Source organism: Euleptes europaea, chromosome 1 (assembly GCF_029931775.1).
Source record: "Euleptes europaea isolate rEulEur1 chromosome 1, rEulEur1.hap1, whole genome shotgun sequence".
NCBI classification, from domain to species: domain Eukaryota; kingdom Metazoa; phylum Chordata; class Lepidosauria; order Squamata; family Sphaerodactylidae; genus Euleptes; species Euleptes europaea.
The window spans coordinates 52976826-53098721 of NC_079312.1; the positions used below are offsets into that span (position 1 = coordinate 52976826).

Genomic DNA, 121896 nt, shown 5'->3' on the forward strand with positions numbered 1-121896 from the left:
AGAAGAGCCCAGGTAGTTACTCAAGAGTATTCTGGCTGGCCTGGCAGCTCCACTGCTTCCCTTGAACTTAGTGTAGAGTCCCCAACCTTTTTGAGCCTGTGGGTGCCTTTTGAGGCAGGGTGGCAGGCATTACTTTTATAGGGTTGTGATGTCCCCCCTGGCAACCAGCAGGGGAGGGGACTTACCGGGTAGTGGGGGCCCTCACTGGCAAGGCATTGTATCACTGGTGACACTCTGACATCACTTCTTGTACACATCACAAGTGACATCGGCACATTGCCTGCGATGCTGGGGACACTCTGGCATTTGGGTAAAACTCTATAGTTAAACCATAAAGTTTTGCCCAAATGCCAGAGCATCCCCACTATCTCCCAGAGATGCAATGACGTAACTTCTGGACACACAAGAAGTGACATCAGTTCATCAGGACTCTGCTGACCCCGCCTCCAGTTTCCCCACCCACAAGCTGAGCAGCAGTGAAGATCTCCCACCCCCAGTGGGGGCCTGGCAAACCTATACTACTACAAAATGGCTGTCACGAGAAGCAAAGAAAATGGCCACTTTGGCAATTGGACTCTATGGCATTGAAGTAGGGTTGCCAACTGCCAGGTAGTAGCAGGAGATCTCCTGCTAATTCAACTGATCTCCAGCTGATAGAGATCAGATCACCTGGAGAAAAATAGCCGCTTTGGCCGTTGAACTCTATCGCATTGAAGTCCCTCCCCTCCCCAAACCCCGCCCTCCTCAGGCTCCACCCCAAAAATCTCTTGCCGGTCATGAAGAGGGACCTGGCAACCCTAGGTGGGAGGGATCCAGACAAAGATCTCATTTATTTGTATGAAGGAAGCCAGTCACTGGTTCTGCCTTCAGAATGGCCCTGCCTACTTTCCTGAAGCAAAGGGCCAGTGCCTGGGGGAGCGCCTGCAGGCGCCAAGTGGCCATGGACAACATGTTGGGGACACTGACTTTGTGGAACTGACTTTTGAGGGGGGGGACCTCAAGTGGTGTCTTGTCTTATGGATGTAGAAAGCACAAGGTTCCAACCTTCCAGTTAATATGGATTTCTCCCTCAAACTGCAGCCCCACATTCTCAGCATTTCATGCTGTTCTGACCTCAGAAGCAGCTTTCTAGGTGGCACAGGAGCAGATGAGGATTGAAAGGTCCTTTCTACTCACTTTTTAAAAATCCAATCCAGATTTGGGGTTTAAGTGCCTAAATTATATTTCTTGGTATTTTGTGATACCCCCCTGGGCTATTTTAGAGTTGTGTCTCAGGTTGCGTGGAACAATCCTGTGTTAGCTGAGGACTAAAAATAAGCAAGCAAAATGTTCTGGAGAAAGCTCAGTAGACAGGGTTCTTATCAAACTCTTAGACTATCATAGAAGTAATCTCCTGTAATGCCGATGACGTTAATGAAAACATGAGCAAATCAGGTTTGCTTCACATATGACATTTTGTCTACGTGGAGTTGTGTGTAGGAAGAATGGAAATAAAACACGTACACCATCATGTTCCACCAATTACTATTTTTCAAGGGTGACATGAACTAATACCTGCTGTAAAACCCACTAGCATTAAAAAAAACAAAGATTTTTTTAAAAAAAATGTTATTAAGGAAAGAAAGATTGGTATTTAATTTCCGCCTTGATCTAATTTAAAAGAAGAGATTATTCCTTTCCTATCCCCCACCAATAAAAATCATGGTTGTGTTTGAAAAGGAGACTTATTTATTGCCCGCCTTTCTCTAATGGAACCCAAGGGTATATGTGGCCTTTCCAGGACATCTTCCATCCAAGCTCTGACTAGACCTAGACCTTCTTAGCTGCATTAAGGCTACTCAACAATATGTGTTTTCAGCAAGGTTTAGCCATATTGTACTAGGTGTGTGTGTGTGTGTTAAGTGCCGTCAAGTCGCTTCCGACTCATGGCGACCCTATGAATGAAAGTCCTCCAAAATGTCCTATCTTTGACAGCCTTGCTCAGATCTTGCAAATTGAAGGCCGTGGCTTCCTTTATTGAGTCAATCCATCTCTTGTTGGGTCTTCCTCTTCTCCTGCTGCCCTCAACTTTTCCTAGCATGATTGTACTAGGACTTGACCTTAAATTGACAAATCAAGACACAAACAGTTAATTTTTTATTTCAATTGGAATCTTAAAATTGTTCTTTGAAGCTGGAGGGGAGCTCACACCCCCTTTCCCCAGGGGTCTTGTTTTCAATGCTAGTTCTCTCTCTGTGTGTAAGGTGCCATCAAGTCACAGCCAACTTATGGTGACCCCAGCAAGGGGCTTTCTAGGCAAGTGAGAAGCAGAGGTGGTTTGAAGATGAAGAAGAGTTGGTTTTTATATGCTGACTTTCTCTACCACTTAAGGGAGAATCAAACCGGCTTACAATCCCCTTCCCCTCCCCACAATAGACACCCTGTGAGGTAGGTGAGGCTGAGAGAGAGTGACTAGCCCAAGGTCACCCAGCTGGCTTCATGTGTAGGAGTGGGGAAACAAATCCAGTTCACCAGATTAGCCTCTGCTGCTCATGCGGAGGAGTGGGGAATCAAACCCAGTTCTCCAGATCAGACTCAACCGCTCCAAACCACCACTCTTAACCACTAGACCACACTGGCTCTCATTCTTCTGCAGAGGCTTCCTTGGTGGTCTCCCTTCCAAGAACTGACCCTGCTTAGCTTCCATGATCTAGTGAGATTGGGCTATACCCTGCCACCTTCCCTCCCACCAGTTCTACAGCATATGAAATAAAGCAAATGCCTCTGAGAGTGTCCCACCATGACAAATTCCTGTAACACAGCCAATACATTGAAGAGCCTTGTGGGTCTTACTTACAAAAGTAAACAATCCACTCAGAGAGTGTGAGGATTACTCCCAACTATTGATGAATTAGCAAAGTAGGATGAATCAGAAACCTCTATGGAAGGACAATGGCATTTTAGTAGTGAGCTAGCTATTGCAGACCAAGCATCAAGGGGAGCAGGAGGCCGGCCAGGAAGCCCCACCACGAGCATGCAAATAACACAGACAAATTATTGGAATATAAATGGCCACAACTTTAATGGCTACAGATGACAGAACCTTGGCATAGCATAGGGGCAACAGATCCATGGCATTGGCCAACCCGCTTGCCAACCAATGTGTACACCACCTACTCCCAGCTCACTTGCCAGGAAGTAGCATGGAATGGCCATATGTGGAATCCACCTGGGCGTGATTTTCCCTGCCACTTGGAGAGAGGCTGCCCCGACAGCCCCCAAGCTGGGAATGTCCCCTGCAAGTCCTCCCCTCAAAATTCATTAATGGCATCCCCAAAAGAGGGGGAAAGGGGTGCACAGGCTGTATTGCCCCCCAAATGGATCCAGCCCTGCTGACACCGCCAATAAGTTGCGACAAATAAACAAGGTAACACAAACTAACAGCCACAGTAATAACAGATGAACTGTAACAATGTGATGATGGGTGGGAGGGTAGGATGAAGCTGAGAGGCAACAGAGGCCTGGAATGCAACTGAGCCAGGCTGCACCTGATTGGTCAGACCAAAAGGGGAGAAGAGCTGGGGACCATGCTGGAAGCCTAACCATGAAAGGGAGTCCACACAGTTGTGGTGGCCTCCCTGGCCATTTCCCCCATGCCTTGCTTCCCCCCACGGGCCCACAAATTGGGCTTGTGCTTCCCAGTCCCTATTGGATTTGAGTCCGATACTATCAAATCTACATAAGAATTTCAGCTCGGCTACTTAAATGCACATATTGTCTTGCAAAAGAAAGTATTTTGATTATAGCTCTTTGTAATATCATCCCTTCCAACTGTTCTTTGTAGATTAAGTATGTATGTTTAAACATAATCTAGAAGCTTCATTAGGGTTGCCAATAGACCTAGAGAAATATCTCTTGTACCTAGGAGCAAACCATGGCACACGTGCTGTTATGTCAAGGCATTTGTGACACTCCGGAAACTTGCCCAAATCTCTATGGTCTTTACCATAGAGAGTGTGGAAATTCCTAGAGCGATGCAGATGCCATGTGTCACAGCATAGGGTCAATGCCATTCTCCCTTCCCAGGCTCAGTCCCCAAAGGCTCCCAGAGTTACTAGATCAGGGCTGAAAACCCTACTTGATCCTTTAATGGAAGGTTAATGTGCTAAAGTGGGCAGTCGAAGTTTTTGATAGCACAGAGGTAAATAACATCACCTGGTAAATAACATCCCATTAAGCCTTTATTAAAGAGATGGGACATTTCCCCCAGGTAGTTGGCAACCCTAGGGAGCACCCAGCTGGTGCTTTGCTGCAGTTGTATAGGTTTTTATTTTTTAAATTCTAGTCTTGGTTGTGAGGCATCACAAAATTGAGTCCCGAGTGTACGATTTTACTTTCTGAGGCCAACCAGACCAGTGTGTAACTATGAGTCTTCAACAAATAAAACACTAATAGAGAAGCTGTAAATCGATACCATTTATGCTTTGTTCTTTCCAGATTTGCCGCCCTGCTGCCTTATTGTGTAATTGTTGCTTAAGAAGCAGTTTATGATCCTCCCCCCCACCCCAGACAGGAACCAAACCCTTTCTGTTTTTATGCTAGCTACTTAAACAAAAAAGTAGCAACCTCCAGCGTTGTGATATCAGCCAAGAACTGTCAAAATTTTAATATGTGCGCAAAATTCAGATCACTGACATCAATGAAGGGGGAGGGGGGGAGAAGCAACACATCACCTACATTACCTCATGGCATTTGCATAATGGGTCCAGAGGCAGCTCTCTATAAGAGCTGATCCTCAAAAGGGAACTCAGCAGCCGTTCTATTGGATATCTCTTGTGATTCTACGGAGAAGAGCAACTTTGAAGCTCAGACGTGTAAAACAGCTGCAGAAACAAAGTGAGCTGGAAGAACTCTTTCCAAACCTCAGCCTTGGACTGAAGCTCCCGTACAGAAGGTAATTCTCATTTCTATTTCATTGTCTGGGTTGAAGTTCCCTCTTCTTTAGAAGAGCACGACCGAACAACATCTGTATGCTGACGTCCAGCTGTTATTCTGTGATGTTCTTGATGCTTACGAAATTATGCCGTTTACTGAGAGGAAATGCCTGCTCTGAATGACTTCTGGCTTCATCAAACTTTCAGTCGGAATGTGTGAGTGTTTCTTTTCTTAAACAATGCATTAAACTGTGTCAAAAAGATGAGCTTCAGTTCGGTGTCATGATAACATTTCAGAACTGATTACAATAGATGTCTTGAAATTCCAGTTGCTGGTTTGCTGGATGCCAGATCAGAAAGAAAAATGTCAGTATTACACTGAGAAATGTTGTATTATTTCACTGTCTTCAGAAAACCTAAATGTTTGCACCTTTTTTGTAATTAGCCAAAATATAAGAGACTAGTTGCTTAATAAAAGTAGTTTTTTTCTAAATGGTGTTTACTGAAATGCCCTTACTTGGTTTTGAGGGTGTTAGAAACCACTTGTTAAAAAAGAACAAATGAAACCCCTAAACTGGGAGAAAGCAAACAAATATAAAACCATGTATTTGTACTGAATATATAAAGATGAACACCTCTTTTTCTTTCATAAGCAAGAGGGGAAAACTGATTGTTTATATTGTTAGGATTTTCATACCTCTTATATTATAACTGGATAAATTTTCTTCAAGCCACAATGATTGTATCTGGATACTATCCATCTTAAAAAATGTGTGTATTTTAACCACAATATGTGTAGTATGAAACAAAACCCAACCTGCAGTTTTCAAGAAAAAGTTATATAGCTTTACAACTTAGGCATTAAATGCCTTCAAGTCACTCGCATGTTTAAAAATACATTCTCATAACTGAATGGAACATTAGCATTTATTTGCATGTACACCCTGCCAGTTCCTTGCTCAAAGGAAAATATCCATGTTCGTCTGAAAAGCCTCATGCAAACTAAAAGGGTGTCCAGAAAATTAAAAGGGACAAGCATCCATTTCCACAGGCAACTAAAGCAGAATGGGATAGTGGCAGAAGAAATGTGGCTCTTGGCCATCCCACACATCTTTCTGAATGATTATGAAGATTGCATTTAACATCATATTTGTTCCGTTCCCTGCCACCCTGTTTTTCTTCACAGGACCTTCAGTCCCATAATGCCATCGGCTCAACTGTTCCTTCTGCTATTCTTTCTGGCTCTCACCAGTGTTTGTGTCAACTTGGGGCAGCCATTTCCAGAGGATGGTGAGAATGAAGAAAAGAATCACTTGGATGATGTCTTCCAAGGGGCAGAAAACATCATCTTGAGGTCTATTCTCAGGAAGGCGGAAGATGATGAAGAGGACACCAGCAAACGTGAGAATCTGAGGGCTTCTGTTGTATCCTTACAGCTGAAGTTAATTTCCTTATATTTATTTATTTATATTCATGTAACTTTTAAAACATATGCGTAAAGGCTCTCAAGATTTTAGGGGTATGACCTACAGATGTTAGGACACTTTGCCCCCTTGATTCTTGGCTTCTGACCTGAGACAATTCATTCTTTATGGATAGCTCTACGTTCCTTTTCTGTGAATTCCATTTAAGAGAAATGGGGCCATCTTGTTCGCTGTTATTTCCACTGTATGCAGTGGATGCATACAGTAGTCAAAATGATAGTGGTCAATTTGTGTGAAAGCCTTATGAATAAAAGTTTCCACCGAGGTCAGTATTATCTACTCCAACTAGCAGCAGCTGTCTAGGGTCTCAAACTGAAAGAGGTCTAACACCTTCTAACCTGTAGATCCTCTAGAGAAAAGCTTCTTAAACTGTGGGGGTAACTGAATGTGGGGGTCATGAAAAATTTGGCAACTGTAAAAGAATTGTTTTAAAATAAAATTCTTTAAATGTTTCATTTGTATACATTTTATATACCTATATACCTGGGGTCACGTAAAAATTTCTTGGGCAAAAAGGGGTTGCAAGTGGAAAAGGTTTAAGAAGCCCTGCTCTAGAGATAGCTTGGAACCTTTGCATACAAAAGAATGTGCTGTACCATTGAGCCGTGATCCACCCGTGAGTTATGAAAGCTATACCTACACCAGGACTTCTGTATAAGTTAGACCCACAAGCAACCAGTCTGTGCACTCTGCATTGTACATAGCTGGCTTGCTCATCATCTGTGTGCTAATGTATAGTCTAGGCTAGGACATTCTCTGCACTACTGCACGACAAATAAGGCCCCGTAGTTTTTCCATTCATTGTACATCTACAGGTTAATCTGAATCTGATCTCTCCAACAAATTTTCCTCCTACCTGCTCAAATACTACTAACTAGTGACTGCAGACAATTTTTTTTCTCCTTTGCCACACATTTCTGAGGTGGGATTCTTGAAAAGACCATTATGGACTTTTCCAGGAATTCTTGCATTTGCTATCAGTTTAGAGGCAGAAAATGGTCTACTCTACACACACCTGTCTACCCATTTATTCTCATGAACTAGGGGTTGAACAATCCTTGGAGGACTGGTGAGGGTAGATCCATTGGGTCAGGAACCAGAAGGTCAAGTTAATTAATAAATAATTATTATTGTACAGTTGTAATTGGTTTTAATCATAGATGCATTGTGGTTTTTTAATCTTATTGTTACTGTTCAGCTGATACCTGCCTTGTCTGGGAATGTGGGTGGGTTAGAAATATAAATTAATAATAAAGTTAATAATAAAATTGAGTGATACATCAGACTAAGGGACACAAGTATTAATATGCTGAGATCAAGTAAGGCACCTGAAACAAACAAACAAAAGCTGCATACAAAAAAGGAGGAAATCATAGACAAGGCTGGAACAGTCTCCAAGCAGCAAGAAATAAGTCAGGAGTGGAAAGAGAGCAGGGCCATAGTAAGGTGGAAAGCAACCAAACTAGACAGGCTAGGCAGCAGCATCCTGAGGTGTTAAACTGTTTCAGAGGCAAAGGGATACTTTGTCTGTGCTCTAAATATTTAAAGAAAGGGACCAACCTGAACCCAGGGACAGCGGAAGCTGCCTTATATTGAATCAGATCCTTAGTCCATCAAAGACCGGCAGCAGCTCTCCAGGATCTCAGACAGAGGTCTTTCACATCACCTGCTTTGCTTGCCTAGTCCCTTTAACTGGAGATGCCGGGGATTGAACCTGGGACCTTCTGCATGCAAAGCAGATGCTCCACCTGAATTGGTGGTGGAAAGTGCCCTCAAGTCACAGCTGACTTATGGCGACCCCATAGGGTTTTCAAGGCAAGAGACAAACGGAGATAGTTTGCCATTGCCTAACTTTGTGTGGGCTGAGAGAGTTCTGAGAGAGCTGCGACTGGCCCAAGGGTCACCCAGCAGGCTTCATGTGCAGGAGTGGGGAACCCAGTTCTTCAGATTAGAGTCCGCCACTCTTAATCACTATACCATGCTGGTTCTCAGTTTAGTATAGGTAGTATAGTATGGTCATGTATACCCTGAATTAGTATAGATCAATCTGTTTGAATTGGTGGACGGACCTGCTTGCAGTAGCTCAAGGGAACTTGATAGGCATGCTGTATGGAGTCCTGAATATTCCAAGCAGCTTTACAGTACTATACCCATTATGTTCAACCTTTCTGTTTCACATTTCCTCCTGTTCAAGCCCATACAACGCTGCTATGACTACTTCTGCTTGAACTTCTGTTAATATTATTTATTACCAAATAAATAGCTCGATTATCAGTGAGACAAGCAGAATACATACAAATCAAACTACATATGTTACCTAATATTAACCATTAATATAACTATATATGACTATTAATTATATTCAAAAGATTCAGTAAGATAAGCTAACAATAAATATATACCAGATAGTAATTCAAGCTATAGACATAGACGCCTAAATGCATTAACCTTAAAGAATCATGCTGAAGATCATACAGTAAATTGTTCTATTAGAAGATATAGACAAAATTACCATTATAGTAATTCACAGAACGCAAAAAGTAAGATTTTATCACAAATTTTAGCATTCCAAAACATAGTAATATCTATCATTCAATAAATTTGCCTGAAGTCTACCAGTTATCCTTATAGATATCTGTACATCAATTTTGTCAAATTTCAAATTTCAATACCTTTATTGGCATACCGTCAAGCAGCAATTTTGTCATCAGTGCAATTTGCTAGACATGATTAAGCCAGTCGTTGTAAGACGGGGGTTTCTTCTTTTTCCCAGTGGACAGGTATGGCCATTTTTGCTGTGGTAACCAAACAAGACTGGTTCTATCTAAGTAGGATTCATATCCTGTAAACAAACCTAACGGAATCAGTTTGCGATCTAAAGAGATATAACTACCTAAAATTTGATATCCTGCTTGAACTTAACTGAATAGTGACTGGTTATGATAAGAAATAATGCTATTTCTCAGGTTAGTTAATGCTGGAAATTTTCTTGGACAGAGCCAAGTGCTTCTCAGCTGAACTGGATTTCAAAAAGACAACACCCTGGAAAGAGATCACTAAATGATTTAGACAAGAGGCAGCACCCTGGGAAAAGGGAAGACATGAGTGACAGTTCCTACGGAGAAACTCTGAAGCGGCAACACCCTGGGAAAAGAGAGGAAGATGAAGAATTTGAGCGCTACTTAGAACTGCAGAAGAGGCAACACCCCGGCAGAAGGGCCCTGTGGGATCTGTACCCTGAGATCCCTAGCAACCAGCTGGCCTATTTGAATGAATTATCCAAAAGGCAACATCCAGGCAAGAGATATCTGGCTTACAGCAAGCGACAGCATCCTGGCAAGAGAAGTTGGGAGGATGAGCTCGACAGCAGTGAGCAGGACTTGGAGAAACGACAACATCCAGGGAAGAGGTTCTTGGGTTCCGAGAGTCCAGACTACCCTGCCCCTTGCGATCCCCAGGATTCTGTCAACTGCAGCAAAGGCAGCTTGTTGTTGGAGCTGCTAGACAGCGTAAACAAAGGCCAGGCAGAAGAGAAGCGGCAACACCCTGGAAGGAGGTCTTCATGGGATGGGGAAGTGGAGGCGGAGGAGTGAGAAAGGGGCAGTGTGTGATTTTGCATTGTTTACATTTCTCTGAATGATCCCCCCCCTTCCCAACTATTCAGAGTTCCACTCACAGCCCGTTTTGACTCTCTGCTTGCTGCCATACCATGCAGGTAATTCTTTTGTTCCTCTTGGATTATGGTCCAGATTTAGCGATGCACAGAAATGTAGATTTCATTTTAAGCACAGGACTGAGTTGTTCCATTGAAAGGCCCACCGTCAGGCTTTCTCACATCATAAAATAAAGTACATTCATATAGGACGATTCCAATATTTCTTTTCTCTATGGATGTGTGGGGGGCAAAGATGTAAATAGGATGAAACTATTGGAAGACATGTGCTATCCTAATGTGAGAAGAGTCATTGTGAGCCTTAATGCTCTCAACTGGCAGATCGGCTCCCCAAAATGTTTGCCTGTGACATGTTTCATACTCATGGCTATCTATGTATCTCCTCATTACAAAGATGTGCATCTTTGACTGTTTTGTAGCTATTTCCCTCCAGGAGGGCTTTCAGTAGAGAAATGTAGAACCAGAATAATCTGCAGGTTCCTTTCTGAACTGGGTTCGACATTCATAACTTGGGAAGTGTGTAATGCTTCCAACTATGGTATCTTACTGTGGTCCAGGTGGGAGCTTCTCACGGTTTGGAAGTGTGTGCACCAGGGTGGGGAGGAGTTGAAAAACCAGGTACCACATTTGGAAAGGCTGAAAAGCATGACTCTTGCCACACAGACTGCTTGACCTATGCTGTTCCATCTGCTACTGCCTATATTGTGGATAGATGAGGCAGGCAAGGGACAAGCCAAGAATGAAGCCGCAGAGGCATGGGACTGCAGGGCTTGGACTTGCACTGCAAGAACATCTACACAGCACCCTTCAAGTACACCATATGGAGATGCCATGCCATGATTCAATTATTAGCTCATCCTTTAGATGTATATTTTGTTTCTGATCCCTGAGCCTCAAATATGCTGCCCACCATGGGGCAGCCATCCACAGCACCATGACACCCATTATCTACTTGATGAGTTTCTAATTCCCCCCCATCCACTTGTATTATTCAGAACAACTCTTTGAGTGAGCCACTGTGCTATAAATTTTCATGCCCTCACAGGGGCTGCAAACCCACTGAGACGATGATTCCCCTGGAGCATTATAATGGCTAGTCTAGCAACTATTATAGACAATTGAATGATTCCATAGTCAGTCACACACCCTTGATTAGTTAAACGGAAGCCACAGGCGAATTCACTGAAGGTGTTGGGGAAGAAAGTTGGCTTCTCAAGCTTTTAGTTAAACGCTTATGCATGAAGTAGGCAAAGTGGCTTACTATGATCAAGGTACTCCTTAACAGGCTCAAATCACAGCTCCCGTCAGGCAAACACCACGGTGCTCCAGTCTCGATAGCGGCTGTTTCCATTGGCCAGGGACAGGCGACACGAGTGCTTTTGCTATACCCAGCATCCCGGGGTATGTAATGAAAATAAAATAGATCTAAGTACATTCCAAAGGGCAGCCTGCTCCACGAGTATGAATAATGCCAATGCAGAAGGGGGATCTTATAGCTGGTGCTGGTGTTCTCCAGCCATCTTAGCTGTGTTCCATCAAAATCTGTATTAATATCATGAAGCCATAACTCCCCTTAGCCACTTTCCATGTGGTTAGGCTGCTTACAAGCTGTCTTTATGACAGCAGATTGCGTACAATTGCTGCCTTCTCTACGCTGGTTGTGATGGATCAAGCTGCCATTCTGTTAATGAACAAGATTAATGTGCACAGAGAAATGACATGCATGTTCAGCAAATCAGACATTTGCTATTATCCTTTGCCCTAAACCTGATTCATAATGATGCAAGGTGCAAGAACCTTTTTTATTATCGAGGTTTCATACAGCTGATTTGGAACCCATGTCTCACTTTATTTCAGAACAATGACAACAGTACGAATTTACAATTGCAGCAAGCAGGTGTCTTTGTCTCATTGTGTGGATTTTCATTTAAAATAACCATTGTCCTGAAAAAAAATATGTCCGCACTTTGTGTAGACGAAAGGTGTTGATCTGCCATAAACAAATCAATAAATATTCATCATTACCAGTGTCCCAAACTCAGTTGTCCTTTTTGGTTGTGCAAAAGCAAATAAACCTGAATTTAAAATCGAAAGATTTCAATGTAACCAATAGAGGGGGAAAATACTGATACATTCCTAGTCAAAACTTGTGCATGGTGGTGGCTGTCTATAGAACTAGCTCACTGTCAGAAGACTGTTTTGTGTAGAAAAGCAGGGGTACATCTGAAATCTGTTTATATATGATAAATTAAGGGGGGAAAACCCACAGCATGCAACATGAATAAACCAAACAGCATCCTCCTTTAAACAGTGTCATAGGCCGTTTATGCTCAGTAATTAGCAGTGCATTCCAGGCTGAAGTGCCCTGCATTTTTAAAAAATTTCTTCATGCTGACCCATCATTCCGTATGTCACTGCGAAGCCGGCACATACCTGCTTTGCATTTCTTAAGAGCCCCTTTAAAGTGACCTTTTGTATTTGCTCACCCCCGCATCGAAGCATTCACTGAAGGAAGCATGCAGAATCCCAGCCGGGCTTAGCTGTGCAAACAACTATTGCTAATGCCTATGCAAACAAAGGAACGAAGGAGCAGGCGAGTGGGGGGTGGAATTTGTTTGACTTTCTCCTCTTGCATCGGGACCGTGAATAGTCATTTTAAAGGTCAGATTTTTAAAATCAGCATTGAGTGAGGAGCAGAATCGACCCTGCATAAATGGCCATAGTGAACGTTGGCTACTGGGCCCAAGCATTGTAAGAAGGATGTGGAAATCTGGGAAACAATCCTGGCCTGCAGTAAAGGACAGCAGCCATGTTCCTTTGTCAGGTTTGTGTAGAAGAGGGGAGTTCTGCTCATGCAGTTTTTAAACCGGGCAGCATGACAAACTGTATGAACCTAGATTTCTTTCCATCTTGAAAAAAAAAGGAAGGATACACATTGTATAACTAAGTTCGTGTCACTATTGTTGAATTGATAGCTTTTTCTCATAAAGGCAGGTAAATCCGCTTTTAAATTTCAAAACAGAAATCACGGACATCTCAACATGTATAACTATACTTCCTTTTAAAGCCTCTTATGTGGGGGATTTGAAGCTTTAAGCAGATGAAAGAGTTGGGGGGGGGCAGGGTGTTATGTGAAGCACCATTTTCCAACCTTTGCAGCATTCTTTTTTGTGACTGCTACAGTGGCTAACACATGATATGTAGACTATCCAGGCGCCAGAAATTCAGCAACATCTTGACAATTCTGTTCTTCATACAAGGAAATCCTAAGCAGTTAAGAGCATGGCTTGTCTGCTGCTTATGCTCATGTGACAGGGAAAGCTCCTCATGTTCTCAACTGTGAAGACTTTATAGAGTACTCCAGGCCCAGGTGATGATTGTTATAACATGCAGCATTAGACAGGATATAAATTGGGTGTTCTCCAGAGTCATATTAATAGGATCCAGTTAAACTGAATTATTTCTCATTACAATAATATTGCTACTGGCTGACCTAGAAAACATTTAATTGAGGAAGCTGACTAAGGAAGCCTGTATATATACTTGTGAGATGACATAAATGTAGAGTTGCAATCTGGTCGGTGCAGCAAGAAGAACAAAACCCTCTGTTAGAGGGTTCATCCAAAAGATGGTTGCACAGTTTTTCTGCTTATGCTCTACAGTTTGCTTACAACAGTGAAGAATCCAAAACTGCCATCACCGCCAGGTAGCATTATGCTCTTAAAATGGTGCGTCCCACCCTTATGATGTGTTCAGAGATGCTCAAAGCTTCCAAAGGAGAGGCAGATGCCAATGGTAAAACTGAAGGAAGAAGTATGCGATGAAGGAAGAAGATTGAGGGGACTGGGAAGAGATGTGCCATTGTTACTATTAACAAACCATATGCTGCTAATTACATTGGTGCACTTTTATATAGGTCTGGGGTCAAGCTCACAATGGGTCTTGAACTGGCAACCTAAGGGATGTTCAGCCCAAGTTCCATCAGATGACCAGATGAGGAAACGAGGGAGACCAGCCACACTCTTAGGGAGCCTCTTTATACCACTAGGCCAGAGCAGATCAGGTGGCCCTTCCTCACCCCCACTAGGCATCTAGGTCATGCTTGCTTCTGAGACTCTACTCTTACTGCTCCTTGCTGGCTAGTGAGCACCTTTGCTAATGCTTTGCTCTACTCTCAGCTCCATCTAGATCTAGATCTGACATATGCCTTCCTATTATCAAACTTATTTTTGGAGCTACACAGGACATGTCTCTCTTATTGTCAGTTTCACTACATGTGAATTTATAGCTGTACAACAAAATGGCAACTGATACATTTTCCATTTAATTCACAGTTCATACACAGATGGAAAAATCAACATGACAGTGATGCTTTGCTGGATCTGGTATCTTGCAGGAGCCTGTGAAAGTAGCCTAATTCTTCCGTCTAGGTATTTTGTAAATTCACCTGGAAATAGATGCATTAGTAACCATTGACTAAATACTCTGAAGTCAAAACCACGTGCTTACACTGAGAGCTACAACAGTGTTTCAAAGGGCCTCGGCAATTTTTGTTTGGACACCAAAATTATGAGTGAGTTTTATATTATGGTAAGCCGATATAAAACATAGAATTCAGAAAGGTGGACAAAAAGGAACACTCTGAGCAATCTAAAAATCTGTCTCCAGTTGTAGCTTTGAATTTTTTTCTTGGATATCCTACCAGAGACAAGATCCACGGGGAACTAAAAAAAGGTGCCGTTTCTTGATTCTGAAGCTGCATTGATCTTGAGTGGAAAGATAATCATGTAGCCATTTAGAGCTATTTACACAATGCAGTAATTAATTCAGTACTGTGGTATGGGACGCAGGCAGCAGATGGCAAACCCTATGAGAACTCCTAGGCAAAAGGCACATTGCTTCTACAATGGTCATACCTGTTATGTATTGAGGCCTATGCTTCCAAGCCGCACCCCTTACCTAAGTGCTATCTAGAGTTCAACAGGACAGGGCCTTGGGCCTGAAGCTGTAGCCTCAGTGTTACTGATGGCCTCCAAAAGTATCTTTAGCCAGCAACATTTCAGAAAAAGGAAACTGGAAAGTAAATGAGGTGACAGAATTGCGGTTACAGTTTCCTCATTTGAGTTGTATCTTCTGCCTCAATTAATAGCTTAGCTATTAACCACAATAGCTAAGTGGAACCTCTACATTCAGAGGTAATGTATACCAGGTAAAGGTAGTCACCTGTGCAAGCACCAGGTCATTCCTGACCCAGGGGGTGACGTCACATCCCGACGTTTACTAGGCAGACTATATTTACGGGGTGGTTTGCCAGGGCCTTCCCCAGTCATCTGCACTTTACCCCCAGAAAGCTGGGTCCTCATTTTACTGACCTCGGAAGGATGGAAGGCTGAGTCAACCTTGAGCCAGCTACCTGAAACCGACTTCCATCGAGATCGAACTCAGGTCCTGAGCAGAGCTTGGACTGCAGTACTGCAGCTTACCACTCTGCGCCCCGGGGCTCTACCTCTCTGCGCCCTAACCCGGGACTCAATAGACCATTGGAAAACCAACAGCGGAGAGTTGTTGCCTTTATGGCCTGGTTTCATCTCACTAGAAGTATCTGGCTAACCTCTGTTGGAAGCAAAATGTTGGGTTAAATGGACCTTTGTTCTCAGCCAGTCAAGTCATTTTTCATAAGAAGCCAAGTTATCTTCTTTAGGGTGGGCCTTGGGTTACTGTCCCTCAGATTAGGCTTTAGGGATTCCAGGAAAACCCTGAAGATTACCCTCATCACTTCTTACCTATGAGAAACCACCAAGTTTGTAGATGACAGGTTATTCAGGATACTGAAAATCAAATGGATTGTGAAGATCTACAAGAAGAGCTTTCCAAATTGGGTAAGTGTGAGACAATGCACACTGGGGGAAAAAAAGACCTAACTTTACCTATATCCTGATGGACTCTGAACAGGAAGTGAGCGACCCAGAAATTTACCTTTGCTATTGCTACCAGACACTGAGATGGCATTTTCACTGAGCTAGCCAGTGAAAATGCCATCTCAGTGTCTGGTAGCAATAGCAAAGGTAAATTCCACTCCAGGGGTTATTAGGAAAGGGCTGAAAAGAAAATGACCAGTATCATAACAATCTTGCCTGGATATAAGAAATGTGCACACTTGGAATACCGATTGCAGTTCTGATCACATCACATCTCAAAACAAAAACTGTAGAGCTGGAAAAGGGAATCAAATGGGTCAGAACACCTTCCTTATGAGAAAAGGCAAAAAATTTAGGGGATGAAAAACGCTGGGGAGTGGGAGGACTCCCAAGCAAGAGGGAAAGCCCATAAATGGGACAGCCTGGGGTGCTGCTTGTTGTCAGCTGCTCTTTTCATCCGTTAGTTCCAAGAGAGCTTCACATTCTCCTTGAACAAACCTCAGTAAGTGTTAGAGCAAGGAGGTAGGCCCCTTTCTCAAAGGAAGGGAGAGATGTCCAGTTATTTTAAGTAAATCTGGCTGGCTACTCCATTTTGTTCTTTTATTAGTATTGTGCATTATTCTGCGTATGGACTGTCTCCAAATATTGGTGCTTTCTGGGAACACATTTAACCAATAAAGCTTTTAAAAAACATGATCTTTGCTGGGTTAGGGAATAGAGCTCTTGGAAATGCCTACCTGCAGGCCTTAAGCCTTTCTTGGTCATGAATTTACCACGGCAAAGGGTGTTGAAGACAGCTCCACCAGAGAGATGGAGAAGGTGTAAAAAGGTGACCTTTGCATCCCTACAAGCATACACACACATTCTGAGCAGGAAATCAGGATGAGCTCACCCTGAAGGCTTTTCTTATAAGCACTGATCTGACCCAAAATCTTCAGGTAGAGGTGGCCCAGCGCCGTTTATCCCAAGGGAAAGGGAAAAAAGAAATTTATCAGTGTACAGCACCAGGACCCCAAGACAGTAAGGCAATGAGGATCTTTAGCAAGGTCCAACAATGGCTATTAGATATGATGGCTAAATGGAACTTCTGTATTCTGAGGCAGTGTACCTATGAATGCCAATTGTGGGAAGTCAACAACAGGGGAAACTTTGGCACCCATGGCAGGCTTGTAGGCTTTTCAGGACCATCAGCTCAGCCAGTGTGGGGAACAGAAGTATGGGCTAAATGAACGTATGGTGCAGTCCAGTGGGACTCTTCCGGTGGGACTGAGTCAACTCCATTGTAAGACCATTTTTTGGGGGGGAGGGGACCACTCCTACAGTCAGGAAGTGCATCTCCAACTTTATGGCAACAAAGTTCCACTTTCAGAAATGCCAGCAAATGAAGCATAAAACAGTTAAGATTCCCTGGCTGTGACCTTTATGGATTTCTTTAAACTTGGTTCCCCCCCACCCCATTTGGTTAAGAAGACAGGGACAAGCTGTATAATTAGCACCTCTCGCAATCCGTTTTAAACCTCTCTCATCACTCAGATTGCGCCCCACACACAACAAGATGCTGTGGCAAGTGTTCATCCTCTCATCCTCCATGTTAAATCATTATAATTAGTATGTGCTACGCCTTCTTTCACGATGTGTGGCACCAAGTAACCCTTTATTATTATTTTTAATGACTCATCATCTGAAGGAGTTTAATGGGAATATCACCAAACCTAATGTGTTCATTTCAGCAATACAGTATATCACCTTTCAATTGCCAGCCACTCTAAGAATACAAGGCAGAATGTCCAGGAGTCCTACCAATAGTCTACAAGGCTTGGGCTCCACATCACTCGAGTGTTTTTACAGTTTCAAGCATCATTATGATATATCTCTGTTTGCTTCTTGAGAGCAGAGAGATGAAAAGCAGAACGCAGAAGGAAGAAGAAGAATGGTTTGTATACCCTGATTTCCCCTACCTTTAAGGAGTCTCAAACTGGCTTACAATCACCTTCCCTTCCCTCCCCACAACAGACACCCTGTGAGGTAGATGGGGCTGAGAAAGCTCTAAGAGAGCTGTGACTAGCCCAAGGTCACCCAGCAGGCTTAATGTGAAGGAGTGGGGAAACCAACCCGGTTCACCATATTAGAGTCCACAGCTCATGTGGAGGAGTGGGAAATCAAATCCGGTTCTCCAGATTAGAGTCCACTGCTCTTAACCTCTATACCACGCCGGACTAGTAACACTGAACTTCAGAACCTACCATCAAGGGGCTCCTTTTTGCCAACCAGCTGCAAAAACAATCTTGCTTCTCTTTTGTGGGTTATATTCAAGCTGCTAGCTGTGTGTGTGTTTTTTTACCCAAGTCTTCCCAAAGCAGATGGAACCAGACAAGTAGCTAGTAGTCACCAGCCATCAAATGCTAAGTTACAGTGCAATCCTAAGAAGAGTTATACCTAGCTAAATCCATAACTCAAATTAAGAACTGAACTGGGGGGGGGGGTGTCATTTTACATTTCCAAATGTTCACAGCAATATTCTTTAAATAGCTTGTTGTTGTTTTTTAGTCCAGGGATGTACACTACCATCATATTATAGTTTTGTCTAAAAGTCTCATCATTTTAGCAGCTGGAGTTATAAGAAGCAGTTACAATCAGGACACTTTCTAAACAACAACTCTGCAGAATATCAAGTGACACAAACACTCCAATCCAACGTCTCTGGTGTACCCACGGAGCTCAATTTACACATAGAGTTCTGTATGAACCCCCATGGTCTCCAGTGCCCGGGAAAGCAATATATGTGCAAAAGATATGCGCGGAGAACATTCCTTAACACAAACATGAATTTACACACAGATCTGTGCGCTCCTTGGAAAGAACAACCACAGAGATTTAGATCTCAGTAAAAGAAAGAAATATGGTACCATAGAGATCCTATCAATGTTCCAAAAGAGACTGCTATTATTTAAATTTAACAGGTTCTTCTGAAAGTTACAATGTAATCCAATTATCAGTGGCATCATACTTACTTTAAATCTTGATTCTTTAACTTAAGTTACCAATAATGTGAAATAATTCATTGGCTCACACTCCACCAAACCATGCACACTCATTGATAAAAGTAAAATCTGGGGAAATAATAGCAGGCAGCCAGTGACGCTATTTTTCCTTTGAAAGGCTCTTGTGCCAATCTCCAAAGTACTTATTGGATTCAGGAAATGTTTGCAGGTTCTCTGAAGCTTACTTTGCGACCACAGGTCTCGACACATTGTAGTACATCTGGATTACAACCTTAGCCAGATGCTCCTTTATGTCAGGCTGTTATCTCGGTTTAGATGTTTCCTTTCGTTTCTCCGCTGAACCGTCCAGACTTCAAGGACGGCTTCACATACCAAAGCCTGGGAACGCCACTCCTGGGAAATAATGCTCTGTTTATGCTTTGTAATCTCCCGCCGTTTCTCTGCCTTATATTTCCAAATAACGGGCAAGACAACTCATAGCTGTCATCTTATCCTCAATGCACTGTATTGCCTATTTGACCAGTAAAGCCATCTGCTTGGATTCCGATTGTCTCTGTGGTGATTTCTGGTACGATGGGTCAAGAGCTCACATTTTAAGGCTTTTCCCGGACCAGAACCAACAGGTTGAAATTAAATCAAAAGAGTTTCCGGCTAAACATTAGGAAGAATTTTCTAACAGAGCGGTTCCTCAGTGGAACAGGCTTCCTTGGGAGGTGGTGGGCTCTCCTTCCCTGGAGGTTTTTAAGTAGGGGCTAGATGGCCATCTGTCAGCAATGCTGATTCTATTAACCTAGGCAGATGATGAGAGGGAGGGCAGGAAGATTTGCATCAGTGCTTGGCTCTTGGGGACCTTTCTTGCATGCCCAGGGTAGTGCGGATCGCCACTTTGGGGTAAAGAAGCAATTTTTCTCCAGGCCAGATTGGCCAGGGATCCTGGAGGGTTTTTGTTGCCATCTTCTGGGCATGGAGTAGGGGTCACTGGGGGTGTGGGGGGAGGTAGTTGTGAATTTCCTGCATTGTGCAGGGGATTGGACTAGATGACGCTGGTGGTCCCTTCCAACTCTATGACTCTAAATATGAAATGGCTGGTTTGTGCATAGGATCTGCCTCCCTCTATGCAGAAAGGGCCCCAGCAAGACACCTTACCCTCCTAATGGGCTGCAGCAGTGGCTCTGACCGGGCCACCACAGTGGTGGGCTTTCAGGCAAAGAGGAAGCAACGGCTGCCTCTGGGCTTCTCAGCATTTCAAACTATGTGGGGACGCCACACAATTGACCTCCATCTACTTTTTTCAGAGCGGCAGAGCCCACTTGGCAAGCGGTGTAGCAGAGACTCATGTGTGGAGAAGCCAAAGACTTTCATTATGATCCCAGAGAGCAGAAGAGAGTGGGTGGGAGCTGTCCCCAGATGTCAGAAAGCACCGCTGCAGTTAATAGACAAATAATTTGAAAAGCACTTGACAAGCTCTCGTTTACGGTGCTCTATACCTCACCGTATCCTGTCATTTTGACAGATGGGTCTGCAAACAAGACAGATCAATCATTTCAGAGTCCCTTCTCCTGCGAATGAGAAAAATACTTTAGCTTGGCATCAAAATATTTCCTAGAAACAGAGGCCTCTCATATATGAGGCTTTTTTATTTAAGAAGTGCTGGATCATTAGGCAGGTTATTAGTTTTAAAGGAACACACGGCCATTTCAAAGGTGACTGCATCTGCAACTGGCTGTTGCAAGGAGATTTCGTGCGACTTCGCATTTCAGCTTGCCAACAGCAAGTGAGAAAAACAGGAATAAAACTATTGGTAATACCATGTGTGTATTTAGTGCTGAACACCCTCAGGCAAATGAATAAATTAATAAATCCACAACAATCTAAAGTCAGTTTATTCAGAGAGCCCCCCTTTCCTTGTACAGCAGATAAAGACTTACGTAGTAAGCATATCCTCAAAGTAAGGAAACAACTTTATCCAGGCCCCACTCACTTGGGCAGTGAAAGCACCTCACAAAATCATGAGAAGTCAAGATGATAAGAATACTATTAAGCAGAAATGAAGCTGCTCACTCTCACAGCTAGAGATGAACCTGAGTTCATCTACGGCATCAAAATATGGTGAGCAAGTTAAACAATCCCACAATGTTAATGAAAAGCAGGTAAACTGCAAAGGCACCCAGGGAATTATATCCACATTAGGATTATCCATGAGAAGCTACTGCAAAGTATGACAAGATAGATGAGGGGAAGCATGCGAGTTTTCTTTGCTCTCAGCCCATTTCCCACAACAGGTTATTCCCATGGGGTTGTGCTAGGCCAGGTCGTCTCGGGTTACTGCCGGCTACTGGTCTTGAGAGCAGGCTGTTATCTCAGGAATGCAGGAATCTGGGGGAGTCCTGCCAGGAGCTGGAAACCAAAATAAAGTCGGCGTGCAGAGGGGAAGTCAAAAGTCCGGTCCAAGGGTCAGGGGTCCGTTTATCAAAGTCTAGGAGCATCAGCAACAAAAGTCAGAGATCCTTTTGCAACAATTGCTTTTGCAACGTCTGTCTGTTCCAAGCCTGGGTTTAAGCTGTTTCTCTTTGCCTTAGTTCTCATCCTCAGACAACTCACAGTCTTGGAGCCGTCTCCTTAGTGCCTGTAGACGCGCACTTCTCCTTTTACTTTGCAACTCCATTCTTCCTTTTTGCCTGTGCTGTTGTTGAGTGGCTTCAGGTGAGCTGGGTGGGTCCTGCTTCTGTGGAGTTACAGCTGCATCTGGTTGTGCCGAAGGAGGTGATTCTGTGTTTACTTCCAACTCCTCAGCGGGGCTGGTGTTTACTCCTACCTGTTGTCCTTCGCCCTGCCCTGCATTCTCAGCTGCCTGAGGTGCAATGCCCGTTATTTCTTCCTGCTCTGGCTCTTCCTCTGATGATGCTTCGCCTGTTGAAGCCTGGGCCATGACAGGGGTCTTCCCATATTTGCCATCAGGGACCACAGCCTGCAACAAACCAAGATACCAATATGTACTCCCCATATCTGTCCCTATATCTACTCAGGTAGCACTATTACAAGACCTAACAACATCAGCCATAATATGATGGATGCACTTGCTCATCTTCCAATATGATAGATGTCATCTTGTGACAACAGTGCCCTTCTGTATTCTATATTAGAAAAACAGGTCAGTCACTATGCAAAAAGAGAGAGAGAGAGAGAGAGAGACTCATTTAACATAAAAATAGAAATGGTTTAAATATGAAAAACACCTTTTTGAATTGATGTAATGTAATAATTCCCTGACAGGTACTATAGCCAGAATATACTTACCGTTGTCTAATTTGAATAATACTATTTTTGGAGTATATTGGGAAAGGGGAATGAGATTTATAAACTCAGATAGCTCTGAGTGAATGGGTACGGACTTGCAACTATGCAGTTCCCAAAACAATCTTGACAGATGCTAGTACTCTCTCCATGGTTACTCAAGCCTTATAAGTTGTCTTTGAACTATAGGCAGACACCAGGAATTTACTGGAGGTGTGGCACCTAATTAGCGGATTTACTTCAGCCTTTTATGCAGGGATGTTTCCCCCGTGGTCACTCCTGCCGACTGCTTCGGGGCTTCCTTTCGATTATGCATGCCTGTTCCACCCATCAGAAGTCGCCTCGCTCTCCCAGCGCTTTTTGCCCGTGTTTTCCAGATGCTGTTTAAGCCGGAGCGAGGGCAAAATGCGCGGGGAGAGCGAGGGGACCTCTGATGGTTGGAAAAGGCATGTATAATCAAAAGGAAGCCCCGAAGCAGTCAGCGAGGGTGTCCGCGGGGAAATGTCCCTGCATAAAAGGCCTTCATAACTCCTGGATGCGACCCACCAAGTGCTTTTAGGAAGGGTGCAAAAGGTGGGGCTTTTTCCCAGCTGGGCTTTTGACTGGCTGTTCAGATTAAAAGACATCCTGTTAAACAGAGCTTCAGCCTGAAATTTTGAAGGGTTACTATTACACTTATACATAACCTTGTGTGTGTGTGTGTAAAGTGCCTTCAAGTCGCAGCCGACTTATGGCGACCCCTTTTGGGGTTTTCATGGCAAGAGACTAAAAGAGGTGGTTTGCCAGTGCCTTCCTCTGCACAGCAACCCTGGTATTCCTTGGTGGTCTCCCTTCCAAATACTGACCAGGGCTGACCCTGCTTAGCTTCTGAGATCTGACGAGATCAGGCTAGTCTGGGCCATCCAGGTCAGGGCATACATAACCTTGCTCCCTGATATTTTGTGGTTGGCTCCGCTTCCTGCGGCCATTTTGTGGTTCTGCCCACCACCCTGTGCCAGAATTCCAAAGGTGCTTGCACGCTCAAGAAGCTTGGAGACTCCTGCTCTAAGGTATACATTTTCTGGCAAAAGATTTGTGAATGACACTAAAGTAATTGTGTTCAGTTCCTCGAAAGAAGTTGTTGACTGATCAGAAACAGAAATAATATTAAATCTTACCACTGCTAAAATGACTATTGCTGAATGTTGGAAGAAATTAACCCACCCTCTATGTGTGGCTGCTTTAATTATATTTAGAGGGCTGCTTACACATTTATTATCAAACATTATATCATTAAAATATTATATCATATTAAAATATTCTGTCATTAAAGTGTTTATCTCTTTCTCTACAATAAATTTGTTGAATGCTGGGCTATCTTCATTTGGTTTTAGAATGATAAAATACGAGATGGATCGTATCCCTATGCTTTATTTCACATGTTGTAATTGGTTCTTGTTTGGGCCATATGGAAAAAAATTAACACCAATAAGAGAAAAATCCACTTTTCCAGGACACTGTAATGCTGATCTCAAAGTGACCCTTCTCCATCAAAAAGAACTTCAAAAGGAGTCTCCAGCATGAAAATGCCAAGTGAAGACCTACCTCATGCATCTGGCAAAGTGGATTATTGTCTAAGAAAGCTGTGTGGTAAAATAAAACACTCCTGTTCATTTTTGCTGCAAGAGAGGTACTACCATGGCTATCTTCCCTGAAATTGATTTGTAGGAGGTCTAATACTTTCTGCACAAATGAAACCAACAGAACCATGCGGCTAATTTTTATGAGCCCACAAGTAGCAACCTGGGAAATAGACCCGAGAAATGGGTAATAGATTGTACTGAGCATATTACTAGTAAGCCAAATATTCGCACCTGCTTTTCGGCATAAGAGAATGAATCAGTATACACTTTCATGTTTTGAATTCCTAATGGGAGAACTGTTTCTAAATAACACTACAACCTTGGCTGCAATGGAATTATAAGAGAAAGCTGAATATTGTCAGGGAATGCAACTCACGTCACTTCATATTCTGACTTATTTACCTTATATATGACTAGCTAAATATCTTCTTACCCAAGAAGCAGACATTCAGAGGCACATACAATCACGTTCTTATTGTTAAGCTTTTGCAAAAAAAGAGGAATTTCTGCAGAATGATTGGCATTTTTTGCTTCTTTAATTCAATTATTTATAAAGTATTTGATACAAAATGATAATTATTGGCAGATTATATTTAAAAGACCTGGATTGCAGTGAACTGTAATGTTGTCAGAAAGCTTAAAATGTATGTGTATGCCACGTTGCATAAGATCCAGCTTCCCTATCATCTCCTTCATCTAGAGCTAAGGGCCACGCACATGGGCATCTCTATTTGGCCCTGAAAGAATCCTCTAAAGTGCTAAAAGGACAGAACTGGCCTAACAAACTTCGCGGCTGAGTGGGGGTCTGAACTCATGTGTTTCATATTCAAGTCCAATATTCTGTGCCACATTATGCCATATAGTTTTTCTTCCATGCAAGCCTGCACATCTTATCCAGGCAAGCCCCTTTAAAAAATATTGCATCAGCCATATAAACCCCGGAACCTCCATGTACTTGTATTTCCATTGTTAAAAGCAACATACAGAGCCACTAAGTAAAGGCCACAAAATCTTTCTTGGAAAGTAAGATATATTTCCTCCCAACATCATGGAGGAATAATTAGGGCTGTTCTGTCAGTCCCATCTTTCAACTGCCATTTTAATACCTCTCTACTTAGTGCTATGAGATACTTTGTAAACCACTTTATATCCCGGTGATTTAATAGTGCTTCATCTGTTGTGTATCTTAGATCTGTCCTCTCCAGGAAGCAAAAGCATTTCTTATTTCAGCTGTGCTGATTGCACCATCTAGTGGCATCCTCAAATCTAATTTTCCTACACAGAGACTGCCTCTTAAACAACATACCTTGTGCAGCCACAACATAAAAGCTGTGTTAAATTGCATTTAAGATGGCTACTTCCATGCTAATCCTAGCATCTGCCCCAGTTTGAGGCTCTTGGCAGTTTTGGGGACATTCTGAAGATTATTTCACAGCACAGGTTTGTCGCCGGTGATGTTTGAACAATCTGAAGTTTTGTCGAAGGCTTTCACGGTCAGAGTTCATTGGTTCTTGTAGGTTATCCTGAAGTGATCTGTTAATGTGTGAAGTCCAAAGCTAATCTGCATGGCTATTGTTGACTATAGTCTTTGTTAGTCTGGAGGTTTTTTAGAGGAAGCCAAGCCTTATTCATTCTTAAACTCTCTTCTTTTCTGTTAAAGTTGTGCTGATGTTTATGAATTTCAATGGCTTCTCTGTGCAATCTGACAAAATAGTTGGTAGAATTGTCCAGTCTTTCAGTGTCTTGGAATAAGACCCTGTGTCCTGTTTGTGTCAGTGCATGTTCAGCCATGTTCAGTCCATATTAACATACCACACCGTCATTAGCACATTATCTTGATACTTACAGGACAATGACTAGCACATTACTTTTGCAGGACAATGACTCAGCTCAAACCCAACCCCTTTCTAACTATATCTTCCTACACCCTTGACACTGAGAGACACTGTCCTTCAGTGTTACTCCTCTGAAGATGCCTGCCACAGTTGCTGGCGAAACGTCAGGAAAGAAAATTCCTAGACCACGGTTACACAGCCCGGATAACCTACAAGAACCAATCTGAAGTTTTTTTGATCTAGCATTTATACTCCATGCACTGGCTGTATATTAACCCCCTGATGTTTGCAGGAAGTTCCCTAAATATGAATTGACATTTAAAGGGGGGGGGGCTGATTGTAGGTCACATGTCAATTAACACACACAATTTCATGAAGAAATTATCCCATTAAGAAAAGGATATTACTGTGAGAAAATGAACCGTCTGTTGAAACTGTGTGTGTTTGATAGACTCTGACTGAATTTACATAGAACATCACTTTACTTATTCAGTGACTCATACTGTGGTTGAACGCTTTGTGCTGATCCATTTTAATAATGACAATACCCACTCCCCTTGGGAGAGTGTTGGTCCAATTATCTGCTTCATCTACAAATTATTGACTTCATCAGAATATTTAAACTACATTTACTAATACAAAATTTCCTCCACTTAATATTCCTTAGGAGGTCAAATTCCCAGTAGTATAAACAACTGCACAAGTTTAAAGATGGATGAACTCCTCTCATCTTAATTCAGGACAGGCCCTTTCTTTCTTAGGAAATACTCAGGGTTTGGTTTTTGCGTTAAGAGTTGTCTGAAATCTTGAAAAGGTCTGGTCCATTCTAAATGTTCTATGCTCACCTGCCTCATTGCTCCTAGGTTTCACTTAGCTGGTTTCCCCTCTCACCTTCCAAGCTGCACTGTCCCCTTCTTCCAAAACTCACATCCCATCATTAGCAATGGGGGCTTCTGAGTCTTTGCTAAAAGCTCAAGGATACTGGCACACTACAGTTTATCAAGACATTTGCACTCCTGTTGGAGACGTTTTTGGGTCTGTTGAATCATATAGTTGGAAGGGGTCATACAGGCCATCTACTCCAACCCCCAGGTCAATGCAGGATCAGCCTAGAGCACTGGTTCCCAATCAGGGGTCCGTGGACCCCCAGGGGTCCGCGAGAACTAAATTAAGGTCTGCAAAACAAAGTTATAAACCAATAATAAATTAATATTTTCAATTAAAAGTTCTCTATTATAAATATATATATATATTCAAATATTATTCTAAGTTTAATGTTTAACTAACAGTTATGATTAAAGTTTATTTTCAAATTCCCGGAATTTTTATTTTGAACCTTGGGGTCCCTGCACCGAACAAAAAAGTCCTAGTGGTCCCTGGTCAAAAAAAGGTTGGGAACCACTGGCCTAGAGCATTCCCGACCAGAGTTTGTCCAGCCAGTGCTTGAAGACTGACAGTGGGGTGGGGGGAAGCTCACCACATCCCTAGGCAGCCGATTCCGAAGAAAAAGCCTTCCCCTTGCCATTTCCCCTATCATTGATGCAGGAAGATATGCTATGGGGAATGGAACAGGAAGAGGATAGGATTAACAAATTTGAGAAGCAAGCCATAATTCATAGGAAAAAAGATTCATAGGGGAGTCTGATTCCAACTTCCTCCATTTGAAATGTTGGCAAAGTCACTGCACAAATTATTGCACAACAAACAATTAGTTGGTTTGTTGTCTGAGAGATGGTTTCCACCCTTCAATTCAATCCTATGTCACAGGTCACATTTCTGCACCACAGTCTTTTCCCCCTGCAAAGTACCTGGTGATATACATTTATTAATAGGTAACCAAAGAGATTGAAAAAAATGAGGAAAACCTTGTATGTACAAATATCAAAGTCAAATCTAAAAGAGCTAAAATTATATAGAACCACAGAATCTTTACTCAAATTGTAAATATTAAAAACAGTACATAAAAATTCATCAACTTCAGTAAGATATATAGGTATCTTCCCCTAGTGTAAAAAAAACTTCTTTGTTTTTGACAGGCATGTTGTAAAGACCTCTACCTAAGACCCTGGAGAGCTACTGTCAGTCTGAGTAGACAATACTGACTGATGGATCAAGAGTCTCATTCAGTATAAGGCAGCTAAATGTGTTCAATGTGTTCAAATCCTGTATGGCAAAATGAGCAGACCTGTGGTTTAGATATGCACCCACTGAAAAAGCATTCACAATATGCCAATCAGTTTATAATATAACACCTAGGGATAAAAGAAAATTAACAGAGACAAAGAGAAAGGTTGGCAGATAGAACCAAAGGGAAGGGAAATTAGATGTCAAAATTTATAGCATAGCCAAATGCATCTTTATTTATAGCATAGCCAAATGTTTCTTGATGACAGGTTAGAATTAAAACATCCATTTTATTGTGTTTTTTAAAAATGTACACTGTTCTTGCGCTTTGCTACAAGTTGTTCTTTTGAGCTATTCTCCTTTACACTGGAAAAAATCAATAAAAGAAGAAGAGTTGGTTTTTATATGCCAACTTTCTCTACCACTTAAGACAGAATCAAACCGGCTTACAATTACTTTCCCTTCCCCTCCCTGAGAGAGCATGACTGGCCCACGGTCACCCAGCTGGTTTTGTGTGTAGGAGCCAGGAAACAAATCCAGTTCACCAGATTAGCCTCTGCTGCTCATGTGGAGGAGTGGGGACTCAAACCCGGTTCTCCAGATCAGACTCCACCCCTCCAAACCACTGCTGTTAACCACTACACCACACTGGCTCAGCTGTGAATTCCCCTTCTATCTGTTTACAAGATAGTGGACCAGACACTAGTGTGATAATGGGGTGCACTGTTTCAACACACTCAATTCACATGGCACCAGTGGAGACTAGGACAAATCTTCTGCTGGTCCTGCTAATCCAACCTGCACAGACGGTGGCGTCCAAAACAGATACTGTAGTACAAAAATGTGCACTTTTTGGTATCTCTTCCTTTCTCCCATTGATTATGATTATTCTATCACTGCCAAATCCTGATCCAAACAGTCTAGGGCAGGGGTAGCAAACCTTTTTGGTCCAAATTCAAAGAAGAGCAATATCTACCCATGAAGCTGTTGGTGTGTGTGTGTGTGTGTGTGGGTGTGTGTGTGGGTTGTACTTGGCAAGACTCCCTGGAAGCAACCCAAGCCCTAATGATGCTACCAGTGTCTCAAAGGTTCACCTGAGCCCTATTTGTTGGCTGCCTGGTGGCAGTGATGGGCATAAACTATGACTGCTGCCTTCTCATGTGCTCCCAGGCCCAAAGGAGCATTCAGAGCCTCAGGGGCTTGCCTCAGTTGCTTTTGCAAGGAACTAGACGCCAAGCAAAATGGTCTGGTGTGCCACAATCTGCATACGTGCTGGGGGTTGCCTGCTCTTGACCTAGTGGCCATTCCAAACTTCACTTCATCAGTCCACAAACAGATCAAGTGTACATGAATTAGTGTTATGTACTTCCACAGTCTTTGCACCTTTAAATATTTTTGAGCATAACCATCCATCACTCTCCAAATGTATTAACGTTTTTGCATGAGGTATCGATTTCTGCAAGCAAAACACACACACGTGAGAATATTTAGCTTTGAGAGTACAAAACTGACAATGTAATGATAATTTAATCTAATCCCCTGTAATAAAAAAGGGCTTTGCCTTAGTTCAGTGAGCATCACACTGTGTAAGATGACTACTGAAACTAGACCTTGTGGCACTGTCTCTGTACAGCAAGCTTTTTGTGTGTATCAGGCTGCCGTACCATTTGGAGGATTTTTGTCTATGCCACTATAAACCTTCACCACAAGGAACATTTTGGCTAGTCCTCCATGTGGAGACAGTTTTGTGTGGGGCAGCCCTAAAACATCCCCAATAACACCTGTCCTGAAAACCTTACAATTAGAATTTTTTTGGCTAAGTGTATGAGCAATAGAAACCCCACTTCAAATGTCATCTTGCCCAAGAGCTCCCCCAGGTAACTTAAGCAAGAATATGTGGGGTGGACCCTTTCTGCCATAAACAAAATTGCACTAGATTGAGGGAAATATTCCAGGGACCTCTGAAAACAGCTTGGGGAGTTAAGTGGGGGTGGGGGGTGGGGGAGGAATTTGCTGTGGCAGCAGGAATAATTTAAATCACCCATCTCCTGTCAGCAGAAATGCCTTCTGCATGTCAAAAAGGATGTTAGGATGTAAGCCCATGATTTTAACCTGTCCCCGATTCGTTTTTGGAGACAACAACATTGCTCTGTCAGGTAAGACTGCTGTAAGGTTTACTAAGATAAATGCTGGAGGATTGTTGTAAAGGTGAAATCTGCTCTCATTCCTAAGAGCTTCTGGCAAATGTACTGCTTGACTTTCTAATGGAAAAATATCTCTGAGAAATAACTTAATAAAAGTTGTAAATGGCAAAGGACGATTTGTGACTGCAATACTTTTTGGCTGCAATCATAAAAACACTTTCCTAGGAGTAAGCTCCATTGAATGAGAGTAGTTCTTGTAGGTTATCCGGGCTGTGTGACCGTGGTCTTGGTATTTTCTTTCCTGACGTTTCGCCAGCAGCTGTGGCAGGCATCTTCAGAGGAGTAACACTGAAGGACAGTGTCGTGTTAACTGTCCAGCGTTACTCCTCTGAAGATACAATATTTTAAAATGAGAGTAGACTTGCTTACTTCAGAATTGGGATTATTCCCTTCAACACCCAAATACCGCTCGCCTGCTTTTAAATTTTTTTCTTAAACTTGAGCTTTTTAAACATTCGAGGGAAAGTTATTGGGAAAAGAGTTTAGTATTCTTTCACACAAGCGCGCGACAAGTCATTAAACCTGGGTTGCCAGGTCCCTCTTGGCAACCGGTGGGAGGTTTCAGGGCGGAGCCTGAGGAGGGCGGGGTTTGGGAAGGGAGGGACTTCAATGCCATAGAGTCCCATTGCCAAAGAGGCCATTTTCTCCAGGTGAACGGATCTCTATCGGCTGGAGATCAGTTGTCATAGCAGATCTCCAGCTAGTACCTGGAGGTTGGCAACCCTATTAAACCACGGCCCGGCTGTTCCGCAGAGAATCGTGGATGCAACTGGAAAATTAAATAAAAAATCGAGACCTGCGATTATTTTTGACACTCAGCGGTGCCAGCAGCCACTAGCAGAACAAACTCACAATGTAGTGCTATACCCGTTGATTTCATTGCACTGTGTGTGTGTGTGTGTTAAGTGCCATCAAGTCGCTTCCGACTCATGGCGACCCTATGAATTAAAGTCCTCCAAAATGTCCTATCTTTGACAGCCTTGCTCAGATCTTGCAAATTGAAGGCTGTGGATTCCTTTATTGAGTCAGTCCATCTCTTGTTGGGTCTTCCTCTTTTCCTGCTGCCCTCTACTTTTCCTAACATGACGGTCTTTTCCAGTGACTCTTGTCGTCTCATGACGTGACCAAAATACGACAGCCTCAGTTTAGTCATTTTAGCTTCTAGGGTCAGTTCAGGCCTGATCTGATCTATAACCCACTGGTTTGTTTGTTTTTTTACACTACATTAGGGTAATTTGGCATAGGTTTACACTGCTAAAGTCTCACCAAATGCAGAAGACTCAACCTCATAACTAAGGGACTAAGAATAAAGACTCCACTGCAGTCTACTTACCCCACTACTACTGCAAACAGACTAACACGGCTACCCACTGTGAATTAACTGCTAAAGTCTGGGGTTTTTTTTGGGGGGGGGAGGACACCTACTTTCGTGAAACAACAAAAGGGACCCATGAATTAACAGCTGTTTGCCTCTTTGAAGGTTAGAAATACAGCGACCCAGAAACGAATTGTACATCCGCACAGGGCAGCCCTCCCCTGCCTGCGCCCCAGGCGCGCTTCCTCCCCTCTGCCCAACCATCGATTGCTCGGTGCTCGGCTGGCGGCCCCGCCCTTCGCTCGCCGGCCCGGATGAGAGCCGCTCCTTCCCATCGGCGGTTCGGCGCTCGGCCGGAGGCGGCTGCTCCTGAGGAGCGCTCCCCCCCCCCCGCACCACCCCGCGGTCAGGTTGGGGCGGGGCCGAGCCGGGCCTTTCGGACGGGGCCGCCGCCTGGAGGTGGAGGTGAGACGCGACCCCTCTCGGCGGCGCGAGGGGACGGCGCGTGCCCCGCTCCCACCCAGCGCTCGTGTGGACGGACCGCGGCCTCCCCGGGTGGCGCCTGCCTGCCTGCAGTCCCTGGGCCTGAGGGCTTTGCAGACCCTCGCCTGCAGCCGGCAGCCTTTGTCTGCGGGCGTCTTTTGGGCTGTCAGGGGAAGCCGGGGGGGGGGGCTGAGCACGAAGGCGCCTCTTGGGCAGGAAGGCCAGAGCAACCGCAGCTGGGATCTCACCAGCCTCTGCTTAATTCCCAGTGGGTCGCCGGGTTAGTCTGTCTGCAGTAGTAGAAAAGGGCCAGAGCCCAGGAGCACCTTAAAGACTCACAAAAATATTTCCTGGCAGGGTAGGAGCTTTCGTGAGCTCCTACCCTGCTCACGAAAGCTCCTACCCTGCCAGGAAATATTTTTGTGAGTCTTTAAGGTGCTCCTGGGCTCTGGCCCTTTTCTAAAACCTCTGCTTGTCAGGGTGTGTTGCTCCCTAAGGACTGTGGGTTCCTTCTTTCGGAGCAGCAATCTCCCACCTGATGCCTCTTTCCCCCCCTTGTGTCAGATTTTGGGGGGTTTCGGGTGTCGTCCTGGTTCAGGGCGCCTGCTTGACATGTAGGGAAGGTGCCAGGTTGAATCTCTGGCATTTCCAGTTTAAAGGGAGATCAGGCCCTGGGTGACAGGGGAAGATGCCTTCCCTGAGTCCCTGGAGAGATGCTAGGGATCGGAGTGGATTGTACTGACCTCGAGGGACCGCTGGCTCGACTCGGTCTGTTGCAGGTTCTCCCCCGTTTTCGTTTTTTTGAAAGCTTAGTGCCTTTAACAACTGTAGAAAAGGGCAAGAGTCCAGGAGCACCTTAAAGACTTAACAAAAATATTTTCTGGTAGGGTATGAGCTTTCGTGAGCCACGAAGCTCATACCCTACCAGAAAATATTTTTGTTAGTCTTTAAGGTGCTCCTGGGCTCTTGCCCTTTTCTACTACTGCAGACAGACTAACACGGCTACCCACTGTGATTTAACAACTGTGTAATGCGCAGAGATTCAAAAGTTTGTACTGCAGTCCTGACACATTTCAAATGACATCAGTCAGGTTTCTGCCGGTTGTTGACAGTCCAGGAGCCCGGCCTGAATTGCAAGAGGCAACCTGCTGACTATTTTGCCGATGCCTAAGCCATGTTTTTGTACGGCATGAGGGCCTTTGCTGCTTCTTTCCTGGCTCACACATTGATGTGAGGCCTGTCCTGCATCTCCATCCTGCCCTTTTCTTCTGGAGTTTTGTATTTGGGGGAAGAAAGGGGTGGGGGAGCAAGCAATGGACAGAGGGTGGGGGAAGGAGTAAGCATTACATGGTGTGTTTGTGTGTGTGGGGAAACTGATCAATTAGAAAAAAGTCGCAAAACTGAAGAACATAATGTTAATGCCTATGGATTGTGCAAGATATTCAATTTCTACAGTATCCTAAATTAACTAGAATGGGAAAAGTAGTGCATTGAGGGGCCATCTTCTATGATTCTCTTTAGTGCATCTCTCTTCTTTGCTCTCTTTTTTCTGACTCTACTGTGTTTTGTTTGGTCCTTCATACTCTTTGCTTATGAATTTATTATGTATTCACTTATACCCGACTTTTCTCCCCAATGGGGATCCTAATTGGCTTACATTGTTGTCTTCTTGTTCATTTTATTCTGACAACAACCCTGTGAGGTAGGTTAGGCTGAGAGTGTGTGACTGGCCCAAGATCCCCCCAGAGCAGGGATTCAAACCTGGATCTCTCAGATCCTAGTACAACACTCTAACCACTATACCAAACCGGCTCACATATAAATACTTATGTTTTACTTGCTTCAAGGTTACGTACAGTTATTAACAGAATTGTAAGAACTAATGAATAAAGAACAATAAAACAATAAAAAGGTCCAAATAATATTACAATTAGTAACAACAGTAGCAGCAGCAATATCCCCCACCACCACCACAAGAGTTCAGTCATCTATCAAAATGATAAACAGTCTTTAGTTTGTGCCTAAAAGGCAGTAAGGATGAGGCCAAATGAATGACTCTAGAAAAAGCATTCCATGAATGGGGTGCCATTTGTTCTTGGAAATCATTTGTGCCAGTTAAACCTTTGTGCACAATTAAATTTACCTAGCCTGGCCGTTCTTACTCGCTCCCAAGCATGAGAGTCCCCTCCCTTGGAAGGTCTGCCGGACTCATTCAAAACTGCCTTGACTCAAGCCTGCCAGGCAGAGGGAGCTGCAAATAGTCTACCCGACAAAATGACTCAGCTGGGGGAGTTCTGGTTTAAAGAAAATAAACTGTATGTTCCTGTTTCTCTTCTGAGGGAGGTGATGGATCGGGGCCATGGTTCCAAGGTGGCGGGGCATTTTGGTTTTGTTAAAACCCTGCATCTTTTGCGCAGGCAATTCTGGTGGCCAGGGATGAGAACGGACTTAGATTCTTTTATTCACAGTTGCCCCACTTGCGCTACAGCCAAAAGGGTGGTGGGGAAGCCATCCGGACTTTTGAAGCCTTTGGAAACACCGACTTCCTGGAAAGTTATTGCCCCTGGATTTCGTCACGGATCTTCCTCCCAGCCGGGGGGAAACAGAACTATGGGTGGTCACAGACCTTTTTTCTAAACAAGTGCATTTAGTCCCTTGCACGGGACTTCCCACAGCACAAAAATTAGCTCGATTGTTTGTGTCATATGTCTTCAACTATCACTCCTTCCCGTGCAAGGTGGTCCCGGATCGGGGCCCACAGTTTGTGGCAAAATTTTGGAAAGCTTTCCTTAAATTGGTAGGGGTGGAACAGGGGTTATCCAGTACCTACCACCCCCAGACCGAAGGTCAGACCGAACTATTCAGTGCTAGAATGTCAATTCAGTGCTAGAATGTTATTTGCGTTGCTATGTAAATTACCACCAGGATGATTGGGTGGATCTTTTGCCTTTTGCAGAATATGCCTATAATAATGCCTCCCATCAGTCCACAGGTTTCAGCCCGTTCCAGGTGATATATGGTAAAGACTTCGGACCCTTCGGTAATGTGGATCTTTCGGGGGAGGGGGCTGACACTGAGGTGGCCGACTGGGTGAACGTAGTACAAAACACTTGGCCCTGGTTGCAAAAGAATATAAAGCGGGCCAAGCGCAAATACAAAGCACAAGTGGACAAACACCGTTCTCCGGGGTGGAACATCAAGGTGGGGTACCAGGTATATCTGTCCACAAAAAACCTCCGCTCCCTACGCCCGTGTAAGAAACTCAGTGAGAAGTATGTGGGGCCTTTCCCAGTCTCACGGCTCATTAATGAAGTCACAGTGGAACTCCGCTTTCCAAAGTCCCTGAGGAGCATCCATCCAGTGTTTCATGTCAGTTTGCTAAAGAAATACGTGCCCGCACCAGAATGGCACCCCGGTCCTGCCCCCAAGCTCCCGGTGTTGGTGGGTGGGGGGAGGAACACTTCGAAGTTTCCAAGGTCCTAGATTCCCAGATCTGCAGTAAGGTGCTCTACTATCTGGTTCGCTGGAAGCACTTGGGTCCTAATCATGATGAGTGGGTGGCTGAACGCCATGTAACTGCCCCCCGTCTGGTTCACCAATTTCACGATGCTTACCCCTAGAAACCGCCCGATTGCTGGGAGGGAGGGGGGGCCTTAGGGGGAGCAGAATGTCAAGCATTTGCTGTTAGCAGGAGTAAAGGCTCTTGACATGAGTAGGCCAGTTTCTGGCTACACGTCAAATCCTTGGTTCTCATGCCTGTAAACTCTGTGTACAGTTTCACTCGTCCTGTTTTCCACAGCTGTGCTCTAATGTTTAGTCTTCCTTCCTGGGAATCGCTTATCTCGGCGTTGCTTAGCCATGTTTACCTTCACAGCCTGTAGTGCTTTTAAACATGTAACCTGCTTATGTTTCGCCATTACCAGCCTCACCTGCCTGTAGGCAGTCAGTCCTTTAATCTGTCTTTTTGCTTCTAATAAAGTATTACTGCTTCAGAGCTATTTGCCTGGATGAGTTTGCTTAAGGGATGCTAGGGACAGACGCCTGATCCTGACACTACAATTTAGGGCCTCAGATCATGAAAGGCCTCTAAATACACACACACAGTTACTATTTGTGGTAATGTTATGGGGCTTCTTGAGTTTGATGTAGTTTAGGGCTCAGCATGTCTTAATCTGGCTCTGATGCCATTGGCCACCACCATGGGGTTTGGGCAAATGTAACTCTTGAACAGCTGCAGATTGGCAAATTTTTGCTGCATACAATATTACTAAAAGGGTATGTAGCATGTCATAGAATAACTGGAGAAAATGAGGGATAAAGGTATCAGCAGACTGCCGCCTTGTGAACTGGTTTGTGAAAGAGCATGAATATTAATACAAATCAGTTGAACCATCTAAAGAAAAGTGTGTGTATAAGGGTGGCAGGGGAGAACACAAATACAACCCAAGTTTGCTAAGTAGGAATACATTTATAGATAACAGTGGAGAATATTTGTGCTGGGATCCTGTGTGGCAAACAGGTGCTTATTTGCTAGTTGCTTTCTGGTTTCCCTACCCTTTTCCCCAGTTTAACTACATTGTTTGTCTAGCTATAGCCTTCAGTGGCCTAGTTGGAATCGTTCTGAAGAGCTAAATGTTTAACTAGGCACGATGGAATACTGTCCTTATCTCGGGCATCTTTTGAGTTATACATGTTGCTCTTCATTAATTGAGTCCTTAATTGTGCTTATCTTTCTCTTTTAATCTAAGGATGGTAACATTCTTGTACCATTTTTTACCTTCTTGTTTTAGAATGACTGACCAACAGTGCAATCCTATGCAGTTAGTCCAATCTAAGTCCATTATTTTAACAGATTGAGACAGGAGTAATGGCATAATATTGCACTATTATTAGGCTTCACTCCTGGAAACTGTTTCATAGGAATACACGCCACTCAATGCAGTGGGACTTACTTCTGTATAGGATTGCTCCTTAGATGTCTTCCCTGAGACCCTGGAGAGATGCTAGGGATCAGAGTAGATTATACTGACTACGAGGTATCACTTGACGGCACTTTACACACACACAGGATTTTAAGGAGGCTTCTAAATTACATGATAAGCGGTAAGCTGAGGTCTCATTCTTACTGGATTTTAAGCTAAAGACTGCTCTATTGTCTCATACCTTTTGTAGATGGTGATGATAATAAATTTTATTTGTATCCCACCCTCCCTGGCAAGCTGGGGCTTAGGGCGGTTAGCATAATATAAAATGCATCATAGTTACAGAAATTATAATACCATACAATTTAACAATCTCAAAACAGAACTAAATTCAATTCCCCTCTGATGGCGCCTGGCTTGGTTAACTGAACTGTCAGGGTTTTTTAAATTGCACCTGTTTCTAATTTACTGTTAACACTTTTAGTATTTATTTAGTTATTTTTATTTATTGTTGTTTATTAGTTTTTGCTGGATTGTTAATACCAGTATGCTACTTTGAAGATGGCAAGATATACACGTTTTAAATGTATTTATTTACTAACTTAATTTGTACCCTTCCTTTCTCCATGATGGGATCTAACTTCATTCTCTGCTCCTCCACCATTTTATCCTCACAACAACCCTCTGAAGTAGATTAGACTGAGTGTGCGTGAGTGTGCCAGAGTGAAGATTCAAACCCGAGTCTCCCGGATCCTATTCCAACCACTACTTTTCACTGGCTCTCTAAATTTGATAATATATGCAGAGGTGTAGTGAAGGACCAAAGCGTAATAGTCAGACAAGGCAGAAGAGATGTACTAAAAGGTATCACAGAAGGTTCTCAATGCAGTTTTTTTCTCCCTAGTTAATTCTGTAGCAACAGCTTGGTTTGTTAGGCCCACGGGGGTAGGGGGAGTTAAAGAATTAGAAAAAGATCAGAAAAAGTTAGTATTTCATTCTGTTTAAAAACTGTTTTCTGGATCTGTTTCAGGGCAATGCTTTGCACCAGTTACAAGAGTAAATGCCATTTCCCTTCTGTTAGCCCTTTAGTCATGTCGTTGAATGGCATATCATTGCTTCACCACTGCTGAGACTCCGAGTCTGTCTGGCTTTTGAGTCCCTGGACCGTCATGGCAGCAAGCTACACCCCTCCATTTGATGACCCGGGGGAAGTGAGAGAGGGCTTCCTGTGTCCCTTGTGTCTGAAGGATCTGCAGTCATTTTATCAGCTTCAGTCTCATTATGAAGAAGAGCATTCTAGTGAAGACAAAGATGTCAAAGGACAACTCAGAAGTAAGAAACACCACAACTGCTCTGACTTCTTCTGTCTTGTATTACTCTAAATGTTTGATGTGTTAAGTCTTGAGGCTATTGTTGTTTATTAGTTTTTGCTGGTTTGCTAATACCAGATTATATCTCTTACTGAACCAGTTTGTCTTGATGACTGTAGATGTATGTAAACTTTTGAGTTATGCGGAACGTCAGGTAGAATGGAAAGGCCAATAATTATCAGTTGGACAGAGTAGATGGTTGGTCATAGATAATAGTGAATGACTTCTTGGCACAAATCTGCAGTTCAGTATACTAAATACACTTATGAACATAGGGCTGCTGATTTTTGTCATGCGCCCTCCATAAATTTAACAGAATTCTTCACAGAATTCAATACAGAATTTTTCCTGTATTGAAATAATTGGATTGGACTATGGCATTTATGGGATGTAGCTTTTATAAATTGATTTAGCCCAACAAAATTAAGTATGCAATATGCAACCAAAGACTGTAGATTGCCTTTTTTTGATCCATGTGTTTTCTGTTTCTGTGCCACAGATTCTGAAAATGGAATGGACAAAACTATTTCTTTTATTGGGGTTACTTCTGTTGATATAGGGGTCATGTTGATAAAGGATTTTAACAGAACCTTTTTTCACAGTTGTTAAAAAGGAACAATTTTACTACAGGTGCGGTGACTGAAACGTTTGACTTTTACATAAAATATGCCTGTTGAAGAGTTCTGTGGAACTTGGAAGCTTGAATTCTCCTACCAGGACTAGAGAACCATGCAATTTAAAATTTAACAGTGGATCACACACACAAAGAAGTCTGTGTTTATTCTCTCTCACAGTCCTTCCTTTGCCACTTTTCCTGTATTCTTTTCTTCAGAAAACTATCTAAAGTCAGAGTCTGATATGCCTGTAAACTCCTCCAAGTTTGGCCCTGGCTATGGAGGGACTCTCTGGCTAAGCCAAAAACTGGCTCAAAATAGTTAGCAATGGGAAATGTGCTGAATTTGGTCCATTGGAGTGCCAGGTTTGGTAATTTCTGTAAAAGATTTTTCTGAGTTTCAAATAATACAAGATAGAACCTCAATATCTTGCTTAAACTACTATAAAATAGTCTTGTGATTTCTTCCATCCCCCCTCTCCCCCCCAATTTTAAATGCAACTTATATCTTCAATTTGTATTGTACTTCCACAATTTTGCTTTTATGTATAATTTTGGAAAGCCATTACATTTATTTTCTACTGCTCTGACGTAGTTTTTTCATCTCAAGCCTCGGGTTAGATTCAAAGGCTCCATTCCGCTAATGGTAGAGTCTTTCCTTGCTGTCATTCATGGAAAAGTACCCTTGGATCCAAACCATGGTCTGTTATATGCCTTAGCCCTCTGAACCCTTTGCTACTTGAGACTGTTTAACTAGACAAGGCTGCTTTCCAAAGTGGGGCCTAAAATGCCACATATAAGATGTTAATACATACTTATTTAATTCATTTATACCCCGCTTTTCTCCCTGGTGGGGAACCAAAGTGGTTTACATCATTCTCCTTTCCTCCAGTTTTATCCTCACAACAACTCTGCTAGTGAGCTTTGATGGCACAAGTGGAGATTTGAACCTGGGTCTTCCAGATACTAGTCTGACACTCTAAACCACTATACCACACTTGGCTCTTCTTTTGTGTTGAACCCATACACAATAAAGCTGTTTCATGCTCAGGAGTCCTACTGTCTGCCTTGGTGATTTTGACTGACACACACAAACAAGGTGCTGCCACCTATTTTTGTGAGGATCAATCAATCAGTCTTTATTAAAACAGTCATAGGCCAGCACAGCTCTTCACAATTTACCGTTGAAACCCTTAGTTTTACATTCTCCCCACAGGTTTATACAAATAATAAAGTAATTTGCAAACTATATATACTACCCTTTAAAATTATTGGCATACTGATGTTTTCAGCAGCGTCTGACAGATTCTACAGGCCGCTGCACAAAACTTTGCCATTCCTACTGTAACCTGTGGATTTTCATCTATAAGCAACATTTTAGTATACTGCGGACCTGAATGGCTGGCATGCCGACTTAGCCAGGGGGAGATAAACTTAGAATGAACCTCTTGGTATAGTGGACAGCGCAGTAGAATGTGCTCCGTTGTTTCAATTTCCCTTAAAGAACAGGGACATACTCTGTCCTCCAAAGGAACCTTTCTATATCTCCCATTTAAAACTGCCGAGGGAAGAGCTTGGCATCTAGCAAGGGTGAATGCTTTCCTGTATCTGGAGATCTCTTATTGGAAGAGGTAGGAGGCAGGAGAGGCTACATGTCTGGACTGTTCTGCTGATAAACAAGGTTTGTTTGCTTTCGAGTACTCTCAAAGGGATACGATATGGCACGGAAACAACCCTTAGTGGCCATAGAATTTAAATAATTGAATATACAAATTAGTAACAAGAGCTCAAGAATAGTTTATGCTATGGAAATACAAAAATTGGTGCTCACTAGCTACTTGTGAGGCACTTCTTTCTAGCACCCACAGTGAATTGCAAAAGGCAAGTGGTTATGTTGAGGTGTTAATTTCCTTCACTTGTAACAAGTTGTTTCCCATCTCTCCGAAGGCTGTTAAATGCGTCATTGCTTTACCTTTAAGCTGCTCTTGTCTTCTGCTTTGTCCAGTGTTCTGTTTCACAAATTGCTTTCCAAATTAAGCCTTTGTCTATGGGAACAAAATATTCCTGTGAGCTTCTAATAATTGGACTGATTGGTTAACTGGCACATTTGTATTCCTACCAGGTTGAGCCAAGTAGGAGTATTTTATCAGGACCGTGTTCTTATGGGAAGCATTTACATAGCTCTGGGGCTTTTGGCAAACATGATTAATGCTCACAACATTCCTAAGAGTAGGTGGGAAAACTGCCCCAGGATTCTGCAGGGGTGGAAGGAGAATCGTCAGGGACTCAGAGACAAATAGCATGAGGTTTGAGAAATGATAAGATCTCTTACAGTACAATTACTAGCGCTATCCAAAGCATTCTTTGCATCCTTCTAAGCCCATCGACCTGTCTACCATTTGACCATCTTTCAGATCTGGTCCAAAAAGCTAAAAAGGCGAAGAATAAGCTTTTGAAACGAGAAGATGACCGAAGTGATGGGGTTCCTCAGGAGCGGTATGAATCTTACAGCTATGGTGGAGTGGACCCATACATGTGGGAACCCCAGGAATTAGGTAAATAACTAAGAATGGTGGACATAATAGAAAACTTTTACAGGAAAGTGCTCTGAGCTCCAGTAGGGTCCGTCCATAATGTAAAATGATCAAGGATCAACTAGCAATTCAACTGGATGAAATGTATTAAATTCTAGGGCAACAATCCAGTACAAATGTATAGATAATTAGATTCCATTAGACACTTGCTTTTCTAGCTTTGTTTTTAAGCTTGCTTGCTTAGCTTTGTGGTGTATTGTGGCCTCAGTTTATAGTGCACTAAAATTGTCTCATTGGGAAGGGCTATGGCTCAGTAATAGAGCATCTGCTTGGCATGCAGATGGTCCCAGGTTCAATCCCCGGCATCTCCAGTTGAAAAGACCAGGTAGTGGATGATGTGACAGACCTCTGCCTGAGACCCTGGAGAGCCACTGCCAGTCTGAGTAGACAATACTGACTTTGATGGACTCTGATTCAGTGTAAGGCAGCTTCGTGTGTTCACTCTTTGTTTTTCAAAATGCACTGTGTGCTATGCAGGTTTGCATTCTCTAGCAAACTTAAAATGGTATGCATGAACCATGTGAAGAGTGGAATCTGCCAGGAAAATTAACCATAGCTAAAGGATAACAGGCTGGTTGTATTACTACTGCACCATGACACCTTGGTTAGAGTTGTCCAGTGTGGCAAGATCTGTGTGTGCAGTAGGACATCTAGTTCAGAAAGTCACAGTTTTCATTACCTACCATGATGTTCCTGAAGGCTGGGAGAACTCCAGAAGTAGTCTTTAACATAGCTTAAAGGCGAACAAGAAAAAATGTGCCTCCAGAGAAGGCTTTTTGAATCATGGCCATACACCTGGGGAACAGTATTTTATTACACTGTAGAAAACTTGTTATTTCCTCTCGTCAATTTCTGAAAAACAGAGTAGTTGGAATGTGTAATTTTATTACTTTGTTGGGTTAATATGCAAAGGTGACCTCGTGCCTGTTCAGTGTTTGGTTTTGGGAATCCTTTCTGAATTTTGTGTGTCTTGTACGCTGGAGGCTAAACAGGTTTTTATAGCTTATGGTTGACTGTATTTTAAAAATTATTTCTTTTAATTAGTTAAAAATATTTCTATACCAGTCTTTCCCCCGGACATCTCCAGTTTGCTTTGTTTCCAATTTAAGTAAGAACATACAAGTTATGAGTTTACAGCACTTGGGAGTATCTCACTTATTAAAATGATTTTTGTCTGATAAAGTGAGAGAGAGACCTTGAGGAACCAGTAAGTTTCACTGCTGTTGTCTCGCATAATATCATTTTCTTGGTGGAAGCAAATACATTGTGTATCAATAAATGCTACATCAAGATACAAGAAACAGCACTAAAAAAAAATCTTAAGATGCTGTTGTTTAATGCTGGATTTAATGCCTGAGCAGCAATGGAGAGCTAGAGAGACAAGAACACAGTCAAATGTTTTTAGAGATGGTAGACACAATCTGTAAGGCACATCTGGTAATGGCCAAAATAATGTTTGTTATGTGTTATGTTAATGCTGCTTTGTTTTTGTTATTTTGTTATTGTGAGTACATAAAGAAATTAAAAACAAAAGAATACAGTCAAATAACAGTTAACTGAGGATGTCAAGGTGAGTGAACCTGTATAGCTTCTTGATTGGTTTTTTTTTTTTAAATCAGGTGCTGCAAGGAGCCATCTCTCTGACTTCAAGAAGCACAGAGCAGCCAGAATTGATCACTATGTTGTGGAAGTCAATAAATTAATAATCAGGTTAGAGAAGGTAAATGGGCTGTTTTATTTTTTCCTGTAAAAATGCTTAGAAATCATCTTTGAACTGTTCATATATACTGCCGATATTGCTTTTGATTTGTACTGCTACTCTATAAATCAGATTATAATTTAACAGCAGCTTGTCATCTGAGTGGAGCTCAAGACAGAGTAGCCAGTATTATCTCCCTTAAAACTTTCCTGTCAAGGACAAAGTGTGTGTGTTGTGTTGGGGGGGGGGGGGAGAACCACTGAACATTAGTGAATTTAGGTATTCTCTTCCATACGGAATCTGGAGATGAGAAAGAAGATAAGAATTGTGTTGAATTGTGATTAAGAATTATGTTGCTCCAAGATCTGTAAAGGGGTATCTGATGAAAACTTAGTGGTATTTCCCGTTGGCAGCATCATCGGTTAACATGAAGCGACCTCCGCCTCTTGCACCAAAGACTGCACATTCAGAGCTGATTAGACTGTGAAGGACTCTTACGTATTCCCTTGCAAACTTTGCTCACACTTTAGTTTTGAGGTTTGAAGTTTTAGAATCGATTGATCTTCCTTTTATCTTCCTTTGGCTCTGTTTGCTATTCATAGGCTTTCCCTACTTAAAAGATACTATTGTCTCAGAGCTTTCTGTTCCGTCTGCTTAATTTTTCTTTCCTTTTTTTCCACTGTCTGTATTTTTATGGGCGTTACTGTGGTAGCTCTTAACATGTTTGGCCAGTACTGACGTAACAGAGTTATGTACAAGAGTGGTTTTATAAAGTCCAAGATGTTTTAAAAGGAATAATAGGCAGAGATTTTCCCTTTTCTTTAATAAGCTGGTCACCTGTTATTTTTAAGTGGTCTGCAGTTGCAATTTTGCCTCAATAGAAAAGTGCACTTGACTGAACTCTTCTGTGGTCCTTCTCCTTTGCCAGCTGACTTCCTTCGACAGAACCAGCACCGATTCAGCAAAGATAAGAGGTAGGTGCAAGCGTTCTTGACAACTGCTGATAGTTTCCAGCTTGGACTTCAGTGGTTCTATTCAATGGGCTTTTCTCATCCTATTGCAGCAATAGAGAAGTCTGTCGTGCCTTGGGTCAATGATCAAGATGTGCCATTCTGTCCAGACTGTGGTACTAAGTTCTCCATTAGGAACCGACGTCATCACTGCCGCCTTTGTGGGTCTATCATGTGCAAGAAGTGCATGGAACTTGTCAGCCTTCCCTTTGCGAGTAAGTACAGTGGTCTGGTGTAAGTAATTTGGATTCATTTTCTGATTTTTCCAATTTTTATTTGATCCCCCTCAAATATATTTGTAATCCTGTGATTAATAGACCTGGGAGCCAGTGTAGTGGTGAAAGTGTTGGACTAGGATCTGGGAAACCCAGGTTCCAATCCCCATTCTCCTATGTAGACTTGCTGGGTGACCCTGGGCCAATCACACACACTCAGCCTTGACCTTGGCAAGTATTTGGATGGGAGACTTCCAAGGAATACCAGGGGCATGACTTGGAGGCGGGCAATGGCAAACCACCTCTGAACATCTCTTGCCTTGAATAACCTACGGGGATACCATAAGTTAGCTGTAACTTGACAGCTCCCCCCCCCCAAAAAAAACTCCTGCCTCCCAATATCCACGAAAATTTGTGATTTAATTCTTCCTAACAACCTTGTAAATTAGGCTTTACTATTCCCGTTTTAGGATGTGTAACTGGAATTGACCTGCGTCTTGGGACTTTGTTTCAAGGCCAGTGTTTTATTAACTGGATGTTGCCTTCTGTTCCTTATGAAATATTGGTGTTTCCTTCCAGATAAGCTCACCACTGCCAGCAAGGAGGCCTTGGCCTCTCATACAAGCCCAAACTGTTCACCCAACAGTGTTCACGGCTCTCGCCGCGGCAGCATTAGTAGCGTGAGCAGTGTGAGCTCAGTCCTGGATGAAAAGGATGACGATCGAATCCGGTGCTGCAGGCACTGCAAAGATACTCTGCTCAAAAGGGAGCAGCAGATTGATGAGAGGGAGTACACCCCAGACATTGTGAAACTGTATGAGGTGAGATGGCATTTGTTAAACTGGAGGAGGGAGGTGGGGAAGTGCGTGGAAATAAAAAGGAACTTGGGAGAAGTTGCAGAGTTTTTTTTAACAATCATTTCAGTAGAGCCTAATGCTGTGTTTGGGGTTTAAGATAAAAATAAAATAAGCCTTTCCTGGGTCTTATAGTATACAAACAAGACACTGATGAGATAACCAGTGAGAAGGGAAAGGGCATTTAATTTTGAAGTTGGTATCCTTTTAAGCTGGTATTTTTCCAATGGAATTTGAAGTTGAGTTGGTTGGCTGAAAACGAAATACGGAGAATTTGGAACGGAAACTCTTCGTCTTGTTTGGTCCTGGATTCATATATGGTCCAGGCTGTCAGAGGACGAAACTCATAATCAAATGATGGTCCAAGTACGCTCAAAAAGGTGGAGGAAAGCCTTCAAGTTGCTTACCGATTTACAGTAAGCCTTCATTTTGCAGCTCTCAGAAGCAAAGCCAGTTATTGACATGGCTACTTTGATAGATGTGCTTGAACTTGAAAGGTTTTTTAAATCTGTAATTTGTTACCTTGGGCCTTGCTGTAAGTCCTGGTCACCTGGGTTAAACTGATCTTCTGGGTAGTCAGTCTAGCAGCTATTACAAAATCTTAATGTGTACAGCAGGAAAAATAGAAAGCTCATTAAATGATTCTGTATATGTCCTTTGGGTGCTGTTTAAGAACTTTATCTAACCAATGGATTTTATTGATTAAACAAGAAACTCCGACTTTACATGGAAAAAGTTGATCAGAAGGCCCCGGAATATATAAAGATGGCAGAATCATTGAAGTAAGTTTCTTCAGCTGCATTTTCTTTTAAATTAATATTATACAAAAATGTATTTAATATGCATGTAAGGAGAAAAAAATATCTACAGATATTTTGCTAAAGTCAGATATTGCATATTAATCGTTTTGACATGGTTCTCTTCACACACTATTTTTTGGGGTTTGAGAAGTCTCTGCAGGTTCTGTGTGATGTGTTCTTAGCCAGTGAGAACTAGTATAATATTAGAGAATATTCAAGTGTCCAGTAATTCTGGTCTGGTACCAGTAGACCCCAGGTCTTTCAGTATAATGGCTTCTTTACACAGCACACCAAATGATAATGTAAAATAGCTTTATGTAGTCTTGATTACATCCAAAAGTAATACAAAGGCCTGGATCCATTGGAGCTTTTCAGTAGATGGAAGTAGTTCTGTCCTTGTCTCCCTCTCCCATAATACTAGAACACGGGGTCATCTGCTAAAGCTGAAGGGTGAGAGATTCAAAACAGATAAAAGGAAGTATTTTTTCACACAATGCATAGTTAAATTGTGGAACTCCCTGCCCCAGGATGTGGTGATGGCTGCCAGCTTAGAGGGCTTTAAGAGGGGAGTGGACATATTCATGGAGGAGAGGGGTATTCATGGCTGTTAGTTAGAATGGATACTAGTCATGCTGTATACCTATTCTCTGTGCGGTGGAACACAGGCAGGATGGTGCTGCTGCACTCGTCTTGTTTGTGGCTTCCTAGAGGCACCTGGTTGGCCACTGTGTGAACAGACTTCTGGACTTGATGGGCCTTGGTCTAGTGCATTGTTTACTGAATGTCCTAGTGCATTGTTTACTAAATGTCCCATTTTGCTGATTGTACTGACTGTGTGATTCACCTTGAGCCCTGTGAGAAAGGCAGACAATAAATAATGTAAATAAATAAAAACTCTAGATTGGCTTACTGTGGTGCTAAAGGCTTAAGGAAAACTCAAGACAAGAATTTGCACTAACATGTATTTAGCAGTGTAGTTTAAGGATGTGCTTGCTAATTCCACAAATTTCTTCTGTTGAGCGACCTCTGTGGGTTTGCAGTTTGGCAAGATATAATTTAGATAAAGACTGCAGAGCACTTCATACAAAAAAACCCTGCTGTATGAATGAGGGTGCCATTCTTGAGGACTGTAACAATCCTGTTTTCTTCCAGTTCTGGGGAGACAACCTACAGTCTTGAAAATGCTAATGATCTGAGGATGGAGGTGCAAAAAATGTATGAGCTAATAGATGCTTTAAGGTAAGAGAGACAACTGTCAGGATGGGATTCTGTATTTATTGGTGTTTTTAGGGCACAGTCTAAGCATGCTGAAGTCCATTGATTTAAATCAATAAATGGTAATTATGGCCTTAGTACGGACGCGCTTGTATTGGGGCTGTGTGGCCTTATTTGGGAACTATCTGGTTCAAAGGTTGTACCCAAAGAAGCTAAATTGAGTTGATGCTGCTGCCGTAGAAAATAAAATCCAATATAAAACTTTAGTTTCCTTGTTGATTTTGCATATGTACAGTCCTGTGACTTGAGAGAAGTAGCAAGCTTAGAAAGGCTAATAAAATATTGTCATGTGCCTACCACAAGCCAAATAGGCACACTGTACTGTCTCTTATAATCACCCCCAACATTTTAGCATTATTTGTAACTAGGAAGACTTACTCAGGTCTGAATTTAATGTGCATTGTGCTTTGTATTTTGGTTGTGGCTGGTGGTTGCTGGAACTGCTGACACATTTACATGTTTGATTTAGCAAGAAAATTCTAACTCTGGGCTTGAATGAAGAGTCACAGCCTCACCCCAGAACATTACAGCTTCAGAGAATGATCCGATATTCAGCAACACTTTTTGTGCAGGTAGGTTATTTTCTGAGGAATGAGCTGCTCTCAGGCATATGTTACACTTTGTTTAGAAACTTAATTAGAAGGTGACCTAGTAACCTATGCTGAGAGACATTTTGCAGGATATTTTAATGGTTGGCATCCTGAGTCTAAGCTTTTTGTGAAATATTTGTAATATTGATCTTCCAGTTTACAAACACTTGGTTGCTTGTAAGCGATTCTTAGTCGTAACAGGTAACTATTTACATCAGTTATTTACAAGACTGATGAAGGCTTTTGCATTGTATCTTAGTATTAGGAGTTGTGGGTAAAGGACACAGAAGTTTAATTTTCCAAAAGTTCGTTTTGCAAACTGGTTAATATGGTGTGCAGCCAGACAGTTATTCACTGGTTTAGTTATACTCTACCATATCACCAGGGGATTTGGATACGAATATATAAAGCAGGGTATCATCCTCATATTGATAACATCCAACCCGAAAGCTATGAAAGATTTGTCCTAAGTGCTTTACATAGAGATTGAAAAGCATGGGGGATAGGATTGCACTCTGTGAAACTCTACAGGATAGGTCCCCCTCTGATGAATGTTGTGAAGGCACATGTATGTGCAATGGTTGATTTTGCCCATTTGCCGTTTGACACCTGCAGAAGACCTTGCTCTGATGAGCAGAGCTGTCGTGGCAGAGCACAGGGGGAGAGGCTGTCTCACAGATATGAGGGCCCAAGGCCATGAAGGGTTTTTATGTGATAGCTAATACCTTAAATTGAGCCTGGTAAACTGATGGGCAGCCATTGGAGTGCCTGCAGGATGGGAGTAATACGTGTGCTCCATCTCGCTCCCGATAATAGCTGAGCTGTGGCATCCTGCACCAGTTGGAGTTTCTGAATTGATTTTGAGCAAAAACACAGCATGATCGTTCAGTGCATTGCAGTAGTCTAGTTTCGATGTTACTGTGGTGTGGATCCAAGTGGCCAGATAAGCCATACCAAGGTAAGGGGTGATCTTTCGGGCTAGGCTGAGTTGGAAGAAAGCCTTTTTCGCAACTGCATTAACTTGCTTCTCCAGTAATAAAGTTGGGCCCAATGTAACACCAAGGCTCTTAACTGAGTCAGCAGGGGTCTGCTGAACTCCATGAAAAGTAGGGAGTGTTCAAGATCTCCACCTTCCCTACCAGCATTACCTCTGCTTTTTTAGTTTCAATTTGTTCGCTCTTAGCCAATTTATCACAGCAGCCAGGCAGTGATTCGGGACCTCTACCATATCACCAGGAGATTTGGATAAGAATATATAGAGCTGGGTGTCACAATACCTGACTTGGATAGCCCAGGCTAGCCCAATTTTGTCAGATCTTGGAAGCTAAACAGGGTCGGCCCTGGTCAGTATTTGGATGGGATATCCAAATATTACTAGGTCACCAAGTAATATCAGGGTCGTGATGTGGAGGCAGGCAATGGCAAATCACCTCTGAACGTCTCTTGCCTTAAAACCCCCACAGGGTCGCCATAAGTCAGCTGTGACTTGATGGCCAAAAAAATTAAAGGAAAAAAAATAAAATAGAGCTGGGTATCATCCACAGCCCTCAGTCTGCAAGACCTGAGCAAGGCTGTTACCGATCGGACATTTTGGAGGACATTGATTCATAGGGTTGCCAAGCAACTTGACAGCACTTAACACACACACACATCATCTGTATAATAGATATAGTTCTCTTTATGTATAGAGCTTATCCTATGGGGAAGGGCCATGGCTCAGTGGCAGAGCATCTGCTTGGCATGCAGAAGGTCCCAGGTTCAATCCCTGGCATCTCCAGTTAAAGGAACTAGGCAAGTAGGTGATGTGAAAGACCTCTTGCCTGAGACCCTGGAGAACCACTGCTGGTCTGAGTAGACCATACTGACTTCGATGGACCGAGGGTCTGATTCAGTATAAGGCAGCTTCATGTGTACATTCTTTATGTATAGGTCTCTTTAGTGCAGCTTTTAGTTTCGGGTGAATTTTAGATCTGGTAAGTAATAATTTGAATTTTTTTTCGTCAGGAAAAATTGCTTGGTCTGATGTCCTTACCAACCGAAGACCAATATCAAGAATTAAAAGAGAAAAAGAAACAAGAGATGGACAGAAAACTACAGATGGAAAGACAGGTGAATACTCCAGTTATATCTGCATATTGGTTAAAAAAACCAGTAATGCCTTTTTGAATGACTGGTGTTTCTGTGAAGGCAAGAAACATCACTGTCTGGGAACGCATAGAGTGCAAACAGAGAGGTGTAGACAGTGACTTTCCCAGCTCCCTTCGCCCTACAATTGTGGGTCAGTAGATCCCCACAAACCTCATGAGGGTCACAGTGGGTCCATGAGGGTCACAGTAAGATCCACAAAAATTGTCCTTCCATGAGTGGAAAGGGCACTTAGGATCAAGCCAGTGTGATGTACTTCCCCACAATGCACTTCAGGCCTTTTCCTCATGTGGCTTGGGAGCGGCTGCAGAACAGCTCCTTCTGGCGTTCCTCAGGTAAAGTAAGCTCCAGGCCATATGGGAGGAGCCTATGTTGTCAGTATTACAGCTCCTCCCAATTCCATTGTCACCCTCCTGAACACTGAGGCAACACTGGTGTGGGCTGAAGCTACCTCCCATAAATTCCTCCCGCACAGCCTGGACACTTGACCTGGTTACCAAGGTGCACATGACCTGCAGCAGCTCCCACACACTGCAAAGCTGTCATGAAAAGGTGGGCCCCCAGATGCTGCTGTCAGGGGCACCAGGCAGCCCTCTGTGATAGGGTGCCTGTGGTGGAGAGGTGAATGAATGAATTTATTTTTAAGGCATTAGCCAGAACATGGTGGAGAGGTGTCGGCGGGTGGCAAGGACAAGGAGGGACGGAGGGGCATCCTGGCAAGGGAGGTGGGAGGGTGCTACTGCTCCCCACCTTGCCCATCCACCAGGGGATAGAGGGCAGGCGGCAGCTTTTTGCCTCCTTGTGGCCAGCGGGATGAGAGGCAGCTTCTTTCCTCCCTGCAGGGCAGAGGGGGATAGGAGCAATCTTTCCACCTCCTTGTGGACTGGTAGCAGGCAAGGAGGGCAGGCACTGCCCCTCGTGGTGGGACACCTTGAGCCTGGGTTTCCCAAACTGCATTGGCTGCTTCTGGCTGCTGTCATTAATTTTCAAACCATCAACCAAACTTGTTAGAATATTCTTTAAATACAAAAAAACCAGGTGTTTGAGTATTATTGGAAAATGTAAATACTGTGAAGGGGTTTTCAAATACTTGCAATACCATCAGTAATGTGGCTTAAGGGGAAAAAACCTGTTCTTTGGTATCATTAATTGCATAAAGCCAGAACTTCCAGAGCTGTTCTTTGAATATTTTCTGCTAGGCAGCATTTGACTCACAGAGAAGACTGGAAGAGAGGCACGTCGATTTTGTTTCCAGATCCTTGGCAGCATCCAATGGAGAGATTTCCCAGCCAAAAAGGGTTGCAGTGAAGAAAGCTGAAGGTTGGTTACCCACTGCCAGCATATCTCGCCAGCAGGAATGTGTAGACCCGCTTCTTCAACAGATTGATAACATCACGTCCTTCATTAAGCAAGCAAAGGCAGCAAATCGTCTCGATGAAGTCCGGATGTTGCAGGAGAACCTGCGGCAGCTACAGGACGAGTATGATCAACAACAAACCGAAAAAGCCATCGAGCTCTCCAAAAGGCAGGCTGAGGTGGAGGAGATGCAGAGGGAACAACTGCAGATCCTTTGCGAAGAGGAATGGGAGAGGGAGCATAAAAAGAAAATGTCTCAGCACTCAAGGACACGCTCCCTGGACTTCAGAGAAATGAAGCACAATAAGTTAGAGATAGCACCAGATAGCCTAAACCAAATAGCACATGCTTTGGATCTAGAGACTACTGTGAGCCCAAGTAACCCAGGCTGTAAAGCATCTTCTCCAAGTAGAAGTGACCAGCTGCCATCTGTTGAGAGCCCAGCCTTCTCTGGCCAGCCTTCAGAAGCCCAAGAACACAGCAGAGCAACTGAGCAAAATAAGACTGTTGCACTAAACCCCTTTGAAGAGGAGGTAGATATTGGCACTTTAAGGGAGAAACCCAATAACCCGTTTGCTAAAGACTCTTCCCCTGTGGCTTCCTTGCCCACAAAATCCTCAAATAGTGGCTTAAAAGAATATAATCCATTTGACGAAGAGGAGGACTGTCAGCAAGCAAACGGAGTGGCTGTCAGTACTCCAAACCCCTTCGAAGAGGGTCTGGGAAATTCACTTCACATGGCTGTAGGTAAGGAATCTGGGAATCCATTTAAGTCGTCCTCTCCCTCCACAAATCCTTTTGAAGTTGATGACAATGATGATCATAATAATGAAGTGTTGAGTGAAGACATCATAGAGGAGGAATTACTTCTCCAGCAGATAGACAATATCAAAGCTTACATTTTTGATGCCAAACACAGTGGACGGATGGATGAGGTAGAAGTGCTGACCGAGAATTTAAAAGAACTGAAGCGCACATTAGCAAAACAGAAGGAGAAATCCAGCTGCTGAATCAGTGGCTACATCTACGCGCACACCTGGACAGTCCCTAATTGGTCCCCGAGGCCAGGCAGATGGGATTAAAACAAGTAACAGATGCAAGAGGGAATTCTGGGGGTTGCATCTAATCTTCTGCACTTTGGTGTTGGGCATTTTCACTTTATTATTTAGACTTTGCAAACATTCTCCACACTACTTAGAACACTGTGGTAACCTAAGAACTGTTTTACATTTTAAAATATTTTAAATTTCCCACAACCCGTTTGTATCACAAGCAGACTTTGTAAGAGCATGGTTATGTGCTCCTTAGCATCTCTTTTATTTCTGATGGTGATCGGCAGAGGGCTAATAGGGAAATGGATAACTTTCAAACACTTGAAGCGAGGGAAGCAGCCTGCCCGTCCTTCCCTCAGTGTATGGTTGCTATTGCAGTATTACAGGCTGGCCTTCGGAGCCAGTTTTGTTATTAGCCAAGGGACCAGATCATCTTGTAAATTCTGTGTCGAGCATGTCTGACAGAGCTAGATGGTATCTTTTTAGCAAATGTGTTCTACTGCCGCATGTGCTAAGAACCAGTGTTACAATGCAGGTTCCTGAGACCCAGCGACCTGTTGAATTAAAAGGCCAATGATCTGACTGTGCAATACAACAAAAATAATATAAAGGGATTTTAAGCTAGATGTGGGTATTTGTGATGTAATAGACATAGTATCTTTGTTTTAGGAATCAACCCTTGAACCCTGTCTTGGAATTACGAACTATTTCTTCCTCCACAATCTGTTTCCCACCCCCACAAGTCTCTTCTACATTACAAGCTTAAACTGGTTTTATTATAATGGCTTATTCCAAGAACATATCATGAGGATGCTGAGCATTTTTTTTAAATAATTGCCTCCTGGAACTACAGTACCCAGGATTTCTGGAGGGGGAAATGGTAGAAGTGCCATGATAGCTGAACTGATTTTCGCTTGCCACGTGGTCTTGAATATGGTAGTTTTGGGCAGTTATGGTAGGGGAAGCATGTAATGAGGTCTACTACTAATGGCCAATCCAAATGGGAGCAATTGTGGTCTATAGTTGATCTAGTCATAAACGACCGTAAAAAAAGTTGTAGCTGACCTTTAGTAACCTGCGGCAAAGCTCAACTCCTTAATATTAAAATATAAGGAAAAGCAAGGAATGTTTCCAGCTTCTTTGCTCCTTTATAAATCTAGAGTGAAAGTGACCGTAACATGCGCTTCAAGAGTGCCCCAGGTTAGGAAGCTCAGGCATGTACAAATGGCTCTGCAGCTTCCATTCATTTCTGTGATGGGCCTGTGCAAGCCCTGCTTTAATATACAGAGACTGTGAAGCAGTGGCAGCAGATTGTGCCGCTTGTTTCCCTGCCTGCAAAGCTGCGAATGCCTGTCTTCTAGATTTTTTTTTAATCCTCCAAACATGAACTGGAATTTTTTTTTTGGGGGGGGGGTCAAAATAATTGCAAAGGAGCTATTGGAACGTTTGTCGGTTTTCACATGTACTGTATGAATTTGGTCTTTTTAAATGTCGCCACTTGAAGAGAAAGCGGGACTTCTGCTTCTTTTGGGGGTGGGGGGTGGAATGAAGGCCCCAAGAACACTAGCCACTTTTGCTGCACAAATCTAGGGCTTTTCACTCAAATTTGGAAAATATTGCTCTAAGTGCTACACAGAGAACGACAGGCCTCAGCCAAGAGCAACAGTATACAAGAGCAACAGTTTGGTTAGTTACTTGTAAAGTTGGTGATCCAAACTTGTAACTGGGCTACAAGAATCCCAGAAAAAAGTTTCTAGATAAGTTGTGTTACAAGCGGTTGGGTAATATGTTCAAGTACTAAGGCAGCAGCGTACCTACTAAATGTTATGTATTACGTCTTCATCTATTTCCAATGGGACTTTAGGCTGTCTTAAAAGAAAAACATGGGGCGGAAACTGGCTCAACTAACTTGCTGCATCCTCAAAAGCAGCTTATTTTAATCCGCTTCAGCCGTCCTGGGGAAACTGATGTGGCAAACCCTGCACTCACTACAACTGCAAGAAAACGTGCTTATGTCTTTAATATTTTTGGAAGGGAGCTTGTGGTGCTTCTAACAAACCTAACAGGACTGAATATAAACTAATGGGACTACATGTCTAGTCAAATGCAGTAACCTAGCTATACCTGTACACCAAATTTACCTGGCTTCATCTATTTAGCCAGGCAAAAAAAATGTTTCAGTGGCTTCCCTTTTTTTAAAACATGTAAAGCGTTACTTGCATTCTGCCTTGTTTGTATGTAGTTCATAGCCGAATAGATTAAGACATACTTGTGTATTGACGTACTTCTTCCAACAGTTATGTCGGTTTGTAGCTCCATGACAAGTCAATGTCAATGGTAACTAAGCTACCTCGCTGGGGTAGCGGTAGGCCCACCTTTTGACCAGCCTTCCATTTGTACTACTGAATTGACGCTATGAAACGGAACAAAACCATGCCATTGTGAAATTTAGCATTAATGACATGTTTATACACTTGCATGCACTACTCTAGTTTGCAAGCTTTCTGATGAAATAAAATAACATGTTTATTTTGTGTGTATGTGTACAATGATTTTCAAGAGAGTAAGGGGAAAATCCTAGGTGAACTGAAGTTAGTAGTTGCAGCAAGTCCCTTACATGTGTACTGTTTGATTCTTAATTGTATGATCCTTAACATTTTAATAGGCCTTACTCCTACCCCAGTCTGGGATAAAACAATTCATTGAAGAAGTGGTAATAGGAAATAAAGCTACTAGAAATTAATGGAGCTGTCACTATAGAGAAGTTATCGTCTCTCTTCTTAAGCATGGCCATCAACTCCAAAATAAGATGGAAAGTTTTCTACACTCGTTAACTATACAGAGGCAGTATACATGTCTTGAAGTACCATTTGAACCAAAAAAACAAGAGGGAGGGACCTATTTCCTCATCCACCTGCTGTGCAGCTGTAGTTGAGAAATGGCTTTTCCTGAAACATACACGTTTCTGTTAACCATATGCTACATCATGCATACCTGTGTAATTTTTGTTTGATCTTCCTTTCAAACAGGTTAAATCCTGTGTCAGGTTCTACTTGCTTTTTTTGATTAAACAAAAGGTTGTACAGACAAGTGGTGAACCTGCAGAATACATACATCATTGGCCCGATCCCAAGATCAGAAAATGGGACAGGAGCTTCTCCTGTGCCTCTAAGTGAACTGGGAACCTTTCAGCAGAGACCGTACACAATGAGTGTAGATAAACAGAGTACTTGCGTAATGGAAGCTGGCTTAAATGAGAATTATCAAAGCTCTGTTGCAATTCAAGGAGTCTAAAACAAGAACACATCTGTTATTTTATTTTTTTTAAAAAATCTTTCTTGTATTAAGTATGGCCATCATTGAAAGTCTCTTACAGAAGAATGGTGGTTTCAAGGTTAACTTTGCCAGTTTCCTTCAGCAGTGGCAATCTGTCCTACTGCTTTTAGTCCCTAGTAGAGGCAAGCTTCATATGGAGCTGGCTTCAGAAGCAGCGTTCTCTTTCATAGCCACTTTATACTTGCCCGTCATCTCCTTTGGTAATGGTACCTTCCCAGGGCAGGGAATTTGGCCTTTTATTTCACACATACATTCGCGCAAGTGGTATTTTCTGGGGCCAAAGGTTGCAGGGTGCCGAAGCTTCATTTTTTCTTGTGTTTCTTTCTGAAGCGTTTCCCTACCAGAAATGAGAAAATTAGTTGCGAACCAAGATGAGACAACCACTAAGATGAGACAACCACATCAAGACACAGCCAGATTATTTCAAATTTAAGCACTTAAGGCTTAACAGTAAGGATTGTGGCTCAAACCCCTGCACAAAACATAGCAGCTGCAGCTGGGGAAGAAACGAGGCTGTTTGATTCTTACCTAGCAGTCTCTTCACTCCTAAAAATACCCAGGGCTTCCTATTTTTAAAAATCTCCAAAGTGCTATTACTGCTCACATGCATGAGGATAACGCCCCCTTAACCGGGACTATAATGTACTGACAAGATGCCTCATTCTTCATATATTTCGGCTGATAGGATTAGGGGATGCTAGAAGCTCCAAGAATTTTGTTGGCTAGGGTATAAACCCCACATTGTCACCTTCCCCCACCCTCCAACAAGCCCTGCTGTAATAAATGGCAGCGGTGCAACTGCACTGCTGTTACAAGGACTCTCCCTCCGACCTCAAGCAGCCTGTGTCTTTGATGGTCCCCACCAACATTTGTTCCTACAGAGCGACCCACAGACTGATCCTATGCATGATGGCTCCGCAATTAAGTCCCACTGAGTACAATGGGTCATCCCTCCAAGAACAAGGAATGCAACCTTGTTTTCTATAGCAGTTTGTTCGAGCAACGTTCTGTGCCACTAACATTTGTTATGTTAAGGCTTAAAGAACAGCAAATCTTACACTGTGGTCAGAAATTCAGATTCTTGTCCCCTTTTGCTCTTCTGCTGCTCCAAATACGAAACACTATGTTTAATTCTTTTAGTGTCCAGTCTCAGTGAATAAAACAAACAGCACATCCTCTTTCTATTTTATTTAGGGTATTTTTTAAATCCAGCTCTTCTTCCTAGCAGCTGAGGATAGCATACAGGGTTCCCCCTTCCCCATTTTATTCTTGTAACAACCCTGTGGAGTAGGTTCAGCTGAGAGAGGCACAAGGATACACAACTTCATAGCTGAGTGGGGGAATTTGAGCCCAGATCTCCCAGTCTTGTCCAACATTTTAACCACTACAAAACTGCAGTTTTTTGTATGTATACTTACTCGCTTTTACCAAGAATTTTCTTAATATGCTGCACAATATCCTTGTTAGTCTTCTCTTCCACATCAACAAGGACTTGCTCTCCGCCTTCTACAAAAAAAAACGCACTACGAAAAATGTATCTGCACACATTTTTTCCAGCAAACACTACCATCTATTGCTTTAAATTCCTGGTGTGCCTCATCCTGAGGATGAGAGATGAAATGCATTTGCATTTATTTATTTCCCACTTTTATCCTCAGTGTGGGCTCAAAGCAACTTTAGAATATAATTCTCCCCTCCTCCCACAATATCCCTGTGAGGTAGGTCAGGCTGAGAGTTTGTGATGGGCCCAATATCACCCAGTGAGCTTTCATGGTGGGAATTCGAACCTGGGCCGCCCAGGGTCCTAGTCTGCCACTCTATTCACTACACCACACTAGCTCTCAAATATGTTCAGACACAACAAAGTAGAAATCTGCCTTAAACTGTCCTATCTCTCATTTTTCTGACCACAAAACCTGTCAAACTTTTTTTATCATGCTTTTGAGTTATTTAGAGTTTCTGATGTTAGGATAGCCGTAATCTTCTGGAAGTTGCAACAGTGGCTCAGAGTATGTGTGAATTTGCATGTTGTACAAGCACCCCTTGCTGGCTACATGGATCAAATAAATATTGTTAGTTCCTTGGTGGGGGGGGGATTAGAAAATATTTGGGACTAGAAATCTACAGGGACATCCAAGCAGATTGAACACTTGTAAAACACATCTTTTCCACTGAAGTGGTGTGTGTGAGGAGGGGCTGTGTCCAATTCCCCAGCCAGCCTCCCACTCCCCTCTCAGAAGAGTGTATAATGGAGAAAACAGGGTCTCGCTGCATCTTATAAGTAGTTCAGTTATTTCTGTCTCATCTGTCTCCCAAGAAGCTCAGAAAGAGATATTTAGGGCTCCCTCCCCTCATTTTATACAAATAACCTTGTGAGGTAAGTTAGGGCCCATGTTGTTCTTAAGAGTTTTGGACTAGGATGCAGAACGCTCAAGTTCATTTAAAGACTCAGCCATGAATCTCATCGGGTGACCTTGTGCTGGTCTCTCTCTCACAGTGCCTTCCTAAGGACAGTTACTCCAGTCTAAGCCCATTGAAATGAATGGGCTTAGACTGGAGTAACTCTCCTTAGGAACGCACTGTAGGCTAAAACCATATTCACTACCCTGAGCTCCTCAAAGGAAGGGTGGGATAAAAAATGTGAGAGATAGGGTAGGCTGAGAGACAGTGACTGGCCCAAGGTCACCCAGTGAACTTCAGAACTGACCAGGAATTTGAACCCAGGTTTCCTGTCAATGTTCGGTATTCTAGGCACTACCTCACAGGCAATACTTTGCCTTCCCTTCTGCTAATCTTAGAACAAAACTGAACTGCAGGATTCAGCCTAGGTGCCCTGAATCCTCAATACAAGACAAGCACCAGGGCACTCTTTAGACACAGGTCTAAAGAGGTATTCTTTATTTTGTAAAAGAATCCAATGCCAAAAAGTGTTATGGGTTAGAGCAGCACTATTACAAAAAGTCTGGTTGTTAACTCCCTCCACTAGGATCCTTTGCAGAAACGACTGGCTTTCCTTCTTCAGAGATTGATTTGCCCCAACTGTTTTCCCATTTGCTATTCATATAGTTCTAACCTGTACTTCTTAAAAACATCTTTTCAGTGTGTGTGTGTGTGGGGGGGGGGGGGCTCACAAGCTTCAGCAAATGTAAAACAAAACCTCCACTTACCTAAGTAGAATTTGAGGAAGGGTGAAGGTGTCATGTTCCTAAACATCACAATCTGGACCCAGGGGTTTTTGTACTGAATCTGAGGTATGTTGAAAAACACAAATTTTCTACAGGGGAGGGGAAAAGGGGCACAAATCAGGAAGATGTGCATATCAGAAAACAATTGATGATTTCGCTGGGAAGAAAGGTTGAAGATGTTGTATAACTCAATATGGAAGAAGAAAAGATCCCAAATTGTTCTAAGGTTCTATAGATACAAATTCTAGAGAGGCAGCTGTGTTCATTTGCTCCAGTTAAAACAACAAAAAGTTTAAAGACTGGTAAGTTTATTGCGGCCCAACGACCTAATCTTATTGTGGCTTCCACATTAAATCCATTGGTCTTTAAGATGTCACAACACACTCATTTTTTCCTCCAGTATCTCTCAACCCAAACTCTAGAGGGGTTGCTACAGACTTAACTTGGCTACAAGATCTTGGGGCACCTCGGACTGGCATTTATTGTAGCATAAACTTTCCACGGGGGCCGCAGTTGACTTTATATCGCCGCCCAGCCAGCCTCAAAAGTGGCCAGGAAGAACAAGCATACCTTAACTACTAACAGATTCACCGCGGCAGTCGCTGTGGTGGACGAGATTGCATTTGCCTCTCTGAAGCGAACTCTAGGCCGTCTTCAAGGTGCCAGAAGGCTGCTGTGTGTTCTTTACTGCAATATGCTGCCGTTGCAGAAGCTCAGTGCATGTGCATGGGGGGGGGGGGGAAGGAGTTAAACTGTGGAACTCCCTGCCCCAGGGTGTGGTGATGGCTGCCAACTTGGAAGGCTTTAAGAGGGGAGTGGGCATGTTCATGGAGGAGAGGGCTATCCATGGCTACTAGTCAAAATTAATACGAGCCATGATGCATACCTATTCTCTCCAGGATCAGAGGAGCATGCCTCTTATCTTAGGCGCTGTGGAACACAGGCGGGATAATGCTGCCGCAGTCGTCTGCAGCACCTAGAGGCACCTGGTTGGCCACGGACAGCTGGGCTTGATGGGCCTTGGTCTGACCCAGCATATGGCCTTTCTTATGTTCTTGTGAGGGGGTCCAGCAGCGTTTCTTACCAAACAAGGTCGCGAGCACACCCCATGTCGCTGGTCCGTCGCAGCATCTTTACTGGCCGCATATCCAGCCAAGTCAGAAATTGGATCCCTCCTCGGTGTGGCCCATGGAGGGCGCTGAAGCCTCCCTCTGGGCTGCACTCACCTGGCTCCCTCGCTGAGCTCCCCACTGGTGTTGTAGTTCACCGTCATCACCTTCACCGAGTTCTTGAAGACGACGTCCCCCTGGCTCAGGTATTGCAGCGTCCTCCGGATGGGGAACCTGCCCTTCATGGGCATGATGGCCAGGCGGTGCAAAAGGCCCGCACCGACAGCCCGGGCAGCTACAGAACGGGTCGCAGGCGACGCAATCGGCAGCCCAAGACGGAAGCAAGCGAGCAGCCAATCGCCTTGCAGCGCCAACGGGAAGAGGAAACCCCCACGGTCCTTGCCCCAAGATCGCAAAGAACCACGGGTAATGTAGTCTTCCTGTGGAAGAACGCTGGCACGTGGAAGACTGAGGCACCATAAAAACTTGTAGTCAAAAAGGGCCAGAGTCCAGTAGCCCCTTAAAGACTAACAAAAATATTTTCTGGTAGGGTAGGAGCTTTCGCGAGCCACAGCTCACTTCTTCAGATACCAAGCTCATAGAAAGCTCCTACCCTACCAGAAAATATTTCTGTTAGTCTTTAAGGGGCTACTGGACTCTGGCCCTTTTTGACTACTGCAAACAGACTAACACGGCGACCCACCATAAAAACTTGTGTGTGTGTGTGCAAAGTGCCGTCAAGTCGCAGCTGACTTATGGCGACCTCCTTTTTTTTGGGGGGGGGGTTTCATGGCAAGAGACTAACAGAGGTGGCTTGCCAGCGCCTTCCTCTGCACAGCAGCCCTGGTATTCTTAGCACGTTTTTATTCTAGCATTAACTTCCATGGATGCATATTGAGATGCATCTTGGAAGTGGCCTTTAGATCACGGAAGCTAGTGCTGGAATAGCCCGTGTTCGTTTGCGAAGTGCTGCCAAACAGGCCACCGCAGCTCCCCCACTGGAATGGCTACCAAAGACTGACGTAGGAGGTAAAGCTGGGAGTTATCAGGGCGGATGGAGGAGGGGGCGTCGTGGGAACCGCTTTCGAACGGCGTCTGTCACACACGCGCTTTGGCTAGGGTTGCCACCCTCCAGGTGGTAGCTGGAGATCTCCCGCTATTACAACTGATCTCCAGCCGATAGAGAGCAGTTCCCCTGGAGAAAATGGCCGTTAATCCCTTCTAAATAAATAAGATAAGATAAAATTAAGGCATTGAATGAAAATGGTAAGATTAGATAATAGAATCTGCGAATTGGAATATAAAAGGATTAGCATTGTTACCAAAGGTATACACAATTTATTTTAAGATAGAAGAGAGTGAGGGGGAAGTCAGTTTTTTTCTGTCATTATTAATAATGTTACATGTTTTTTAATTGTTTTATAATAATTTTAGTATTACTTGCTTACTTACATGTTATTATATTAAATGAAAAACAATAAAAATTTATTTTTTTAAAAAAAGAGAGAAAATGGCCGTTTGGGCAATTGGACCCTATGGCATCGAAGTCCCTCCCCTCCTCAAACCCCGCCTTCCTCAGGCTCTGCCCCAAAAGCCTCCCGCCGGTTGCAAAGAGGGACCTGGCAACCCTGACTTGTGCATTCCTGCCTGCTCAGACTAAGGTCATTAACGCATGGCTATTTTCTTATTTGTTTGTCCCTGTCCTATTCCACGCCTTCCAATTCCACGTTCAAAAAACTGAACGCACGGGGAGAGGGGGCAGGGACAAACAAACAAGAAGGTGCAGCAGCAGCGGCTCCATTCAGCCCCCACACACACCTCTCCCCCTCTCCTCGACGCCCTCCTTGGCCTTCCCTCAGCACCAGCCGGGGTCTTAACCCACCCCACAGCATGCAGGCCGGAGACCACAGTCAAGTGGCGAGGGGGCAAACCAATAGGGTTGCCAGCTCCTGTTGGGAAGTACCTGGAGGTTTTGGGGGCGGAGCCAGAGGAGGGCGGGGTTTGGGTCCAAGTCTTGTAAGACAGCTGTTTTATGCAAAAAAACACAACACCTACCTAGCCTCACACCATATTTACTCCAAAGGAAAACAATCCAGAATGTAAGATGCTGCCCTTACAAATGGTAAAGTAAAGGTCCCCTGTGCAAGCACCGGGTCATTCCTGACCCATGGGGTGACGTCACATCCCGACGTTTTCTAGGCAGACTTTGTTTACGGGGTGGTTTTCCAGTGCCTTCGCCAGTCATCTTTCCCTTTACCCCCAGCAAGCTGGGTACTCATTTGACCGACCTCGGAAGGATGGAAGGCTGAGTCAACCTTGAGCCGGATACCTGAAACTGACTTTCGTCGGGATTGAACTCAGGTCGTGAGCAGAGCTTTTGACTGCAGTACTGCAGCTTAACACTCTGCGCCACGGGGCTCCTTTACAAATGATACACACGACATTTATTATTTGACATAATTGTAACTTAAATGCAAATGTAAGACGATCCTTGCTTTTATGGGGATGTACTAAAACAAATGGCCCTGACCTGGATGGCCCAGGCTAGCCTGATCGCGTCAGATCTCAGAAGCTAAGCAGGGTCAGCCCTGGTTAGTATTTGGATGGGAGACCACCAAGGAATACCAGGGTTGCTGTGCAGAGGAAGGCACTGGCAAACCACCTCTGTTAGTCTCTTGCCATGAACCCCCCCCCCCAAAAAAGGGGTCGCCATAAGTCAGCTGCGACTTGACGGCACTTCACACACAATCACACAAAAACTAATGACAATAATGCCTATTAGGAGCAATAGGAGATATCTGAAGGCCCATTGGATATAATAGCAGCTGGTTGACTTGTATAGGCTGCATTTAAACATATTGAAGTAGTGAAAAGTTGTTGTAAAAATAGGAAATGGATTTGGGAATGGAGAGAAGGTCCCTGGGAAAAGCATAAATGCTATTCGATAGGATTCAGCTGACCCTTGCAGACTCAGTTAAGAGCCTCAGGGTTATACTGGACCCAACAATATTACTGGAGAAGCAAGTTAATGCAGCTTTCTTCCAAATCAGCCTAGCTTGAAAAATGGCCCTTACCTTGATTGGGTGGATCTGGTCACCTGGATTCATGCTGCGGCAACATTGAGACCGTGGAGTGGAGTGACTGTAGAATGCAATATTGTAATGCACTGTACATTGGTCTCCCCTCAAAATCAATTCGGAACCTCCAGTTGCTGCAGAATGCCACCGCTTGGCTATCATCTGGAGCTATATGGAGCATGCATATTGCTGCCATTCTATAGTCACTTCACTGGCTGCCCATCAGTTACCAGGCTCAATTTAAAGCATTAGCATAACAGCCCTTCATGGGCTTGGACCCTCATATCTGTGAGACCACCTTTCCCACTATGCTCTGCCACAACAGCTTCGCTCAACTGAGCAAGGCCTTCTGCAGGTGCTAACCTGCAAATGGGCAGCAACTGCCCGTACACGTGCCTTCTCCGTTATGACCCCCGCCTTGTGGAATGGCCTGCCTGAGGAGGTCAGGAGGGCTCCCACTCTCCTGGCTTCCCACAAACAATGCAAAACTGAATGATTCAAGAGGGCTTTTCTACGCAGGCGACAGGGTAGCATTGTTGCAAAAGGCTTCACAAAGCTACTTAAATTATTGGGGACTGAGGTCTGTACTACTGTGTGTAGTTTGCTGAGGTTGGCTGCCACCGTGTAATTTTGCATCATTTAATGTGTCATGTCAACACTTATGCTTTGTTTTTATGTTTTCATTGTTTATTGGACATCCCGTCTTGTTGATTTTATTGACTCACTCTGTGTAAGCCACCTGGAGTCCCAGTGAGAAAGTCCAACTATACATAATGTAAATAAATAAATAAAGTATCTACATAAAGGTATTATCTGAATGGGCAACTAGTGAGTACACAGAGGGATCTGACACCTTGATAATGCATTTTCACAGCACTGACCCCAATACACTGGATCAGAGAGCTGATTAAAATGCAGCCATGGGTGATGTAATTTGAAGTAGATCTGCAGTAGGGGGTGGGACAGGGCCTTCTTAACCCTTTGATCGCCACTATCGTTAAAAACTTATAACTACCCACACAGCTACTCCCCCCACCACCAATTGGGGAGTACAGTTATTCACTATAAGGTGTCAACGGACCCAGATGTGGCCCTTAAAAATATCACAACTCAGATTTAAATGTTAGCACTACAGTTGTGCCATGATGTACTGGATCCATGATGTTTGAAATGCATTCTGTCATCTTTTGGCATGGATGCATGCTGTGATTAGATGTTGGATTTTGGGTATCTCTAGGTAAAAATAAAAGTCCACCCATACCCCAGATCCACAATTTTTAGAATCTGTGGAGATGAATATGAATGGTAATTTGTCTGTGAATTTGGAGTATCTCCAGGAACAGCCTTGCCTTCAATTCAAATTTTGTCATGGTGACGCCACAGCACATTAGATCTATGATTCTCATCGCGCAGGCTGTGGTCACAGATTTGACTCAGGATGCAGCCACATAAAATCCAAGAGGGGAAAAGGAAGATCTATGATCCAGATTTATGGTTTAGCATTATGATGGATCTGAAATATTTAAGATATATTCTATGTGAACTCTGATTTGATGGTGGATTATTGTGGCCTGGGTGCAAACATGATGCCAAATTTTAAGGATTTTTGTAGATTGTACTAAATCTGAGTGCCACTCCCCTCCGTTTTGTAAAGCCATTATTTCTTGAATGAATTCTCAGATTGGAGTGGAAACGGGCAAAGCCCTTAACCAAATATGAAATTTCCATTACACTGTATTTATATCTGTTATGGATGGATCACAGATCAGTCGAACAAAGGCAGCTAGTAGCAAGCAGTTTATTCAGGATACCTGACTGCAGTTCACGGAGAGAAAACACCAGGGTACTGTCTCTGGAGTCTGTGACACAGCACAGCTCAATTTATAGTCCCGACGCAACATGCCCTCTCTCCCCCTCTGGCCAATGACAGGCCACGCGGAGGGGTTCCATTCTACCTATCACGATGCTGTTCTGTTTTTCTGCCTGGATACAAGATGGTTCCATTTTACTTACATGTCAACTTTACAACTTAAAATGGCGTTGTCTTCTTAAACTTATTTAACATTGTGGCGTTTTTACAGCCAATACACATAACTCCTATGTAATTTCAAAATGTACCTTCTTCCATATCAATTCCCCCCTTTCTTTTATTTACACGTTTTGAAATTACACCTTACTTTCTTTCATCCAAATCCACCCATATTATCCCATTTTCATCAAAGAGCTCATCTTTCCCTTTCTTCAGCTCCATTTGTCTCACTCTTGGCTTTGAGATTGCTCCACACAGGGCTGGGATACATTGAATATAGCAACATATCATGACTCCAATGACACTAAACCCCAATACTATCATGAATAGTAGTTTCAACCAACCCCAGGGGATCCATCCAGTAATCCAATTCCACGGATCCCACTCTTGGTCTGGGTTGTTATTTTGCTCATGCATTACTGCACTACTTGCCGGATTTTGTATATGTCGATTTCTATCGCCCCACTTTTGTTTATCCAATGGCAACAGGTGGAATCGATGTAAACACACAACCCTCCTTGTAAAGCTAACATCCTATCTAAAGCAACTCTGTGTTGAAAAACTACTTGGGCCAGACTTTGAACCTCTGTCTGGACTGCTTGTAAACCTGCCATCATGGTGTTAGCCAATATCTCAATCTCACCTGAAATATTCTTTAGCTGGTTTACATTCCAGGCCACCCCTAGCCCTGGAATGGTAATGACCCAAAACCTTGACCATTCAGACAAACATTGTCGGTACCTCCGAAGAGCCTGTTCAGGTTGTTGGTGGGAATGTAAGGTGAAACCTGGGGCTACATGGGCTAAAGTGCAGGTCCCTTCCCAAAAAGGGGGTAATAGTTTCCCTGCCCAATCCTCACAAACCCAATAAATGCCCTTAGGCATTCCTCCAACCCAAGACTTGCTTCCTGACTGGTTTCTGCTCCATAATGTGGTTGTCAGTATAGAAAATGGTTTATTCCCTCCTAGTTCCATAAAAATGTATAAGGTAGGGGCTTGACTCGAGTTATGGTGGATGACCTGGGGTATAAAATCTATGGTTGTAGTATTAGTCCAGATAAAATTACAGTCTTCCCATTTTATTGTCAGTTTACAGTTGGGGTACTTTCCCACCAGTAAGGGATGTGGTTCAATAAAGTTTTCACAACCCCCTACAATACTTTGGAAACAGACAGCGGCTTTTGGCCATTGTCGGTTGGTGGGGGTCCAAACTTGGTTCTTTAAGATGGTCAAATGTTTACTAATGCCATGAGTATAAATCCATACCTTTGTTCTATTCCAATCTCTAGGGGACAGGGGATCTGTTGCGAACTAAGGATAACCCTGGGGAGCATGGGAGATTGATTCCACAAATCCAGCATTGAGTTTTGTTAGCAGCTCTAGCTACAATATTTCCTTCTTTTAAGTATGTATTGTTTGCCCACCCCACCCCCCAGTACAGGATGGAATAAAGCCAGTAGGGCAAAGCATTTAATCATTGAAGAACTCATACTGCTGGGTGTCGGTACTCCATACCCAGGGGTTCTTATCTCTTTCCTCATTTTCGGAGGAATCGGTAGTATCTCCGTGCAAGGGGTTGTAAGGGTTAATGCACTTGACACACCACTGGTTATGCCAAAAGACAGTGCTGTTTTCACTTCCCAGGGGATGTTCCTCTGAGATTGTCAGAGACCCTTGACGATGCACCCAAATTCAAACTATAGGATCTAGCAACCTTTTCTGGAAATAATATCTAACTTTATCCTTCTGGTGCTTGAAGGAATCTTCGTGGATAAAAGCTACCTTTCCCCAAAAGCTATTTTCATCTATTTGATATTTCCAAATCTGCCCGTGGTAAAAGTAGCACAAGGGACCCTCCCACTTTAACTGGGCCCCGTAAGGGTGTTGCAAAGGATCTTCGAACTGGGCTGCAAACTTTTGATATCTTACCCTCCCATCCCAGGCAGGGTTATCATCCTGATTATAGTTTTGCAGCTGCAAAGCAAACATAAGAGTCCTTATTACCAGAGCAGAGTAAGTTTTAGAGGGTTGTCAAGGCTTCCTTCAGTTCTCCAGAGTCTCTGGTCTGGTTCTGGTGGAGCCAGGACCACCTTGACTCGAGTATGATGGGTCCAACCTCCTTCAGCTGTGCAGACAGCAGTTTCCGTGGTCAGGAGAACTTGGAGTGGCCCGTCCCAACTCGGCTGGAGAGGTTCGACCTTCCATCTTTTCAGGAGTACCCAGTCGCCGGGTTGAATAGAGTGAACTGCCACTTCAAGTGGTGGAGTCTGATGCAACAGACCTTGTTTCCTGCGAGCTGACAAAACAGAGAACAGCGACAGCACATACTTCCTTAAAAAGACATCTTTTAACTCATGCGTGACCTCTTGTGGCTTTTCAGGGGCAATGTCCCAAATAGAATAACCATACAGCATTTCAAATGGTGACAGTCCGATTCCTGTCCTGGGCTTGGTCCTAACATTGAACAAAGCTAAGGGGAGAACCTTTGTCCATGGGAGGTGGCTATCAACCGTAAGTTTCTTCAGAGCTCCTTTGAGGGTTTGATTCATTCTCTCAACTTGGCCGGAACTTTGGGGGTGCCAGGGGGTATGTAATTTCCAAACAATTCCTAATCCTTTCATCACACCTTGGATTCTTTCTGGGATTCCAAATTACTATGTTAACAGGGGCTCGGGGAAACCTTGATTCAGATAACCAATATATCGGACCAGGACTGCCACTTCCACCCGAATAGGACGAGCACCGACCCTTATGAGGCCGGTGGGCAGCCCGGGCGGGCACAAGGGAGTCTCCTCAATCGAGGATCTGGGACAAGCCTCCAAAATCTGTAGGAAATTTTTTTTCACAGACATATATCCACCTCCACCTTTCTCCGTACCATGAATTCATTGTTCCTCACCCAATACCTCTTCCCCTGAAACTGCCTGGATACTGTTCTTGCCCACTACCTCTCATTTGACAATGTCTCTTATTTACCTCCTTAACTGTCGGAACCATCAAACTAACCTTCCTTTTGTCCTTTTCTTCATCTCTGCGAACCATAACCTTTTGAGCCTCTGTTACTAACTCGGTTATGCTCTTGTCTTCCCATCTCTCTAATTTTTGTAATTTATTTTTAATGTCTGGGTATCAAACTGGAGCTTAAGGGTGGATTGATTCTCGGCCGCCTCCAGATCTAGTCCAGTATAGCGGCACATATTAATTTTTAGGCGCTCCAGAAACTCCGAGGGGGTTTCTTCTTTTTTTCTGGGGGTTCTCAAAGGCTTTAGTAACATTGGTGATTTTGGCGACCAATTTTACAAATCCTTTAAAAAGTAGTTCCCTATAATCTTCTAAACGCTTTCTTCCTTCTGGGGTCTGAGAATCCCAATCGGCTGGCATTGCAAAGGGAACTTGGGCCTCTGCGGCCGCCGGAGTACAGGCCGCTCCTGCAGGCCCTCTTTCCCGTCAAATCTTTCGGGCCTGTTCTACTGCTCCGTTAACATCTTCGTTGTTGGTGAGTTACCAACAGATATGCTGCAATTCAGTTACAGTATATACCTGAGGGCCAAGGAGTCCATTGAGGTCTTTGGCAAATTTCTCAGGGTCATCTTGTAATTTAGGCAATTGGGCTTTCATTCCCCGGATGTCAGAGGGACTTCCACATAACCAATAGCTCCCTGTTCCTGGGGAACCTGCCTCAGAGGGGTCAGGACTTCTGACCCTGGTTGGAGGGATTGGAGTCTTTCCTCCAGTGACCGAATTATTTTCCTAAGCCTCCTCTGAGCACTTGGGGATTCAGTCCCCCAGTTCTTTTCACGCTGTTTTAAATCCTCTACTTCCTTTTTGAGTATTTGGTAAGGGCTTTCACCCCGACCTCCTCCCACAGCCCCTGATGTCTTGTGCTCATCCCCATCCCTATCCTCCTCCTCTCTCCTCCAGCTCCTGCCTTCCTCTTGGACCTCCTCCCCCTCCTCCAGCATAAGGAGGAGGCAAGTGGTCTAGGGGATCCCACTGAGATTTCTCCCCAGTAGGGGCAGAGGGGGAGGATTTTTTCAGAGCCATGCATAGGCTCTTCCTTTTTGATTTATTTCTCAAAGATTAGGATCCACATGACTCTAGGGCAAAATGAGACCAAACTAAAGCATAGGCCACTCTTTCCTTAGCTGCCTCACCACCTATTTTCCGCAAAATTCTATCAATTTCCCGACACAAGGAATAATTACAAGACCCTTCCTTGGGCCACCTCATGTCACCTGATAGACCTAAAAGGGGCCAGTCCTGAGTACATAAGTGAACCATTGTCTCCCGTGACAAACCTGTGGTTCCCGGCTGGCTGTCCCAAGCCTTCCATAGTCCACCCACTGGACTATCCTCGGGAATCGCTACCTGTCTGGCCACAGGGGCATCCCTCTCGCGTTCCTTTTTCCTAGACGTCTTATTTCCCATTATTCCTATTCCTTTACCCTCGGGAATTCGTGTTCTAACTTGACCAAAATGCTCACCAAGCGGGACAATCAGAAGTCCATGTCGGAGACCAACCGGTTGCTACTGCTGATTGTTGGGTTCTTGGCTTCAAAGTCGCGAAGGCAAGTTCAGGAATTGAGGCCGGTTTAAAAATAACCGGGGCGCCCTCTCATAAAACCTGATCGCGTTCTTCGACTAAGAGTCCAACGGAGAGACCCCTCTGGTCAACCCCGGTCCTCAAAAGGGACAAATATTCCACTTCTGACACCAAGTTTGTTATGGACAGATCACAGATCAGTCGAACAAAGGCAGCTAGTAGCAAGCAGTTTATTCAGGTTACATGACTGCAGTTCATGGAGAGAAAGCACCAGGGTACTGTCTCTGGAGTCTATGATACAGCCCAGCTCAATTTATAGTCCCGATGCAACATGCCCTCTCCCCCTCTGGCCAATGACAGGCCACGCGGAGGAGTTCCATTCTACCTATCACGACGCTGTTCTGTTTTTCTGCCTGGATACAAGATGGTTCCATTTTACTTACATGTCAACTTTACAACTTAAAATGGCATTGTCTTCTTAAACTTATTTAACATTGTGGTGTTTTTACAGCCAATACACATAACTCCTATGTAATTTCAAAATGTCCCTTCTTCCATATCATATCAATACTCTAGTACTCTGCCTAGGGTCAAAAGAACCAACTGATGCTCAATCCGGAGCTTGGGCATGACTAATGGGATCCTCGATGTTTTTCTTTGAACAGCAGAACCTTCATGTCACATTTCAAACTACTTTTTAAGGCCCCCTCAGTTGCAAAAGTCATTTTCCATTTGACTGTTTAACAACCTAAAAGCCCCCTTAGTCATGTGGAAGTTGCTGTCAAGTTCTTTGCATCTAGGCCTTAGTATTGTTTTAAACAAATTTAACATGGATCCGTATACAGGCTATTGCTCGTGTGTGATCATTACCTGTTATTAAAAATAACTTTTCAAACTAATTAAAAGGAAATCAAAGGCCATATAAGGTATTTTATTTACTTTAATTGTATAAACCTCCTTTAGGTAGCAATATTAAGCCACAACAATATAATGCCACATTTAGACAGCATTTAATAAAATGCATAAGCATGCACTGCAATACTCTATATACACACACAACAATGCAAATTTCTCTCCATGACCGAAGACACTGATTAGATATAAAAATTCAGATTTTTAAAAAAGTTCATGCTATTTTAAATGCTATCACATTTACAAAGCTGATTTCACCAAAGAAATGGTAAGGAAGCAACAGCACTTATCAGGTTTTCAACCTGAAAAAAAAAAAAAGTACACAGACAACATTTTAAGAGACAATGAAAAGCACAACGCTTCAAAAGATACCCCCAGGATTTATCACGGACAATTCCTTTTGGAGCAAATAGATTCATTTTAAGAAGAGCTCAAAGTGTGAAGGATTTTCCAAAAACATACAACAGTGATACAAGGGATAAATATGTGCAGTTTTTCAGTTATAAAATGACTGGAAACAATGGCTTTGCATTAGGTTTAGAGTTAGCAGGTGATTATTTAGAAGTCTTTTCGGTGTGTGTGTTTTGGGCAGTGTACTGCTAAACCACCTCTTGCAGCCTTTTGACAGACATCAATTATTTTTCCTTTTAAATTAATCCCTACGCCCCCCCTCCCAGCACAGAAAATGAAGTTTAGCCTCTCCTCCATATTACTTTTTATATAAGATTTACTGAATCAAAATCAGAAACGTTCAGTAGAGTACTTCAGAGAATGCTGATAATAGAAATGATTTCTCAACATTTGCCATTTTCCCCAATATAAAAACTGAGCTGTAAACACCCTTCAAAATAATTACTCAAATGGAACAGTTTTTTAATGATAAAATTTCCATTTATTTTTAAATTAAAACTAGCAAGCAAGATTGTCATAGCACTAAATGGATGAGAACCTCATTCGAGGTAAGGGAACTTTCCTGCTCAAAAGTTCACCAATCAGATGTGAAATATTAAAACAAATGTTCTGTTAAGGTCAAACCTTGAAACAAGAAAGCTATGTATTTTTGTTAATTAGGTGGCCAGGAAATGGAAGCTGGGGAGAAAGGCTCTCAGACCTTTGCAGGTATTTGAATACATCTTCCCCGAAGCTTGAGCTCCACATCTTTGGCTTAGTCATGACGACAATCTTACAATTGCAGGACTACACATGGATTAGTCTGTATACTGGACTGGCAGTATTCTTTATTTCTTCAAGCCCAATCTTTAAAAAGTTTATAAATTAGATGGCTTTAAAAGTTTTTATGTATAAATTAGATGAAAACTTTTATCGCATATGTTACTCTTTCATTCAAAGGTAGTTAAAAACTCTCTCTAAAATACGACTGAAATTATGTTGGACCCTACTCCATATGGCCATTGCTTGTTCAAATGACGATCAAGTTTGAACTCAAAAAGGCTTTCTGTAGGAAAGGGGGGGGGGGCGGTGTGCCTAGACAAGCCAGAACAAATATAAATAGGATTTAGGGAAGCTATGTCAGTAAAGAATACCAGCTATGATTCACAAGACAAATTCTTCCTAAATGTATTTGGAATAGCTCCCATAGCCTTCCACGGCAGTATAATAACATTCCCCATAGCTACTAATGGTGTGTGTGTGTGTGTCACATCAGTCGTCTGTTCAAAGATGATAATGTTCTTTCTAGCCAAGGAGCATTGTATGACGTTTATGGCACTACCTACTTGTATTCTGCCTTGTGTTCACTTATGTGATACAGCTTGTAAAACCATATGAAACTAAACATGTCTTTTGCAGTGACAGCTTTTTTTGTTCTAATCAGAAGCTTCAGGAGATGCACAGACAATATTAACACAGTTATTAAATTTCACATGCTAAAAAAAGGAGCCTGTACAAAAAAAACCCCAAAATAAAACACCTCACATTTCCCCAGAAGAATAAAAAGCCCATTTTTTGTGTGTGTCGAGAATACACAGAAATGTTAACGGTCCATGGGTGCAATCCACCCAAAACGGCACAACCACCACTCCTTTCAACCGAGCTTGTTAGTGTTGAGAAACAATATTCAGAACTATTAAATAGCTTCTCTCAATATATAAAACAAAGTGCAAATTCTTCCTGGGTTTAGAAACAGATGCCCACTCAACTAAGGAAAGCGTGGAGACATTCGGTTACACCAGGTTTGAGCTTTGAGCAAGAAGAAAAACGTAGGAAGCTCAATATTTGCAATGCATTTAAATCTTTTTGCTAACATATAGAAATCTGGTATACATGATTACATGACTGTACATATTTCTATATACATACTTACACACTTTATATTACACTGTACATAATATACTGGACAAAATTAGATACAAGCACATAATCATCATACACATAAGTAATTGTGGTCAGGATCAAAAATGCTATTTGACACAAACCCAAGAGCTTGGATGTATACCATGGAATAGCTGACTTTTCTCCCCCTTTGAATGGCAGACTTTCATGCCATATCACTGTCAACTTTTGAAGAAATAGGAACACCTATAACACACTTCAAAAATGGTGTTGAAGAAAGGAAGTCTGGCCTTTCCTTTCATGGCAAGCCACTTTCAGGGCTCTCTTGTAACTCATAGCAAGTTATACCATAGGAAATGGTATATAATAGCTTTCCACAGGTTCAGCCATGAGCTGTTACTGAGGGTATAGCGTTAGATCAGTTATTCATGTTCACATTTCATTGAAGTCAATGAAACGTATGACTGTGGTCCAGTGTAGCAACAAAGCCCAGACTGAGGGATTTTCTGCACCAGGTTTCTAATGCAAAGCAGCTTCTTAACTGCATCATTTCCCCCACTCCCTTACACACAGAACTCTTATACACAGCTGGACTTTTGTTTTCCTTTCCCTGAATAAGAGCCCCACAATCACAAGTTGCTTTTAAAATCCTTCTCCAAAGCTTAAGGAGTTGCTTGCATTGTAACAGGGAGGGGGGAAGGTTGGCAAAAGAAAGGAAAGCCCTGCCAGGCATACTGAGCCACCTGACTCAGACTGACCAGCATGCAAATGAGCAGTGAGTAAGGTTAAAGCTAATTTTTGCCTTTCTTTTTGCTCAGTGTGCTTATGTGTATCCTTTCTCTTCTAACGCCTACTTTCTAATTCTGGAGAACTGAAATGGACATAAGTGTCCCAGCTGAGTTCTAAAGAGTATCATTATACCACACAGACACCACTCAACTACTCCCAACCCTTTTCTTAGTAAGGGCCTGTCTCTTTGAAGTGCACTGGCCAGAGATATCTTTCGTAAAAGTCAATCAAGTTCTGGACCATCAAAAAAGACCATCATATTGCATTATTCTCTCTTTGGCCACATAGAAGTGGCTTTCTACTCACTCAAAATAAAAAAAAGCTTGACCGGATCTAGTCCACGTCACTATAATATATATCAGTCTCTTGAATCACTTTAACCGTGCCATCCTGAAAGGGGGGGGGCAGAGCTGCATAGGAACTGATGCGACCCCTGTGCTGGCGTCCATGCCACTTGCGCCGTCCAAAGTGGAATGGACGTCGGCACAGGGCCTCTTACGCAGGCTCTAGGAAGCAACGCAGCAGTGCAAGGCTCAGGTACCAGAGTTGCCTCCCTAGCAGTGTTTTTCCGGCGCAAGTGCCCTTGTGCTGGCGTGCAGGGGGTGTTCCTTGGGGCGGAACTAACAGCTCCCAAAGCCCTTTTGTCTTGGGAAAGCGCCATTTTTCAGGCATCGAGTTACGCCGGCAAAATAGCTGGCATAGCCCCATGAAGCCCAATGGGGGAGCTTCACATGGTTTTGTCAAAAGTCCATTTTTAAAAACAAAAGCATTTGGGACAGGAAGCCTCTCAGTAGGCGGCACGGATGTGCTGTCCCCGGCCTTCAACTAACTACCTCCCCCTTCGGATTGGGCTGCCCGTCTTTATCCTTGGGCAACGTGGAAAGCAGAAATCTTTGTATCTCCTAAACTGTGGGGTGACCATCTTTTTCTATTGCAGCAACAGTTATAGAAAAGATTTTTGTTAATGGCTTTTAAATTAGATTAGATGAGAACTTATTAACCAGTGAACCACAAAAAGTGCTATACAGAAAAACTTAAAACGATTGAAAGGCTTCATGTCAACTATTAAATGCTATTAGTTAAAACCCTGGATAGACCAGGTTAGCCGGATCTCATCAGATCTCAGAAGCTAAGCAGGGAAGACCCTGGTAAGTATTTGGATGGGAGACCTCCAAGGAATACCAAGGTCATGATGTGGAGCCAGACAATGGCAAACCACTTATGAATGTCTCTTGCCTTGAAAACTCCACCACGGGTCGCCATAAGTCATTTGTGACTTGAAGGCAAAAAAAGAAGGTAAAAACCAATCTTTTAGCCCAATCCTGGCTCCAGCTAACTGTCATAATTTATTTAATCCAGTGTAATTCCACTCAAGTCAAGAGAATGAATTTGATTTCAATACTCTGACAATCATACAGAGTAAACCTGTAGAGCACAGAATTCAGTAGGAACCTTCACATGAATAAGAGTCCACTTAAAACATCTCGTGGAATTACGTTAACTCCCAAAATCATGATGGAGATATAATTTTAGTATATTTAATTATTGAAAATATTACATATTTATTTATCAGTACATTCTAACTTCTTTATAAAATATTTAATCGTTTTAATACTACCAAATCCAACAGATCAAGGTAGTATATAAAACACAGTCTAAAGCTGTAAAACAACCATCATAATATAACCAGAACAAACCAATCTTTTTGTAGATTTCAGTACAACCAGGAGAGCAATCCTAAGCAAGTCTACTCAGAATCATACTCTGGACTCTTCAGTGGGGCTCACTGCCAGGAAAGCCTTCTCAGGATTTAACAACAATCGTCCTGAAGAGCACTTATATGCTTCTAACATTTCTTTTTGAACAAAAGTACATATACTTCTTTGTGAGAAGTTTTAAAGATTAGAATTTTGGCTGCGGCTACTTTTAAGGCCACTTACAAAGCTGGGAAGAAAACAAAAAAGGGATTTCATCGTGGAAGAGCCGACTGAACCCTCTAACCAGTGTTGCCACAGAACACCAGGATTGTTCAGTATTCTGTCATCTTTAATTAAGACAAAAATGTGCTTTGTTTTTAATTAAGCTTTTGACATCCAGTTGCTTTCTATTATCATTTCAAGACATATCCATGCCTTCCATTCTACTGACTGTATGTGCACAAATTCCAGTGGGAGAAAAAGTATAAATCAAAGAATGAAAAGGCACAACACTTTTGGCTACTTCTCCACTGCCGATATCTAGTGAACCAGTCATCTCAACATTATAATGATGGGAAATGAATGAGGCTTGGATATACGTGTGCGTGTGTGTTAAATGCTGTCAAGTTGCTTCCGACTCATGGCGACCCTATGAATGAAAGTCCTCCAAAATGTCCTATCTTTGACAGCCCTGCTCAGATCCTGCAAATTGAAGGCCATGGCTTCCTTTATTGAGTCAATCCATCTCTTGTTGGGTCTTCCTCTATTCCTCTTTTACTGGATATACTCAGGAACTAGAATTATACTTAGTGATTTCAGTGATCATTTGAAGTTACGTTGTCTAACCCAGTCAGTCAACATTTACAATGACAGTAAAGATAATATTTGCTCACCAATCAGTCCAAAAGCCTCCCCGGCTCCACCTATTACTATTAATTTTTTAAAACAACAACAACAACAATTCCAGAAATAAGTCATTGCTGTGTGAGTAAAATGGATTCTGCAACTTTGATTTGAAAGACATAATAATAGTAATGCCTACTGAACTCACTGGAGCATCTAGAATACCTTTTGATACAAGTGAGGCAATGAAAGATGCAATGTATATTTCTTAGTACTCCAACTCCAAACAGACTGTCCTTAGCTTATATCAGGGGTGTCAAACTCAATTGTTACGAGGGCTGTATATGACATAAATGTCACTTGGTCGGGCTGGGCCATGCCTTGCCAGTTCAGATTTAGAGTGTGTGTGTGTGGGTGGGGGGGGGGGAATGGTTGCCTCGCCGGGCTTGTGGGCTGGATAAGGGCTCTCAAAGAGCCAGATCTAGCCCTTTGACCTTATGTTTGACACTCCTGGCTTATATTATGATTGTAGTGGGTCCCTTCATACATGGTATATGTTCTATACAGACGGATAAAATCCTGTGTAGACCATAAGAAGTGAAAACTCACCAAAGTGTCTATTTTGCCACAACTGTGTATGTTTGGAAGGCAAAGAACTAAAGGGCCTTCTAAAACAAATGGGTTCATGGGAAAATTGACACTTCCGTAATTTTCATACAAACACAGAACACGGGCATGTTGAGATTATCACTGCCATGTGTGAAGCGGTTCTCAACAGAAATTCAGTTTAATGCTTTGGATGGCAACAGAGGAAGGGAAAATGACTAAGGGCGCATTCTTAAGGGGGGGGAGCTAAATTGGCTTAGGAGCCGATGTGACCCCGTAGGCGGGCATTTCCACTGGCACCTTGGCCTCCCCTACCAGCACAGCAAATCCCTGCACTGGTGTCCCGGGAGATGTCCCTAGGGGTGGAGCTGCCTTTAGGCAGCTTCCTAGCCCCCTTTGTCCTGGGAATGCCCCCTCCTGTGGCAGCGTGGCTATGCCACCTTCTTTGGTGGCATAGCCCTGCTAAAGGCTATGGGGATTTTTTGGGATTCTTCTTTTTTTTGTATTTTAAAATGGGTATTTCTTTTCTGCAGCGGCCGGGAATCCTCTTTGGCAGCGGCATGGCTATGCCATGCCCAGCTGCCACCCCCTGCCCCCCAGGAAGAAGAAGACTGAGCTTCACACTGGACACTAGGCCATGCCCCAGTCATTTTCCCCAAGTCATGTCATACCCCATTCAGTTTTCTAAGCCTCAGAAGAAAAAATGAACCTGGAATTTTAATTGTGCATGTAAGTACTGAAGAGCAAGTGGTGATAACTGAAACTGAGAGTACCCCTGCAACTTTGTGACTGATGCACTCCATAATGAAAAGGCATATCATAGTACAGCGCTGACAAGTGAAACAGTAACAGGCTGGTACTGAACCTCTTAAAAATCTCTATGATTTTTCATTACCAAGGCAAAATATTAGTATGCTGTGAATAAATTCTACAGCATTTAATGCTGACAGCTGAGTCATAAACATTATGTTTCACTTATGCAGTAAAAATTCATGTTAATTTAGCAGAATGTAACTTCTAATAGTATAGAAATCTGCTTGAAAGAATCACATTACTAATACATACGATTGAAATTTCATAGCATAAATGATTGTCTCCCACAGCTTATCAAGTTTTCCTAGAAATCACTCACATGTCTATAGTTAAAAGGCTATTTTTCACTTAGACGATGTCATCATTTTTAACAAGGTCTACTTTGAAAGTGCTAAGATCACTATATCCTGGCAAATTCGGATACTCGTCCCAAGGGATTTTTTTTTATTTAAAAAAGCACATTGGCTTGGATCCAAAGAACCCATTGCCCAAGCAGGCGGCACTGCTGCTCGTGCAAGGGAGGGGGAGTTACTGCCCATCCCCTTCTAATACAGAGCTGGAGCCCTCTGCACTGCATTGCAGGCCATTCCAAAGGACCCTCCCGTGCTTAGGAGCAGCTTTTCTGGAGGTCTGAAGGACTGCAACAGGAAAGGAGACAGCAATACACTGCTGTACAAGTGGAACTCTGCTGTTGGCTCCAAAGGAACATTGTCGGCTCAGCAAATTTCAGTTAGTTTCCTGACTTTTTTTTTTTTTTTTGCTCACTGGCAAAAAAATAAATAAAAAGTGTCTTTGCAAGCTTGATCAGCAATTCACTATAGCCTTTTCGTCAAAAGGCATTATAGCATTCCTTCTGTCAGAATGGTCCTTGTCGAAGGTTTATGCCAAAGTTTTTTTTTTTTTACCTTGCCTTTGAATAGACAAGAATAATTAACAGGGAAATGCAACGTATCGGAAATATTTATACATATTATGCAAGTTAACCAGTGAGTCGTGATTATTCAGATCCATCAAGACGCGCTGATCCCTTCTAGGAAGCGGAGCCTGTTATCTGGCCGTTATATTCCGCTGTTTCCATTTTCAGAATGTAGGGGATGATGCTGTCAATCGGAACATTTCCAATGAGCCCAGTAAAAAAGAGTTCTTCGGTAATGCTAGAGCTCATTAGTCTAAGTGCTGGGAGGCGAACTAAAATACGGGCTAGCCTGCAAAAGAAAAGTCCCCAGAACATGAAAAGATGGCCTGATTCATAAGGATAAATTAAAACATTTAGATCTACTGACTATCGTTAAAAGAAATGAATTTTCTTATTTTTGCATTTAGTAAATGAAGTGACAAATCTCAAGAGTTCTACTACAGTGAATTTTTAAGCTGTGAACACATTTGAAGATTTATATGTGTACACATTTGAAGATACACAGAGAGAGAGAGAGAATCTTCAAACCTGTGGGGGGTGCAAGTCATTCCTACAAAAAAGAAATTTCATGCAAGAGGGCTGTAAACATTTAAAGAGCAAAAGACACAGGCCTGTATCCAAAGAACTGAACAACTAGTTATGTGCACTCACAGCTGTTTGAAGGCACTCACAGCCCAGTTTGGAGGTCTGTCATTCAAATGAAATAAATTAAGAAATTCTCCAGGAATGCCAAAACATTCGGACATGTCTACAGTAATTCTCTGAACCCTACTCTTAGTTTATAGATAACCCCATTAGTCAGAGGTACAGAAAAAGCTTTGTTATCCAGGACTTGATTATTCACAGTGCTCAGTTACCCAACCTCACCCAGTGGGCAAGCTCCTTCCCACTTTGCCAAAATACCTGTTTCTTGGGCACATGCACACATTACTCCCACCTCTCCAACTGGTCAGCTGATGCTTCCAGCTGCTGCTGGATTTCTGACAACTGACGCTGCCAGATGTCATCCTTTGGTGCCTCCTTCCCCTTCAGCTTGCTTTGAGCTGTCGGGAGCTAGCTCTGCCGGATGGGTCATGAGGTTGCTTGTCTCCCCGCTGCTTAGGATGACTCTGTGGCATGGGGAGAAGGGTCCCGCCAGGCATGAGGACTGTCATAAGAACATAAGAAAGGCCATGCTGGATCAGACCAAGGCCCATCAAGTCCAGCAGTCTGTTCACCCAGTGGCCAACCAGGTGCCTCTAGGAAGCCCACAAACAAGACAACTGCAGCAGCATTATCCTGCCTGTGCTCCAAAGCACCTAATAAAATAGGCATGCTCCTCCTTCCTGGAGAGAACAGGTATGCATCATGACTAGTAGCCATTTTTACTAGTAGCCATGAATAGCCCTCTCCTCCATGAACATGTCCACTCTCCTCTTAAAGCCTTCCAAGTTGGCAGCCATCACCACATCCTGGGACAGGGAGTTCCACAATCTAACTATGCATTGTGTGAACCATGGTGTTCCCAGTGGGCAGAGTTTGGCCGCTGTGGGTTCCTCTGGGTAGGGGGTTTGGCAGAACAATGAGTTTTATTCTGTTTCTATGGGTGTTACCATAAGGTCCCTGTTATTTTATCTCACAGACGGCTTTGTCAATATTAATACTTGCTTAAAATCTTTATCCTATCGACATGATATGAGTTACTTGTGAAGTTTATGGGCACTGGGAATCATCCACTCAAAATTAGGCACTTTTAGATGCCATTGATTTCAAATAGCAATAAGCACAGGGTTATATCCAACAGTCACTATTGGCTTTGGGTTGTTTGTGCCCACTGTAATAGGTTTCAATTTGTTATTTTTGTATTACTGTTTTGAAGGATGCATTTGGGAACCACTACATACATAAATATTTAATATGCAAATAAAATACCTGTACGTATCTTCTGGATAGGTTTTTTGAACGTAGTCTTGTAATTCCATCTGAGCTTTTTCTTGGAATTTTTCTATCTGACTAGAACTTGTTAGACCAGGGTGATCTAGAAAAAGCAAAAATTAAAAAGTGTGTATTTAACTTGATCCAAACAAGATGACATTAATTGATAGAGGTAACTATCCTGAATAGGTCTACATAAAAGTAAGTCCCATTTTATTCAGTGGGGAATACTCCTAGGAAAGAAGATTGTAGCTAGAGTCTTCTACTTAAAACTGTTAAAAAATGTGTATGCCTTAAACTTCCAAACCTCAGTCGTTCCAAGATGCTGAATGGCAAATATAAAAGAAACTGGAGAAAAATAATGGAATTAGCTGCTTAAAGACTAACAACCAATAACCTGTCAGTAAATACAGACTTATTGTAAGGTTAATGTAATGAACAGCAAGCACTTTGCATTAAAAAGACTACTACTGTTACTGCAAGCACTTTGCAGTGGGGTGTTCAGAAATTATCAAAAAGAAGGGCACCTAGATACATGGAACAATGGCTATAAAACTGATTTAACTCATTGTTAGAACTCCTCTTTAAACGGGAAGAAAAGGTCTTGCTTCTGTACTATTATTATTAATATATCTGATTCTCAACATAGCCAAATCAACAGAAGCAACAACAAAACACTAGGGGGTTAAAATCCCCCCAATGCTAAAAGCAGGGCCTGTAGCTTTGAAAAAAACATATGTCCCCAGTAGCCATAGCTAGGCAATGACAGCAATACTGCCAGCTTTCAAGACTTGGTTTCTGTCACTAAAAGGCAGGGCGAGGGGGCAGGGCTCTTTCCAGGGCTGTTTTGGCCTTTGAAGGGGGGCTCATCGGGGTCAGGCCTGCCAGCAACCAGTGGCAGAATCACCCCCACGTGACTTGCATGACTCGCCTGGCTGCTTGCTACTGTTCCACAGCAGCCACCCCATGAAATACAGTGTGGTGTAGTGGTTGGAGTTTCAGAATAGGAACTGGGAGACCCAGGTTTGACTCCTCACTCTGCCGTGGGAGTTCACTGGGTGACTTTGGGCCAGTCACATGTTCTCAACTTAGCCTACCTCACAGGGTTCTCGTGAGGATAAAATGAAGGCGAATGAGGTAAGCTGCTTTGGGTCCCCATTGTGGTGAAAGGTGGGGTATAAAGAAATAAATACCAATACAGCCAATGACAGGGAAGGCTGTATTGATAAAGGGTAGGTTGGTTGTTGGGGTGGTGGAGAGAAAGAAGCAGGGATACATGAGAATGTTAGGTTTGCCTGGAAGAGGGAGAGAAGAAATAGTGGTGAAGGGATATAGGGGAAAGTACGGTACCCCCTGCAAGTCCTTGTGGGTCCCCCACTGCAGAACTCAGCTTGGTGGCAGCCACTGCACAACTGGGCCATGGTTTTCCTGTGTAGATGTTGCTGGGGTGGGGGAGAAGCTGAAGATGGAGGGACAGATAAAGGTAGGTTGGCTAGTGAAGAAGAAAAGGAAGCAGGAAAAGAGGAGAGACTGTGGGGGCTGCCAGGAAAGGAAAAGAGGAAATAGTGGAGGAGTGTTAAATCAAATGCACCTAGCAAGTCCTTGTGGGTCTCCCACTTGTCAATATAGCTAATTATCAATGTGGTCCAATCTGTGGCTACTTAGACATGGAGACTGGGCCTATGGACTGGCAAGACAGTTATTTCCACAAACCTGAGAAAAGCCCCAGGTCTCAGAAAACTCTGGGTAACCACAACAGTACTGCCTGCCTTCAAGCCTTGGTTTCTGCCAGTAAAAGGGAGGGGGAAGGAGGATGGCACTTTCCAGGGCTTTTGTGGCCTTTGAGGGAGGATTTACAGTGGCCAGGCCTTGTGACAAATCACTGAATGACTTCCTACTGAGTGAATTCCATGACTCACTCAGGCATGGCTGCTTGCTGCTGTTCAACAGCAGCTAGCCCATGAAAGCCAGTGTGGTAGAGTGATTAGTGTTTCAAAATAGGATCTGACAGACCCAGGTTCAAATCCCCACTGTGCTGCAGAAGCTGACTGGATTACTTGGGCCAGTCACCCCACTCAGCTTAACCTACCTCAATGTGTTGTGAGAATGAAATGGAGGAAAGGAGAATGATGTAAGCTACTTTTGGAATGAGAGAAGGCATCAGGAAAAGGTGAGATATGGAGGCTAGTAGGAGGAGGGAAAGAGGAAATAAGTGTGGAGAAGAGAAGTATCCCACTAGTGTTTGCAGGTTCCCCACCGTGCAACTGGGCTTGGCTTAGATGCAACTGCGCAACTTGCCCAGAGTTTTCCCAAGGAGAGGCTGTCAGGGGGTAGTGAAGAAGGGAAAGATGAAATACAGACAGATAAAGTTATGTCGGATGGTGGATGAGAAGGAGAGAAGGAAGCAAGAAACAGAGAAAGGCTACTGGATTTACCAGGGAAGGGAAAGAGGAAATAGTAAGGGAGGAGTAAATGAGATGCCCCCTGCAAGTCCTTGCAGGTCTGTCGCTTGCAATAAAACAGTTAACACTTTCCCTAAATGCTTAGCATATATTGCGTACATTATCTAAATAATCTTTGCAACTGTTAGTTTTACTGACTTCCGGTTTTTATGCTTTTATTACTGCAGACCTGCTATTTATGTTAGTGTTGCCTTCTTGATATGATGTTTTACAGAGTAATCCAATGAACAGTGATTCCATTCTAGACAGCCAACATGGTGTAGCGGTTAAGGTGTTGGACTAGGACCTGGGAAACCCAGGTTCAAATACCCACTCAAGCCATAGAAGCTTGCTGGGTGATCATGGGCCAGTCATACACTCTCATCCCTGACTAGTATTTGGATGGGAGACCAGCAAGGAATACCAGGGTCGTGACATGGAGGGAGGCAGTGGCAAACCACCTCCAAACGTCTCTTGCTTTGAAAACCTTATGGGGTTGCCATAAGTCAGCTGTGACTTGATGGGGGGGGGGAAGCCTGCATAGGATTCAAATGACAAGACAGTCTCTGTTTTAGACTTATTATGTATGTATTTGAATTTTTTTTATTTTGTAAACTACCTGATATACCACTTTATGGTAAATGGATAGAATATAAACTTTCTAAATAAGCAAACTGTGCTGTTCTACAAATTACAGATGAAGGGGCTGAAAAAGGTAACTTGCCAAAGGCCAGAAAGAGGATGCAGCAATGCAAGAAAACAAGTTAACAAATGTATTTTGAAAGATTCCAAAATTCCTACATATTCAAAACATCTGCATACTTCCTGAGTGGGATGAAGACTGGATTGTCTCCACCTCTATGATGTGGGAGAGCGAACCTGGCAACCATACTCAGTACCTCCTTGTTGGGATACTTCTCTATCCTGAACGGGGAAGGGGAACAAAGGAGGACGAATGAGGGACGTTTGCCCCCTACCAGCTCATGTGCAGGAAATCTCCTGCAAATAGGGTTGCCAGGTCCCCCTTCGCCACCGGTGGGAGGTTTTTGGGGTGGAGCCTGAGGAAGGCAGGGTTTGCGGAGGGGAGGGACTTCAATGCCATAGAGTCCAATTGCCAGAGTGGCCATTTTCTCCAGGTGAACTGATCTCTATTAGCTGGAGATCAGTTGTAATAGCAGGAGAGCTCCAGCTAGGACCTGGAGGTTGGCACCCTACCTGCAAACATGCTGCCTAGCTTGAGGCAGGAAATAGTTCATGGTCAACAGATTAACTCTTTCTCCTCTGGAAGCTGTGTTTTGTTCTTAACTGCTAGGTAAATAGGAAGGCTTAGCTCAGTGTTCTGCTGCACGGGACATATGACAACTTGGATAAATACATTGCTATTTGATCAATGTTTGGTAAAAGAAGTGCTCTGAGACTGCAACTAGTTAATGTTTGAGATATGTCCTGTGTCAGAACAGGAGTGTGGTATTCACTGGAGATCCTTCCTCACCCTTCCAGTTTTATCGTCTCCTAATCTCATTGATTGACATAAAAAGCAACCAGTGGATGATGGCCTTCAATTGCACTGCATGGAGGCTGTTTCCATATAGCAAACCCTTTATCTGGAACCACCTAAGTATCAACTGATAGTTCCATGGTGAAAGTAGCAGAATTTTATTTCTTTACTTATAGTCCATCTTAAACATCCAGAACTCATGGGATTTAAATGGTCTTGTAAACAGCACTTGTTTTTTTAATAATTAATTGTCCTTTTGAACCAATTACAAGGGCTGGGGAAATCCTGTTTACCTTTCGTTTTCTCAGTGTTTATTGGAAAGTAGATCCACACAATAGACTTTCTGGTCACTTTTGCATTTTCCACCATTTGGGGGTGATTGTCTTAATAAAAAATGTTAACACAAAAATTCTTTTCAGCCACTTTAAAAGCTAAAGGACATATTTCTGTTCACCATTCTTTAGTCCAAGTCCAACATAAAACATTAATAATTTTACAAACAGAGCATTCTCCCAAACCAACAGGTTTTGTCCAATGGGTATGCTGAAAACCATTATTCAAAGTCTACCATTCAGATAGTTCCTTTAGCAGAAAGTATGCCATTTAAGAGTCTCTGATCTGCAACCAGCCATGTCCCAAGGCTTCCCCCTCCCCCTAGATAGTTGGTTTGTGGGCAAGCTACCACACAGTGTTGGCACAAGGTTGTGTACGTGGAAAAGCCTACTAGATGCGGCCCATAAGCCTTATATTCCTACCCTTATGCTAGAGCAATCCTTAAGTATCATGGTATTGTAGCCTACTAAATATTTCATCCTATTTAAATTATTTCAGATGTGATATACAAGAAAAGAGAGAGAAGGGAATTGAGAATAGTGCTCTTCTAAGAAAGAGTACAGCTCGAAATACGACAAAATAAACTACACTGAAATCAAGAGTCAGTGGATCATATCAGCTCGTTAATGGAAAGATGTTACAAAGGTTCTTCTCATAGTCCACACAGAAGTATAGTGTCATCACCAATCACTTTTAATTCATCCAGTGCCAAAAGAGTAATATCACCATCACAATATTTAAAGTGATAAGGGAAGGTGACTGTAATAATTACCAAATGCCTTACCAGGACTAAACAGGACTATAGCTTTAAGGTAAGCATATTCGTATCCATCAATATCAAGCTTAGCCATGCTGTTACAGAACTCCTGAAGTTTCCAGATGTGTTCCATCACTTGCTTTATTCGGTCTCCGGAAAGTTTATCTACAAGTAGACATTGTACAGTCTCTTAAAAAAGCAGAAATATTATATTTGAAAGTTAACAAATGTCTAAACTTCCTTAGATCAGAATATGGCTCAACTCATATGCTTGTTGTTTGTCATGAGTTATAGGTCCAAAGCCGAGGTGGTCATGATTGCCCTCATTAAGTATTTGAACGGCTGCCACTTAGAGGAGGGCAGGGAACTGTTCCTGTTGGCAGCAGAGGATAGGACTCACAATAATGGGTTTAAATTGCGGGCAGAAAGGTACCAGCTGGATATTAGGAATTTTCTTTCATAGTAAGAGCTGTTCAACAGTGGAATCAGCTACCTAGGGAGGGTGGTGAGCTCCCCCTCGCTGGCAGTCTTTAAGCAGAGGCTGGACAAGCACTTGTCAGGGATGCTCTAGGCTGATTGTGCATTGAGCAGGGGGCTGGACTAGATGGTCTGTATGGCCCCTTCCAACTCTGTGTTTCTATGATTTCATATTGTTGGACAGGACAAGGACTTTCCCACATCCCTGGTATTTCAATGGGCCATAGCTTATGGTTGCATCTAAACTGGCAGACTGTTGTTTCGTTTGGTAATTCAAGAGGAGGTGCAGAAAAAAATGTAATGATAGTTGGTCAGCATTTCCAGAGCTCTCTGGAACTTCAAATACTTCCAGACCGCCTTCATGCCTTCACTCCCTTCCCCACCCACTTCTCTCCTGTGTCGTCATTCCCTATTCATTTCCTGACACTTCACATTACCCCTTTGTTTGCCATAATGTTTGTATAAATTAGTGAAAATGCAAAGTATGTTTTAAATAAATTTTAAATACCTAAGGTATATGCTTCTTCTCCAAACCAGAATCGTAAACCTACCTTGAAGTGTGATTTCCATTTGTGGTTTGGAAGGCAACTCATAGCTGGCTGATCTGGATGGGAAAGCCAATTATGGATGCAGAAGCATTGGAATCAATCAAAATGCAGAAGGGGAGGAGAGAGAATATGAGGCAAACTCACATAACACTGAATTGTACCTAGGTATTATATGTGATTAAGCCCACTGATTTTTAACCTTTAAAGCAGAAGATCTCCAGCTAGGACCTGGAATTCTAAGGGGCTGCCTGCCACAAGGGCCACAGCTGTCCTCTGAGCCAGGCTGTGTTGGGGCTGCATCAGCCAGGCTGTGCCAGGGTGGCAGTGGTGGTTCCCCGACCTTCCGTAGTATGTCTTCTTGGGCCTGGGAGAGCTCTCCGTCGGGGTGGGGTTAGAGGCTCCATAAAGTTTTGGTTTTTGAAGCATTATGGATTTCCAGATAAGGGATACTCAACCTGTATTATGATAATCACTATTTAATGTGAACTATTATATAACTATTTACTGCTAATAATTATTTCTATCATCATATATTGTTTATTGTTTATATCATGTTTAATAGATCATATGCATATTTTTCTCTTTTTCTTTGATGTAATTGTAACAGTTGCTGTGATATGGCTCTTATTTTGCTCTTTTTGCTCTTCTGTTTATATTTATTTTAAAAAATCTTTAAAAAAATATCCCCCCCTGCTGAATAGACAAGGTTTCCACACCCAGCACAACATTGCAGCTATACACAGAGCTTGAAACTCGACAGGACTCTGGATATTTCGTCTGTGTTGGCAAATTCATTAGATGTACAAGGGAAGGAACATAAGAAAAGCCCTGCTGGATCAGATCAAGGCCCATCAAGTCCAGCAGTCTGTTCACACAGTGGCCAACCAGGTGCCTCTAGAAAGCCCCCAAACAAGACAACTGCAGCAGCATTGTCCTGCCTGTGTTCCACACCTAATATAAAGGAAGAAACTAAGCATCCCTTTAGCACAGGGGTGGGGAACCTTTTTCCTGCCAAGGGCCATTTGCACATTTATGACATCATTCAGGGGCCATACCAGGTGTAGATCTGCCGGTGGGGGGGGGAAGACGCGAGGGTTGCCAGGTCTCCAGCCACCACCTGGAGGTTGGCAACCCCAGGGGAGGCCACACAGAGAAGGCCTGCAGGGTGCCCCCACTCCCCCCTCCCAGGCAGAAGGGCAGCCAGCAGTGGGCCTGAGCAAACGAGGTGCCAGGGAGGCGCAGCCCACAGTTGATCGGTAAGGGAGGAAGGAAAACAGAAAGAGGAAAAGGGAGGGAGAGAGAAAGGGAGAAAGAAATGGAGAGAGAGGGAGAAAGAAAGAAAAGGACGGAGGGAGACAAAGAAAAGGACGGAGGGAGACAGAGACAGAAAAAGAGGGAGAAAGAGGGAGAGAAAGGAGAAAGATGACAGAAAAAGAGGAAGAAAGAAAAGCCTTCCCCCCACACACACACCTGCGCACGCTGGCCCCACGCGACCGGGCCCTAGCCTCTCCTACCCACACACACCCGGCGGCGCACAAAGCCCCGCGCGACCGGGCTCCAGTCTGCATGCCCTCTCCTCCCCAGAGTCCACAAAAGGGCCCCCCCGAAGCCCAATCGGCTCCTGCATGCATGCTCTGCCGCCGGGAGCCGCCAGCCTCTTTCCCCCTCCCTCTTGCTGCTCAACAGCCGACAGTCGGCGAGAGGAGGTCCAAAGGGCGCCGCAGCGCCGCTGTAAGCCATGGTGCCAGGAACACCCTCTGGGAGGGCCGGCCTGCGCCTCGCCTCTGCAGCAGGGTCCCAGAGCTCCCGACGGCCACAAAAAATGTCCTCGGGGGCCGCATATGGCCCCCGGGCCTGAGGTTCCCCACCCCTGCTTTAACAGCTTGTTCCAACCACACAGATGCTTACCATACATTGTATTTATACAACTGGTACAACTAAGGTGGTAATTGACCAACATTAGAACAAGGGAGAGCTATAAATAGTTCTCCTCCCATACCTCGTTGCTGAGGAAACAAAATTTCTGTAACATGCGTTGTCAAAATGTATTCAAGCACCTCCTCCCTTAACCTTTTAACATCATAATCTTATACACATTTATTTAGAAATAGCTCCTAGTGATGTAAGATAGCAATTTAGTAAGTCGCAGAATGAAAATCATAAAAAAAAACCCATTACCATCCACGTACCTTCCTGTATGCTGTTCTGCAGGTGGTTGACAATGGCTGCCAGGATAGTTGACAGGCTCATCACCTGTGCACACTGTGCAAGGCCTAAGGTGAACAACTCGTTCCAACAGGCACGCACAAGGCTCGTGTTACAATCCTGCCTAAAAAATAATACAAAAGCATCCAAAAAAACTTAAGATTAACTTTTTGTGACTGAAACTGTTATGCCTCTTTTTATTATTTTATTTTATTAAGGGTACAAAAGGTAAAAAGGGGAAGGGGAAACAGAGTATTAACAAAGCAAGAAAACACACATTCTTTCTCATGTAAAAATTGACCAAGCAGGCTACATTAATATTGTTATATCTTTGCGGTTAACTGTTGTCCAGATGCAAATATAGGTACATTCTGAGAATAAACATCCTACGTTCCTTTTAACTATTCAATCAGTTTTCTGCTCTACTTCAAAAAGCTAGATAGTGATTATATAATGTTAAGCTTTTAATGTTGTTTCAATTAACCACGACACAACTGTAAAAAAGTTTCCACTTTTCATTATGCTGATCGTAAGACACCCCTCTTTTTATGAGGTGCTGAACATTAGGCCCAAGTGAAGGACTTACTGTAGAGAAGTTATTTTCAACTGGGCATTCTGTTTGTCTCTACTGAAAACACCCGAGAATTCATGCTAGTTCGAAGAAGGCCAGGGTTCCCCAATATAACATTTATGGATGGAAGTCCTAAAAACTGGACAAAGTGGCAACTAATTTGTGGATGAAGACGGTCCTTATTACTTCCCCTGACTTGTTTTTTACCTAGTTCATTACCCAACATGCCAAAGATATGGCTTTGGCCTTTTTTGCATACAATGCAGAAATGACGAATAACACCGTAATTGTAAGATTACATAAACATCTAAAATTGAGAAATTAGTGGAAAGGAGGAACTGTATGAACATGCAGGTTATTAAAATACCAGGATATTGTAAAAAAACACCACCCCTATTGGGGGACACACCCCAAACTATGTAAATGTTTGAACAGAGAAGAAGCCCAGTCCCCCCCCACCAAAAAAAAAAAACTCCCCAAAAGTTGGCCACACATTTAAGAATGTTCTGCCATGAATACACTGGCTGGCTTGTGTTCAAGAATTCTGTAGCACAAATGCACTGCCAGTGCTGGGCATTTCCTATTTGTAAAATGGGAGAAATGTTTACTTGCCTGCTTTATGTTTAATTATATGATTGTTGCATTTTAGAAATCTCTTCCATCTGGAGAGATTTCTGATGGATCCAAACAATTAAGTGCATGGTTATATGAGCCCTGAAGGGGATGAACGGGCAGATGGAGGCAAGGAATGTTTCTTGAACTTATTCTTCCCTCTCAGTCTATAGGTCTAATCTAGTTCCTTAATTCCAAGGAAACAAATGATTATTTAATGGAGATCAGTTTTTTTAAATATTTTTTTTATTATTTTTCCACAATTATTAATCACATAGTTTAACAATGACATAATCAGTAAAAAGTAAAAACAAATAGGTAACATTGTTAAAAAATTTATATATAATAAAAAATTGTTGACTTCCCCTACACCTCCCTTCATCTTGTGATGAATTAATCTCCTTTGCACAAAATTCTAATCCTAATACTATTGTTAATATTTATTGATCTCTTTGACATTTATATTTTTCAAGAAAAAAAATTAATAGTTAATAATATCATATCAAGGAAAGAGAAAAGGAAATAAGAATAAAAAAGAAAAGAAATAGTAAATCTCACTAATAATAAATGGATTAGTATAATAAAGAGCATTTGATTATTTCCATTGAAAATTAATTATTTTGTAAGTCCTCCATTTCTCCCTAACACTCATTTAATACATATTGTTTTTCTAGTAAATTGATATCATATATAATTCTATTTCCATTATAACCAATCCTTTTAACCAGTTCCTTTTCAATCTTAGCCAGAAGAGACACTAGACTCTTTTAAATTAGTTCTTTTATCCGGAATTTCCAGCATTTCTTTCTTTCCCACAGTAGCAGTAATCGTCGAAGGGCATCCTTGGAGATTGGTGATAAAGTCTCTTCTGCAGATAGATAATTTCCATAGTAAATCCATGTTGCAATATCTTCCATCCCAAATTCAAAGAAAAAGATCCTGAAAACCCTAGTTTTTCTGCTCATTAAGTCCTCCAAGCAGGTGTTGAAAAGTTCATTCAAGCAGATTAAGGGGACATAAGTCAAAATCACTCACATTCAAATCCATTGTTGTCAAATGAGCTATTGCAGATTGGTTATTGTAATCCTTCGTTTCATTTGCAGGGTTCTTCTGTTCTTCATCTCTCTTGTCAGCTAGAGGGCCCTCTAGTATCTCCTCTGATCTCATTGTGACAATTTGGGTTTTTATGTCTTTAGGTTCATCTGAGATAATGTCCAGTTTTTGATTAATAAATTGGAATGAAGTGCTCATCAAAGCAGAGAGTTGTTCCATCTTTGTAATCAGATGTTCCATGGTTACTACTTCTGAAAATTTCTATTGAAACTCAGTTAATAAGATCCAGGCTTCCAGCGTAGTAAAACAAGGAGGTGCTGCAGGAATCAAAGTCATAGACCTTCCGTCTTCTTTGTGGTCAGGAACTTGGGAAATATTTGCCAGTTACACACAGATACCACACTTCCGATTCCAAGTTCTCTGACTTTCTCGTGATGATAGATTGTTTCCGGGAAGGATGTGGCAGGAAGGCTTGTTTAGTTAGAAAGACTACTCTTCGGGGTGGGTGGGGGTTTCCACTCCTCCCTCCCCTTTATACGTAGTAATTCCTGATTGGCAACTGAAGCGTCTTTCAAAAATCTTAGTTGTTATGTCTTCCCACTGATCAAATTGATAAGATCCCTGCCGGGTTATCAGATCTTTTCTTGTTTTTAAAAAGTCATTTAAACATTGACTGGGGAGATACGGATTCAACTGATGTATTTAGCAGTCTCCTGGGACTTCCAAATCCAGGTAAAACAAAGGAGTTCTTTTAAACTTACTCAGATTTTAGGAGAGTAGGTATTCTTGCTTCTGTATAGTTGCTAGATGGTAATAGATAGGGGAGAGCGATGCTTAAATTCCAAAGAGACGTCTTCGGCGATTTATTATTCCTCAAGCTGGCGGGACTGCTACTGAATCTCCGAGGTCGTAAAACTCAGAGAGTTCAGGAGTCAAACCGCTCTTCATCGGCTGCAGGAGATTTCCTGATATCCGTTCCACTATTTAGGAATCGGGAGGGGCGCGTTGATATTTAAGACATTTCTTGGTTCCCCTTCCGGGAGCCCCCGGGGAGACGAGTGCTTCGCTCAGCTGCCCTAGCGGAAGTCATTTAATGGAGATCATGAAGGGAAAAGACAAACGATCACACTGCAGACTGCACATACCATATTTTTCCGTGTATAAGACACCCTCATGTATAAGACAACCCCTATTTTTTTGAACCCAAAATTAAGAAATCAGGGGTTGTCTTATACACGGGGGCGTGTATGGAAAAATACGGCCGGGGAAGAGAGCAGGGACCATCGGAAAGCTGGACGCTGGCTGGTCAGGGCTACCGGGCTCTTCCTCACCCGCTCTCTTCCCCGCCCATCAGCTGACGGGCGGGGAAGAAAGCAGGGACCATCAGAAGGCTGGTCATTGGCTGGCCAGGGCGACCGGGCTCTTCCCCACCCATCAGCTGACGGGCGGGGAAGAGAGCGGGGACCATCAGAAGGTAGCCAGGGCGACCGGGCTCTTCCCCGCCCCTCTCTCTCCCCCCACCTGTCAGCTGATGGGCTGGGAAGAGAGCAGGGACCATCAGAAGGCTGGTCGTTGGCTGGCCAGGGCGACCGGGCTCTTCCCCACCCATCAGCTGACGGGCGGGGAAGAGAGCGGGGACCATCAGAAGGTAGCCAGGGCGACCGGGCTCTTCCCCGCCCCTCTCTCTCTCCCCCACCTGTCAGCTGATGGGCTGGGAAGAGAGCAGCGACCTTCCGTGTATAAGACAACCCCCAATTTTTTTCTAAATTTTTCAAGAAAAAAACATCGTCTTATACACGGAAAAATACGGTGTTTTCCGTGGTTACCTCAATCCTTCCATCTGCCCTTCATTACTGTGGTTAGTGCCACAAAGCAGAATTTCAAAGTTTCACTGGACTTCATCAAGAGAGTAAGGCAATGGAATCTCGATTCCAGAAACTGGGCAAATGACTGTAACACTCACTAAGATAATGGACTATTTTGTTTGAACTTTATGCCTATAAAAAAAAAAACCCGAGACATTGAACACATATAATAATGAACCATCCACCCAAATATTCATTAAAATTTCCTGAAAATGGTTCAGCTTTTAGCAAATGAAACCATTTCATTTTTTATAGTTAGCACAGATTGAAGGGTTTCAATTAATTCTTTACAAAAAAAACCCCCTGAAAAACTAAAAAAAACCCCTATCTTACCCTAGTGCTTGAAAAGCAGGGATGGATCTAGCCCAGTGCATAGAAAGGAAAAGTAGTCGGGACGCTGACTCGCAAATGTAATGCACATTCAGGTATTCTGGCATGGGAGTAGGCATTGTTAACTGCATGAGAACAGAAATGGACAAACATAAAGCTCAATTTTAATAAATTCTTTTAAAAATCATTTATGGATAAATCTTAGACAACACAATAAACTCAATAATATTTTTTTGGTTTTTTACTATGGAACTATAAACGTATCCCATTTTCACTTGATGTAGTCAACATTAAAAAAATAGTTTTAAAAAGGTCTGGCTTCAGCAGTGTAATGACAATAGAAATGAAGCAGTGTGTATTGGCATGACTGCAGTTATTCTCTATTCGTTAGGATCTGTATGGCTATTAAATGAGCTATGGGTTAAACTAAAGAAGTGAGAATATAATGTACTTTGCATAAGACTTCTAGGAGTCAGGAAAGCTTCACACACACATTACATACGCATACATACAAGCAGGGAGAGACCTGCAAGGAACTTGTCTTCCTACTTGTCCCTATTTCTTTTCCTGCAGTTACTGTCTTTCCCCACCCCTTGCCTGCCCACCCTCCTCCTCCTCCCCTCCTCCCTTCCCCACTGCCTGTCCCATTGCTACCTTGCCTGGCTCCCCAGCAGGGGTGTTTCTGTTACCTTCCCCACCTCCTCCTATCTCAGCCACCTTTACAGTCGGTACGTCGTCTGTCAGTGGCAGCAGAGATTCCTCCTCCTGCCTGCTTAACTCACCTGGCAGAGGCACATCCCCGCCATCCCTGCTGCCTTTATCTGGCCATCAGGTTGCTGAGCAGGGAAGCAGACTGCAAAGGTACCGTAGCTGTCCTCTAAGTTTACATACTAATAGGGTCTTTTTGTTTTAAATAAAGTAATCTGGATCAGGTTTGGCCACATAAATTAAGGAATCCCATACCTTAAATGTCACGTGAGTATCTGTAAGTAGGGGTCCTTCAACTTCAATGATTGGCGTAGACTGATCTCTACTGATTACATGAATATTCCCACCACCTGTGGGATCCATCCCATCAGCTAGATTCTGAGCTGCAGCACCATCTGTCGTATTAAGTGCTTTAGCCAAAGTATCAAACGCTCTGAAATAAAACAACAAGTCTATCAAATGCAATTCCTCCAACTTCTATTAACATATTTTATATTAGGAAGGAAATACAACCACTAATTATTTTATTTAGTTCATTTGTATCCCGCCATTCTTCCCAATGGGGACCCAAAGCAGCTTACATTGTTCTCCTCTCCTCCATTTTGTCCTCACAACAACCCTGGGAGGTAGGTTGGGCTGAGAGAGTGTGCCTGGTTCAAGGTCACCCAGTGAGTTTCCATGCTATGAGCAGGGATTCGAACTTGGGTCTCCTGGATACTAGTCTGACACTCTTAACCACTATATCACACTGGCTCTTCAGTGTGTCTAATGCGTCTACCTAAAGATAAACCAACAATGTTTCTAAGATAGGGTGCATACCGAGTTATCTCACTTGCGGATTGGTCTTCTTGCTGGACTTCAGGAGTGTCACCATTATTAAGTGACTCATTTAGACTGGCAAGTGACGTTACAACGTTTGCTAGTGTTCCCAAGGCACCCTGGCTTGTCTCAGCCTATAAAGAAAAATTATATCAGTGAAAAATGAAGTTAAGACATGTATTTTCCTGATGTAGCCACCAGCCAAGCCAATTCTTCATCACTGGGGGCCCTCCGCATAACTGATAAGAATCTGGTCTGAGTTGTGCTTCTAAGGAAGAAGGGCATGGCCATTTATTTATTTATTTATTTTGCAATTTCTAGCCTGCCCTCCCCGGCCACAGCCAGGTTCAGGGTGAGTTACAACATTTAAAATATACACCATTACTAAAAGTTAAGACAGTAAAATCCCAATTAAAACCAAACACAATCCCAGGTGGTGCTCAAATTCAAACCAGATTTATTGAAACAAACAACAAGGTACATTTAATAAGCAAGCAACTTTGGGAACAAAACGTTATACAAGGAAGGTCAAGGAGCCTACCTTGGAATCTGTAGCCAAGAGAACTGTACCATCATCCCGTATTAGCGGCTGCTGAATATTTACAAGCATCCCTGAATCAAGAAGACCAGCTGATCTGTCAAAAATGAGAGAGTATATTCAAGAAAAAGAAAAATTATGTTATTAGAGAGCTGCACCGTTTCCCTTGAGTATTTTGTGAAATAGCAGTTTTGTGACTTTCAATTTTGGGATGTCTCAGATTTGTCTACAGGACGCCACCTGTTCTTTATTTTTGGAGAAGATGCACTTAAAGTGGGAACACTGGTTATTCTCCTGCTGATGTGTAAACCTAATAATCTTAAGCTTGATTGTGTCCTCATTCTTTACCAAGTTCATTTATATATGGATCCCACAAGTTGGATCTAAAGGTTCTGTTCTTCTGTTGGATTCAACCCCACGGCAATAACATGCAGTTCACCATCAAATGGGTAAAATTAATTTCTACAGAATGTACCCTCAGAAAAAACCTCACTACCCATATTTATATCAAATCTGTTAATTAACATACCTATTTTATGAAACTCTACATCTATATCTCTGTTCAAAGCACTATGGTTTTGGATGATATGGTGGAGATGAAATGCATGTGACAAGCCTCTGCCTCATGGAGATTGTACAATTCCATTGAGATGAAGTTTTGACATGCATTACTACGCTGTACTAGCTCATGAAAAACTTACACAAATAAATAAAAGATTACACTGATGTTTACTGAATGGCTACATCTAGACATAAGGGAAAACTCCAATTTGTTTGAGACAAGAATGAGTCTGGTTGATTCTCAGACTCATGTTCCTCCCCTCATGCACAGAGTTAACATGGAAGGCTTCCTGCTTAAAAAGAAACCAGTTTGTGATGATGTCCCAGTTTGGGTGGTTTAGTGAACTACTGGTTGTTTCTTGCCTACGAACCAGGATTTGAAACCATTCTGGTTTAGAATTTAGACAAGAAGCAAACTGCAGTTTGTTAAAGTATCCGAATAGGGCCATCATGCAGGTTTTGAAAGACTTCAATCTCAATTCTATGTGTGAGAGGAAGAAGGATGGGAAGGAGCATGAGCCCAAAAACAAACCAGACCCATTCTCGATACTGTGTGTATCAGGACTTGATGAATTCCAGGCATCAGGTCGCCAAGAAATTTCACTGAGGTGCTTAGGATTTTCAGCAATGATTTTGTTGTAGTGTCTCTCAGCAAATTCTCAGTGGAAGTACAAAGTATTGGATCCACCAGTTCTGCCACCGGTGAAAAAGGGAAGAAGTCGCCTTTGCCTGCCAAAATGGCTGTGTTTCAGATTGGGAGACCAGCATGGCCAAAGCCATGTGAAAGAAAGTCTGGAATAAGGCGGGGAACTAACTGGCTGACATAGAGCAAAAATTCTGGCTGCACCCAATCCCAAGCTTATTTATCATTTTGCATCAGAATGTTTTGTTGTATGACATAAAAGTAACTATTTATGAAGTTCTTGTCTTGTAAACTTAAAGTTATACCATTCAATAGTGGTGGATGAATTCATTTCTTAACCAGTCGCTTTCTGTTTTGGTTCCAATCGCCTATGAAATCGAGCGTTTTTAAGTATACACACACAATCAACAACAAAACAGAACACATGGACAGATGAACAGGCAGGATGATTAATGAGAATCAGGGAAGGCTGGAGATTAGCTTTTTGTTGTGATGACAACCAGAGTTATCCTTGTCATAGCTTTAATAAAATTTTGAGAAACTGTGAAGAGGTCAGGATTAGGTTTTGTGGTAGCAACAATTAGAAAATGTGCTCATTAATATACAAATCCTGAAGGCTGAAAAAGGAATCTGGCTCCTAAATTTCTGTTCTGGCTCCTAGACCCAAAGAAAATCTGTCAAGGCCTGGTGCATATTGTCCCAAAATTTAAAACAAAACTATGGTATTATAAGCACTTAAAAGAAGGAAAAATTATCTCCACTGGCCCTGAACATAAATTCATTTAATTACATTTTGTTTTTTGTCAACAGAACATTTGTAATCTGACCTCCCAACAGCTCTAGACTGCACAGACTTTAAAAAGGGCCATTTTTTCACGTACCTAGCTCCATCTTTATCAGCTACAAAGGTCGGAGTTGCAATTAGAGGACTTCTCAAATCTTTTCTGATATAGATTTTTTCTGTTGAAGCAGCACAATTGGTTGGTTTCTCCCTCTGCACATCAAAAGGCTTCCTTTCATTCTGTACAGCTACACCACGGGTATAGAAATTTGAAAACAAATACTTATTCAAAGGGTTATAAAAAGTGTTAATTTCCCCCCCTAAAGCAGGACTTCAAACTGGCATGGCTTCTACTTGATGGATCAGTCTCAGAAAGGTGATGACTGGCAATTAGTGTTCATGGGTTTTATCCTACAGCGTTACTAAAGGTTTGATTCTATCACCCACCTTTAACATCTGTGTACATTTAGGAATATTATCCATGGTTCTGGAATCTACTATAATTACATTGCTGATGGCATCTAATTCTATTTTTCAGTATCAAGGAAGTCCAGTTATGAACCAGTAAGTGGAAACTGTCAGCTGAATGAGTGCCACCAACCAATGAAATAGGTTTTGATGGCCATTGTTATCTGTAGCGGTGGACTTGCTTTTTCTAGATTTGAATGCCTGTGGCTAAATGTTCTGCTCTATTAAATAATAACTTATTTGCATGTGTTCAAAATCATACCCGAACTGCTAACATGCTTCTGCAGACAAACAAGATCATCAGGTTTAATAGCTGATCACAAAACCGCTTCAGATGAGTTAAGGATGGCCAGTCTTATTGTGCTTACAGCTTAGACATTTTAAAGACTATGCTTTGAACTTTTGATCTGAACCACCAGAAAATTACTGGTTTACTGCCTCTCAAGCCATGCCTTCCTTAGTCATGCTGTGTTCCTATGCTCTCCCCTGCTGTATGCCCTGTGTGTATTATGTTCTGACACACTCCCCTTCTTAAGAGACCCTGCAAGATATTTGACCTCGGCATGCACCTCAGCATAGAGTCTTCACCTTTTGTTACTCCTCTGATTGGACTCTCATAATCTAATCCACAGATGTCACTGTGCTGAACAACCCAACAAAAATGTAAGCCATTAACAGAGCAATCCTAAGCAAGTCTACTCACAACCCTATTGGGCCTATACAATGGGGCTTACTCCCAGGAATGTGTTCTTAGGATCGCACTGTTAATATATCTTCAATGCTCACTAAAAAAATAATCCAAGTAACAGAATTTAATAGATAAAAAGGTTTTTTTTAAATCTCATTTGGGATGATGAAAATTTAGTAACAAAATATAGGAAAGAAATCTTAGAAATATAATACATTTTAATCACAGCTACAAAGTAGCCCCTAAATAACATTTAACAGTTCACAGACAAAAAACCCATTTGTGTGCTGTAGACTCACATTCCATTTTCATTCCCATCTCAAGACATTTTTTTAGCCGACAAAACTGGCAGCGATTCCGATGGTGTTTATTGATGATACAATCCTGGTTGCTACGGCAACTATAGGTCAGGTTTTTCCTCACGCTCCTTTTAAAGAAGCCTTTGCATCCTTCGCAACTGACAGCACCATAGTGACGACCTAATTAAAAAAATTAAGAATACATTTACAACAACATGATAGATATTAAAACTATTTTAGCAACATGCTGGGTATATTGCTCAGTTGTTCCTTGGGGTTCTTTTTCAGTTCTTTCACACTTTTTGCAAGCGCTAAATAACACTCAGATGTAATTTACGGAGATTTTTGTGAGAGGAAAATCCTCTGTGATCAAAGCATCTGCCAACACTGTAAGAGCATTTACTTAAAACTGCTGCTGGTACCATGTCATTCAAAGGAAGTGGGATATGTTTTGTGCTTAAGCCCATCAGTGGTGAGCCCGTGGATTGGTAGAAAGGCTGCTTCCATTCAAAAAGATCTTTCTGTTGCAGAGCATAAACCAACTACTAATGACAAGAAAATATTTCCCCATGGGATATGCTGAACTGGGGGGAAAGGTTTTGGTGCCCTTTTTTCAAACAGTGTGTCTTTGTTATTGTTAAGACATTAGCAGTGCAATCCCATGCAGAGTCATGCATCGACTGGAGTAATTCTCCATAGGATTGCACTGTAAGACTGTGCAGTGCATTGGGATGAGTGATATCCCTTACACTACTTACATTTAAAACAAATGAAAACTGAGATTTGCAGGATACCAAACCCTGTGTCAGATACTAGTTTTGTGCATTTGCTTCATAAATATACACAAAGTAGAAAACCTGACTAAAACCCTGGCTTTAATTGGAAATGGTTCAGGAAACACTGATGGATATGACTCCAATGAAAGCAGTTAAACTGTATTAGATTTCTAACTGATGTTGTAATTGAAAGCAAAAAGTTGCAGAGAAACACACACACACATATACACTTATATATAAGTGTCTCCAAAAATTTGACAAATACCCTAAGTACATATATAAAAAAATTTCAAACATTAAAACACATCAACCTAAAAACCTCATTTATATATACACACACACACACACATATATGTATATATCTCAAACAAAAGTTTCTAGATTTATACACATGTGCAATACATAAAATAACCTTTAATTATGGCAAGTAAACAAGAAAAAAATCACATTTCAATAACCATCTTCATCGGTTGTCACAATTAAACATACAGAATACATTACGACCAACATATGAAAAATGTGAAGAAAAGTGTGGCTTGTACATTATAAAGAAATAATACTTTAAAATATATTTATTTTTCAGGTTTATTACTTACTGTGTGTTGTTATAATGCTTGATCCCTGTGAGTCTGTATGTTTAATTCTGACTGATGAAGATCGCTGTGAAAATGTATTTGGTTTTTTTGTTTACTTGCCATAATTAAAGATGTATTTTATGTATTGTACCTGTACAAACATTTGTAGAAATTTTGTTTTATATTATGAATGCCTTTTTGGTTGGCATATGATATTTTTTGAAATAGTTTAATACATGAACTTTGGGTATTTTTCAGTTGTGTTTAGAGACATACACCTGTATATTAGTTTGCCTAGAACTTTTTGCTTTTAGGTTTTGGTTTTTGTTGCAGTTGTTACTTTCTGTTTGGTTTTGTAGGTGATATGGTATACAAAGTTTGGGGCAGAATATATCCAGAATAATCTTCAGTGGTAAATATGGCATTTTCTGAGGGTTGGACATTTGGACAGTCAAGGATTATTTGGATGGTAATCCTGCAACCTCTGAGCACATAGATCAGAATGCAGAGCAGCTCTCCTAGAGATTAATTTCAGCTTTCTTCCTTTGTTGAAGCTGTTACTTCTATCAGGCACACCCCATCATAGTCAGGTAATTCAAACCTCACGCAGGATCATTTTTCACCGGGTCCCCAACATATCTGAGCAGTGCTAACAGAATTAACAACATCTTACAGTCAAAACCTATATTTCACATATGTACTTCTCAAATTATATTTTTATAGTATAAATGGCTCCAGTTCACTTTTTACACCACACCAAATAATTCTCTTACGATCATGTACCTGATGCTTTGTCTCCACAGACAACACAATATTCAACTACTTGTGGTCGCTGAACATCAGTTTTAGCCAACAAACGTTCCACAGAGGCAGAGTCTGTCACAATCTAAAATGAAATATTAGAATGTTTAACATTAGAATCTCAAATTAGATTAAGAAAAAAGCAGAGCATGATGCATGTGGGAATGGAAAGTGTCTTAAAGCAGAAGCAGCAAAGAAGGTATACAAATGTTGCATAGAGTAGAAGAGCATATTTAGCAAAAAAATGAAAAGGACTAAGGAAACCAATTAGAATATAGGGAGAAATGCTTGGAGAATAACAGCTCAGTGGCAACAATATTTTTTTGGTAGGACAAGAAATCCGTCAAAAGGGTGTAACAATATCTGTTGTAACAGTTCAGTGGAATCTGCCTATTCATGACAAAACATTCCAAGAAGAAAAACACATTTCTCCATCTAAGACACGATTAAATGTCAAAATCATTCTCTTAAAATTTGAATTTATTTTGCATAATTATTTAACACTACTGGCAAACATGACCCCTTTTGTTTCATTGGTAGATCTTAACACTTTTTTTCTAAATCATCTCTTGAAACAAAACATTTTGTTTTGATAAAACTATGTATCTTTAGTTTAATGTTACTATACAATTCTGCTTGAGGGAGTTGTGAGGCACATCCTCCTTTTGAAGGCTGTTATTCACCTGTATTCTTCCTGGTACGATGTTATCTGTTGTGGTAAAAATAAGTTGCTTGGCATTAGAGGCCTCAGGTGCAGCCAGGATCACTTTCCCTGTTCCTGTTCCATCTGGACTAGCCAATATAAACTGTTGCTTTGGGGACACGGATGAGTCCACTGCTGTCACTATTTGGATTTTCTGCCCTGTTTGCTGATCTGTGACAATCTATAACAAAAATGGAAATATGATATATCAGAGTTAATGAGTCCCTTCTGGCTTAGGAAATAGATTCCATCACTTTATAAGTTACGCTGTTCTTTCTCCATTGTTAGGTTATGTATGCAACTCCTGTCACAAATGGGTATTTTACTAGCAAAACTGGAAAGCTTTTATCTTGAAGTGCTTTGAGTATGTACCGTATATACTCGGGTGTAAGCCGATCCGAGTATAAGCCAGAAAAGGGAATTTCTTATTGACCCGCGTATAAGCCGAGGGTCAATAAGAAATTCCCTTTACTGGTAATGCTGCGCTCTAAAATGGCGGCTGCCATTTTAGAGCGCAGGGATGATTTCGCCCCTGCCCCAGGTCGCCCTCCCACCGGCCTCCCGGGCCCTCCCGACCCACCCCGACCCCAGTGCCATCCAAGGGGGGGAGGGGGAAGAGCCCCTGAACCCCCTACTCACCGGGAGAGGCGGCGAATCGGCGCTCTAAAATGGCGGCCGCCATTTTAGAGCAGGAGGAAGAGGCCCAGAGAAGGCCCGCTGGAGGCCCGCGGATCAGCTGCAGAGCGGGAGGACCAGCCCTGGTGAGGTGGGAGGGGTGGGGGGGGGGAGAAACTGCCGCTGTCGCCACACAGCAGAAGGCGCAGCACGGTGCGGGTGGGCTGGGGGGAATCAGCTGGCCGGGGGGAGCGCGCTGGGGGGGTGGGGGGGAGCGTGCTGGGGGGGAACCAGCTGGTCGGCTGGAGCGCGCTGGGGGGTGGGGTGGGGGGTGGGGAATCAGCTGGAGCACGCTGGGGGGGTGGGGGGAATCAGCTGGTCGGCTGGAGCGCGCTGGGGGTGGTGGTGGGGAATCAGCTGGCCCGGGGGAGCGTGCTGGGGGTGGGTGTGGGGGAATCAGCTGGCCAGCGGGAGCGCGATTCAGGCGGCTCCGAAGGAGAAACCACCCAATTACCGTATTGACCCGTGTATAAGCCGAGTTGGGATTTTTCAGCCTTTTTTGGGGGCTGAAAAACTCGGCTTATACACGAGTATATACGGTATGTGACTATTCAGAATGTAAATCAACAGGAAATCTTCTCAACATATGCATCTCCCACCCGGTGCACGCACTAGCAAGAGAGATCTCTGTGACTGGATTTCAACAAAAATACAATTGCAATAATGAAACAAAATGGGCAATTATTCAGTAAAATTAAGTTCTGTACACTGTTCCTCATTCTGTGGTCTCGAATAACTACCACACAATCAAACAAATTTTCTTCCTTATGTTTACTTTAATCCTATATAAATAGACGTGTTTTATTATTGTAGAGCAATCTGAAAGAACAGATTTAGCAGGCAGAGAGAAACCCCAAGTGTAACCTACATTTATGGAAACAAACCTTATACCTGAATACGCTGTGGTGAAGCTACAGAGGAGTCTGTGGAGATGATCTGGATACGTTGGGAGGGGCTGGTCATCACTGGAGATTCAGATAATGTTGTCTGTACTGTTTGCACCTATATTGAATCATGTAAAAAATGTGAATTCTTGCACGTAAACACAGTGAATATGCTTTACTCTCACATGTTCAGCATTAGAAAAACAACAAGCAGGTCCTATGGAGGAACTTTTGTGGGCCTGGAATTCCCATCCCTGACTGCCGCCACCTCTTTGCTACTATCTTCTCTCCTTTCCCGCTGCAGTTTCAGCAGTGTTTATGAGGTTACTAGGAGTAGTTGAGGTTTTCAGAGATTTTAAAAATCGCTCTTCCTGTTTTTGGGATCCAATAATGATTTATTTTTTTTGGTTCGCTGCTGACTCACCTTGCCATTTGTTTTGTCATTTGCCAAATGCATGCCTTTGAAGCAATATCAAATTCTTTGGCTTGGGGTACTTTCCGTCTATTGCTTATTCCGCACTAACAGTTATTTTGAAATATCAGTATGAAATATCAGGGCGCTCCTGGCCGGGGGAAGCCGCGCGGGCCCGGCGGCGATGGTGGTGGCGGTAAGTTCCCCCCTCCCTCCTCTACTGTATTGACCCGCGTATAAGCCGAGGCCGGCTTTTTCAGCCCCTTTTTTGGGCTGAAAAACTCAGCTTATACGCGAGTATATGCGGTACATAACCTCTGCTTTCTCTGCCTTTATCTTCCTGATTATTCTGGAGTAGGGTTGCCAACCTACAGGTACTAGCTGGAGATCTCCTGCTATTACAAACTGATCTCCAGCCGATCAAGATCAATTCACCAGGAGAAAATGGCTGCTTTGGCAATTGGACTCTATGGCATTGAAGTCCCTCCCCTCCCCAAGGCCCGCCCTCCTCAGGCTCTGCCCCAAAAACTTCCTGCCGACGGCGAAGAGGGACCTGGCAATCCTATTCTGGAGCATAGCAGAGAAAACAGGGCAGGCCTCAATTCCATGGGGACAATTGACCATCCATTCTTTATATTTCCTGATAGTGGAGCAGGTTCCCCCCCAGATTTTAAATTAGTTTTTGTTTTTTTAAAGTTTCAAGAACAATAACTTTCTCTTTTAAAAATAACCAGGTTTAAGACAAAATCTGATTTTAATGCAAAAACAGAGTCTCTCAAAACTGAAGATTTTGCTTCTCTTTGTAAAGAGAAAAGAGAAAATGTGTGGGAAAATGTTTTTGCAGTAATTGTACAGGCCAATAGTTCATTTCCTTCTATAATGGCTTAAAGCCAGGAATGGCAAATCACTCCAGGAGTCTTCCACTGATGCATATGGGTGACTGCCCAATTTTATGCCTAGTCTACCTGATCTCTGTAGTTGAATCTGTATTGTAATATTTTTGACTTTGCCAATCAATCAAGGAACATTCACTTTGTACATTATATTATACAGAAAACTGATCTGCCTAGTAATTACTACCAGCCCAAGTTTCTGGTTGAGATTATATACTTTTATGCAGTAGGGGTAGGGCAGGTCTGGACAAGACACATGATAATAGAGTATGGGGAAACAAAAGAAGTAGTAACACTGGAAATAGTGTACTTTTTAAAAAAATTATATGCTGCCTTTTCACCCAATACAGAGTCCCCAAATACAAATATATATAAATTATTTAAAACAGATAATATATATAAAAACATAAATACACCAACAGGGAAGAGGACTAATAAGAGTTAATGATAGAACACCAAACCAAAAAAAGTCTTCATCCACTGGTGGAAAATGATAGGGGAAGACAGATGAATCCCCCTAGGGAGGGACTTCCAAAGTTTTAGGGCCACAATCGAGAAGGCCCTTTGTCAGGCTCCCACATATCTAGCCTCAGATGGCAGAGGCACCTGAAGCAGGGTCTCCAAAGATAACTGAAGTGGTCAGGTAGATGAGAGTAGGCTGTCCTTAAGGTATGATAGCTCTAAGCCAGGGGTCCTCAAACTACGGCCCGCGGGCTGGATCCAGCCCATCAGGGTCCTGAACCCGGCCCCCTCCTCCCTCTGGAGCCGCCGCCGCACCCGTCCCTTCCCCAAACTAAGGCGGCCGTTCGCCATATAAAGCGTTGGTGGCAGCAGCGGAGTGGCGACACCTGCGCCGACCCAGGAGCCGCCGCCACCTTCCTTTCCCCAGGCTCGGGGGACGGGAGGCGCCGCCTTGGACTGCAATGTGCCCCTCCCCGCCACTGCTCCTCCTGCCGCCGCCGCAGCCCTGAAGGATCCATGCCGGGCTGGAAGAACATCCCCGTCTGCCTGCAAGCCGAGCGGGTGAGCGAGCGCCAGGCCCCCCGCGCGGGGGGCTTGGGTGGCAGAGCCTCTGGGGAGGGCTGAGAGACCCCCGTCTCCCGCTGGCCTCCTCCCGTGCCCTTCCCCCTTCCCCTCAGGTGCTCTTTGCCAAGCAGGGGGCCAGCCCAGCCCGCCTCCCGCTCCAGGAGGCGGGAAAGGAGGGCGTGTGGCGGCGGCGGGGGGATCTCTCAGCCCAGCGAAGGGGGGAGTGTCGGCTATGGAGAGGCACCTGGGGGAGGGGCGGCACGTCCTCCTGCCGCAAGTTAACTTTTCTTTGCCTGGGCTCCTGGCTGCCTTCCCTTTTGGTTGGGGGGCGGCGGCCCCCAACAGTGTTTGAGGGACAGTGAACTGGCCCCGTTTAAAAGGGTTGAGGACCCCTGCTCTAAGCCATACTGGAACTGATAAATCAATACCAGCACTTTGAACTGGGTCCTGAAGCAAATTGGAAACAAGCATAGATGGAGCCATCATAGTGTAGTGGTTAAGAGCAGTGGTTTGGAGCGGTGGGCTCTAATCTGGAGAACTGGGTTTGATTCCCCATTCCTCCACATGAGCAGCGGACGCTAATCTGGTGAACCGGATTGGTTTCCCCACTCCTACACATGAAGACAGCTGGGTGACCTTGAACTAGTTACAGCTGTCTCAGCCACCTACCTCACAGGGTGTCTATTGTGGGGAGGGGAAGAGAATATGATTGTAAAACGGTTTTATTTTTCCTTAAGTGGTAGAGAAAGTCGGCATATAAAAACCAACTCCTTCTACTACTCCTCCTTCGACTGGAGTGATATGGTCCCTACAACCCACTCCAGTTAACATTCTAGCTGCAGCATTCTATACCAAATCTAGCTTCTGAATAGTCTTTAAGTGCATTGCAGTAATCTAATCTGTATGTTACCAGGACACACAAGAGGCCATTCAACAGCAAAAGCTGTTGAATGGTGCCCTTGGCCACCACTACCACCTGTTTATCCAATAGGAGGCCCAGGTCCAGCAGCATTCTCAAGCTACAAATCTGCTCCTTTAGGGAGAGTGCAAACACATCCACAACAAAAGGCACTCCAATCCCTGGTTCAGACCTCCACAGTACCTCTGTTTTGTCAGGATTAAATTTCAGCTTGTTAGCCCTCATCCATCCTTCCAGGAACCTGTTCATGGTTTCCACAACCTTCCTGGGATCTACTGGAAGTGTAAGATAGAGCTGAGTGTCATCCGCATATTGGTGGCAGCTCAGCCTAAATCTCTGATGACCTCTCCCAGCAGCTTTATATAGATGTTAAAAAGCATGGGGGACAAAAGAGAACCTTGCAGGAGCCCATAAACCAGAGGCCAAGGGCTCAAGAAGCAGTCCTCTGAATCAAGGGCTCAAGAAGAACAACACTCTGAATCCTACCTTTGAGATGGGACTGAAGTCACTGCAAAATGGTTCCTCCCAGTCTAAACCCCGAAGGGTGGTCCAGAAGGATACCATGATAAATGGTATCAGAAACCGCCAAGAGGTCCAGCAGAATCAATACAGTTGCACTCCCCTGTCCATTATCGGGGACAGGTCATCCACCCAGGGCAACCCAGGCTGTTTCAGTCCCATAACCAGACGTAAAACTGGATTGGAATGACCCAAACAATCTGCTTCTTTCAGAAAGGGCTGAAGTTGCCTACCCAATATTTGTTCACTCACCTTGCACAAGATTGGTACATTTGAGACTGGATGGTAGTTATTCAACTCTCCTGGATCCACAGTAGATTTCTTTATGAGTTGATGCACCCCTGCCCAATTCAAGGCAGTGGCAACCACCCCCTCTCAAGGAAGCCTTTGCTGTCTCCCAGACCCAACCCACCAGCCCCTTCTAGCAACTTTCAGTAGCCAGAAGAGGCAAGGGTTGTACAAGCAGATGGTAGGTCTTAAACTTGAAGGTACACATTCTAATACTGATTCCAACCCCTCAAAGGAATGGGATGGAAATGTTTCTTTTTTAAGAGTTGCTTCATAAAATTAATAACAGTGAACAGATGTTATTGTCAATATGATATTACTGTATTTACTCATATGTAATACAACCCCGTATTACATATACCTGCCAAATGCAGCAGGGTGTGTCTGTGTGTGTGCCACTGATGTGTGTGGCAATCAGCAAATGGTCCATCTCCTGAGTTTGTGTTTGATAGGCAAAATCTCAGCTGCCCCTGGGCTTTCTAGATGCATTCAGGGCTTGAACCAAGGACACTGGATATACTGTATCTCCAGTGAACGATATCTTTTTCTGTTATCTCCCCTGCCTTAGTCTATATGGTAGGTTCCAACAGTTAGGCTATTGGGGGGATGCCTAGTGCCTTGTTCTGTGTTCTGTTCCTATGTGCCCCATTGGATGAGAGGGCAGAATATATGAGATATAGATTCTAGTCCACCCTCACCTTTCTGATGTTAATGGCCTAAAGGTGAACTTTGCTTTCTTGCCAGCGTTCCCCTTAATGGGATCCAAACCCATACCTCCTGTTTACCATGTGCATGCACTTTATGGGGCGGTGGTGGGAGTTGACAGATGCACTTTCTACAATTATGCAGCTTTATCTTCCTCCTGTTGTTGCTTTAGTTGCCGGCAAGAAAGCAAAGCTCACTTTTTTGGCCTGCAACATCAGCGGAAGGAAGCTGAACTAGAATCCATACATTCTAACCATTCATCCAAATAGGCACATAGGAACATAGCATAGGGCATTCAGCATCCTTCAATAGTGTCTTCCCCTGTTGTTGCTCCCCTTATGTGGGAGAGGTTGTTGGCATTCTGTCAGGAAGGGCTGGTTCCAGATTTTAGTCGGCCCTGGACATAGAATGCCCAGGAGTCCCCTCTCCTGCTCTGTCCACCACCAGAACACCCATTCATGCCTGAAACCCTGGGCCTGCCCTAGCAGCTGCCCCACCTCCTGATATCCTGATGCTGGCCCTGCTGTCAGGGCTGCCTCTACCAATTGAGCTATGCAGGTATAGGGGGTGGAAGTGGAATGGCTCTGTCTCCTTCTCTGTGTGTCTGCCTTGCGAAAGGGAACATTGTTGCAGGAAGGGATTTAAACCTACTGTATGTCTGTAAGGCTCCTTGGTATGTGTTTGTTCCAGGGCTCCTTCCACTCATGGAGGATCCTCCTTCATTGAGGATCCTCCTTCCAATGACGTGTGCTTGTGTTCCCTTTCTCCCTTCTCTCTTGTTGTGTTCTACATGTGGCTGTCAGAGGACATATTCCACTGGGACATCGTCACATCAGCATGACTAGCTGTCTGTCTCCAACTTTGCCTACCATGGGTACGTGATTAGCATGTTGCTCCATGATTGATGGGTGTTGGTATGGCTTCTATGGATTGTGGTGAACTGTTTTACACTCTGCACTTTGGATATTTCTTTACATTTCTCTCCTCTGCTGGGTGAGCATAGATTACTGACTAGCAGCACTGAGCAGGAGTCAGTGAGGTGCTAGGGTCTTAGGACAGGGATGCCTGTCATCTTGATTTAATTCAGCTCACTCTATAGTGGAATCTGGAGAAAAACCTCTGTACACAGCAGTTGTCAGGAAAGGTAAATATGTTTATTAGGATGACGCCAAACCTGGTTGTGATCCTTTGGAATAACTATATCTTTGGGCACCATGCTTCTTGCTCTAGAATTCAGTGGTTCCCAACCTGTGGGTCGCGACCCCCAAGGGGGTCGGGAAGTGTTTTCTGGGGGGTTGTCGCTGGTCGCTTTTTCCTTCCTGCCTGCCTTCCAGCAGCTGGGCGTGACCTCCTGAGGGCGAGGGGGGGCGCCAGCCTCCCGCTTGCCTCCCGGCTCCCTTCCTCCTCCGCCGCCTCTCCTTCCCCGGGTCCAAGGCCCCAGCGCCTCCACCGCCGCTCAGCTCAGCCTCAGCAGCCTGGCAGCGGCCCCTCCTCCTCCACACAGCCAAGCAGGCAGTTCCTTCCCAGCCCTCCTCTTCCTTCCCCAGTCTGCCCCTTCCCTTCCTGCCGCTGGGATCGCAGGAGGGAGGAGGCAGGGATGGGAGACGACTTCTCTTCTCCCCCCCTTCTTCTTCCTCCTCCTCCTTTCCTTTCCCGGCTCCTGGGAGGATAGAGTCTTGTTTGGGGGGCTTCCTAGAGGCACCTGGTTTGGCCCCTGTGTGAACAGGCTGGACTCAATGGGCCTTGGTCTGATCCAGCCGGGCCTTTTCTTATGTTCTTAGGATCTCCTGCGGCAGCGACCTTGCTTTGCCTCCCCTTCCCGGAGGGTGGGGGGAGAAACAACAAGGCCAGGAGGTTGAAGAAAACAAAACAAGCGATAATGGGAGGGAGACTAAAAGGCGACTGCAGCGTGGTCGCTATTCTGGCCTTCTGGTGTGCCTTTCTTTTGGGCGGCCTGAAAAGTTTGAGAAAAAACATAAATATTCAGAAGACTATCTAAAATTTGGCTTTTCCACCTTGATCAGCAATGGCATAGAGAAGCCATAATGTGTTTTTTGCAATGTTGTTCTCAGTGCTGAATCTATGAAACCTTCAAAACTCAAACGTCACTTAGAGACAAAACACTCAGCCACGAATTTTGAAGCTGGTTACCCAGATGCAAGCACAACCATCACATTAAATATTAATTAATTATTTAATGAAATTAGTTAATTAAATATTACGTTGGAATTATATTCTGAAAAATCTATTTTTAATGTGTTTTTTTATCCTATTGAAAATGACATTTTATGGCTTTATGCAAATGTGGTGGGGGTCGCAGGTTACTTGGCAATTGTAAAAGGGGGTCGCGACTCGAAAAAGGTTGGGAACCACTGCTCTAGATTCTATCTGCCAAGCCAATCCACAGAAATTGCTGAGAGTTCCTAGGATGTGCTCAACTGACAGAGAAAGAAGCTGAATCTCAGCTGACTCTATCAGAAGCACTACTTCCAGATAAAGAGGTTTACACCAAATACATTCATGCCTGTTAATGTAGGCTTTCACCATGATGCTGTCTATTCTCACCAAGAAAATGAGACCCTGGAACTCTAGACAGAAAGAAAGGGAAAAAATGAATATCCTTAGCAAGAGGCAGCTGATGCTATGGGACATCTCTAGTAAGGACCACAAATCCTGTGCATACAGTTTTTGCCAATGCGTTTCTCAAACTGCAAGGTTTACATCTGTGCAGTCATGTGTCCAGTTCTGAATGTGGAAGGAAACTCCTAGTGCCAGAAGAGTATCCACTGTCTACCAGCATAAGCTTACTTGGATTTTTGCTAGTGTCCAAGGCAGAGAAGATGCTTATTTAAAACAGCATTTGGGGCAGGAGAAGAAACCATTGGAAAGGGTCTTGAAGAATCTTGCTCAGAGCACAGTCTCTTCATGGACAATTACTGAACTTTGGAGGTATGCCAAGAATATGAGCTTTGATTATCAAAACCCACCACCCGGTGTGCCAACCTCTGCAACATCTCCCTCCTCTCCTATGGTAGAAACATTCTCTAGCAGTATCAACAATCCCTTCCAAGCACTGTAGCCACTGAAATAGTTGGAGAGAATTGTTCACTTTGTTGATTGCAAAACTATGGCAATGCAGGCACTGCAGTATTACATGAACATCCTTTATCTTCGATTGAGGGCTCCTTGATAAGGATATAATTCAGATAAGGGTGCAGATAAATTCCTTGTAATCCAAGGTGTCAACCATGATCTTGGTGAAGACCCCAAGATGAAAGCAAGGCTGAATTGGGAAGCTTATAATGCTTGTCTAGGTAGGCAAATAGGAGAAACTGAACTGGAGTAACTAGAAGGTGGCCTCATGGCTACAGATACTAGAAAGTTATTTGGTTGGAGTGCCTCTGCTATGGACATCAGGTACTCCATCTACAGTTACTTGCATGTGAGGTACTTCTTTAAGAACTCAAGGCCAACAATAGATCTCAGGCCTCTGTTTTCTTCAGTACCCTGAAGAAAGAGCAGATGTCCAGCAGTCTGTGCGTTGGCAGTCTAGAGTAAAGACAAAGGGATGAAATTATCCCTTCCCTTAGCAAAGCTGTGAAAACAGAACAGAAAGGCGGAGCAATTTCAATTCCTTGGCCCTCTTCACCCCAGCGCCCCTAACCCACACAGCTGTTCCTCCATGTGGATCCTGAAACTCAACAACTGAAGCGATCAGAAAGGACCACCGTAATACAGAGGAACACAGGAAAATACCACCTTTTGGACAAGGAGTGGTAGGATATGGCCCAGTATCCATTTTCCAATTATCTTTGTAGTTTCCTAATGCCTTTTTCCTAAGTTGATCAAATGATACCCACATGACATATGCTGAATATGTATACAAAATACTGGTCCTCATGGTAGCTGAATAAAAGTTTACAAATAAAAGTTCATAATGGAAATATTTTCCCAGGTGAAGAAATTAGAAAACAAGTTAAAGTCACGATTCTTGAGTTTCATGATTTTGCAGGCTTGTCACAAATTGTTCACATTTAGGCTACAATTCAAGAATTCATACCATATTAACCAGTCAATGAGAATTAATATTAACGCTTGTATTGCAAATTAGCATTACAAGAAGTTAAATACATGGCTCATGTAAAGAAGCAGTCATCAGTGTCCAAGGGAAGGATCTTTGAATATTAACACTGTAAGTAATGTTTGCTAGTTTTTAATTCTTCTTGACTTAGAACACAACTAATTATAATTTCTAGAAATACTGCGAGAAATGTCAATTGCAGTCTCTCCGTGATAAATGCATGCAGAACATAACAGAAAAAGTACAAGATGTTCTTTAGCCATGACACTCCTACCATATATACAATGTACACAAAAATGTGTTAATTGGATATTCTTAAACAGAACATACTTTACCTGGAAATACTTAAAATCAGCATGGACCTTGGAGCTATACAACTTGCACAACTTTAAATTAGACAGAACAGAGTTGGCTGCATAAATAAGTAACATATATAGCAGCAGACTTTCAGTGGGATGCTAATGTTTCCCAGCCAAAGATAAGGTAGAATGGAAAATTCAAAAGCACAATGGACAGATTTTTATCCAAATTTGTTTGCTTTGTGAATATTAATATATAATACAACTAATGTCAAAAAGTACTGTATTATATAACAAGCATCTTACCTTGTTAAAATGACAGTATTTTAAAATATTTAATTCTAACATTTAAGCCACCCTATACATTCTAACAGTCTTACTACTGTGAGTCCTATAAATTTCATCATCATTACCAAACTGCTTCTCTTTATGTCTTGACTCCATGCAGCTTAGAAAAAGGTCAGACCACAGCATTTGCCACTTGGTAAGTAGACAATTTGCTTGCTAAATCAGATTTGTCTTTAAGCAATACAAGGATAACCTGTAATTACCTTCATATTTCCAATGCAAAATACAACATATTATAGTTTATCAGACTATATGAAAATGCAACAACAGAAACTGCTAAAAGCTATGAACAAAAAAAATGTGTATTAACAGATATGGTCCATTATGATAAACCTTTAAGCAGATTTAAAGAAATCAAGACCTGCTAATTATAATAATTAAAACTGTAAACAAAAACCCAGTCTGTAATAAGGGGCCTCTTAAATCTTTTTAATTGGTTGCAATATTAATATCACTGATTCTCAATTTAAAACTGCTGAGAAATGAAAATATTTATAAATAAAACATTAAAATGATCCATAAGCAAAGGGGATTTCTGTATAATTCAAGCAAAAATTAAAATTCCCTTCTTCAATAACCTTTTAATCACTCGCTTTCTGGAGCCCCAGCATGATACTGTATAGACTCTGGTACTTACAGTGTCAAAATCCTTCTGCAGCTTTAGTTACATTTTTCCTCAGCAAAGATCTTTAGCCAAAACAGTCCAGAAGAAATGAATAGGCTAGTTTTAGTCTATTCCCAAACATATGTCTCCAGATTCCACTTATAAAAAATTCCAATCACAAAAACCAGACAGAATTGTTTAAAATGCCCTCTCTGTGACCCTGCTCCTCTGAAGGTCAAGTACACTATCACTCCCTGTAACCAAGGAAGCAGAATCGACGTGTTCCTGCTGTTTTGCCAGCTGCTGAAGCAGTTTGTCTAATAATACGATTAATTTCACTGGGGGAGATGTGTCCAGGTTACGGAGCTTTCCCCCCTCTTTGCCTTCCCTGTACCATTCAATAAACCACAAAGTAGCAAAATGCATAAGGAAAGAATTTATCTCGCTCGTGAATAATTTTCAACCAGTGAAGTGAAAACAAGGATTCTACTTAATTCCCTACGGAACATCTTTTATCTTTACAGCTCATTAAGCTAATACAGTTAAAGAAACAGAGGCCTCACTAAATTCTGGTGCACACTTCAAATACTACATATGCAATCAGTTTTATTATACATCATGATAAATATGTTAATTTCATGGTATGTGTCAGAATGCTGCAAGCCACCATTTTAATTCTCTGGAGGAGCATCAACAACAAATAGATAACTACAAATCTCATAAATTTACATATAGGTCTAATATTTCAAGAACTGTAGAGACTTATGAAAGGAGGTGCAAAAAACCCAAGAGTATGTTGATTCAACTTAAAAAAGAACAACCATCTTGGTGTATTTTATGGTAAAACTTTATTTACAGCACGTTCCCATTCTCCAAGTTTATGCACAACTTTTGGATCAGAAAAGCAGTTCACATTTTTAACATAAAAATGGTATTTTGTGAGATACATGTGCGCTGAATGGAATTTGGGAGTTGGATACTGTGTACATTGTGAACCTCCACGCCCAAAACAAAATTATAATGCTGACACAATTAAGCTAAATTTGTTAATTTCTCTATACGTAATGGTCATGCTAATTTTTGTCACGCTGTCTATTTGCCCTCCTCTTATTGAATCACATTGCTGGCAGCTGGCGAAGGTACTGTCTGAAAGGGGAAGGACACAAATAGGGGCCCACAAAGTTGGTTGTCAAGTTGCTGCTGCTGACCACTCAAGCAAGAAAATCCTCATGTTGGGTTTGTTTGGTCATTTATGCATGGGTACTTTCGCCCCCAGTCTGAATCGGTTGTTCCTTGGAGTTATGCATGTATTTTCCGTCCATTAGAGATGACCTTGCTGCCAGCCCTCGTAATGTCCGGGTCTTCTCATTCCTCTGCTAACCCAACTCTTCCATCTTCCCTGAGCAAAGCCCGGACGAAATCCCCATGTATAAGGCAAACTGCGGGGCACGCAAGCTGGATTTTGCTCATAGCCAATTACAAAGCAGCATGTAAAGAGGCAGGGACTGAAATATTTCCTTCTTCCTTGGAGCTCTTTCTGAGCAGAAGAAAGGCTTTTTAAAACCGGGGCTTGGATTTCTCCCCCCCTTTCAGATTGTTCCTTTATTGTTGTTGTTGTTCTTAAAATGCTTTTTTATGTGGCAATCAGGTTGGGGTGGAAATTTTCTCTCACAGTAAGCACTACAAGTAAGCTAATTACAAAGCAGCATTTAAAGGGGCGGGGTTGAGTATGGAGACTGCTGGTGCATAGATTCCCAACAGGAAAGTGTGGGTCCAGCGAGCGATGAACCTCAGGTAAATCTCCCATGCATAAATGACCTTAATTTATTTGTGAACTTTTGTATCACTTTTACCACATTCTAGAAGATGATTTCTGTCTATTAATAAAACAATATCTGCACATTTCAGAAAACTCTGTGGTGATGTCAGGAGCAGGCCATGGGATGGTATGCGGTAGTCTGATTGTACTGCTTCCAGGTGCTGTTGTGCTATTCTGTCCAAGGCCAGTCTATGCCCCGTGTTTAGTCTTCATAGATTCCCATACTGTGGGAATCGCCAAGTACTCCTTCCTGCCTCTGGGAGGGGGGTTGCCTGGGTTACCAGTTATCTCCTTTTGCTCTTCCATATATGCTGTGTACCTTGCCTGTACCCCTTACTAGTGTCCTTTTGAATATGGCTTCTGAAACCTGTCGATCCTAACCAATAAAACTGCTTTCGTGGATTTGCCGTCAGCTGGAATCTGTTTATGGGTTTGCCGCAGACATGGTGCCTCCCACGTGCTCTAGCACAGTGGTTCTCTCAACCTTTTGTATCTTATGTCCCACCAATCATTCTAAGCAAAGAACCGGGGTCACACTATGATGGAAACAAAAAGCCCACTTTTTTCAAGAACAATGTTTATATGTTTACAGGCATTCTGTTATTTTTACTAGCATGCCAAAAGGTCACAGATGGATAATCTGCAGCGGGTAGGTTCAGCAGGAGATAGCAAGTGGACATGGGGACTGAGAGAGAGTGAATTCTTAGTAATTGTTATGAAAACACTGTGTTCCACTTAGACTACTTCTGTGTCCCACTGGTTAAGAATCACTGTTCTAGCACACAGAGAACTTGGAGCATGTTCATTCTCAATCAAAGTGGGCCTTGAAGAATCAAAGTCTCTTCTCTCACAGCTTCTGTCTTTTTGAAAGCCTAACATGGTGAGAAACCAAACACACACCAGCCCTGAGTTCTCTGTGCAAGCCAGAAGACGCAGGGCAGCAGCAACTAAAAACAATGATTGGCTACTAAGAGAAGCCAAAATGTGTGGACTCCTGCTCCTATGATATTCTCTGTGAACCTACAATCTTTATAAAGGCAGGCAGCCCCCACATGTACATCCCTGTTGGAGTTTTAGTAAGGAAAACCATCAGACCTACTGGGTTCTTTCTGATATCAGCATAGATTATTTGTCTTGCTCTTTTCTTTCCCCATTTAGCATGTTTAGAAACTCCAATCTGTACCTGGCATTAGGGATGTGGGTGGGTCATTTGGCCAATTCGAAAGATTACCTAGCAATAAAGAGGACACAATGTAATTTAAGATCAGTTAAATTGTTCCACTTTATATGGGCATTTTAAAATGTCAGCATCTGCTCTCCCAGTGAAAACTAACTGAATATAACATATGTAAATTTGTACATTGTACTAATCTGAATATACACTCTATATGGATATTTATGCTGAATTAGGTTTTACACTAGAACAGCCAAAATTAAACTGGAAAACTTGGTGGTGGTTTGCCATTGTTTGCCTCTGTGTGGGCTGAGAGAGTTCTGGGAGAATTGTGACTGGCTCAAGCAGGCTTCATGTGGAGGAGTGGGGAATCGAACCCGGTTCTCTAGATTAGAGTCCACCGCTCTTAACCACTACACCAATCATTCATTGGGGCAGAATATCCAAATGTAAAAATAGAAAACTGGTTTTTTTTTATTATTGGTTAAACGGTAGCAATTGCAGAATAATGTAGGGGTTACAATACCTATATATAATGGAGCTGGAACAAATAAAATGTAAATGAACAATGTGGCCAGGTGGCATAGAAAGGACAACCCCATTTTACTATCCCCATCCTACACAGGTTTACTTAAAGGAACACACGGTTGAATTCATTGGGCCAATACCAAGTACACATGTTTAACATTGTGAAATAAAGTAGCTGTACTAATACAGAGGTTTATCCATGGAGGCAACATAATCATTGTGCTTGGTAGTATTAAGATGTATTTGAAATAGCCTGTACTCATTTAAAGGCCATGTTACTGAAAATCAGTGTCTCGTTTATTTATTCAGTTGGATTTCATGTCTACTTATTGCTAAAAGTCGGAAATGGTAAACCTAAACCTGAAATTCCTTTGTGACCTCATGAAACTGACTGGACGCACAGAAGGATTAATCAAGAGGTCTAATTCAACCACTCTGTTACAATGTCCTAAGCAGTCAGGTATCGAGGACCACCTGCCCACTGTCATATAAACCTACTAATGCGCTGAAATTTTCATCTAACTCTGTTAGAGACTAGAATGGTGGCTACCAAGAACAGAAACTTTTCATGTGGTAATCCAAAGTTTATGGCACTCCCTCTCCGGGGAGGATTGCTTGGCTGCTCTTTTTTTTTTTTTTTTAAGGAGGCAAGTCAAGTCAGTCCCGTTTCACATAGTTTTTCGGGGGGGTATGAGTTCCATCAATGGATACTACATATTTTTTGATCTGATGTTATATCTACGTCTCATTTGGCAAAGCATGTTTTTATGCTTTGTGATCATACCTTAGGTGGTTAGTTGGGGCTGGCACTAGTTTTAGTTTACACACAGCCATTTTGAAATTTTAATTTCTCATTAGTGGCCCTGAGATCCTTTTCAGGCGGGAATGGTGTGATACAAATGTTCTATACACATAAATAAATCATTCTGCGCCATGTAGTTTTCAACAGTAATCAAGCATTTACACTCCAGATGAACATTGTTTTATAGCAATCTAGCTATAAAAATGTACATTGTTTTATAGCAATTGTTTTATAGCAATCTAGCCTTGAATTTATGAAGAAGGGATCCACGATGAGCCTGCAGGAAAGTGGAGATTCCATTCCCCTGTTGGCTCCAGCGTAGTTCATAAAACTGACTACTGCTTTACTACTGCTTCCTTCTCCTCCCTTCCTTCCCCACCTGTCTCAGCCCTCTTCCTCTACCTGCTCATCTGCCCACCCATGTTGCAGTAGTACTACCAAGTGCTGCCACCATTCACTGTTCTTTCGATTCACCTCCACTTGCTTGATTCCTCCTCCCAGCCAACGGTGCCAACTTCCTCCTTGCCTGTTTGCCCAGGTTTGTTCTCCTGTTACTTCCTGCAGTGGTGGCAGCTAATGCCACCATTCACCTTCTCCCTTGGGCACTCAGCATTTGCCTGCCTTCTTTGACTGGGGCTGGAAACCATCACTACCACAACTAGCCACCTTCTTCCCTGCTTGGCTTTGTCTCTTCCTCTCAAGGTGTCATCATCTGCTTCCCACCAACCAGCCACACCACCACCTGTGCCTGCTTCCTCCCTTTCCAGCCAGCAATGTTTTCCGGAGTTGCTATGCAACCCCACACATAAATGACAGCCAAGACCAAATGCTGCATCACAGAATCTTTTTGTTTCTTTAAGTTATCTATGCAAATACAGACAATGTTTCTTTGGTTTTGGATTTTTTTAAAAAAAGTTTTATTAAGTTTTTGGACTTTTCTGCAAACCTGGAGGTTTCACTGGGTTTGTAGAAAAACACCCCCTCTGTATCATGGCTCCATTGTGTGGATTTTTGATCCACAATTGGGGACCATATTCAGAATTAGATCCAAAGATGAATGGTCACTAAGTCTGAATCAGCCAAAAATGACTACAGTCTTAACACCAGATGGAGGTGATAAAAAAGGCTCCTGGCCACCACTGAAAGATACACTTCCAGATCCATTATCTGATTTATAATGGATGTCCACAAGCCTGTTAGATAACAGGCCCCCAAAAGTTCATCCATACCCAGTCTTCTATCATTAGAGAAAAACTGAGCATGCAGGCTTTTTTTTAAAAAAACTAAAAAGTATGAAATATAAAACCAGCAATGGAAATCACACACATATAAAGGCAACAGGACAATATTTTGATTACGCTATTACAACATACTCTGATGACTCTTTGCAAGACAGAAATTACCACTATTATCTTGAACAGAGTTACAGCCTTAACTCTACTCAGGATTGCACTGTCAATCACCTACCCAAACATCTCTTAGACAGAACTGCCAGGAGAAACATAAAATTTGTTCACTAGAAGGCCATTGGAGACCAAATGTTTATTTTTATCTTTATTATATTCCTAGATCTTTGATGGGCTGTTAACTAATCTTAACAAATTGTGTGTTTTAATTAGCCATTCCTACTTTGTACAAAACTTTTGACTTCCAATACTGTGCAAAAGCCAGGTTGCAGAGGCTTACATACAGCACAATTCACAATATCATTTAGGAATATTTGGCAAGTAATTCAGGTGGCAAGCACCTGACTTAAGAGATATGTCTAGATTTAAAGCCCTAAACGGTCTGGGTCCATTGTATCTGTGGGACTGTCTCTCTCAATATACCCCCCAAAGAGCTTAACGCTCAGTTGTCAACAACTTACTGGTGGTCCCTGGTCCAAAAAGTGTCTGGCTGTCCTCGACCAGAGCCATTTTGGCTCTGGCTCCGGCTTGTTGAAACTCTCTTTCAAATGTGACCTGGGCCCTGCAGGACCTGGTTCAGTTCCGCAGGTCCTGTAAGCCTGAGATATTCCACCGGGCCTATGGCTGAGGACAGCAACGGTTCCACTTTAGCTGGCCTCCTTCCTCTTATCCTTTCCCTTCTTTCCTCTCCTTCTTTCTTTCTCTTGCTTTTTCCTACTCCTTCTCTTCCCTTTCCCCTCCTTCTTCAACCACTCCCTGATTGTTTTCCTCATTAATGGTATTAGTCTCATGGGAGTGCTACCCTGTATTTTAAATTTGGTCAGGATTTTAAATGTTAACTTATACATCTGCATAGGGTATTCAATTTAACTGTATATTTTAAATGCTGTAAGCCACCCTGATCCGGACTCTGGTCTGGAAAGGACGGGATCCGGACTCCAGTCCGGAAAGGGTGGGATAATAAATAAATAAATAAATAATAAAATATCTGAAAATGTAAAAAAATATTCTCCAAAAGATCTGGACTTTAGCACAGCAATACTACGAATTCTGGCAATTTACATTGTGTTCTTAGCAAAACCAACACCATTCCAAACTCTTGTTAACAGATTTGGGCTGTACTTCAGGAATTAAGATGTCACTGAGTGGCCATCTTAAAGCAATTTGTAATAATCTGTAGGCTAACTGAGACCAGGGGGCCTGAGGAACACAAAAAACCCTAAAACTCTAGTATAATGAAATGATATTAAAATTACAAAAGAATTAGCAACTTGAAGCCAAAGGCAATAAATACCAGTCTTAATCACTGATTCCATATTTAGATTAAAAGAAGGTCGTACAAGATTGAACCCTGTTGTAGGGTTGCCAGTCTCTAGGTGGCTGCTGGAGATGTCCCAGAATTACAACTGGTCTCCAGGTTACAGGGATCAGTTCTCTTGGAGAAAATGGCTCTTTGTAAGGTGGACTCTATGGCATCATATCACATTAAGGTCCCTTCCCTCCCTCCCCAGGCTCCAACCTCAAAACCTCCAAGTATTTTCCAACCGAGAGCTGGCAACCCTAAACTGTTGAACTTAACAGCACATGTCCTAGAGAGACACTGTGCATCTACTCATCACTGGCAGCTGTGGCACGTACATATCACTTCTAAATAGAGTTACTTACACCCTTCTAAATGGACTGAAGTTAATGGGCTCAAAAGGGTGTAACTCTGCTTAGGGCTACATTAATTCAGCAGCAAGAAACAGGCCCTCTCAAGAGCTACTGTGTAATCATAGGTCCACAAGTATTCAGGATTCGAGATTTTAGAACATTCCTCTATGACCCTCAAATATGTCAGTGGAGGTTATGAGCTTATTGTACTCTGAAAACCATGGACTAGTTCATATCACAAGGCTGACAGTAAACAAGCCTGCTTGTGTATTTTGGGTTCCGGGACCTAACAGCTGCTGTCAATGCAATAACAAGAAATAGCTGCACATGGGGAAGATGGGGGGGGGGGGAGTCAGAAGCCTTGTTCCATACATGCAGCCACTTGTACAGGTAGGCTGCCGCTAGGACCAAGAAAGGTGAGAGACATACCTGGAGAATTAAATCCCACTCCTTCTCACCTAGCAGCTTGCTGTATGACAAACTGCAATTAGAGGGTAGGGGAAGGCACGCCCCCATTCTTCCAAATGGTATTTTGTCACATACAGATGAATTGTGGTATATGACATTAGGGCTGAAAATAGCTTTCTAATTTTTTTTCGTGGAGCCATAATCTGCACATTATGAATAACATCTACCAGATCAGGTGTAAGCAACAGTGATATTTGCCTTTTAGAAAACCAAGGGTGAGTTACTATAAGATCATCCATCACTCACCTCAGCCACCTGCTGTGTTTCCACTATCTGCTGAGCCAGCACCTCCATACTGGTTGTCATGGTGAAGGATGATCTTTAGAGAACCTGGTTGGAGGGATGCCAATAACCTTTGTTAGGCATAGAAAAAAATTAGAAATTTTGCCATTTTACTACCAAGAACAATTAAATACACATTATGAATTTATAAAGAACACCGTGCTGCAGTTTTGGTAAGAAAATGGTGTCTATTACACTACAACTGTAAAAGTATTTTTTTAATCACTTCTTTAATAAAACAGCTTCAGAGTTTAACAAATGAAATCACAAAGATGCCACTGGGACTAGAAATTCTGGCAACCACATTTGTGGATAAAAAACATGGGAGACACTCTTACTCCAAGTTCACCATTAATTGCAGAGAAGTCGTAAGGATTGTTTGCTTGTGCCAGACTGGTGAGATCCTATGCATGAACCCACTGGCAAGAACAGAGGTAGGGGGTGTTAGCCTCTCACTTTGTGCTGGCTGGGAAACACTCAGACATGATTCTCAATCAGACAGAGATTCTCAATGCTTCTGCAAGCCTGGTGCAAAGTGACAGTCTGACCCTTCCTTTCCTCCTCAGAATACCAGCCAATTAGCTTAACGTCTGTTCCAGGTAAATTGATGGAAAGCTATTAAAGATAGAATTGTCAAGC

The 121896-nt window shown here is 42.9% G+C and overlaps 4 protein-coding genes across 5 annotated transcripts; 2 read left to right on the forward strand and 2 right to left on the reverse strand.

Moving 5' to 3' along the window:
* The first annotated feature begins 4786 nt into the window (after positions 1–4786).
* Positions 4787–10147, forward strand: TRH (thyrotropin releasing hormone). Its single transcript, XM_056861890.1, has 3 exons — positions 4787–4933; positions 6100–6314; positions 9395–10147. The coding sequence occupies exons 2-3, from the start codon at positions 6116–6118 to the stop codon at positions 9988–9990; spliced, it is 795 nt and encodes a 264-aa protein (XP_056717868.1). The 5' UTR covers positions 4787–4933; positions 6100–6115; the 3' UTR covers positions 9991–10147.
* A 27785-nt stretch (positions 10148–37932) lies between these two features.
* On the forward strand, positions 37933–52393 carry RBSN (rabenosyn, RAB effector). The gene is made up of 11 exons (XM_056856794.1): positions 37933–38121; positions 41187–41327; positions 42986–43086; positions 43994–44039; positions 44129–44290; positions 44870–45111; positions 45856–45926; positions 47097–47183; positions 47689–47791; positions 49814–49918; positions 51154–52393. Exons 1-11 carry the CDS (start codon positions 37959–37961, stop codon positions 52318–52320), a joined length of 2388 nt encoding a protein of 795 aa, XP_056712772.1. The 5' UTR covers positions 37933–37958; the 3' UTR covers positions 52321–52393.
* Positions 52394–55759: 3366 nt separating this feature from the next.
* On the reverse strand, positions 55760–60255 carry MRPS25 (mitochondrial ribosomal protein S25). The gene is made up of 4 exons (XM_056863140.1): positions 60110–60255; positions 58866–58972; positions 57117–57204; positions 55760–56035 (listed from the first exon to the last, which is right to left on the reverse strand). Exons 1-4 carry the CDS (start codon positions 60241–60243, stop codon positions 55828–55830), a joined length of 537 nt encoding a protein of 178 aa, XP_056719118.1. The 5' UTR covers positions 60244–60255; the 3' UTR covers positions 55760–55827.
* An 18271-nt stretch (positions 60256–78526) lies between these two features.
* NR2C2 (nuclear receptor subfamily 2 group C member 2) lies at positions 78527–121307 on the reverse strand. Of its 2 annotated transcripts, XM_056855998.1 has the most exons (15): positions 121222–121307; positions 103039–103149; positions 101453–101653; positions 100752–100854; positions 98618–98797; positions 97263–97410; positions 95181–95274; positions 94640–94773; positions 94076–94253; positions 93116–93237; positions 88666–88805; positions 85479–85616; positions 84655–84744; positions 80420–80525; positions 78527–78797 (listed from the first exon to the last, which is right to left on the reverse strand). In XM_056855998.1, exons 1-15 carry the CDS (start codon positions 121279–121281, stop codon positions 78623–78625), a joined length of 1980 nt encoding a protein of 659 aa, XP_056711976.1. In that variant the 5' UTR covers positions 121282–121307; the 3' UTR covers positions 78527–78622. The 2 variants fall into 2 exon arrangements, with proteins under 2 accessions (XP_056711976.1, XP_056711986.1); XM_056856008.1 differs by lacking the exon at positions 84655–84744.
* Between the last annotated feature and the right edge of the window lie 589 nt (positions 121308–121896).

Bases quoted from the DNA above. Each gene is read 5' to 3' on its own strand.
- MRPS25 (XM_056863140.1), bottom strand. From the start codon at position 60,243: ATGCCCATGAAGGGCAGGTTCCCCATCCGGAGGACGCTGCAATACCTG. The intron at 58,973-60,109 runs GTGAGTGCAGCC...CCTCCCCTGTAG, and splicing joins GAGCTCAGCGAGGGAGCCAG to AAAATTTGTGTTTTTCAACA. The intron at 56,036-57,116 runs GTAAGTATACAT...CATTTCTGGTAG, and splicing joins AAAATTCTTGGTAAAAGCGA to GGAAACGCTTCAGAAAGAAA.
- RBSN (XM_056856794.1), top strand. From the start codon at position 37,959: ATGGCAGCAAGCTACACCCCTCCATTTGATGACCCGGGGGAAGTGAGA. The intron at 38,122-41,186 runs GTAAGAAACACC...ACCATCTTTCAG, and splicing joins TGTCAAAGGACAACTCAGAA to ATCTGGTCCAAAAAGCTAAA. The intron at 45,112-45,855 runs GTGAGATGGCAT...TGATTAAACAAG, and splicing joins ACATTGTGAAACTGTATGAG to AAACTCCGACTTTACATGGA.
- TRH (XM_056861890.1), top strand. From the start codon at position 6,116: ATGCCATCGGCTCAACTGTTCCTTCTGCTATTCTTTCTGGCTCTCACC. The intron at 6,315-9,394 runs GTGAGAATCTGA...TTTCTTGGACAG, and splicing joins TGAAGAGGACACCAGCAAAC to AGCCAAGTGCTTCTCAGCTG.
- NR2C2 (XM_056855998.1), bottom strand. From the start codon at position 121,281: ATGACAACCAGTATGGAGGTGCTGGCTCAGCAGATAGTGGAAACACAG. The intron at 103,150-121,221 runs GTGAGTGATGGA...GATTCAATATAG, and splicing joins AAACACAGCAGGTGGCTGAG to GTGCAAACAGTACAGACAAC. The intron at 78,798-80,419 runs GTATTTTATTTG...TTTCTTTTGCAG, and splicing joins TATCCAGAAGATACGTACAG to GCTAGCCCGTATTTTAGTTC.